Below are 122,274 nucleotides of genomic sequence, written 5' to 3' on the forward strand. Positions count from 1 at the left end.
ATCCGGCCCTTTATATATAACTATATAGCTTAGGCTATAGCTTAAGCTTATAACTTATAATAGTTAAAGACTCTTATAATATCTTTAAGCTATCTTTTTAATAAGATATAAGAGGGGTTACTAGCTATAGTATTTATTATAAGTATAGGAGGTATAGATCTTAGTAACTTTATATTAAATATAGTATTAAGTAAAAGAGGTAATATTAAAATCTCTATCCTTAAGGCTATTATTTCTAGAGGGTAAAGATATATATATCTATATAATCCTTATAAAGGCGTCTTTAATTCTTAATCTTTTAAAGTATATAAGGGTAATAAGTCTTATAAGAGGGTAATTACTTTTTCTAGCATCTAACTATTATCTATATTATTATTAGATAAACTTAATACCCTAAAGGTTTTAGGTTCCTTACTATCTATAACGTTAGTTATAGCTATATCTCTAAGGATATTATAGCTATATATTTAAACTAGCTAGGCTTACTCTTTTCTTTTTATATTATAGCTTATAGACTTATTAAACTATATATTTATAAGGGAATATATATTATAGTACGATTAGTTAAGTAGTAGAGATAGCTAGAAGTACTACGCTATATATATTATATTCTCCTTATTATAAGACTAAAGCTTATAAGAAAAGGGATTTCTCTTTATTAATCGGATTAGTAAGTAGTCTATAATATATAAGTAGGGTAGGTATAATTCCTTACTAATACCCTACTAATATATTAGTACTATATACCTAAGTACTTTATTAGCCTATACCTCTTAGTAGCGCTCTTATAATTATCTCCCCTTTTATATAGACGTCTTAGCTATATCTTTAATATATATTACTTTTACTATACTATATATATTTAGTTAAGAAAAGAGGTAGTTTTAATAGTATATCGCGCGTATATACCTATATAAGTATATATTAGTCTATGCTTTATAATATTAATAGTTATTATACTAGCGGTTACCGCTAAGTAATTATTATAGTATCGCTTATATATCGGCCGCGGAACTATAATATAAAGAGCGTATATATATATCTCTTACTTCTTCTATTTTCCTTTCTTCTTTAACTCTCCCGCTTATAATTACTATAGAGTTTTATACTTTTTTTTATTAATCCCTTATACCTTTTTATATTACTTTTTATTAGCGATTTATTAATAATAATACCTTTTACGCTAAAGAAGATAAAGAACTATAACGCCGATTTACTATACTATATATAGGAGTAGGTAATAGCGGGTTCGCCCTTAAAGTATAAGCGATTAGCTTAGAAGTCTTATAGTAACGCTAGTTCCCCCTTAGTAAAGAAAGCTAAGAAAGGTATAAGGGAATCTTAGTTATAAGAGACTCTTAGTTTAGGACCTAACGTTAGTAAGGGTCGTGCCCTTATTACCCTACTAAATACCTTAACTCTAACTACTAATAAGCCTACCTTTATAGGCTAGGAAACTTATAAGTTTATAACCTTTATTAGTAATACTAATACTAATAAGAAGACTATACTTAAGCGCTCTTAAGTAAGTGCCGATAACCTAGCTACTCTATCTTAATAGGGCGGCTCTAGCTAATAAGAGATTATCGCTTAGGCCGCTCCTTAAAATAAGTAAGCTAATATTAATAACGAGGCCTAGCTAAATAAGGGCTAAAACGATCTTAATACCTAGCTAAATAAGGGGTAAGATAATAATAGTAATAGTAATAATAAAGATAGCCGCGATTTAACTCCTCTTACTAACGAACCTAAGAATAGCGGTGCTAGTAATAAGGGTACCTAAGTAGTAGTATAAGGCGGTCGCGCTCTTATAAAGAAGCGTACCTAATCTAAAGCTAAAGCCTACTTAGTTAAGGCCTAAGGGGTTATCCCTTATAAGCTCTAGTATATATATTATTTTAGGACGGTTATTAAGGAGTATAGTATAACTAAGCCTAAGCTTATTAAGGTGCTCTTAATTAGCTATATTTTCTTAGGGGTTTCCTTAACGCGCTATAAGTAGTACTATAGATATACCGCGACTTATAATTAAGTAAGTTTCCTTTTAACTTTAAGTATTATAATTAATAAGCTAATCTTTTATAAGGCCGCTACTTTTATATCTAGTAACTAAGCTAATATAGTCGCTATTATAGAGTACCTATATAAGCTTAATAAGCTAAAGACTAGTAATAAGGATATTAAAGATAATAGCTTTAATATAAGCATACTTATTTTTAAGGGGGGTAATTAGCGCCGTCTTACTATTATAGTATAGTATTTAGCTAAGGCTTTTAACGCCGCTAAAACGGCCTATTATAAGTCCTTTAAGATTATAAGTATATAAAAGTCTATAGTTATAAGTTTTATCCGACCCTTTTATTAGCGACCGCCTAACGATATATTAAGTAAAGCGTACCGACTACTATATACTAATTAATAAGCGCCGCGAGCTTATTATTTACCTTAATCTCGCGCCCTTATTCGATATCGCTTTTATAAGCTTAAAGTACTAAGCCTAAGAGTCCCGGTTAAAGCTCTACCTTATCGACGGTAATATAAGCTATACTTCTTAGTAATACGCCTTACTATTTATTAAGGCTAAGGTAAGTACTATATTAATAAAGATAGGTCTTAATATAAAAAGGGTAAAGGGCGCTAAGCCGTTTACCCTTATTAACCTATATAATAAAAAAGAGGTTAAAAGGGCCCTAGCTAGCTAAGACTAGTAAGGGCCCCTTATAATAAAAAGGCTACTACTAATAGCCTAGCTCCTATAATAGCCCTTCCTATAAATAAAGGACTTTAACCTATACTACCTTTATTAGAACCCTTTTATAGAACCTTTTAAGGCCTATAAGGTAGAAGCCTTTATTAGCTAGCTCGACCGCTATAAAGCTTTCTTACTAATAGACCTTAAGGTAGCTATAGAAAGCACTTATTCTAAAGGACCTAGCTAAGAGGCCTCGGCCCTTAAAGCTTAGCCCTCTTAACCCCCTTATAAATATATATATCTTTATAAATAGCTAAGCCGCTATAAAGAAGGTTATAGGTTTCTCGGACCTAGCTATATATATTAAAAGGCTCTTATTTAGCTTAGAAGCCTTTTATAACGTATAGCTATACTAGTGCCCTAGCTACCTAGGGATCTTAAGTAACTAGCTAGCCGACTAGCTAGCTAAAAGAGGCTTAGGGGCCCCTACCTAAGGGACCCCCTTAGTCTTTATTAGCTACTTATAAAGAAAGGTCTAGTAAGCTACTAAGGACTATTAAAAGGGACTTTAGGCTATTAAGGCGGCTAAAGGCCTTAGGGCTAAGGGTCTAGGTAAGCACTATATATTTATTTAAAAGACCCCCCGCCTAGCTCTTAGCCTAGAAAAGGACCTTATAGGGAGGCCTAGGCTAACCCTCTTAGCCTTTTACTAGCTCCTCTTTAAGGCCGGCTTCTTATTTTCCTTCCTAAAAAGGACTAATAAGGTAGACTAAGATAACTACCGCTATAGCTAAGGAAGGTATACGGCTAGGCACCTTATCCTAAGGTGCCCGAACTTTAGGAGGGAAAGAGAGGTCCTTTACCGGACCTCTAAGAGTTAAAAGGGGGCCCTTAGCCTACCTATTCTCTATAGCTCTAAGGAAGGAAGGGAAGCCCTTCTAACCTTCTTAGCTAAAATAGAGATAGGGATAGCTACGTAGCTCGAAAAGGAGTAACCTAAGGGCCCTAGGGCCCTTAAGGGGGAAAATTACTACGCGGGAGGAACTAAACTAACCTTTCCTTTATTATTGCCTTTATAGCTACCCTTTCCTTAATTAGTTATAAGCCCCTAGGCTCTATACCTAGCTAGGACTACTAATAGGGGCCTAGGCCCTTACTAGCCTTACTATAGCCCTAGAGGCTATATATAAGTAATAATATAAAAAAAAAAAAGTACTTATTAAAAGAGAAGCTTAAAAGTAGCTTTAGTTATAAACCTTACTTTTTATAGCCCCTTTAAATAGCTAACCTAAGCTAACTTTTACTTCTTAAAAGCTATAAGCTTATATTATAAGCTTATAGCCTTTAAAGCTAGCTTAAGGGGCCTAAATAGGCTATTACTAGCTAGGCCTACTACTTATAATTATAGGAAAGTAAACTAAAAGGTATTTTTAAAATACTTAGCTAAGAAGGAATAAGACCTCCTTATAGCTATAAATAAGGCTATAAAAAAGATAACTTAAAAGGGATAGCTTCCCTTTTAATAAGAACCCTTATAAAGGCCTTAAATATAGCGATACTAAAAAAGAGGCCTTATAAGGGATCTAAGCCTTAGTAGACTAATAAGCTAACCTACTTTTAAAAAGCCTTAAGCCTAGCCTAATAGGCTTATAAGCTAGCTTAGGATAAAAAGAGCTAGAAGAGCTTTATAAAGGCCCGAAATAGCTTTAAGTATACTATTAAGGCTATTAAAAAGTAATACTAAGAGAGTTTCTTAATAGAAGTAATAAGAAAGGATATCTTTATAGCCTTTTCCTATACTAAGGCTAGAGCTAACCTTACTCTTCTTAGTATCTTATATATAAAAGAAGGGATAAAGGTAAAAGCTAATACCTTTATAGAAAAATATAAGGCCTTTCTAATAACCCTTTTCCTAACCTTAGACCCTAGCCCTAGCCCCCCTCTTAGCCCCCCTTAAAGCCTAGAAAAAGAAGTACTTCTAGGCTATATAAGTAGTAAAAGTAAAGATAAGTAAGACTAGCTAGAGCTAAAGGATACTAAGATTAAGAGGGCTATTTTTAGCTCTTTTAATAAAAAAGCCCTTAGCCTAGACTCCCTTAGCTTCCTCCCTATTTAATATATATATAAAGCTATCTTTATAGTCTTTAATAAGGCTTATAAAGCTTTATTTAACTAAGGATACTACTTTAAGGTATAAAAGGAAGCTATAAGAATTATACTTCCTAAGTAAAATAAGCTAGACTATACTATTCTTAAGGCTTATAGGGTTATAAGTTTACTTAACTACTTAGGAAAGGTCCTCGAAAAGCTATATACTACCTAGCTAAGCTATTTAGCTAATATAGCTAGGCTTCTAAACCCTATATAGCTAAAGGGACGAAAATAGTAGTTAGCTATAGATATAGCCTTCCTCCTTCTATACTATATCTAAAAGAAGCGGGAGTTTAATAAGAGGGCTATTACTAGTACTCTCTTATTAAATATAAAGAGCGCCTTTAATTTTATATTAAAGGAATAGCTTATAAGGGTCCTAAGGGACTTAAACCTCCTTAAGGCCCTTATAAGCTAGGTAGACTACTTTTTTATTAAAAGGAAGATCTAGCTAGCCTTTAAGGGGTAAGTCTAGCCCCTTATAGACCTAATAATAAGGGTGCTTTAAGGGTCCCTTATTAGCCCTATTTTATTCCTCTTATATATAAGGGGGATACTAGCGGCTAAGAGATACTAGCTATCTTATATAAATAAATTTAGTATCTCTATAATATTAACCTTAGCTAAGAAGAACGTTTAGTAACTAAAAGTAATAGCTACTAACCTATTTAAATAAGCTAAAGACTAAGGGGTCTACTTTAACCTCTTAAAGATAGAACTTATTTACTTTAATAGGTAATAGCTGCCTATTTTAAAGGGTATAATAGTAGGAGGCTTATTTTTCGAGGTAAAGCCCTTAGTATAGTAGCTAGGGGTCTTCTTTAATTCTAGGCTCCTATTTAAATAATATATTAAGAAGAAGGTAGCCTTTATATAAGCTGCCTTTAAAGGACTATCCCGCTTAACCTCTATATAAAAAGGCTTATTATTTAGAGCTGTTAGATAGCTCTACTAGGCCTATATAACCTCTATAGTAAACTATAGGGCCTAGCTTTAGTATAAGGGGCCTAAGACCCTTAAGAGCTTAATAAAGCCTTTTTAAAGGCTTTAAAACTAAGCTCTTTTAAAGGTCTTAAGGGCCTTTAAAGGATCCCTTATTATTACGACTATAGCTACTAAGCCGCTAATAGTTAACCGCGTTAAGTACGTAATATAGTTTAATAAATAAATAGTTAGTATAACTATTCAATAGATATAGGATTAAAGGGATCGTAGAGATCTAAGTAATCTAAGATTAATAAGATTACTATACTCTATATAATCTAATATTAAGGATTATAGCTAGGCCTATAATCTAAGGATAGTCTCTATAAGTATATATAGCTACTTACTTTTACTCCTTTAAATAGATAGCTCGATAGCTTTTAATATAATTATTACGATTTTTATTATAATCTTATCTTTAATTCTAATTACTTAATTACCTAGTTATAGTCTATAGTCTATAACCTCTAACTTATTACTAATATAATATACTTATTATTACTTAGACTACGCCCTATTATATCTACTAATATAAACCCCTTAATAGGTTTATCTCTTAAGAATAATACTAGTCGTTATACCTATTAAGGCTTTAAAAGCTAAAGTAGCCTTACTACTATTAAAGGTATAATTTAAAAGGGTATACCTCTCTTATATACTTTAGACCCTATACTTCTTACTTAGTTACCTTATAAAGTAAGCTTATAACCTAGCTATATAAAACGACCTCGCCGACTTAAGCTTTAACTTAAGGGCCTTAAGCTATATTAAGCTATATATATAGCTCTTTTACCTCCTTAAAGGCCTAGTAGCTCTTATAGGACTTAACTATAACTTAGAAAGAAGGAAAGCTAGCTAAGAGCCCTTATAGGCCTTATAGGCCTTAGAGCTTAAAGCCTTTATTATAATAATAAAGGCCCTTAAGCCCTTAGCTAAGAAGTAGTACTAACGCTTCTTAGCTAGCTTAGCTAGCCTAAAAGACTTTAGGTTATAGCCCTTAGCTTTCTATACTAATAGCTTTAAGGGGTACTTTAAGGGGTCCCCTATAAAGACTAACGCTTACTTTTTTTATAAAATAAGCCTAGAAAATAGGCCTATTAAGGCGTACTATAAGAACCTAGGGCCCTTGATCGAAGTAGCTAACGTAGAGCTATTCGCGATACTAAGGGTCTTAGAGGACCTAGCTAAGAGGCCTCGGCCCTTAAGGCTTAGCCCCCTTAACCCCTTTATAGATACCTATATCTTTATAAATAGCTAAGCCGCTATAAGGAAGGTTATAGGTTTCTTAGACCTAGCTATATATATTAAAAGGCTCTTATTTAGCTTAGAAGCCTTTTATAATATATAGCTATACTAGTACCCTAGCTACCTAGGGATCTTTAGTAATAAGCTAGCTAACTAGCTAGCTAAAAAAGGCTTAGGGGCCCCTACCTAAGGGACCCCCTTAGTCTTTATTAGCTATTTATAAAGAAAGGTCTAGTAAGCTACTAAGGACTATTAAAAGGGACTCTAAGCTACTAAGTCGGCTAAAGGCCTTAAGGCTAAGGGCCTAAATAAGTACTATATATTTATTTAAAAGACCCCCTGCCTAGCCCTTAGCCTAGAAAGGACCTTATAAGGAGGCCTAAGCTAACCCTCTTAGCCTTTTACTAGCTCTTTTTTAAGGTCGGCTTCTTATTTTCTTTCTTAAAAAAGACTAATAAAGTAGACCGAGATAACTACTACTATAGCTAAGAAAGGTATATAGCTAGGCACCTTATCTTAAGGTACCCGAACTATAAAAGGGAAAGAGAGGTCCTTTACTAGACTTTTAAGAGATAAAAAGGGGCCCTTAGCTTACTTATTCTCTATAGCTCTAAGAAAGGAAGGGAAGCCCGTTTAACCTTCTTAGCTAAAATAGAGATAGGGATAGCTAAGTAGCTTAGAAATGAGTAACCTAGGGGCCCTAGGGCCCTTAAGGGGGAAGATTACTATATAAGAAGAACTAAACTAACCTTTTCTTTATCTTTACTTTTATAGCTACCCTTTCCTTAATTAGTTATAAGCCCTTAGACTCTATAGCTAGCTAGAACTACTAATAAAGGCCTAGGCCCTTATTAGCCTTACTATAGCCCTAGAGGCTATATATAAGTAATAATATAAAAAAGAGGTCTTAATATAAAGGATAAGGAAGGAGCGGAGGATAAGGTAGTTCTATTATTTTTAAAGGTATTTAGTATAGTAAAGGGGGTGCCTTAGTTAGTTCCCGCTATATTAGCGAAGAAAAGGAGTAGTTAAAAGTAATAGATAGGTCTTATCTTTCTTTTATTTAGTTATAACTATCCTTTTCTTTTTTATTATTAAGGTCTTAATAAAATATAGTTTAGTTTTATTTTCCTTAATAATATTTAATAGGTAGTATAAATGGTTTTCCCTTATTCTCTTATTTTACTATTTTATATATAGTTATAAGACGTTTAAGCGTACTAATATATTAATAAGTTAGTAGCGATTTAGTAAGGATTTATTACCGATTTAGTAGCGCCTCCTTATATTAATAGGTTTCCTTACTTTACTTAGTCTTATACCTTTTTTTCTTAGTTAAGCGAGTAGTATATTCTTTAATAAGGTCTTAGCTATTTACTATATCTTTAGTATTAACTTATTAGTTATACTTAGCTAGCTATCCTTTTTATTTAATAAAGAAAAAGGTATTACTCTTAGATTTCTTTTAGTTTTTAATCTCTTAAACTTCCTATTTACCTTTATCGTCCTTTAAGTTTAGTATTAATAGGGTTTCGCTATCTTTATAGGTACCTTTAATATAAGCGGTTAGTACCTTAAATTATAGTATTTCGCTTATAATTTAATAGCCTTTCCTTAGTATTCCTTAAGCCTCTTTTATAGCTCTTATAGCTTAGTAACTCTTAATCTTACTTTAGGTACCCCCCTCTAAATAATATCGTCCTCGATATTAATATAGAAGTTTAGTTAGTAACCTATTAACGCTTTATTAGGTAATAACCTAGTTATTATATCCTTTATATTATTATATATAAATTAAGTAATATATAGGAGTAACGCTTAGTTAGTTTATTTTAAGTTAGTAAAGTATCTTAAGTAGTACTATATAGCTTAGTTTATTCGTTCTATTTATCCGTTAGTTTATTCGTTCTATTTATCTATTAGTTTATAAGTAAAATACTATCGATAGCTTATATTTTACTTATAAGATAAAATAAAGATTTAATTAAAACTTACTTATAAATAGGGACCCTCTATCTAAGATAATACCTTTTAAAGGTTTATATACTAATTTAACTTAGTAATAGAATAATTCTACTAGCTTTAAAGCTATTATTATCTTAGAAATAAGAAAGAAAAGGTAATACTTAGTATATTAGTCTATAATTACTAAGATCGTATTAACGTCTTATCTATTATACTATACTTTAAGTAAACCTATAATAAAGTTTATTAATAATTCTTCTTATAGTTATATAGGATATAATAACGATTATATAGTACTATAAAGGCAATGCCTCTTAGATACTATACCTTAATATACTAGGTATAACTAAACGTATTTATTTACGTCTTTTATTATTCTATCTTAGTAAAAGTTCCTTACTAATAGTTTACTAGTACTATAAAGCTGCCTTTAAAGGCACTATAATACGACCCTTTTATAGTAGTAGTCTATCTAAGTATATTAACTAAAAACCCTTTCTTTTTAAGAAGTCTTTAGTTTTCTTTAGCCTACTAATTACTACGTTAACCGACTAAGTACGTTTTAGTAACTCTAGTAGTAGTTCTAGAACTTCTACTATATAAACCTTTATATAGTAGGCCGCTTCTTTAGCGGTCTTCCTTAAGAGTAACTATTTATAACTAGCTCTCTTTTTAGCTTAATCGGCTAATTATTTAGGTCTCGCGCCTAAATTATTATAGTTTCGCTATAAATAAGCTTATATATTTTCCTTATATAAAGGCACTTTACTATACTTATATTAACTTAAGGTTAAGTATCTTTTTACCTATAAAAACGCCTTATTATCTTTTTATATAAATATAGTATTAATTATAGCTAGCTTTACTTATAGCTTTAGTAATAATTCTATAAATAAGGGCTTCTTACCCTTATATCTAAGTATTCTTAATAGCGCGTCCGCTAGGTTTAATTTACTTATATAATACTTAATTATAAAGTTAAATAGTACTAAATATATATACTATCTTACTTACTTTTTATTTAAGGAGGTCTAGTATATAAACGTTTAAAGATTATAGTTATAAGGGTATTTACTATTAGTATAGGTCTAGGTATTAGCCTAGACCTTAGCCGATAGTATTATAGGGTAGGGTAAGCTATATATATAAACGCGTATTTAGTAGCGGTAAGCGCGGTATATAGTTAGATCTTATATAGCTTATTATTATAATATAATAAAAGGTACCTATAGTATAACCCTTTACCTACCCTATAATAGTATAAGCTATCTTTATATTAAACCTAATATTAAAACCTTAGTAGTACTAGCTAAGGTAGTAATAGTAGTAGTAGCTATTATAAGAAGAAGCTTAGTACTAATAGCTATAGTAATAAGTAGAAGAGCTATACTAGTAATACTTATAGGAAGAGACCTAGTAGTAATAGGATAAATAAGCCTAATTTATAAAGCTATTCTACTAGATATTATAAAATATAGACTAATAAGTAACCTTATACTAAATCCTTAATACCTTCTTAACGCTAGCTTTAATAAATACGCCCCTTACTACTAAGAGGTCGGAGCGCGAAGCGGCCCTTAGTAGATAGAAGCTACTATCTTAGCTTACTTAAGATAGTAAGCTAAAGACCTTTTACTTCTTCCTTAACCGCTTAATAGCGAAATACTATATTAATAAGAAATAAGGCCTTAACGGCTATAAGGAGACGGCTTAGTTCTCACTCTTATATATACTACTAGAGCCCTAGATATAGTAAGTAGCGGGCTTCTAAGAGTAGGGCGGTCTTAAGGAAACGAAAAACCCTTAAGTATTCTTTAACTACCTAGTCTATACCTTCGGTAACGTATAGGAATAGGAGAAGGCATAGGATAGGCTATAGACCCTTACTTAGTAAGAGGGGCAGTCTTTTAAGGAGTTCTTACTAGAATTTAAAGAGACCTTAACCTAGGCGGCGGGTAATACTACTTAGGAGGATAGCGCTAAGCTTACCTAGCTATAAAACTTAATCTCCCTAGCGCTTTAGGAGCTACTTATCCTTATTATAATGCCCTTTACCTATAAGGGCTATATAGCCCGCCTTATAAAGTTAGCCTAGGGATATAAGTAAATACCGCGCTTTTAAAAGCTATATAAGCGCTTAGCTTTAAGTAGGACTAATAAGCTAGATAGTTCCTCCCTACTTAACTTATCTATACCTAGGCCCGCTCTTAAGTCGGCGGTCGATATAGATAGTAATATTTAGATAGCGGCTATATACTCTAAGGGGCGCGGTAATAGTAAGACCCTACCTGCTCCGCTAGTAGTATAGTCCGGTAAGACGGCTAAGTAGGTACCCTATAAGGAAATTAGTAAATAATATAAAGAGGGCCGCTATATATATTATAACGTAAGTATATATATAGTTAAGTCTTACCCTTACTTCTTAGTAGGGAGGCTAGTAAAGATATAGGTTACCCGCGCTTTATTAAAATCTAATAATAAAGGAGATAAGGGAACCTCCGCTATATATAAAGTAAAGGGAAAAGCTTAGCTTTAATATAAAGGCGGGCCTTAAAGCCTACTAAGCTAATACTAGCTAAGGAGGACCTAGTAAGGTATATTAAAAAAGAACCTACTTTAATATTAGTTATTATTAACTAAACTTACCTCCTCTTTACCTTTATAAATAAAGGTTACTAGTATTATACTATAATTAATAAAGTAAAAGCCTTTAAGCTATACTTACTAATAAAAAAGATTTACTTTAGGCGTATAAAAAGCGCCTTAGCTATAATAAAGGGCGCGGTTATTAAAGGCGTCGCTTAGGTAGCTATAGAGGTTAATAGCCTCCTATAGATACTAGTAATATATATAGTCCCCTAGCTTAAGTTTCCCTTAATTCTTAGGAACCTATAGTTAATATATATAAAGTTATATTTAATACTATATAAAGGGAGGCTATAGTTTAGCCTTATATAGTCTTAGGTTTAATATAGCGGTAGGGAGGGAGCGCCGGACGCCTTACTTAACTTATAAGACGCTTAGGAAGTCTTAGCCTTAGTATTTATAGGTATAATATAGTAAATCTATAGGTAGAAAGGGCCGGCCGTAGCTATAGTATCGATCTATATAGTTAGCTTAGCGGATATTAAGAAAGCGCTATAACTAAAGCGCCTTATATCGAAAGAGGAGCTATAGTAGGCTATCCCGCTATAGTTCTATAACCTACTACCGCTCTTTTAAAAGAGCGAGGCTAATAAGTTAAACCCTTATAAGCTAGGCGTAAACTACTTAATACCGCTCTATATAAAGGGTAATAGTAAAGAGCTTCCCTTATTATTTAAGCTACTATATAGTATATTATAAGAGGAACTATTAGTATTAAAGAAGACCCTTATAGACCTCCTTAATAAGGGATTTATTAAGGCTAGCTCCTTTAAAGTAGCGGCTCTAGTTTTATTTATATAGAAGCTAAGGGGGGGACTTTACTTTTATATAGACTACTAAGCGTTAAACGTAATTATACGCTTAAACTAGTACCTCCTTTTACTTATAGGAGAGACCCTCTATAACTTAGTAAAAGCAAAGTAGTTTATAAAGCTCGACGTCGTTTAAGCGTTTTATAAGGTATAAATAGTATATAAGAAGGAGTAAAAGATAGCGTTCTATATAAGATATAGCTTATTTAAGTAAATAGTTACCCTTTTTAGCTTAGTAGGTACCCTAGCTACGTTCTAATATTATATTAACTAGGTACTTATAAGAGTCTTTAACTATTATAGGTTATAGGCTTCGGCTATAGCTTAAGCTATATAGTTATATATAAAGGGCCGGATCCTATATATATATATATAGGCTAGCTATATATAGGAGAGCTCTATATAGCTTATTAATATTATCCTATAAATAGTACCTATATATATACCTCTACTTACTTTATAATAGTATAAGCTATTAACTAATAGATCTAATAGATATCTCTTTAAAGAGGGCGCCTCCCTTTTAAGGAAGTACTCTGCCCTTCCTTAAACGGATAAGAAGTATTATAGCTATCCTAGAAGCGATTAAAAGCGCGATAGCTAGTAAGAAGGATAAGGTTCTTACTATATTAAGGGAGCCGTTTATAAGACTAGCTTTAACCCCTATAACCTTTATAACGCTAGTTATAGCGGCGATACTACTAACGTAGAAGCCTCTCTTTTAGCTAACTTAGGATAGTAAGCTAAAGTCCTTTTACTTCTTCCTTAGCCGGCTATAGATAAAGTTTATAACTAATAAGAAATAAGGCCTAAATAGCTATCGCGATATAGCGTAGTACTTACTCTTTTATACGCTACTAGAGCCCTAGATATAGCGGATCTCTAGATTCTAAGATAAGGGCGGCCCTAGGAGTAGACGCGACCTATAAGACTTTTTCTAATACCTTATATATACGTTCGGCAATATATAGGAGCGGGAGAAGGCGTAAGATAGGCTATAGACCCTTAAGTAAAGAGATAGATAAACCTTTAGCGAATTCCTTCTTAATTTTAAAAAGACGCTCTTATAAGTAGTAAGGACTATAGTATAGGAAGATAGTATAAAGCTTATATAGCTATAGAATTCGATTACGCTAGCCTTATAAGAGCTACTTATCCCTATAATTATACCTATTAACTACGGCGAGTATATAAGCTAGTTAATAAAGGTAGCTTAGGGCTATAAGTAAACGCTTTATTTTTAGAAGCTCTATAAGCGTATACTATATAGTAGCGATAGGATTACTGCCCCTTTATAAGATAAATAACTAGCTATCGATATAAATAAGAATACCTTAATATCGGCTACTTATATAGACCGGGCTAAACGCTATAAGAAGACGCCGTCGACTACCCTATATACCGCCTTATACTCTAAGTAGCGGGCGAGGTAAGTAATAAGTAAGGAAATTAAAAAGAGGAAGGCTAACGGCCGCTACCTACGTTATAGAGTATCTATATACTTTATATTAAAATACCCCTTCTTTTTAACTAAGCGGCTTATAATAGTTTAAGTAGCGAAGATAGAACTACTCCTTACCTTAAACGATAAGGAGGACTCTGCCCCCCTAGGCCTAGAGGAAAAAGAGTAGCTTTAGAGTAAAGATAGGCTCTAAAGCCTTAATTACTAGTACTAGTAAAAGAGAAGGAGGAATTATCCGCTTATATAGAAAAGGAGCTTACTTTAATATAGGTTATAATTAATAACTCCTTACCTATTACTGCCCTTATAAACAAGGGCTACTAGTACTACGCTATAGTTAACGAGGCGCTTATATAAGAGATATAAGTACTAGTAGAAAAGATCGCCTTAAGGCGAGTAAAAGGCGCTTTAAGCGCGATAGAAGGTATAGTAATTAAGGGTATTATATAGCTAGCTATAAAGGTCGACGGTTACTATAAGCTTATTATAGCCTATATAATCCTTTAACTAAAGTTTCCCTTAATCCTTAAGAAACCTTAGTTATTATATATAGAGTTATACTTAGTTTTATACTAAAGGAAGCTATAGTTTAGGCCTATATAACGGTAGGTCCGCTATAACGATAGTTTTATAAGCATAGGACTAAGTATATAAGCTTTATACTTAGTATAAGAAGTCCTTACCTTTATCTTTATAAGAACTATATAATAGGTAAAGTAAGGGTAAGGCTAGGTAGTAGCTAATATAGCGGTCTATATAGTTAGCTTAGTAGATATTAATAAGGCCCTTTAGATAAAGAAGCTAAAGTCGCCCTCTAAGCTATAATAGTAGATACTAAAGCGCTTTTATAACCTCTTACTACTATTTAAGTCCTAGGAAGTAGATAAGCTTAACTTATATAAGCTAGGGGTAAACTATAGGATTATACTCTATACTAATAAAAAGGGGTAAGAACTACTTATACTATTTAGACCGCTATATAGTATATTATATATAAAGCTACTAGTATTAAAGAAGACGCTAAGGGACCTCTTAGATTAGGGTTTTATTTAAGTAAGTAGCTCTAAAGTAAGAGCGCTAGTCTTATTTATATATAAACTAAGGGGCGGGATATAGTTCTATTATAACTATAGGGCTCTAAATATAATTATAAAGCTAGACTACTACCCCTTACCCTTAATCTTAGATATACTTTATAACCTTTTAAAGGTAAAGTAGTTTATAAAGCTAGATATAAAATAGGCGTTTTATAAGGTATAGATCTTAGAGGGTAATAAGTAAAAGACAGCGTTCTATATATACTATAGCTTATTTAAGTAGCTTATAACGCCCTTTAGCCTCTTAGGAGCGCCCGCTACCTTCTAGCGTTATATTAATAATATACTCTAAAACTTCCTTAATAAGTTCGCCTCTATATATATAGATAATATCCTTATTTATATAAGCGGCTCTTATAAGGACTATATATAGAAAGTATAAAGGGTTTTAGAACGCCTTTAACTTTATAAGCTCTACCTTAACCTAAATAAGTACGAATTTAGGGTTAAGAGGGTTAAGTACCTAGGCTTTATTATCTATATAAGTATAGGTATATAGGCGGATCTTATAAAGATCTAAGCGATCTAAGACTAAGCGGCCCTAACTATATAAATATGTATATAGAGCTTCCTTAGGTTCGCGAACTATTATAAGATATTTATTAAGGGCTACTCCTATATTATAAGTCCCTTAAATAAGATTACTAGGAAATAAACTACTTTTTATTAAGGGCCTATATAAGAAGGAGCGTTCTATACGCTTAAGGACCTATTCTTATAAGCCTTAGTACTACTTTAGTAGGACTTCGACTAGTCTATATTAGTCGAAGTAAACTATAGTAGCTAGGCACTTAAAGGAACGCTCTCTTAGGAGGTAGATAAGCGGAAGTAACTAATAGTATTCTACTCCTATAAGCTAACCTTAATAGAGCGGAATTACGCTATTTATAATAAGGAGATACTAGCGATTATTAGCTACCTTAAGTAATAGTAAGTAGAGCTTTAGAGCTATAAGAGCTTTAAGGTTCTTATAGACTATAAGAACCTTAAGTACTTTATAACTTACTAGCACCTCTTAGAGCGGTAAGCCCGCTAAGTAGAGTATCTTTTACGCTTTAACTTCTTAATTAAGTACTAGCTAAGGTATAACTCTATAGTCCTAGATATACTTTCTTAAAGGGATTAAGACCGGCTAACGGGAGCGGATATTAAGGCCTAGGATCTATAGCCTATCCTATAAGAAGCGCTATAGACTTATATAGGAGCTTTCTTAGTAAAGGAAGGCGCGGCGCTAACGGATAAGCCTTCCCTTATACCTTTACCTTAGCCCGGCGAGGAGGGATAGACCGGCCTAGGGGCGCGTATAGCATAGATATTTTAAGATAAAGTCCTCTAGCGCTTATAGGATAGGATATTATCTTTAGACCGTACCTATAAGAGCGTGCGCCGCGCTATTAAGTTTAGCGCTTAACGCCTTAATCTAAAGCTAAAGCTAAAAGTATAAGTAGCTAACTATTATATCGACCTATAAGGGCATCTATATTAATAGGGGAGACTATAGGTACTAGGCGCGCTATATACTATAGAAGCTAAGGAGAAAGATAGACCGCTAGAGCTAGATAAATAGAACGAGCTTTAAGGGAAGCTAGTCTAGCTCGTTTATAACTTTAGTATTATAGGCTACCTAAGTAGGCAGGGCATAGTAGTAGGCCTCGCGAGGGATTTCTACTAGCCCCTCTTATAATACTACGTTCGCCGCTTCCTTTATAACTACGATATCTATAGCTATACTAAGATTTAAAGGGCATAGCTTAAGGGGCTACTTAAGTAGCTTTTAGTACCTAACTAATTATATATATATATATAGATAGACTTTATAATAGACCTCCTACTTATAGAGGGCGGTAACCGCTATATATAAGTAATTAAGGACCGACTTAATAAGTCTATAATATTAAAGCTAATACTATCTATAAATATAAAGTCCTATATAAAGCGCTTCCTATAGTACTAGGCCCGCTTATATAGCTAGCTAGTCTTTATTATAAGTAATAAGGGATTAAATTAAACTAGCTACTTTTAGTAATACCTATACTAGCTACTTTAGATTATATAGCTACTTAGTATAATATATTACTTATAGACTAATAGAGGGCTTAAGAGGGTTAACTAAGAGGTATAGGCTTACTTATAGGCTATCGTAGCCTATAACTAAGTAAACTAAGACCGGTAGCTCCCCGCGGCTTAACTTACGTTAAATAGTAAACTATATACCTTTATTAAGATAGCTCCTTTCTTTATAACGTATAGCTTTAAACTACCCTTACTAGTTCCCTTTACTATAAATATAGTAATAGAGTAATATAGTAATTCGTTATTAAAGGGCCGCGCCTTTATATTTATATAAAAGCTATAAGAGACTTTAGATTATTATTAATCCGCGATAGCCGCCGCGGTATAAGATTAAGAGCGGCACGCTAATAAGACTAAGGCCTTAATAGATAGGTTTATAGTAAGAGATAAGGTATAGCTAGACCTCTATAACTATAGGTCGGTATAGCTAAAGAAGAAGCTTAACTAGCTATATATAAAGTTTATAGTATAAAAGGTTATTAGCTTATAGGTTATAGAGCTCGATAGTCTCTTAACGGGGATCTATAATAAGATTAATATAGACCTCCTTTATAGAGCCTCCTTTAACCTACTACTTAGATAAGAAGTAGCGGACGCTTAACCGCTTATAATCGAGGTAAAAAAAAAGGATAAGTTTAAGGTTAAAGAGATATAAGCCGCGCGCTAGAAAAAGGTTAGTAAGGGGAAATACTAAGAAGTCCTTATTAAGTAGTATAGGTATCTTAACCCTATATAGTAACCTATATATAAGTTTATAAGAACTATAGCCCTTAATAAGTTTAAAGCCTTATTTAAACTAATAAATAAGAATAATAAACTAGCTAACTATTAATAATAGCTTAAGCTAAGACTATAAAGTAGGTAAAGTAAAGTAGGTAGTTATAATAATATAAGCGTAATAATATAAGTAGAGATAAAAATAGCGTTTATTTTAAAGTAAAGCCCTTAAACTACCTAAACCTACTCCTTATCCTTATTATTATCCTTATCTTTATCCTTATTATCCTCCTCTACCTTATTAGCGGCGGCGGCGCTCTCTAAGGCACTTAAGCGGCCCTTTAGGCCCGCGAGCTAGTTAGCGGTAGCGGCGGCTCTAAGGGCGAGGGGGGCGAGGGGGGCCCGGCTAGTAGTAGTAGTAAGGGCGGCGGCGGGCACGGCTAAGAAGACCGCCGATAAAGCGATAGAGGTAGTATCCCTAGTACTAAGAGAGTTAGTAGTAGAAGTAAAAGAGCTAAAGGAGAGGAACTTACTTAAGGACGAGGCCCTAGCGCTTAAGGGCGCGGAGATTATAGTAGGCGGCGGCGGCGGCGGTAAAGCGCTTCTTAGTAGCCCCCTATGCCTACCTATACGCGCTAGCCTTCTAAGCTAACGCCGTAGCGAGTAGGATAGGAGGCGCCGTCTTATAGGCGCGGCCGGTATACGCGTACTAGTAATAACTACCGCTATAGCGGCGCCTAACTTAGTCGGCGTAGGGGAGCTCCTATAACGCGTACTATATATAAGGGGCCGCGCGGGCGGCTCTAGCCTATACTTAGCGTTTATACTTTAAGAAGTTAGCGGAAAATAGCTACTACGCTCGCTAGGTAGTAGACTTATAAGGGTAGTAAAGGCAGAGGTAGGGGTAGAGGGGCCGAGCGTTATAGCTAGCGGCGGGGATAGCGTCGTTACCTAAAAGGGCGATATAAGGGCGGCTAGCGTAGTAATAGTAGAGGCGGCGGCGGTAAGCGTAGTTATAGGGGCGCGGGTAGGAGCAGCGGTAGTAGTAGAGCTATCGTCGGCTATACTTAGTATAGTATCGACGAATAACTCTATACGCTTTAAGGAGGAGGAAGTAAGGGAGGGGAAGGTAGATATATCTATCGTAGAAGTTAATATTACGGATTATAGCCTCTTACTTTATAAGGTAAAGAACTTATTAGTTAAAGTTATTATTATTAAGGCTATTATTATTACTATAGCTATTACTATAAGTATATGTTAATAAAGCGGCTTATATAGCTAGGAATAAACTAACGCTTTAAGTAAAGTAAAACTTACTTATTATTACTATTACTATAGTTAAAGAAGGAGGAGAAGGTAAGGAAGAAAGAAAGAGGGGATACTACCTTATATACCCCTAGGTAAAGGAGGCTACCTAAGGCTAAGGGGACGGGCAACCTAAGGCTTATATAGGTCTAGGCCGGCCGCTAGCTACCTAGGGGCGTATATAATAGGTTATACCCTTATTTAAATAGCTAGCCGGCCGATAAGTATAGAGCTTAGTTCTAGCTACCTAAGCTAATAAGCGCGGGGATAATAGGGCTAGTAGGGCTAGTATAATTAATAGGAAAGGGTAAGGTAGAGCTAGCGGTATAGGCCCTATAGTATAGAAGCCGTTAATAGGGCAACGCTACGCTACGCTTAAGAGAAGGTATTATATAAAAGTCTTTAACTATTATAAGTTATAGGCTTAAGCTATAGCCTAAGCTATATAGTTACGTATAAAGGGCCGGATCCTATATATATATATATAGGCTAGCTATATATAGGAGAGCTTTATATAGCTTATTAATATTATCTTATAGATAGTACCTATATATATACTTCTACCTACTTTATAATAGGACTTAAGGGTTTCCTTAATAAGTTTATATTTATATATATAGATAATATTCTTATTTATTTAAGCGGGAGCTATAAAGACTATATATAAAAGGTATAAAAGGTACTAAACCGCTTAGTAGAGTATAGCTTATACTTAGACCTAGATAAATATAAATTTAGCTTTAAGCGCGTTAAATACCTTAGCTTTATTATTATTATAAGTATAAGCGTATAAGCGGACCTAGCTAAGATTTAAGCTATCTATAACTAGGCGACCTTAATATTATAATAAAGCGTAAAAAGCTTTTTTAGCTTTGCTAACTACTACTAAGTCTTTATTAAGGGGTTCTTATAGATCGTGCTACCGCTTAACGAGCTAACGGGGGATAGGGCCCCTTTCTCTTAGGGACCTATATAGGTAGAGGCGTTCTAAGCCCTTAAAGACTTATTTTTATAGGCCTTAATACTACTATAGTAGGACTTTATTAATCCCTTAACTATAGTAATAAACTATAGCGGCTATATACTTAAGGGAACCTTATCTTAAAAAGTAAAAGGGTAGAGGAGGCTTATAGCGTTTTACTTATATAAGCTTACTAAGATAATATCCATCCTCGAGCAAATGCCGCCGCTTTTAGCAGGTGACCCCCGCCACATCCTGCGGCGTTTGCTCACTGCCCCGCTTCACGAATTCAGGCATCAACTCTCGGTGCAGTCCACCGCCTGCCTAATTGAACACAGCGCCACAACTGGTGTCTTTGCAAGCGCGCCCACCGCCTACCACAACGACCAACACAGTGCCGATTCCCCAAAAAAACACCACCCGCCTCATCCCTGGTGCTTTCCTTGGGTCGGTCCTAGGTTGTAGGGAAACATCAGACAGCATGCGATGGCGGACAATGGATCACGAAGTTCGACATGAGCGAAAGACAAGCAGGGCAATGCGCGTTTTCATAACACGATGGTTGCCTATTGCTTGACAGTCAGGCTGGGTACGCAAGACCAAAACCACGTCCAAGTTTTATAGTCACCGCCTTCTAAGAGTGGCCATTGCCCTACAAATGTAGTAGGCGGTGGCGGAAGCGATACGCATCATACTTGGCAGGCGGTGACCGCTCCTGGAAGGCGGTGGCGGGGAGGCTGTGATGGATTGGGAAGGCGGTGATTTGCTCTGGTCACCGCCTGCGATATTAGTTGGAGCACGTCTCCTCACCGCCTGCCCACTCTACTGGACACCGCCTACCCCATTCGACACCGCCTACCCCATTCGACACCGCCTACCCCATTCGACACCGCCTACCCCATTCGACACCGCCTACCCCATTCGACACCGCCTACCCCATTCGACACCGCCTACCCCATTCGATACGTCCTGCTTCCCCCCCGGCCTTGGAGGCGCTCAATTGGCCCGTGTCTTGTCCAGAACTTGACCGTCCAAGGCCAGGCATCGGAATGGTCGAGTTTGGCCATGCCTACTAATGGTCCAAATTGGACCATGACCAAATTCCCCTGGTCAGCCATTACGCGTAGATGCGGACATGTAATTCTTCCCGAAACGGCGAGCAAAAGGCAACTTCTGACCTGGGCCAGTTGAGCACACGCAGTGATCCAACGTCCATACGCATTTTGTGGCCGTTGTCGCATGGTTCGTTTTTGGCGACGTGAGTGCCTCCAAAAAAGGGTGAAATGCAAGTCGCCACTGCTCCACGACAGACGAAAGAGCTTAAACTGGAAATACTATATTGGACACTTGCGCTTCTGGCCGCGGTCTGTGGGGACTCGCTAACGATCCGTTCCCACAGTAGCCTTCTGGAGAGCTAGTGGACGTAAGTCCTGCTCTTTTCTCAGGGTCCCTTCTGGACTTGCATCAGCATTCAACCGGCCACATCAGTGATATGCGCGTCGAGGACCGGACGACGCGGCGGCGCGAGGGGCGCCGCGGTGGCGTCTGCAAGTTCTTCACGCCCCCGACCCCATGCAGCAGCGGCCGGGCATGTCCACAATGCTTCTTTGTTCAGTGAGACCCGAATGCTCAGGCCGCAGCGATGGACTGTAGCGCCGACTAAGGCTGAAATGCACGTCGGCACGGCTCCACAACAGGACGACGGAGCTTGAACTTGCAGGAGAATATTGGACAATCGCGGCTTCGGGCCGTCGTCTGCTTGGGCCACTAATGATCCGTTCCCAGGGTAGCTTCCTGAAGAACTAGACGTGAGGCCTGTTGTTCTCTCGGGCGGTCGCACCCACTGGACCTCAAGCGGGGCCTAGCCGTGTGTACGCTGGAGGCTCAGTAAGGGGGCGAGCCTCATACATATATAGTTTCGACAATGCTACTGTCTAAATTGAAAAGCTGCAGAAGCTCGACCTTGGAAAGCCGAAGCAGCATCCCCCATGGCTTCAAAGCGTTTGAACATGATGTCCGTCTCGAGGTCCCGGTTGATCTGGTCTCGATCCCATGCATTCACGCGATCGCCTGCCAGCCCTCGTGGATCAGGATTACTGGCCATGCTCTCGAACCACTGCCGCCGCTCCCTCTGCTCCTTGGTTGGGTTCTGAGCCCGGTAGGCCGCTTTGAGATCCTCCCAGCCGTTTACACCGCGTGAGTCTTCGGCTACGTAGTGTCCAGAGCCATCGAGGCAGACAAAGTCGTCGGTGGAATCGGCACGTCCTAGGACTGTAAAATAATGCTCCCAGTTGTCACCGAAGTCGTAGGTGTAGACGATCTGGGGATCTGGCTCAAGTGTCAGGATAAGGGCGGTTACATAGGGATACTTCAATGGCTGACGAATACATACTTTGAAACTGTGCATCGTCCAATAGCTGGAACAGCCTGTACTTGTCGGCTTTCTTCTCTGGCGTGTTGGCGTGACGCCTCGTCGACTCGTGCATGCGATCGATGCCGGAAAACATGGTCTGTTCGACCGGGTCGACAATGCGGAAGAGATACTCCCTCGGCTCGGAAGCCGGAAGTTGATCGCCTGACGGGCCGAGGGCCATGCGTCTTCTCATGACTTCCATGACGTCGGTGGGCTCACGGTAATCTGGATCCAGGACTGCGAAGTCGAACGAATGCGTGGTCGCCCACCCAAACGCTGTTTGCAGCGCAAGGTGAAGGCCGTAGAAAGAGACGTGCGCCGGGCATGACAAGGTGCGCGTTACCGGCGGGTTCGTAATGTGCTCCGGGCCCAGGTGGAACTTGATGATGTAGTTGGGTCGAACACAGGCCCCCTTGTGAGATGGCCAGGCCGCCGACTGACACTCGCGCGAGCAGTATGCCGCCTTGCGGCATCTAGAGCACCGCTGGAGGGAGTTGGTGTCTAGGGCAAAGGAGGAGGGCTTTGTACAGCCCGCGTTGCCGCACTTGTCCATGGACGACATTGGACTGTCAGCAGACGACAGAAGTGGATGTTTGCGAGATCAGGGCGGCCAGCAAGGATCAGAAAATTTTCGAGGTGTTAGCACATGAGTTAACCTTAAGGGATTTTCCGATGATCTGCCGGATCCCGTGACCCGCCGGACACTGCACGGCCTCCATGGCGTAGTGGTGACACGTCTGGAGCCTCTGCGTCGCAGAGGGGTCGGTTCGAAGCCGGCTGGAGGCACCCCTGAGCGAACAGGGTACACCCGGGTTCCCGCCCGTCAACAGGGAACAGCGTCATGAGAGAACACAATCGGCGTACCAACCACCATCAATGACTAACACAACCACGCTTCAACTTCGGCACATCGCGCTTCAGTTGCTGGGAATAGGATGCTGAACACTTGGAGAAATTGACCTTCAAGCAGGTCTGTCATGGAGCGAACAGTGGAATGGTTGGCGCAGCGTAAGATGATCTGTGGGGCTTGGGGAGTCAAGGAACAAACGTGTTGAACTGTACTCTAGACAGTGTAAAGGCCTTATAGGGACCTCCCTCCGGGCGAAATAAATCCTACTACTACTACTACGGCCTGATCCGGTGGCGAGACAATTGTTTTTTTTTCAGGTGTACTCCGTACCCGTTGGCAGGTTACTTCGTACCTCAGTAAGCCAACTTGGGGCCCCTTCCCCTAAGTTGGGCGGAAAAGTCCCGGACAGCCCTAAAAGTCCCGGACAATCAAGCTTCCTAGTAAATTAATAGGGCTTCTGTTGGTAGGTCTCGTGCACGTAACAAACAGGGTATACCGGTGTGTCGTGTTATGCAATGAGGATTGATTCTCTATCTAGGGAGGCGAGGCCAGCGTGGAGAAAAAGGGGGCACGCTGTCCTCAGCCGTACACGTGACCATAAGGGTCATGTGCCGATCATGTGATCAGAGACGGATGCATACAAAGGATGAGTACCATTCCCACAGCTTCTGTTACCCGTGCCACGCCCCACTTTATTTGGAATTCGCAAGCTCCCACCTCATCAGTATTTTTCAACTCTCCCCTGTAAAAATTCTTCTCTTCTGCGGGCTGTTAGCAGCCTGTTAGTGGATGATTATTTTCAGGTCACCCGACCATGCTTCTGCCTCTCTAGCCCTAACGGGGCTCTAGCAAGCACCAAAAGGCAGACTTTGGAGAGTTCGTCTCCTCTTGGGAAGCTGGTCTCGAATAACGGCATGCCTCGCGCTGCCTCGCCTTCTGCCGCCTCGCGGCATCGCCTTCTTCTGCCGCCTTTACTGGCTGGCCTCGACTTCTGCCGCCTCGCGGCCCCGACCTCTTCTGCCGCCTCGCGGCCCGACTTCTTCTCGCCCTTCCTGGCACGCCTCGCGCTGCCTCGCACCCTCTGCCGCCTTTACTGGCTGGCCTCGCCTTCTGCCGCCTTGCGGCTCTGCCTCCTTCTGCCGTCTCGCGGCTCCGAACTTTGCCGCCTTGCGGCCCTTTCTGCCGCCCAGCGGCCACGACTTCCTCTGGACTGGTGGGCCGCGGGGGCCCCGAGGAGCTACAAGAGCCTAGAGCTCAAGGCCTCACCCGGGTGTCCCCCGGAGCTGCACACTAATCGACAAGACCTCCACCACCTGCTTGCTACGAGGAGCAGGCACGGGGACTTCGCCGACTGTCATAACCACGAAGTGGCCCCGGATCGAACGCTCCTGCGGGAGAAGACAATCGCCATCGGGGCGAATCCCCGACTAACATTGCTACACTCTCTGCTTCCTTTTTCTTTTCTTTTTCTTTCTGCCCCGTAGGCCCTCCTCGAGGGGGCTTGCGGCCGGCCCATGACTTCGTGGGCTTTCTCAGTCACCCGGCCTCGGCCAAAGACTGACTACTATTACGGCTTCACTGCCGTGCCTGGAACCCGCTGACGGGGAAGGGCCCTGAATTTCCGACCGGCCTCAGAGCCTCAGAATTGCTAGATGGAGTGGTTAGGTGCTACACACGGTCCTTAGTCCAGGTACTCGGGATATTCTATGTATCTAGTCTTCTCTAGCCTAGCACGTCTTTTGCCCTTATAGGGATGTCCCAGACGGTAATCAATACTACTACTACTACTACTACCAGCCAAGCTGGACACAGATGTTCTGGGGATAGCACGTCTGTCAAAGCGCTGTTGCACTCGATTCCCGTTCTTCATATTTCTTTACTCTGGGGTAGGTGTGGCTCTTGATTGCCATCATGGCAGAGCCTGAAATGGCGCCTCCGGCCGACGTGGGGGTGGGGCTGGATCCAACTAGCCCGTCGCCATTGACGCGTCCGACGCGAGGATGACGCCCAGCGCACGAGTGCAGGATACGTTACGAACGCTGGAAAATGCGACCGCGAGCTCCCAAGCGTGTCTCGACCCGAACGACGCGAGTCATATCGGTGGGCAACGAAAGCGAAAGAGGCGACGAGGTGAAGTCACGCAGCAATGCGGAGACCGCCAAATCGATGATGCAGAGGGTTCTAGAGATGCTGGCGAAGATGGGAAGTGAGATGGTGGAGCTGAAACATCGAGTATCCGAGCAAAGCGACACGATCAGGAAGCTGAGCGCCACGGTTTACAAGCAAAGCACTATCATTCAGGGACAGGAAGATCTGATCCGAGGCTTGGAAGCCCAGGCCCAGGAATCCAAGGAAGAGTTTCGACGTAGGAGCGAAGAGCACGACAAGGAAATGAAACAGGAGCACCGGGATCTTAAGAGAGAATTGGTTGGAGTGAAAGAGCAGCTACACCAGCTGATGCAAAAGCTGGATGTATCGGGCGAGGTGACTTTGCCAAGCGGCCCTCGAGCAACGTTTGCGGACGTCGCGCGCGCCCTGCCAAACAGCCCGCCCTCCACTACACGCAGCATACCTGGTCCAACCAAACAGCAGACAGCCAACGAGTCTGTCCATTGTACCATTGACACGTCTCGTGTAAGTGAGTCGAACAGGAACAAAGCGCAAATCGGGCAGATACGACAGGCCATCGAGGTTGAGATGAGAGCGAAGAACGGACATGAGACCTGGAGGTGCGCAGCAGTTGTGAGAGAATCCCGGAACGCCGACCGAGTCAAGATCGTCTGCAGAGATGAAGCCGAGCTTCAGCTGGTCAAAGAGGCGGCGCAGAAGACAGCCGTGGCTCGGTATATTAGAAGGTGAAGTCCTTGACCACTTTCTTTTGCAAAAGTGGAGATGACGCGTTTGCTGGCTGGCGATTTTCAACCTCGGCGACGACATACGCCTCACATTGCCTCCTTAGTCGCCGTAATTCCTCATGTTTCTCTCTGACGTATCGCCAAAACTTGTGCTGCTGTCCAAGTCCCTCGCCACCGAAGCCACGAGTGAGTTGGACCAGTTCCTCACACATCTTCAGTGCATCATCGATTCTGCCTTGGTCCCCATAACAGTGGACGAGGAACCACATTGCTTGGACTGGGCAAGTAAAATTGTTACCCAGAGCTCTTCGAATAAATGAGGCTAAACCGAAAATAAATGATATCACTTACCCCGATCCAGGTGCTCCCCATCCGCACGTTTCGATTGCTCATAATTGTGCTTTTGGATGACATCTTCCCATATGTCCGCCGCTTGCGAATATTCCCCTTGGCGCCAGTAAAGATGCCCATGCCAAGTTCGAGCTGCAAGGGTTCCAAGGTGAGTCTCACCCAGGTTTCTCTTGGCGGCGGGCAAGCCTTCTCGAAAGATCTCTTCAGCGTCGTCGAACTGACTCATTGCAGTTTTGATCTTTGCTAAAGTCAACTTGGATTTGAGTGTTTCGGGGTGTTCACGTCCGAGTTCCTTGACGCGGATATTCACCACCTCTTCACTCAACCGAAGGGCAAGTGCTAGGTGCTGCTCTCCAACGAACCCGTAGATTCCAGCCAGATCGTCTTGGGCTTCCAAGGTCTTCCTGTGCGTTGGGCCCAAAATCCTCTTCATTCCCTTGTACGCCAACTCTTGTAACCGGACCGCCTCTTCCATATCAAAATAGCGAAGCCTGACCTTGGCAAGGTTGTCAATTGCGGTATAGAAATTCTCGTGCTCGGGGCCAAACGCTTCCAATTTGGACAGCTTTTCGATCACTTCCTTATGCAATCGATCAGCTTCTCCAAGTCGACTGCATAAAAGGCATGTGCGGCCGAGAGTATCCATAATCCGTAAAGTCGTAGGATGACCTGGCCCGTAGTAGTTCTTGGCCGACTGAAGTACCTGGTACTGTAGTACTCTAGCCTCGTTGGTCCGTGTCTGCAAGACGTAGGTAGTCGACAACAAAAGAGCGATGTCGATACCATATTTGGACTCGGGGCCGAGTGTCGCGAATAGGTAATCCTTCACTTGAAGTTGAAGCTCCTCTGCCTTGGCCCAGTCTCCGCAACTTAGGTATACCAGACTGAACTTCACATACTCCCGGGCCTGAAATGTCTGTAGACCTTCCCAAGGTGTAGGCCATATCCAACGCCAAGGCCAATGGATGACTCGCTGATTGTCTTGTAAGCGTTTCTTGATTTGTTTCTGCAGCCTTCGCACGTGTTCCACGTGTGGATGAATCTGTCTTTTGAACCTTTCATCCTGAGGGGCATTTTCCCGTGGAGCTTGGAGGAAGATGGATTGCGCCAAAACTGTGGATGCCGACTGACACCATAATGCTTGCTCAGCTGTACTGGTGTCAGGTCTCTGTCGTACCCACGTATGCACCAATGGATGCATCCAGTAGCTGTTGTTTGCATCGTGATATGTCACCATGCCGAGGCGCACCAGAAGAGAGAGCGCGATACGTAGCCGGTCTTCATCGAATGGGGTGTCGTCCTCATCCCGCAGAACATGAGGGAGAGCGATCCTTTCCCTCCTCAGCTGTTCCGTGATTCCGATAGCCCAGCTGTAAAACTTGTCCATCCACGTGTGAGGTCGCCGAGGGGCTAGATGTTGTTCTTCAGTGTGTTCCGTAGCCTGGGCGTCTCCTCGCTCCCGCCGGGGGTTCGTTGCTGCAGTTTTGATAAGATCAAACTCGATGTTCTCACGGTAGAAGAATGAGAACATCTTTAATAGCTCGAGGGCATCCCTTGAACGCCGGTCGGTTTTGTTTTCGAGGCCGACATAGATCATCTCATATGAAGAATACACACTCATGCTAGACACATGCTCATCATCATGGCCATGGGAGGCTCTTCGACTTCGAGAACGGCGGATTTTGTTCCAAGTTCGTTCGTAGTATTCAGGATAGTCACTGAGTGAACACAGTTTGTCCAAAACGGTCTTTCCGGCATGGATGAGCGCGAGAGGCAGATATCCCAGGACTCGGGCGATTCGGTCTGCATGACTCCTCGTCGGCACTTCCCATGGACGCGGTAGCACGGCTGCCGCCAGAAGGAGATCACTAGCCTCCTCAGTCTCCAACTTATCGAAATGGAAAAATCTGGGACCTTCCGTTCCGTGCCTCCTAGTGCTTGGGTTGCGTGTGGTAATGAGTATGACGCCTCCTTCGCCCCCCGGGAAGTAGCGCGCCACATCGATCTCGGGGTCATCGGCATTGTCGATAAGAAGTAGCCAAGGTAACTGAAGGCCGGAAAGCCAGTTCTTTGCTGCGTTCTCGTTCGGTTCAACACCACCAACCTTGGCAATTTCCGAGTAGCAGCGTTGAGCGTTATCGCCAGAACTCCCATCGACCCAAAAGACGCCCCAGAAGCTGGTATCACCATTAATATTGTGTAATATAGCTGTGAATATGAAGCTTACTGTTCTCTATTATCCTGTGCAAATTTGCAGCAGAACTGGGTCTTTCCAGACCCGCCGAGACCGGAAATGACGAAGCGTTTCTGATGGGTTTGATGTTGGTGCAATTCTCCAATGCCGACTATGGATCTCAGTTCATTCAAGTGTCGCTGCCGGCCGGTGTAATAACTGCTGACATTTTGGGGAATGTCGAAATGCTCATTGAACCTGATGAGTGATGCCACGGCAGACACAGAATCGATAGAGTAGGTGGCCTACAACACATGAGCCGGTTTACTGCATGGAAGCTTGCAGAGTAACTCACATCGCCTGCACCGGCCAACGTTCCGGGGTCCTGGCGAAAATTGCTCATTTTGATTCTTAGCCTGGTGATTTGACGCCGCAACTCTTCTGGGAAGTTGCCAACCGCAAGATCCCTTGGTGGAAGCGATTGGCGTATGTACATGCTGCGTCAGTTAGCCAACTGCCGTATACTGAGTCCAGATTCCTATACACACATGTTCAGTGACAACAATAATACTTGAATGCTGTCCTGGTAATTGTGGATGCGGTGGCATAATCGGGAGTAGTCGTCTTGCCGGTTCTGGAATTTAATGGTCGCTTTGAGGCCATCGAATTTTCCAGCTATGACGGCATCTTTGTTTCCAACGACCTCGATCAGCAAGGCTTCGAGCTCTTTGACGGCACCTTTGCTGAGCAGCAAGGTAGATGCCAAACGTTCCTGAAGCTCCAAGGTAGCTCCATGGTCCGCTGGTGGGCTCAGGGTATCCCAGTCCTGCCTGCGAAACGGCAACTCCTCAACCAACTCATTGACATTTGCTAGAGCTTTGACTTCGTTGGCCAACTTGTCGACTTCACCCTGGATCTTTTTGGAGGCTCCTCTCAGAACGATAAGATAGTTAATGACACGGAAGGTGACATCTGTCAGCCCCGCCGTTCCAGCAGTAATGGAGAAAGGGTCCATGACATCTGAAGAAAGAGCTTCAAGTCTTGAGAGGCTGACGCTGGTGAACCAGAAGCGAGTGGTGGAGAAAACAATGAGTTCAGGAGCGGAGTCGTGAAATCTGTCCGACATTCTCCCTGGACTTACCGTGGGGCTGTCAGTTGGTCACAAACACTGGCTGTGTCGTGATCTGCGGGCCGGACCATGCGGCCTGAAATAAGCGCCGGATTTTGTCCAATGATGGCGAGCAATGGCCGGATATTGTGGGACTTAGTGTGATCGCGCTGTGGGCAGTTCACCCGCTCTAGCCAATCTGCAACTGCGCCTCGCTCCGCCGCTCTCACAAGTCCATTCGGAGCGTCAAGGCATCAATGGAGCAGGGATCTATTGTAAGCCTCCCTGCCCACATTTTCGGATATCGATGCTGATCACTGAGGAGGGTAAAAATTGCAGCCAATGCGGTACAGCTACAAGTCACGCGGCCTTAGCGCCTGGCGTGGGTGCAGGTACTTCTACTACCAGCTGATATCTAGTACGTTTCTTGTATTTTCAATTAGACGTTTTGTCAAGACCATGGTGTCAACCCACATGGACTAACGAACCTCGGACCGGATCACGCCAAGGAGCGGCCCGAATGCAAGCGCCGAGTCATCACCAATAGCAACTTAGTGTGTCCGCATTGGCGTGGTATGCAGGCGACCCCGCCAGTGCGACTACGGTATGTTCGGCTTTGTCCCTTCTTGGCAAGGACCTCGGTAACCCCATCTCAACGGAGCCGTGTTACTATCAACACGACGTAAATGGTCGCAAACACCCCCTTCCCACCCAACCACCTTGTTTTGTGACCCAGCGCTTGTTCATTTGGTGAAACGGAGAATCGCTTCAAACCACTCAGTCTCGTTACTTTTCGCCATTTGACGTTTCTCAGACAACATGGACAATCTAAGACTGTGGATGAGCGGCTGGCACATTGGCCTCCTTACCATTATTTTTTCAGTATTGAGCTATCTCCATGTCCAAAAGCGTCGCCAGGATGAAGTGAGACGATCACCTTCCTTGCTATCTCCCTGACTCACAGACAGACCAGGCCGATACGCTCTTTGGATGGCAGCACGGCTGCCAACCCATTAAAAAAAAACTGCCCTACAAGTGGCCGTTGGCGATTGATGTCTTCAAAGGCCAGTACAACGCATTGATGCGTGGAAACTTGCTCGCCTACCAAGCAGACTTCTTCCAAAAATTCAAAGTTGGCCAAACCTTTGAGGTCAGGCTCCTGGGCCGTGTCGGCTACTTTACCATGGATCCCACGAATCTAGAGCATATGCTACAGACACACTTTGACAGTAAGAAACCAGCCATACTTATGACAAGGCTTGTTTACATGATGTGCCTTCGTTAGAATGGGAACTTGGTAATAGTCGCGATGCACTTTTACCCATGATCGGCAACGGCATCTTCACCCAGGACGGTCAAGCCTGGAAGCATTCGCGTGAGCTTCTCCGACGACAATTTATGAGGATGCAATATCAGGACGTAACGAACTTTGAAGAGCCCGTCAATGACTTGCTGGCGAATCTGCGGCGTTGCGCTGGTGTTGTCGATCTTCAACCCGCCTTCTTCAGTTTCACATTAGCGACCACTATCGCTCTCATTTTTGGTGAGCCTTTCGTAGGCATCAAGCAAAGCGAACACGACACGTTCGCGGCAGCCTTTGACTACACGTCCTTAATCTCGGCGATGCGCATGCGACTAGCTGATTGGCACTGGGTTTATAACCCCCGTAAATACAGGAAAGCCTGTGCTCTGATCAACAACTATGCTACGCAATACGTCAATCACGCTCTGAAAGAAATGCACGAGAATGGGGAGGAAGCTGCTACCAAGCGCCATCCCTTCATCCTCGACCTTTTCAGAGGGCTCCAGAATCCCAAGTTGGTCCGGGATCAACTCATGAACGTATTAATTGCGGGCAGAGATACTACTGCCTGTCTGATGTCATGGGCGTGGTAAGGGATGTACAGCTGTGCTTGCAAGAACTCCTCACTGAAATGCCGCAGTTATCAGCTAGTCCGACACCCAGCATCCCTGGAGCGCCTTCGCCAAGAAATCATGTCTTTTACCACAACCGGGGAAAGGTTGACCAGAGCACACATCAACAAGATGACTTACCTTCGATGCGTCCTCAACGAGAGTAAGCGTTCATCAGTTCCTCATGTTCCTCACTTACGGTACCGAACTAACTCGTTCAGCCAATCGATTGTACACTCAAATCCCGGTAAACATTCGTATCTCTAGAGAGACGACTTATCTGCCAAAGGGTGGTGGCGAAAACGGCGAATCACCTTTACTAATTCCCAAGGGAACTGGTGTCGGCTTTTCCGCATATCACATGCATCGTAGCAAAGAAGTTTATGGCGAGGACGCAAATGAGTTTCGCCCAGAAAGGTGGGAGGGATCAGAGTTGCGGAATCTTGGATTTGCTTTCATGCCTTTCCATGGTGGACCAAGGTTATGCCTCGGAAGTGAGATTCCAACCTTTGGGGATGTCAACGTTGCTTCTAATGTTCATTTACAGAAGATTTTGCACTCACGGAGGCATCGTACGGCCTTATTCGTATCCTCCAAGAGTTTCCAAACCTCAGGATGGCGCCAGGCTCTTCGAAAGTAATGCCGGGCAGAGAGAAGCAGAATCTCACTATTGTTGTTTCAAGTGCTGAAGGGTGCAAGGTTCTGTTGCATTGAGCTGAGTTTCATTTTACCAGCTATGTAGTCGATTCAGGGGACTAATTAGCGTAGCAATTCAATGATCTGAGTGCGAGGTTGGATTATACATTTGAATGAAGGAATGAATGAATTTATTCTGCCCGGAGGGCTCGCGGCCACTAAGCGTCTACACAGGAGTTCATTTAGGACAGCCATCACCTCCCCTAGCTGGTTAAGGCCCTGGCTAGCCAGCACACAGCTCTGACTATCCAGCACACAAAATCTTAGTAAGTGTGGCTAGTAGAGGCGCAGCGCCGATACCACAAATTTTAGTGAATGCGAATTCCCCGCCCCTACAGCGCGCCCCCTAGTAGAGTAGAATTTGCATCCTCACCAACTTCGTCAAATTGAAGCTATTCGCGCCGCCTACCTCTTGTATCGCATCGTCAACGCCGTCAACGCTAATGGAGTCTCTTCTGCGCCAATACTTTTCCACCTTCCAAGAGGCTAAAGCTGATTGCAATGCAGTAGCAAAATCACAAGGCTATGCGGTTGTTATGGCCATGAAGAGGCCTAATGCCGCTGCCCCTACCCATATCTATATACGTTGCTTAAAGGGTCGAAGATATGTTGACGACAGCAATGAGGCTATCGCTAAACGCCGCAAAACAAGCACCCAGATGACCTAATCCCCCTTTCACCTAGTAATGAAGCTTGACCAGGCCAAGGCCTCCTAGCCAGTCTCATGCCCCTCAAATAGCGCGCATAACCACCCCTTTATCGAGCCAATAGCCTAAGCAAAGTATTAAAAATAGATTATCTTAAGATACTATAGTGAAATCATTTATCTATGTAGTTGGCTTATGGCTAGTTTTCATTACAGAGCAACTATTAGCATGTTCCTCTGAAGACCCTGAGCTAGCTGGCATCACAACGAAGCAAATACACAATGCCCTTGCTTGACATTGTTATTATGATCTTCCTAGCCATACGCTGCTCCAGTTTCTCTATGATAACCTCGAAAAATCTAACTTCTTTCTTTAGGACACTCATGATCTGTCTGTCATGCGCCGGAAGTGCTTAGCTAGGATAGACAGCTAAACGATTCTAAATCTTAGCTAGATTATATATCCTGCATTTAAGTATGAGGCTACATAGCTTTATAAAGTCACTGCACGTAGATCCCGGCCACCGCAACTTATCGGCCACCCAAAAAAATCGCGTCCGTTTTGACAACCATCAATTCAATCGCTATTTACTCACCGCCAGCTCGCACTACGATGCAGTCTTCATCAATTTCGGATACCTTCGAGTCATTTACATCGGGCTCTCCATTATCAGCTTTATTGACTGCCGATTGCGCTCGCCGTATCGCTTCAATGTTAGCGAACCTCGAATTAGGGCTGGTCTCAACCTTCTTTCTCTTCTTCGGCCTGACAGCCTCCAATTGCGTTTCCAATGCTTGGATTTGCAATTGAGCCTTTGCCAGAAGGCCATCCTTTTCGTCAAACCCCTTTGTTATCTTTTTGAACAGCAATTTCTTCGTAAGTACGTCGTCATCCAACTGGTTGAATTGGAGCACCTGGACCTTCAGGTCTTTGGGCCGCCTTGGAGTCGACCACGCAATCTGTGAAGACTCAGATTGCCAAGCATCGGTAGTAAAAGGGCTGCTTAATGCACTGGTGGCTTTTTTTTGCATCCTTCTTGCCCTTCTTGCTGTTCTCCAGCAGTAGAGGGCTCAGAAGTGGCTTCGCGACCGACACTGGCCACAGACCGGTCGCTTTCCAACCACTCTTGATATTTGACGCAGAGAGCGCTTGTTCGCGAGCTCTCTGATAGCAGATGAGAAAGTTTTGCTTTCCAATGGGGCTCGAATCGGTCAAGAGGCTGAGGAATCCGAGCTGTTTACGGTAGTAGTGCTTGAGAGGGGAGAAGACAGACAAATCGAGCGGTTGCAAGACATGAGAGGTATGGGGAGGCAGATGAATCAGATGAATCTTATGCTGATAGCATGGATACATGGAATACACCGTCTCGTGGCTTCCATGTCCGTCCAATACTAGCAGTCTTCGCTCGGTAGGGTCGGATGGCCGGGTCCTCGGGATGAACAGCTCTTCAAGCCACTCCGCCGCAGTGTGATCTGAAGTCCAGCCGTTTTTTTGTCGCAGTCAGTTGCCAGTCCCTGAAAATACTGAGATCTTGTAAACATCACTGCTGTTGAACCGATTTGCCCTTGAAAATGACGAAAGGAGGGAGGCAGGTGCCTGTGGCGGAGACGCACTAGATGAACGACGTCCACACCCGAGAACCTGGCATTTTTTTCTGAATAGACCGTCGCTCTGCATTGCCAACGATCAGACCATTCTCCCCTAGTCCCTCCATGATGCCTGCTTAATCCATGTTGTACCTGTTCTCGGGCTTAATAGCCTGAATCTCAGGAGGGAAGAATTTCTTAAACCAAGGCCGAATTACCTCAGTGGAAGCACCATTGACCTGCGTAGAATCTCTGTGATGGCACTTCTGGGTCCGAATTGCAGGATTCCTTCTTTAGAATTGTTGCATCCAGTGTTTTCCGAGTGGTACGTGGTCTCCTTTGACGACCAGCATGCGTTGCGCGAACTGCTTGATCTGCGAGTGGGTGTGGGAGGGAGGCCCAGAGCGTCCTGGATTAGAACCCATTGAGTAAGCTGGTTTTCTTGCGTCTGGGAAAGCCTCTGAAGAGGAGAAAATGCATCTTTTCTACATTCGCGGCCATGCAGGCGGTCGTAAAGAGTAGCCCTCGGAACACCCTATTGTTTGGGACAAACTTATCGTGGTTTATATTAGCAGAACCAACTAGGCATAGTCTAAGAAATAAAGTATAAGTCACTTAGTAATAAGTCTATAGTCTAGGACTTAAGACCATAACCAGGTATTAATATGATTAGAATTAGAAATAATTATGATAAGAATTATATTAAAGTTGTTAAGAGCTATTAAGCTATCTATTGAAAGGAGTAGAATGGGGTAGCTATACCTATTTATTTATCCTTCCTAGAATATTCAGTAAAGGTAACAATCTATTTTTAGATCGGTGGATCTTTGAGATGATCTAGTGAGCTGGATCAGTAGGAGGATCGTTCTATGATCCAAATGATCCGTCACGTGACTTGCGCGGTCCGATGTTCTTCCTTGGTGGGGGACCTTCCCCTTATGGCTATATGCCCGGTTGCGGTCATCCGCTAATAAAGAGCCTGATTATAACTAACACTTGGTCGGGTTGTAATAAATAACTTAATTAATAGATTTATACAAAGGATATCTTATAAGTAGAGGATGCTGCTTAGCTACCTACTATATAAGCAAAAAAGTTCAGATACTCTAGCGTAGTAGCAACACGTTACCCATTATAGGACAAATGCGCTTTAGTAGGCAGGCGTGATATCTGTAAGGCCAAGTACTCTTTAACCTTGGGGCACTCTGCATTAATTGCGTAGAACAAGTATGTTAATACCATGCCAGGCCGCAGGGCGATCGTTAAATATTCTCCTAGCCTCTTAGAGCCTCTCTAAAGAGCATTAAAGGACTTCATTGTCTCGTGGAGCCAACGTGCAACCCTTCTAGGCCAGGTTTGTTGGCCCGCCTCCCATATGTTCTGTTAGGTCCTTTAAAGGCCTCAAGAGGTTCAAAAAGTTACCCGGATCGATCCAATTCTGTAGGGTGAGAGTATCTCGTGAGATATCGTATTTGTCCCCCTCCGTAGTGGTAGTTCAGAAGAACAGCTCGATTGTGTGGCGGGGTTCTAGTGTCCGTTCAATCGTGGCGTATGCGGAATTCCGGGGGATGCCGCCGTCAGTCAACCAAGCTCTTCTCTGTCCTTCCGCGAGCTTACTTCAATTAGCAATCTACCCGGTCTAACATCTCTCTCACTAGCGGAAGGCAGCTCGCCAAAGTGTATGAAAAGCTCCGAGAGGTTTGTTCCATCAGTCATAAGTACCAATCCTCGAGAGGCGCCCTCAATCAACTTGCTTCTCGCACCCGATTCGGTTTAATAACTCCTTCCGGTCACCGCCCCTACCAAGGCTCACACCAGACGAGCCTGCAATTCTCCTGGCACTAACCCTGGGCTTCCGCCTTTGGAGGTCAGTAGCCTCGACACGGTCTTCGAGCGGTTGAACTCCCCGGTGATTCATAATATCGGTACACTCCGGATCAATCTCCTCTTCCAGGTCTTCGCCCTCGTCCTCACTCCGTATATCATCAGCACCGATGCCCTTAATAACACGGATGGCGACTTGGACAATCATGAAGAACCAAATAATGGTAAGGGCCTGGAGAAAACCTAAAGCACCAAGGAATCCCCACCGCACATTGTCGCTGTAGCAAATGGTGCCTGCTGGCTTCCAGAATGGTTCAAGCATGTGAGACCAGCCGTGATTGGGTAGCGGGGTCGGCCCAATCGGATCATCCTGGGGGCCGTGGTAGCAACCGATGGGGATGATTTCAGCCATGTGAGTCCAGATACTCCACATGGTTATGATATAAAGGACGTGACGGGCGACGAACCACGACAGCATGAAGAAACCGAACACGATGTCGCGCAGTGTAGAATATCCAAGGTATTTTAAACACTTGGCGAGCTAAGCGATGTCAGAGAGCTATCGCAAAAGAATAAGTAAGGGGTTGGAAGGCTCACTGGGAAGAAAATATCGACCACATCCATCAAGACCAAGATCAAATTGGCGACACGAGTTAGGTGCATGGCGTAAGAGGCAGAAATGAGTACGACCGTCACAATGTGATGGGCCAGCATCTGCCAGTGGTCTTTACGCCGCTCCTCGATGTTGATGACGATGATCTGCTGCAGCCAGAAAGCCCACTGACCCAATATATATGCCTTTGTAACATGAGAGAGTCCTCTCGTAGGCCAGTCCGTGAACATCTCCCTCAGGTTCAGGAAGTATTTTGAGGTGCAGTAAATGTACTAGAGATGGCCAGTTAGTTGTTCAGTGGATTGGAAGAGCAGCATAGAGCATGAGCAACGTACCAAGCCAAGGGTCCAAAAGACTGAATAGTAGCACAGGAGCCATGATTGTTCGGAGAATCTTGCAACATCCTTCCGCTTAGATATGCCCCACCGTCTAGCTAGTGGTGCCAGAATATACTTCATGAAACAGGCGCGGACACCGGTGAAGAGGACAACGCAGAAGCCGAGGAAGAAAAAATCATCGCCACCAGCGGCGTACTTTCCCGTAGTTGAGTTATAGTACGACGACAAAAAGAATTTGGACGTGTAATATCGGGCCTTAGGCACGCACAAGTGCGTGAGGAAGAGAAGGGCGACGAGGTTGAACGATATGGCTGTATATCAATTGCAGGTATCAGCTCTTCTGGCTTTTAATGTTTTAACGGACCAAGCACTGCTACAAGGATCGTTGTCCCCGCAGCGTAAAGCTTAGATTTCCGTTGGGGACGGAGGGGGCAGCGAGCTATTTTTGCCAGCGAAGCACACTCGAAGGGTTCAAATAGGCGAAGAGGGAGATCAGGCGCAGGAAGCCACGTACCGATTTGAATATCGAGCAACCAATTGGCGAAGTTCCTCAAGGGGTTGTTGCCTTTCCGCTCGACTCTCCGGATGGCAGCATGATCATGCGACTTCACGCGCGAACTCGAGGGGCTCTTCAACGTGGCGTTTTCTGTTTTATGCTCCGTTGCCAGCGTAACTCGTGTTGTTGGTACCAGTGGCGTCACCGTCGCAGGTGCGCCTTCGGAAACGTCATGCTTGGTGTTAGATCCGCTCATGATGAGACTCGTAAAGGCAGTCGAGCGCCTAATGGAATGCTCGGAGGGTTGTTCAAACTTTGCGGCTCTCGTGTCGTTTGCGGGCTTCTGTCCACCTGCCGTAGGTTTGCAAGTTTGCGACGGTCGAATTCCCTCGGCGACAAGAAAGCCCCTTTTGTGGCGACGAGTGAAACAACAAATCAGGGCGGGGTTCTTCGGGCTTCTACCAATAAGGACAGGCGGGCTCCCCTGTAATGTTGAGGGGAAAAGGATATTCCGCACATGCCCCCATGAGTGGTACCTCCCAACACATTTCTGACCAAGCCTACAATTACCACCTTGTCCGCACAAACTGCCCAGCCATTAAGCATTTTAGCTTCTCTCCAACAGCGAGCATGCTGCCCTCTGTGTTGACCGACTTGAATTTCTCTCCTGGAGCATTGACATGGACGGGAGTCGTCATTGCGATAACCGTGTCTATCTGGTGCGTGTCCTCTTATCAAGCTCGAAAGCCGGCACAACGGCAGATACATTGTAAGTCTGAAGGTTCCGTCATCATCCCGTCTCTTGGCTTGATCAGCACGACTGCGCGTGGACTGTGTCAGCCGAGTTGAACCACTAGCCATATCCGTTTGACGGCTACGCTCAGCCCGCCAGTGCTGCTACCTTCGCTTATACTGTGGTTATTGCAGCTCCGTCCCAAGCGGCCGATCTACCAAAAGCACCGTCCAGGCCAAGAACACAATCCGAGAAGCTCTCGATTCTTGATCTGAATGTTCGATAAACTCTCGATGTTACCGTATGCAAACGGCTCAGACCTTCGAGACAATTTGGCACAGGCCCATGGCCTGCCAAGGTAATCAGAACGAAGTCCCTTTCAGGGGAGAGCAGTGACGGCCAAGGAAAAAAGAACAGGGCACAGGGATATAATCGTGGATTAAGGCTCAGGTTGGCTGCCTGTTCCTACCCCAGGCAAGCAGTGCTGGTGGGATACGATACACTCGCTGCATGCGGCAGTCGTTGACTTGACGGAAACCCTCACGTATCATCCCAAAGAATCACATGTCGGGCATGATCAACTCCGCCGTCTGCACCGGGGACAAGACCGCCAAGGACGTCATGAACTACTGCTACTCCAGGATCAAGGGCAAGAGTGGGATCTTACGAAAGATGTGCAACTCGACCAGGCCCACCAACACGATGAGGTGGTTGAGTCGCCGATGAGGCCGGATCCGAACGACGAGATGTGCAACCAGCTGGGCTACGGGCGTCTCGGTCACCTTTCTGCTCTTCTTCTTCTTCCTGTCCTTCTTGCACATCACGCTCTGGGTCGTGAACCCCCACGGGTCGTTGACCTCGCACTCGGGTCGGCACTCGGTCGCGGTCTCGACCTCGGTCTCGGGTGTGGACTTGGGCTCGACCACGGGCCTGGGGGTGGCCCCGGTGCTGTTCAGGATGGCGCTCGTGCCCGACCTCTTGACCCCGACGATGGCCGTGGACCTGCCCTTCAGCGTGGTGGCCTCCTTCATCAGCCCCATGTACACGTACTTCCTCGCCTCCTGGGTGGTGACTTCGTTCTTCAACAACCCCATCTTCGCGCACACATAGACGATCTCGAACGCGCTCAGGGACCCGTCCAGCCTGCCGCTCGGGAGAACCGTCATGAGCATGTCCCCGAACACCTTTAGGTCGACGGCCGACACGATGGTTGTGAACGAGTCTGCGTTTATACTCTCGATCGTGTACTCGTAGTTGATGATCGTGTTGTTCTCATGCTCGATCCACATCGGCTTCGTGTTAGAGTTCAGGACCAGCACGATGCTCCCGTCCATGCACACTAACTTGATCGCGCAGTTGTTGTTGCCCATGGCGGCCATCGTGTAGATGTGGATGTGCTGCTACGAATGCGTGCCCTGGCCTCATGATGCTGGTGATGAGTGTAGTATGCTTCTATTTATAGATAAGTGCCCCGCCATGTAGGACCCCTGTGTGGGCGAGGATGGGAGACTTTGCCTCACTGTGCGGGGTTTCGATGCTGCTTGTGCTTTGCTGGCGAATCCAGCCTTGCAGGATCACATGTGTGTCCGACGGTGATCTTCGCGATGAATCCAAATGCGGTGTCGTTATTGTGCATCATGGCATGTGCTCCAGAAGTCGTTTTATTCAAAATTAGCTACAATTGGCGAAAGGCTCAAGAGTCTGTAGTGTGATCACTTTGGAGGGAAACAGCTACATTTGGCGAAAAGGCTCGAGCGTCTGCAGTGTGGTGTAACGTCAGAAAAAGGTGGTTGCTTTTCGTGGCCAAATATGGCTGATTTGCGGGTATTGAGTCATACATAGCCTGGCAGAAAAGTTGGTAGTCCGCCATCCCCCACGAATTTTCATCTGAGCTCGTCCCACGTTCCTCGCGCGACTCACAGTATAAGTAATTCCTTCGCACAGAGTCATTCTGTAGTTGCCCTACCCCCAAGTCTACAACATCATGAGTAAGCAAGCTTCTAATCACGTATCAGTCCACGTGACTTTTCATATGCATTACTCAAGGGCGCCACTGCTAGAAGTCTTCTCGATCCCGGCTCGACTCGGAAGCATACGCTCCGGTCTCTCCGAGGCTGTTGCTTCCGAAGGTCAATTTTTTGAGCTTTTAAGCCCCGCATCCCACTTGTTGTATCTGAAGGCCAATTTTCTGGAAGCTTCTAAGCCCCGCATCTCACCTCATGATCACCCCACAACCCCACGAGCCTATGACTCGCAGTGTTGAGCCGAGGAATCTCAAAATCCGTTGACTTTGTGTCGTTTCTCCTTCTGCGACAGACATAAACAGTACTGTAAGGTATCATTACTAGCAAACGTTGACATAGAACTAGAACCAGAACTATGTAACAAGAGTCCAGGCTCTTCGCCCGAATTGCAGACGCGGGCGATCGACCGGCGGCTGGCATGAAGAAATAGCAACGGTGACTTGGACGGTACCCGCTTGGGCTCTCAAGATGATTCGACGATTTGAAGAATTCGTTCGTTGTGCAGATCAGGAAGCGCAGTTCCGCTTGCATCAATATCCAGCCTGCGCGAGGGAAAGTTCTTCAGATAAGAAGAGAGGCCCGTGTTGAGAAGGCGGATAAAGCGGTGGTGCTTGGAACAGTCAATGGCGGCATTTCAGTTGGACGTTTAGTATCTAGGATCAATATACAAACTCCAGGGTGGCGAGGTTGGCCAAGGGGCCTTTGACCAGGCGATACAGGGGGCCACCTAGTGTCCATTATCGACACTTGTAAAAGTCAGGCAGCGCTCTCCGCGTCTGCCGTGATCTTCTGGAGTGATTATGCAGCTGAGCCATCCCTGTGGAAGAAAAAGGGGAGGGAACAGCCCTGGTACTTTCGTATACTTACGCCGCAGACCTCAAACTACCGCTGTTCTACTGTATTCATTAACAGGTACGGAGGCGCGTGGCTAGGCGTGTTTCGTCAGCAGTGTGTTTATAGTGTGTTTTTACGTCCTTTCGTCCTAACCGGTTAGGTAGGCAGCCCACAAACCAGCTGGCACGCTTGCTTGCCTAGAATCTTCGAAGCTAATCGATTGCATCCCGGTCAACTTCCCAGACTCTCCACGACAAAAGTATCCCAGCCCATCGCCAGAGACAAGCCATCTAGAGATCACTGATGGCATCATCGTAGGCGGCTGACGGGCTTGTAAAGCTGGCCTGGATCTCCTGCGGGGGTTCCAAAGCTTATCCTTTCATCTTTGTCCAGGGGAAAGAGTATCTTCCTAATCCTGAGACAGAGCGGCTTGACAACATCCAGCGACTCAGGAAATCCACTCATAATCTCCTCCCGGGCACAGCCGGTTCGCAAGTCAAGACCAGTTTGCTCCTTAAGCCTCCTTCAACGGCCAACTTGGAGATTCCATCCTCGATGGCCACCTGCAAGATTCCGTCCTCTTAGTAGACCGACACGCGCGTCCGTCCTCTCGAGCCATATAGAAAGTGTCGTAACTGCGGTCCGCCCACCCAGTCTTCCGTCGCTTCCATTATATGCTGCGCTCCGCAGATTGTCAGATCTGTTTCGCGCTGCCTTGCAAGATCTCCCTGGCAAGGCCGACCGTGTCTCGCAGAAGTTCGTCCATTTGCATCCTGTCTGTACCCGGAACAGCCAAGCGACGCAGTGTCGTCCCTCCTACTAACCAAGGTGCTTCGTCGTTCTCTGTGCGGTTGCAAGTGCGCCGGTGCTTGTCAATCGTTTCGCTGTGACTGTTCCACTTCTTGTCGTTTACCCAGCGCGGCCTTGTTTCCATTCCAACAGAGCAGCCCAAAGCACCCCAAGGGTGTCCTATTCCACAACCCATATGTCCATCGTTTGTAGGCTCGATTTCGCGGTCGTGGGTCGGATGGTTTTTAAAGTGTTCCCCTGTGGCTTGTGGGCGGTAGGGCTCGCGAGCCCTACACGCAACCGTAGCCCATACCAGCGGACAAATGCTGGATGGTGTTGACTCTTCTTGGCTCTGCGAATGTCCCCAGGCAAAAAGCATTCCCAGGTTCCCAGCCAGCACCGCGTGGAGGTGAGAGTCGTCGCTGGCCTATGGAGTCCGACATGGGTGCAAATTGAACCCGTGTCGGCTCATCCACGGGTAATAATTACAGCACTAGTACCATTTAGGAGTAGTCTCTTGGTATAAATAAATATGATGCAGTGCCAACAGTCAACTGTGAGCATCCTCTCTCGTAATATGGATTCCTCCGCCCTACCAGACCCTCCCGGCTCTGTCAACGAAGCCGAGGTCGAAAGCTTTCTGTTGCCGGCTGATCAGGCTGAGCTGATCGAGACATTTCGCAAAGATGTCCGCCTCTGCGAGTCCGACGCGGGAAAGTTCCGGCTGTGCTCACAGATGCGCAACTGGCTTCTTGTTCAGCACACGCAGGTGGAGTTGCTGATCGCTCTCTTCGAGCGTGTTATGCTGGCCGAGTGCCCCGACTACAGGAGTTACAAGAAAAAGAAAGCGAAACCCGAGAAGACGCAGTTTGATGCGGAAGAGTGGGATCGCTTCATCGGGGTTGCCGCGAGCGGATCAGACATGATCACGAAGTGCCTCCCGCATCTGAAGGCCGTCAGCTTTCGCTGGGGTCGGGATAGACTCCAACACTACAACTGGCCTTCCAGAGGATGGAAATTCTGCAAGACGCTGGGGGCGGTCGCGAACAAGATGGGATGGCCTGAGTTCGTAATCAAGGGAAACCAGCTGTTACTGCGAAGAGCGCAGATGGACGGCAAATTTAGGAGCCACCGCATTCGAGACTCTCCTGATCCACTCAACCTGGTCGAGCTACGGAATCTCGTCAAATGGACAGGCGAGGTTCCGTACACCAAGGACAAGGACCCCCAGAACGTCTCCCTTCCGTTCAGAGAGATTTTCGTCGAAGACCTGCCCACCGGCTATGGTTTCGACGAGCACGGCCTCATGATCCGGCGCCCATCTGAACCTTTAATGGGAGCCGTGTCGGAAGATTCTCGTCTCGACACTACCGTCGAGAAGATTACTGATTCAACCCTGGCAGAGGAAAATGTTGGGTCATCTATCACTGTAGGCGAGAAGATCGAGGATGTTAACTCAGGTCATTCCCCATTGTCGACGCCTCTGAGCTCGCCGCCAGGTTCTCCCGCCGCTTTGTCCTCTGCTACTCAAGTCTGGTCCGGGATCGCCGCAGTCGGTCCGGACGACATATCTCCACGTGGTGATAGCGATGCCGAAGACCCCCGGCTACCTGAAAATCAATTACCCAGGCAGATTCTTCGCTCACGAGGGAAACAAAGCGAGGATGGCAGAACATCCGCAGATGGTACCGAAAATGTTAATCAACACGCTACGAATGGTCCGGCGGCCGTGAGGCTCCGCCCACGCCGAAATTACCACGAAACGCCGCTGAGAAATTTCCGACCAGTCAACCGCCAGCCCAACACTGCGGGTCGGTATACGAAGCGGTGTTGTCCGTCCGAAATACCGCCCACGCTCCTCACCCTTCTGGACAAGTTCGATGGCCGTGCGATCGGGCTGATGCTATCCACATTCAACGTTCCCTTTCAGACCATGTGTTACGCACATCTTCAGAAGTTCGCACAGGCAGTGACCAACACGGAGCATTTCGAGTCGCCTCGGAAAGCCGAGAAGGACCTCTACATAAATGACTATGATGGAGGCGCAACTCCCCGACGGCGACGTGCTTCACTCCCCGACATCATCGACAGTCCCCCCCCGAAAAGGTTCCGGCTTGGTGATCCAGATACGTCCATTCATGGACCTCTGCCTGATTTTCGGCAAGATAGGCTTCTGAAGTACGATCCAATTCGTGATGAGGCCTATCGCCAGAGGGTGCTTACGGAACTGGCGTCCACCGAGCACAAGCCGAACTCTTGGGGTAAACGAACGGATGAGTTGGTCTCCCGGCTCTTAGGCAAGAGTAGGCCGCCGACGGACGAAGAGGCGTACTTCTTACGTGGAGAGGAAGCAGCCCAAAAGGTCGAGCTTGGGTTCGTCGACGCACCTCTTTTTACGCAGGATCAGCAGCGGTTTCGATGGCGGGGGGAGGATCGCCCCATTTCGCAACTCTTCCGTCACATGGAAGATCTCGGTCTAAATCGGACCGTGTCCGTTCAGATACCCTCTCGCCATTTTCTAGAGGAGTCCTCCAAGAGTAAAACGCTTCGAGAAGTCCGGGAGGTTCCTCAAACAAAGGCCGACGGACAACCCCTGGAACCTTCTTGATCTCCAGAGCCCGTTGCCTCCGACTCTACCATCTTTCTTGGAAGGAGACAATTGCCAGCTTCTCCTCCGAGTGCGTGATGCCATTCTGATGGGCAGCAGCGCCCAAAGGATAGCAGCGTCTGGAAAAGATTGGGCGACATGGCGCAACGTCATAGAATGGGCACTCCTGGCGGAAGGAGGGCATAGTACGGCGCCGCATATGGATAGCCATGGTTTTTCAACCTGGATTACGGCGCAAGAAGGGCAGATCGGCTTCGGATGGTTGTCCCGCCCAAGTGAACAGGACGAAGACGCATGGATGTCTACTCCACACGGTTACACTGGGGGCCAATGGAGACACGTCGTGCTCTCGCCAGGGCAAACGGTGTTCTTCCCATCCGGCACGATCCATTTTGTTTTTAGGGTGCGAGGAGTACAAACATTTGCGCTGGGTGGTCACATCCTTCAGTGGTCTGGCCTTGAACGATGGCTTCATGTGGTCATCAGTCAAACGAAGAACCTCGAAATTACGAATGAGGACATGGTGTCGAGTGCGCCGGTGTATGTTCATGCGGTTAAGACACTAATTTCCAATAGGGTGCACGCTGGCAGGGAGGAGGAGTTGGGCGGTCGCAATGCAGTTAACAGATTCTTCACCTTAGTGAAGGTAGAGAGCTATCATATTTTCCCCATATTGATGATCGCTAGGCTGATGCTGGCCAGGAATTCGACAGTACTGTCGCGAAAAGCTCGCGTACCACGAAATGAACATGGCATCTTCGCCTTCGGCGCAGACCGCAATTCCCGCCGACAGCAGTCAGGTCGAGCCTTGGGCGAGGCATTATTGTTTCCTGGTGTTCTTACCCCGGAATAGTTGCTTGGTAGGTAGAATGGTGAATTGGGCTTTTGTTGACTTAAAGCCGTCGAAGCTATGCTGTAATATTTTCTTGATAACTTTAACCCCCGCTGATTGCGTCCCTGATTCCACGCGGGAGTCACTATTCGCGCCAAATTAGTGATGGATTCGAACCTTCTAGGTGACAGCGTCACCTATGCTGCCTGAGTGGCGACATCACTATCCCGACTACACCTTGACGGCCCGATGCGGAAGAGCGAAGTAGCGTCCGCCCACAGACGACCAGCCTCTGATGATGACATGAACAGCGAGACCGAGTCCGGCTTGGGATTTGCGAACACTCCGCCAAGTTCACTTGCGCAGGAATCGGCTGGAAACTTATTCGCCTTGCCTCACCGCGGCGCTCTGGCCCTTTCGGCCGTTGGAGAACTTCGCGACGAACTTACAGCACATGGGCCAAGCCATCGACATCCAAATCGCGAGAATTTGAACTCGATCTCGAGCGCACTGAACCACCAGCGCGCTCTCTACGCGGCAGGCGCATATCAGGAGCCAGGGTCGCTGCAGCAATGCTTGAGTTCAAGGGACGACTTGGACGAGCCACCATCACCTCGCCCGCTTCTTGCACCTTCTCCTGAGCCAGCTTCGTCGTCTGGGGCGAAGAGGACCGTCGGAGACATGTCACAAAGCCCTGCAGAGCGTCGGAGATCCGTGTATGACTGGCAGGTGGCAACTCGGCCTAACTCTCCAAGTAAGCTGGCGTGGTGGCAGAACCACAACAAAACCCAACTGGACGACAGGGGTGCCGCTCACAGCATGGGGACAAATGGTCCAACTGAAGTGAGTTGTGCGTCGCTCTTCCTGTCCTGTCTTACCGCTAACATAGGCCAACTGCAGTGTGCATGCTCTTGCCACAGGAACGGTTCCTTGTGTGGTGATGGAACTAACAACAGATGGCATCATTTTACAGTGGACAAGACGGCATTTCAAATGATGCGATAGACGGATGGCTTGGTAGAGTGATGATGCTCGAAACCACGTGGTTTGCGATTCGTTACTTTGGCTCGCTGGGTCCGTACTGGTTGTCGCTGGAGACACTCCTGGGGAAGTTGGCAATCACGGCAGGAGATTGTGTTTTTTTGGTCGCGGGACGCTTGTCTTGGGCGGGGGCATCGGTGACGTACGTTGTAGGCCGGTTCGCGCTAGATGGCTGGCAGCTATCATGTAATAGAAAGGGAGGCGCCTTGATCTAGAGCCCCGACTACACTGGGAGCTGCAGAGGCAGTTGAGAGTCGCCATATAGTGCCTACAGACCTTTCCTGGCCCAGCGGTGCAGCGCCAACAGTGTTGTCCAAGGGGGGCTCGGCCGGAGTGGACAAGCCTTCGAAAGGCTGGTTAGTCGCATCGGCCGCGCTACAGTTCGTGTTGAAGTCAGGAGATCCGTCCCCCATGGTGTCAAAAGTTGGCTCCTGGAAAGAGAATGACATCAGGCTGGTGACGGACTCACGGAGGCCACTGGGCCGAGACGGCGAAGGCAACGTCTGATGCAACTCCTGCTGGTGACGAAGCAGTAGATCATGGCGAGCGAAGCATCGCGCACATTCGTGGCGCTGGAATGGTTTGGCTCCGGTGTGCAAGCGCCCTTGCCGTTCTTGATGCTCCACGCGGCCAAACGAGCGATGGCAAACCGGGCAGATGTATGGTCGCGGCTTGTCAGTTTTGGGGAAGGACTAGAGCTGTCCATGCTTAGCCCATTGATACTGCCAGGCAATTGCGAACGAGACGCCGCTGTAATATGACGGCGCCCTCGAATGAAGCAAGCGTCGATGAAAGAGCGACCGCAACGCGGGCCATGGCATAAGGCGCTGGAGAGCCCTGTTTTGAGTTTTGGTACATTCATCATTCAATGCCCACGATCCAGTGATGAGAATTACTGGGGAGTCTCGCATCCCAGAATCGACTATGCTGCGAGAGCTGCCCAGTTTAGTGGCGCTTATTGGTATTGAAATGAATAGGTGCTCTCGTGTGTGCAGTGGTCATATCAGTCGTCAAGTTGGAAAGATTCAACAACTTGACAAGGCCGCTGTGACACTCGGTAAATCTACCAGTTGGTAGCAATACTCTTAGCGCATTCTATAGTCATGACGGAACGTGGTGATGAAAGAGGGAAATCGGGTGGAAGATTTTAGGGGGGGCACGGGCGTTTTATATAGGCACCCGCCGGCGAACGTTGTGCTGACCCAACTCCAGGGGTGTGTCGGCACAACCCTGAACAGTAGTAATTGTCACATAAAGCATGCGGTTCCCATAAGTTCGTGAGGTGAAGTATTTACATCGGACGAATATGATACAGCTATATGACTCGAGCTCACCCTCTTGGAGGCCTCTCTCTTCTACACACGCAACTATAAGAGCAGCAGGTCGCTTCCACTAGAATAGAGAATACAAGAACGTCCAGTCCTCTGAGTCTCCACCTACCTTTGCATCCGTTGTGTGCGATAGTAATGAGAGGCGTGGTGATGGAAGGAAATTCGTGAAGGGGTTGGGGGCGCCTCGGGCGACAAATCCGTTCGTCAGCCACACCATGTCTACTACCACAGACGGATCCAAGTTCTATTGTTTGCAGCGTGGAAATATTATCCTCCACGAGGAACAGTTAATTGCGTAGCTTGAATCAGTCAAAGGGGTTCTCGGCTGCACAAGCAGCTATGGAAGTAGGATTAACTAACAGTCGAGGGAGTCGGAATGAAGCTCAAAACACCCCTTTCGTTCGGTGCCATATTGATGCTCTCTGCACTACTGGTACGGTACCTCCTGGAACACTTTTGCCCTCGTAGCCCTTTTACGTTCGCACATTAATACAGTCCTCATGATTCTCCTTCTTACCGAAACTTAATACGGCAGAAGGCGTTGATGTGGGAGGCCGCTTACGGGAGCTTCGGCGTACGCGTTTCGGTGGAGACTCTAGCTCCTCGTCATCAGAGATGGTCTCCCATTTGACCGCCGCCTCCGTAAGCTAGGCTTCTTCTGCAACCAGCCTGCCGCACAACTGTCTGCTTGCCCGGTCCAAGGGTATTCGCCTTGTTATTGGACTTTCTGCCTGTGCCGGTCTTGCCGGCCGCTACCCGACCTCCATTGCATTCTCGGTCTGATCGCTCGTAACGCCCTCAACGCTCTACACGCAGCATTTCGATTTGATATTAGAATCTGAGAGGGTTTTGACCCTGGAGCGCTGAGTTTTGTACACTGACGAGATATTGCTCGATGAGAGACAGGCTATACCAATTTTCGACTCGTGCCTGACCTTGCCCTCCCTGAACTGTAGACCAGCAGTTCAACGTCATCGCCTTATCAACATGAATTTCGCCTGTGATTAGGTTTACCCAAGATTCGTTTCGAATGCCTTTGATGCGACCATCAATCTGCCACGTCTGGGCGCCGACCGCCGAGCGTATGAACATGGACGGTCGCCCAGCGATTGCGTTGTTGGGGTCCCAGACGAAATACATGCATTTCCAGCCGACCGCAATGATGAGAAATATCGTTCGGTTTGGATGTGCTGTCTGCAGCCGTGTCACCGACTCGCCCAGGACCCTTTTCCATCCGGAGGGGCTATCCTCGTTGGCGGCTTTGCATTCTATCCAGAGAAAATCTCTTGAAGAAAATTGTGGCAGCTGATGCTGTGATATTTGACCCGCAGTCAGCTTGATGACGATGAGATCCGGCTTAGTCGAGGAAAGAGAGCTCGCGAAACCCCGATATGCTTCTCGATCGATAGCCCATCGCGGATCTGTTGGTGTTGGGGCTTCCTGAGGAAAGTACATGTAGCAGATTGCCGCCCAAGCATGCCAGACCACGTCTTCGTAGTTGTAACCAGATCCGTGTCTGTACACTTCAACGATTTTTGCGTAAGCTGTCGTATTTGGGTCCCAGAAATGCCGAAGGCCGGGAATACCAAAGGCTTGTAGGTTCTGCTGTGCTTGCTGAGACTGCCTAAGATTCGAAACTTAGCAACAAGTATTGAAACGGTGTGGGGAGGAGAATCGAACATACGCTGCCATTTTGGTTGTCTAAAAGGGGATTGTGACTATTGGGGAGCAAGTGAGTCCAGGGAATTTATAATCAGAACAGCGCTTTTGATATAAACCCACATTCGTTATTACTTAGAGCCTCATAGGAACGGCATGACATTAGATATTAATAGAAAGGGCTCGGCGGTCACTTTGGCGCTTCGGCCACGATGCTACCGGGGGAGGCCGTCGTCGTAACGCGAACCCCGCTTCCGCCCCTGAGTACGTAACCAATGCAACAAGTAAATCGCTCTATGGGGTTCTGTCCAATCAAAAGTCCGTACCACGACATTGTATCTACTTATCATTGGCCAGGTTGCCGCAAGGTGGGCAGGAAGGAGTGGTTCTCGCTTCAATGCATGCAGCCTTAGCAGTGCCTCACAGTGACGGTAGGAATAGCGCTCTCTATTGGCTGATGTGTTCTAGTGGCGGGGTTACTTGCTTCAGTCGGGCACGCCGGTGGCGTGATTACTGTATTAACCCGCACGGTGTTTTGGCGTCCAATGACCAGCGCTAATGCATAAAACATCTAAAGGAGCCGCCCGCCCACCCCAACCTAATTTTTATTTCCCCACCCATTCGTCGTTTTCCAGTTTCCTTCCACCGCATGGGCAAACTGTTTCCTCTCAGCAGATAACTGCAACATATCAGCTATGTTTCAAGACAGCAACGGCGTGTGGTGGAGTGACGATCGAACACACTACAACACTGGGTCCGGATGGGTTCAAAATAACAGCGTTAGTAGCACTACAACTACAACACAACAGATTCCAACAGCTGCGCGATATGGATCAAACCAACACGGCGTCAGTCCCGAATCGCATCCCTCAGCAAGCTCAGGTATTCAGCTTGGATCCCCTGAAGCTCGACCCTTGGAAGCTACCATGTCCGCCTTGTTCGGACAGTCCTCTCCAACAGCTTATCAACAGCCTCAGCCGCCCAACGGGCTCTTTGGAATGGACAGGCAGACACCGGGCATGCCGCCCGTTCCACAAACCTCCCTTGACCCGGCATTTCGAGATGCGGCCAGAAGGGATCGGTTTATTGCAGCTTTTGTTTCTGCCCACGACAAGTCAAATCGAGGAGCCCAATAACGTCTTGCGCGTGGCGTCCTCGACCGCGGCTGGGTGGTGTCCGACTCCTCTCATGTTGTCTGGGCTGGAAGTTGCCCTCAAAAACAGACTGGTTCAGGAAGAAAATAGCTCCTGTTTTGGTGAGGACCCGAGGCTATCTCGAAGGAGACGAGCACCATAAGACGATGAGGAAGAGAGATGAAGTCTCGCTCGCCCACAGGGGAAGCCCATGAAGGGCAAAGGTCCAGAATTCAAAACAAACCAAGACTCGTCTACTCCCCAGACGCCAAGAGGCAAAGGAGGAAGACATTTGAAAACGCGTGGACATAAATTGAGGTGAGGTAAGCGCTGTAAGGCATTACTTACGTCCACGTGTCATGGTATTTCATGAGTGCGTGCAGCTCACGACGGGGGTCCTTGGAGTTCTGTCTCGCGACATCTAGGGCTGATTTTTCGTTATGTCCGTTCTTTGACGTTTCTAGGAGTACTGCAATGTCTTGGTTCTCAATACTGTCACGGGCTGGGTCCATCAATACTAAGGCCCGCAGCCTCGAGCTCCTCCTTTCCCCTCAGCTTTAGATAGACAACACACAGGCACCTGCTTGTTGAAGAAACTCCGGGCCAGCCTTTCACAAATACTACATGCTCTTGATCACCTGTATCTGATTATGCTCGGATCCTGTTCGGACGCGGCTCCACGCGCTGAGCACGGGCCTGCAGCTCTCTCGTTACTCCTTCCGTCTTCCCCGAGGCGACGCAGCTTTTCTATGCCGGGTACACGACGAATACACGGCGGCTCCGATGTCATACCGTCGAGTGCAGGACGGAGCAGCCACTAGCAGCTCGTTCCCTGGATGTGAGAAAGGGAAGGGGGGTCAGTCCTCCAATGGCCTCAGGACGCCAGGCGGCCGTCGGCCAGGGTGCGGCCCAGCCGGTGCAGCGGGCTGATCGTGTATGCAAAAGGCGTGTCAACGGATGATCACTGTCCCCGCCGGGGCTGCCTGCAGGCCATCGTCAGAGCCACGGAAGCGAGTGCATGGACAAAAGAATTCCTCAGCTGCTTGGCCTGCAGACTGGCCACTTGCAGCGCGTCGTAGTGTGTCATAACCTAATTGGCCCGACTTCATGCTGTTGGTTCAAAGTCAGGTCTCATGATCCCGATAGCTGCAGGAAGCAGCCCAAAAGGTCGAGCTTGGGTTCGTCGACGCACCTCTTTTTACGCAGGATCAGCAGCGGTTTCGATGGCGGGGGGAGGATCGCCCCATTTCGCAACTCTTCCGTCACATGGAAGATCTCGGTCTAAATCGGACCGTGTCCGTTCAGATACCCTCTCGCCATTTTCTAGAGGAGTCCTCCAAGAGTAAAACGCTTCGAGAAGTCCGGGAGAGGTTCCTCAAACAAAGGCCGACGGACAACCCCTGGAACCTTCTTGATCTCCAGAGCCCGTTGCCTCCGACTCTACCATCTTTCTTGGAAGGAGACAATTGCCAGCTTCTCCTCCGAGTGCGTGATGCCATTCTGATGGGCAGCAGCGCCCAAGGATAGCAGCGTCTGGAAAGATTGGGCGACATGGCGCAACGTCATAGAATGGGCACTCCTGGCGGAAGGAGGGCATAGTACGGCGCCGCATATGGATAGCCATGGTTTTTCAACCTGGATTACGGCGCAAGAAGGGCAGATCGGCTTCGGATGGTTGTCCCGCCCAAGTGAACAGGACGAAGACGCATGGATGTCTACTCCACACGGTTACACTGGGGGCCAATGGAGACACGTCGTGCTCTCGCCAGGGCAAACGGTGTTCTTCCCATCCGGCACGATCCATTTTGTTTTTAGGTGCGAGGAGTACAAACATTTGCGCTGGGTGGTCACATCCTTCAGTGGTCTGGCCTTGAACGATGGCTTCATGTGGTCATCAGTCAAACGAAGAACCTCGAAATTACGAATGAGGACATGGTGTCGAGTGCGCCGGTGTATGTTCATGCGGTTAAGACACTAATTTCCAATAGGGTGCACGCTGGCAGGAGGAGGAGTTGGGCGGTCGCAATGCAGTTAACAGATTCTTCACCTTAGTGAAGGTAGAGAGCTATCATATTTTCCCCATATTGATGATCGCTAGGCTGATGCTGGCCAGGAATTCGACAGTACTGTCGCGAAAAGCTCGCGTACCACGAAATGAACATGGCATCTTCGCCTTCGGCGCAGACCGCAATTCCCGCCGACAGCAGTCAGGTCGAGCCTTGGGCGAGGCATTATTGTTTCCTGGTGTTCTTACCCCGGAATAGTTGCTTGGTAGGTAGAATGGTGAATTGGGCTTTGTTGACTTAAAGCCGTCGAAGCTATGCTGTAATATTTTCTTGATAACTTTAACCCCCGCTGATTGCGTCCCTGATTCCACGCGGGAGTCACTATTCGCGCCAAATTAGTGATGGATTCGAACCTTCTAGGTGACAGCGTCACCTATGCTGCCTGAGTGGCGACATCACTATCCCGACTACACCTTGACGGCCCGATGCGGAAGAGCGAAGTAGCGTCCGCCCACAGACGACCAGCCTCTGATGATGACATGAACAGCGAGACCGAGTCCGGCTTGGGATTTGCGAACACTCCGCCAAGTTCACTTGCGCAGGAATCGGCTGGAAACTTATTCGCCTTGCCTCACCGCGGCGCTCTGGCCCTTTCGGCCGTTGGAGAACTTCGCGACGAACTTACAGCACATGGGCCAAGCCATCGACATCCAAATCGCGAGAATTTGAACTCGATCTCGAGCGCACTGAACCACCAGCGCGCTCTCTACGCGGCAGGCGCATATCAGGAGCCAGGGTCGCTGCAGCAATGCTTGAGTTCAAGGGACGACTTGGACGAGCCACCATCACCTCGCCCGCTTCTTGCACCTTCTCCTGAGCCAGCTTCGTCGTCTGGGGCGAAGAGGACCGTCGGAGACATGTCACAAAGCCCTGCAGAGCGTCGGAGATCCGTGTATGACTGGCAGGTGGCAACTCGGCCTAACTCTCCAAGTAAGCTGGCGTGGTGGCAGAACCACAACAAAACCCAACTGGACGACAGGGGTGCCGCTCACAGCATGGGGACAAATGGTCCAACTGAAGTGAGTTGTGCGTCGCTCTTCCTGTCCTGTCTTACCGCTAACATAGGCCAACTGCAGTGTGCATGCTCTTGCCACAGGAACGGTTCCTTGTGTGGTGATGGAACTAACAACAGATGGCATCATTTTACAGTGGACAAGACGGCATTTCAAATGATGCGATAGAGGGATGGCTTGGTAGAGCGATGATGCTCGAAACCACGTGGTTTGCGATTCGTTCCTTTGGCTCGCTGGTTCCGTACTGGTTGTGAGTCTCGCGTCCCAGAATCGACTATGCTGCGTGAGCGGCCCAGTTTAGTGGCGCTTATTGGTATTGAAATGAACAGGTGCTCTTTTGTGTGCAGTGGTCATATCAGTCGTCAAGTTGGAAAGATTCAACAACTTGACAAGGCCGCTGTGACACTCGGTCAATCTACCAGTTGGTAGCAATACTCTTAGCGCATTCTATAGTCATGACGGAACGTGGTGATGAAGAGGGAAATTGGGTGGAAGATTTTAGGGGGGCCACGGGCGCTTTATATAGGCACCCGCCGGCGAACGTTGTGCTGACCCAACTCCAGAGGTGTGTCGGCACAGCCCGAGGACGCTTCGTAGATACCACTACCATAAAATAGTGGTCGGGTAAGACGCCGCCGAGCCCACAGGGCTCTTTTGTATCCACCGGACTTCAATTAGCATTTCGTGCAGCGCCTCTTGCTGCTCTTCGCTCTCCATCCGAATATCCCTCACTACCTAGCTCTTGGCCAATTCCGCCATTTTGTTTGCTCTCTCCTCATCCTTTATAACTTGTTCCGCTCGGGTCAGAGCGCTCGCAGTCCTTCGATCTCCTGGCCCACGTGGCCAGATGTCTCGATGGTCTTCTAGAGGTATATCGCTGTGTTCACGCTTCCGGTCCAGTCGTCGGTGCACTGCCCTCCTTCGGGCTTGTCGGTCGTGCCGCAGGCCCGCTATTGCAATATGCTTCTTCGCCGATGTCGTCGTCAAAGTGTCCGCCAAAGTTTCTTGGGTTCCTTGAACCCTTTCAATTGGTCGTTTGGCCCGTACTGTCCGCTTCGGTGAGGTCGTGGCTGCCTGACAATTTTCGTCGGGCGCGGCGGGTAGTTCCATCGCGTATGGCAAGGCGGCGACTTCGCCAATTGCATATGGCTCGGAATTGCCTCAGGGCCGTAAGACGAGCAATAATTCCACACACATCAATACGGACTTGGCCAAAGTGACCGGTGGGCCTGACCTCTGTCGCAGTCTCACCGGGAAGGACCTCTCATCTACCTACCATCCTTCCCCCACCTTTGGCTCACCCCCCCCCTTCAGCTCAGGTAAACGACACTAGCCTCACCAAAAATCTCAAACTTGAACTGCATGTATTCCGATGAAATATTATGATAGGTACATGAAAACTATCTCATTTGAAAGAGCATCGAACAAATTACTCGCTTCTGGTCTTTTGATCACGCGACCCCGCCGGGTGGTACGCTGAGGAGACTCAGGTACCCTGACTTCAATCATCGAAGCCTCCGTATCCGCCTCCTTCTCTGATGAGCCGCAATCCACCACAACAACCCTTTTTGGACTCCCAGCTCTTGATACAGACTCTCCAGCCGCCAGCGCTTCTGCGAGACCTATGAAGCGTCTATTTGGGTTAGGAACGACCCTTCTCTTTCTTCCTCTCTTGAGCCTGTCCACTTCCTCATCCAGCCTGGCAATTGTGACGGCCTAGCACCGTCACACCCCCCTTGCATACATGACCCACATGTTGTTGGGCCAACGGCCCACACGTACGGAAGGCATATTTAGGGAGAGGACACCCAGTTGTATTGTTCGGTTCTCCTTTCTCTTCTTCAGAGCAGAATCTTCGTAATAGAGTCCACAGCCTTCTGGCTCAGTCCGTGACCGTCACACTATTCTGCTCTCAACCACGCCATCGCTGCCGAGCGATTCATAAAAACGCCACGACTTTACCCCATGCCAAGACTGCGCTCGGCCGGCCCACTTGAACAGGACACGGCCCTCCATAGATCGCAGCTCCCACGACCCGTCTTACCAAGCATCGAAGACCAAGACCAAGACCAAGACCAAGACCAAGACCAAGACCAAGACCAAGACCAAGACCAAGATCAAGACCAAGACCAAGACCAAGGCCAAGACCAAGATCAAGACCGAGATCAAGACCGAGATCAAGACCAAAGAAACAGTTCAGGGACCATCGAATCGCACATAACCATCCAGGAAGGACAGGGACCTAAAATGGCTGACAGCACCAATCAGGAGGGCAGCAGCGGCTTGTTCACCGAATTGTCTCCCGAGCAGAGACAGCAATTAACCGACCACATCAGCCGAGAAGTGGCCCGTTTGGTCGCCCAAGTACGAGTGACCGAGCCAAGAGACAGCCAATATGGTGAAGATGAAGTCAGCACACCAGGCCAACGGGAAGGAACAGCCTTTGACGACCGCGAAGAATTCCGGCCGTCAGGATATGCGGCCCTTTTAGCCTTCCGGAGATATGAGTCGATGGATGGCACCAACCCAAACTATAGAGAGGGACGGAAACGTCGGGGAGAGAAACCCACCATGTTCTCCGGCGAAGGGACTCCCTCGTTTGAAAGCTGGATTAAGCAAGTAGAGGGCAAGTTCGAGGAGGACAACGATACTTTCGCCTCTGAGAAGACGCGGATCAACTTCGTGATTACGCGTCTCGAGGGCGCCGCGTATAAGACCGTAGAAGGACGCCACCACTCGCTGACTCGGCCTTTCACAACATTGGCCGAACTAATCCAGGTCCTCCAGACAGCGCACACAAACCCAAACAAAGGCGCCGACGCCCGCGCCCAGCTGCGTGTCTGCAAATACGATTGGAAGAAGGACTTCAATATTTTCTTGGGGGAATTCAACTCCATGTACGAGGCGGCGGGGTACCAACCTTCAATGCAGAAACAGACCCTGTGGGACTCTCTTCCTGCGCCGATCAACCAAGCGGTGGTCGAGAGGGTCTACGATACGAAAGTGCGCTACGAGGACTTCTGTGAGTCAGCACAGCACCAGGTGTTCGTGGCCCGCCACAACTTTTCCGAAGCGCAAAAGAAGCGCAACCACTCTAGTAGTAGTGGTAGCCGAGGGGTTCGGAACAATGGCGGCAACCGTAACAATGCCCGGGGTCGCCACCGGGAACAAACTGACAACGAAGGGGCTAGCCGGGAAGCTGGAGGGAACCGTATCTCCGAGGAAGAGAGGGAACGTCGCCGCATCAATAACCTGTGCTACCGGTGCGGAGAATCTGGGCATATCGCCCCATTCTGTCGCACCCGCAACAACAACACCCGGAAAGGCAGCCACGAAGACCGTGGAGAGCAGGCGGCCCCAGTCAGCGCAGCGACAACCAACACCGCCACGGGCAAGGGCAAAGTTTGCGACCCAGACTCGAGCAGTTCGGAGTCGGAAAACGAGTAGGCCAGGACAAAGTCTCGTTCCTGGCCGACTTGGTGTCTGTGATTGGAGCGGCGGATTTGGACAGACTCATAGGGGGCAAACAGCTGACAATCTCATCTCACCTTAAATTGAACAACATGTCTATTCTCATTCGTGCCCTTGCAGACACCGGAGCGAGTATGTATCTCGCCATTAACCATAGGTTAGCGAGAAGAGCGGTCTCACAACTTGGGGCCCAGAGGAAGAGGCTTGATCAGCCAATTCACCTAAAGGATTACGCGGGAGTCAAGCACAAACACCCGATCAAGGAGGTTCTTTTTATGGACTTCGAGATTGATGGACGACTCCTAAAGAACTTACCATTCTTGGTCGTCCGGATGGACTACGACATCATCATTGGCAGGAAATGGTTTGAACAACACAGGGTCGCCGTTGCGCCTGGACTCAGGAAACTTCTCTGGTCATCAGGACGGGAAGGCGCGACGAGATTATCGGGCCGAAGACGAGACAGTCTGGGGAAGCCGTCCTGGCGAAACCCAACGATTCCAACCATGCGAGTCGACGCCGATAATCCGCAGCAAATCCGCGCTGTTTCCGGTACGGAGCCTATCCAAGGAAGGGGGAAAACGGACGACCAAGAGGACGTCATCCGTGACTGTGGTCGTCTTGCTACCGACCAGCGTCCGGCCGGCCAGGAGAGCAATGCCGGCGGGCCGCCAACGTGTTCGGCACAAGCGCAAGCCCCAAGAATTCATGAACTAGCGTCTCCAGGAGCAAAGGGGACCCAAGTCGACCAGAGTCAATTGCCGCAGGATGGACCACCCCACGACCATAGAGCTACTTTCAGTCATGGCTTTTGGTTCGTTCCAGAGTGCTCTCGCGTGCAACTGCAGTGTCGTCTTTCCCCTGGCTCGCCGTTACTTGCCTTGATCAAGGCTTGCGAATCAGAACGACACGTGAATATTATCGTGGGGTGAGACCAGTCTCATAGAGTCATTTCAGAACCCCTTGTCATGTCAAAAGCATTCATCCGATGTTCTGGCCTTCGCGGTTCCTCTCAAACGGGCCTTCGAGGTCCCTGTTTCAGTGGGGCGCCTTCCAGCTGCAAACGCGGACGTTCGCCATATTATGGGATTAGAGCCACTGTGGTGACCGGTATTGGCTTTGCGAAACGATACGTAACTGGCGTCAGTCCGCTGAAGTTGCCCCAGCTGCTTGTTCATGCCAGGGCCTCTTCTGGACTTGCACGCACACCCACACTTGATCTGCTCGTGAGGAACCGGACGATGCAGCAGCGCGAGGGACGCCCCGTGAATCGGCCGGCTGTCCACACTCCCGTCCACATGCCGCAGTGGCCGGGCATGTCCACAATGTTGCTTACCTACCTGAATATATACGCAGGCGGACGCGATGGACTGCAGCCCTGAGCATGGCTGAAATGCACGTTGGCACGGCTCCGTAACGGGACGACGGAGCTTGATAGACTATATTGGACAATTGCCCTTCTAGTCGTCATTGGCGTGGGCCACTAATGATCCGTTCTCGGCGGACTTTCTGGAGAGCTAGCGGACGTGAGGCCTTTTCTTTTCTCATGGCCCCTACTAGACCTGCGTCTGCATCCGAGATGTCAAGGATTGGACGGCATACACCCCTGCCACTGCATCGCACAAGCTCCACATCAGCGATCTGCCAGGTCAGGAACCGGACGACGCTGTCCACGCGAAGAATTGGACGAAACAGCACCCGTGCTACAGTATCTTATCTGTCTACCAGCCCCGCATGACGACCTTTCTTGTCCAGTTTTGGGCGAGGCGGGCCTAGAGAAACTGCATCTAACCATACCCCGATGATCTGATCAGCTCGTCAGGAACCGGAGGACACGGTAGCGAGAGACACCACGTAACGACGTCCAGAAATTGGCATTTGGCTTTGGCTAAATGTCTATATACTCCATTATCAACAGGGGTGGGCCATTCCCGCAATGGCGCAACACGCCCCGGCTTCACAACAGGACTAGGCGTGCCGCCGTGCAATAACTGCACCTCACAGCGGCAACTTTTGCCGTGGAGACGCCATGGGCGTGCCTGTCTGTACGATAGTTGCACACCCCACAACGGCCACTTGTGGCCATCACCCATCACTTCCGAAAGGGGAGGCGAGGGGTTGGGGTTGGTTGAGTCACAGCGACGACTGTCCCCTTCTTGCCGTTCAGGGCTTATACCATCCTTACCCCCCCCTTTTGCTCCGCAAAAATGTTGCCGCTCCATACAAATTGGACCAACTTCACTTATACAGAATCTACTCAATTTTAAAGCTTTTGACGAGTAGCCACCTGTAGCAGGTATAAAATGACCGAACTTACATTTACGAAGTCAGCTGGTCACCCCAGGTGTCGTGGTCCGTGATACCCTGGCATCGAAAAATGGCATTTCGACCCCTAATCTCCTCCTGCCTCCTTTGCTTTCCACTCTTGCTCATCCTCCACCACCTGTCACAAATGGCTCCAAAAAGGCCTCGTTCGTTCTATACAGAGAACGTGATGGCTGAGGCAATCCTAGATGTCACTGATAACGGTCTGTCGCAGCGCCAGGCTTCTCAGAAATGGGGGATACCCCAGAGTACTATTTCCAGCAGAATACGAGGTCGGTCGGCATTAACCGACCAGGAACAGCCTGAAAAACACTTATCCAGAGACCAGGAGGCCAACTTGGTTGCCTGGAGTCTTCGCCAAGAATATCTGGGTTACGCTCCGTCCCAGAGTCAAATCCGCGCCTGCATTGTTGCCGTTCTGAAACAGCAAGGCTGCGACTCAAGATTGGGACGTCATTGGATAGAAAAGTTCATTCAACGTCATCCGGAACTTAGAAGAAAGGCCGGTAGGCGTCAGAAAGCCAACAGATTCGACTCATTTACTCCCAAAGCCGTGCACTGGTACTTTGACATCAGGGAGAAAGAGTACGGGTGGATCAAGCCAGAGAACACGGTGAATGTTGATGAAGGGGGGATTATGTCGGGCTTTGGTATGCAATGAACGCTCCATAGGCAATATAAGCTAATTCGATCTCTTTTGCTAGGTCTAGACAGTCTGGTGCTTGGAAGTTCAGATCCCAAACGGAAGACTCTTCTCAAGGGACCCCAGTCCCGCAGTTGGACCACTTTTATAGAGGCCATCACCGCCGACGGGCGCGCCTTGACTCCAGGCATCATATCTAAGGGTAAAGTCCTCCAGAATGGTAGCGAAAAATCGATGGCGCAGTAAATTTGAACACCCGTTTGATAGAATGACGAGGGCCTGGACGGCCAAAGTGCCCCAACGCGTCCTGCAGGGGCTGGGTCGCTACGGGTAGCGATAGTGGCCTGTAGACAAGGTATGCATCCGCTAAGGGTCGCTATAGCTCCAGTGTGTCAGGGCTAGAAAATGCTTCAACTCATCGCAACCTCGCAACCGACATGATGTAGGACATTAGACAGGGTGCATTCTGATCGCACGAGCACAGGCTATCCAGTTGAACGGTTTTTCTCGTCGTCGGTGCCTGCTTTCGCGCTTTATGGCGCTCCGAAGATGACATCAACCCGGCAGAGGTGATGTCAAGGGCAAGCGGGTAACCTTAATCGGCGGTAATCAGCGGGGTAATCCGCTGACCGCCCACCAAAACCAGACCTGTGACATCCACTTGATGTCTCTCTCCCTCGCGCTCTCTCTCCATATGATCAACGGTCCTTTTATAACCTTACTTGCCCCCACCCCACTGGCCACGTCAGCCCTCAGCTCCAAGCCTCTCCAGCCTCCTCCCAGCCTCCTCCTTTCTCCTCTTGACTTTTGGCAGACTCTCAGGCTTAGGGTCTAAGTTCGCAGACCCTTCTTCTCGACAGCTAACCCTTCCTGTAACTTCCGGTAGCTGCGCGCGGTGCGGGGGTACCCCGCATATGGCTGTTGTCCCTTACCCGCATGGTGTTCGACTCCCGCGCCTGGTTTCCAGGAATCCCGGCGGAGCCGCGATCCCTGAGGGGGTGTGTCGGGAACAGTCATTGGATATGTGTCAATTGCAGCGCACCTGTTGGAGCGCGTTCCACTTTTGCCTGCATGGCGCGGTGGTCTTCGCGACATAATGAAAGTTGTAAAGGTGAGCGATTTACGAAGTACTGAGGCGGGAGTGATCGTAAGGTCTAGGTTCTTGACCGCTCTTTCTGCAGCCCCAATGTATTTTCGACAATAGCCGGCCGTGCATCATCAGCCTGGGTGTGCCTTTTCCACTGCATGTGCATGGATGATGGATGCGCCGAGCTAACATAACTGGCAGAGATCTCCCCGCTGCACTGGCGACGCAGGTTTCAGACGTGGTGGCCACCTATTCGCCAGTTATTACTCGCAGTTCTAGTAGCCATATAAGCACAACGATTGCCCCGTAACTGGGCAATGTATCCCTAGTCTACTCCGTACTCGACCACAACGCTTGACCTCGATCCTGCCTAATTACCAACAAGCCTATTAGCTCATAAGATGGCCGTCATTGAAATTACCTCAGCGGAGCAGTTTGAGGAGATCATTCGCGCGAATCCTAAGGTGGCTGTCGACTTTATGGCTACCTGGTGCGGTCCATGTCGCCTCATCAGCCCCGTATTTAAGCAGCTCTCGGAACAGTATAAGGATATTGTGTTTCTCTCCGTCGACGTGGACAAGGTCGCGCCAGTCGCCCAGAAGTACAGTGTCCGCGCAATGCCGACGTTTATCATGTTTAAGGACGGAGAAAAGTTTGACGACATTATGGGTGCTAACAAAGTTGGCCTCGAGGATAAGATTAGGGGGTTTGCTGCATAAAACTGCTATTGCAGTGCCGTCCACTGGATTTTGCTTAACAAAAGGCGACGGTAGGCTAAGGTTAGGGTTTATAAGCAACGTGTCGCTCATCATCATCAGAGGTGCTCTTGAGCTCCTCGAGCTTTCCGCTTGGTTGGATTTAGACTCTCTGTTGTCCGCACCTGCGGACTGGAAAGGATGAGACAACGATCTATTGATGCCTGCCTATCTAACTACAGATGGGATGATGATCCGAGTCTATATAGACTCAGGCGATGGAGTCGCCGTATCCATGGAACCTTCTAGATCCGGCTGGAGTCCTCCAACACTATCTAAAACTAGTAAAAATCAGTCTTGTCTACAAAGACGGCCCCGGCAAGAGTCTTGTTTCGAGATACGCGCGGGATACGGCGAGGCAACGACTTCCCCCGACCCCGCACCTGGTCGTAGCCACCTTCGCTAGGCAACCAAGACACCATTAAGATGACTTAAGGCAACTTCGGACGACTCGAAGGCCTTGATCAGATCCATGCTAACAGTCGGATCTCGCGCCGATACGGGTGGGGAGCAATGAGGGACCAAAATTTGTCAACGTTAGTAGAAATACCTTCTGAAAGATGTGTACGTGGGCTACGTAAGTTCTGGGTTTAGGTCACCGTACTCATTGACGATTATTAGGCGCCCTCGCCGCTTATCTTCTGTCCTTTTTCCCCTGTCACACCATTCTTTTTGCCTCGCGGTGACAAACAGTCCAAACGAGATAGAATCGAAATCGTACCCTGATGCCCCACATTGCACGCGACGCCGAAGCGCTTCAAGACAAACACCGCTCCGTCAAAAGTGTGAGTCACGCTTTCTGAGTCTATGTTCTGAACCTTCTTGTGGTTGTAGCACCGCATGGCTTCTCTTGAACGTAGGTTTAGGCACCGTCGGGACCTGTTTTGCGGCCGGCCACTAAAGAACTTGGAGTCGCGCCAAGTGTGCAGTCAGCATGCTGCCTGTACAGTAAGTACTATGCATTTATTGTACAGTACTGCATCAACTTCAGCGCAAAATTATGTCTTCATGTGCACCATAATTCGGCACTGAGGCAAGGATTGGTCTACAGCATGGCGGGATTGGGGCGCTGCGACCGGTTGGCGCTGTATAATCCCCCGCCGCCTTGCCTTCCGTATTTCGTGCTTGGACCACTTGTTTGCAAGATGCCCGTACAAGTGTCGTATAATATCAATTCTGCCTGAAGTGATTATTCATAAGGTGACAATATTTTCTCGTAACGCCCCTTTTTCCTGCTAGGTATCAGCTACTGCGTAATTATTGATGAACCTTCTATTCGTGTATAAAGAGCTGCACAATTCCACACATTGTGTCACTCTTTTACATCATTCATCAATTTGCTGATGCTATTCTGGTCCCTTTTCCTGTCCGCTGTCTCGTGCGACCTGTGGGACATAAGTGCCTATTGGGTTTAAACAATCGAAGGAGGCTGAGAGTCTCTTTGGCCATGTGAGTGAAGGCAAGAAGCTCTGCCTCAGTGGAGGAAGTAGTGACAGTGGCTTGCTTCGTAGCGTTCCACCAAATTGGACCATTAAAGAGAGTGATGAGGCATCCTTGAGAGGATTTCCTCGAGTCAGGGTTATCCGCGAAAGCAGCATCGGTAGCAATCCGGATTTCCTTCGGCTTGGTGAGAAGTTGGAGCTCGTTGAAACTTCCTGAAAACTCAAGCGCTAAGAATCGTGTTGCAAAAAGATACTCAAGCACCTGATAAATGATATCATGATGCTTGGAAGAAGGGTTCATCATGTGTTCAGCAAGTTTGCTGACACCAAAGGAAATGTCGGGTCGGGTTGATATCGCCACAAAATTGATCGATCCCGTTTTCTGTTGAAACAGATTCACGCTTTCAGGAGTGGCCTGTCCGTCGTGAGGTTGAAGAGAATTTCCGGGCAGCGGATTGCCTCGGAAGAGAGGTTTCTTGGTGATTCCATACTGGGTTGCAATCTTGTCGATGTACGAATCTTGGCAAAGCCAAACCTTGCGGGCATCTCGGTCTCGAATGACTCGGATCCCAAGGAACCAGGAGACTTCACCCTGGTCGGTGAGTTCATAGTGGCTTTGTAGCTGTGTGATTAGATGATTGACATTATCCTCGTTCTTCTTCCGATAAAGAATCGAGATATCATCCACAAAGAAGAAAATGATGCACCAGTCGTTCACCTGGATGCATGGTTCATCAGAACAGGTCTTGAGGCCTAGTTCTTCAAAGGTGGCAGTGAGTTCCTTCTGCCAGAGCAAGGGTGATCTTCGTAGACCATACAGGGCTCGGAGAAGTTTGAGAACCCAGCCAAAACGTTTAAATCCATCGGGGAATTCAACGTACACGAGTTCATCTAACTCGGCGTTCACAAAAGCGTTCACAGCATCAAGGTGCCGCGATTCGAGGTCGAATTTGCACATCAGGGCCATCATTATGCGAAAGTTGCGCGCGGCCAGCGTCGCGGCATATGTGTCCCTGCTATCGGTTTCCTGTAAGTCTCCGCGAACGCAGAGGCGGGACTTGAACTTGGTCAGATAGCCATGCTTGTTGAATTTGTACTTGAAAGCCCAAGTGAGGGGAAGGGGTCTTCCAGCTGTCGGATCTATCTGATCGCGCCGAACGGGTTTGAAGGTGCCTCGGGAAAAGAGTGCATCAACTTCGGTTTTGCCAGCAAGTATAAACTGGTCTCCAAAGGGGTGAGAGTCGAGTTCTCTCCAGGATCGTGGTTCAGGGGGAAGGCTCCGCTTGTGGAGTCGTTCCTCCCTTGCTGCTCGGAATGCAGAGTGAAAGGAAGCTGAGGGATGTGACTTTTCCCTCGCTTGAATGCGAGCTGAGCGTCTGATCGGTTCTTGAGGAGTCTTGCTTTTCCTGGTACAGGTCTGCAGTTGATCTGGCTCGGGCTCGGAGTTTGGAGGCGGATCCTCCGGGCCAGCAACAAATATCGTGTCAAGTGGCTCCGGGGTTTCCTTAGGGGAAAGCAATTGTGCTACCTCGTCTTGGAAGCGCACGCGTTTTTCAGGGGCGGACTGAGAAACCATCTGATCGTTGGGCTCCTCATCCTCTGACTCAGAGTCAATGTGCTCCGGGAACAGGATTTCTGGTTCTTTGGTAACCAGGGGAATGTCTCCAGCAGATTTCTGGTAGACCTGTGATTCATCGAAAGTGACATCGCGGACTCGGCGGACTTCCGAACGTGATGGAATCCAAATGCGGTAGATGTTATGGGAATCGTATCCCACGAGATACCCAATCTCGGCGTGTGGTTGAGTCTTCAGATCTCTCTTCTGAGTGCCTTGAAGCGCAGTGGTAGTTAAAGGATAGGCTTTGCAGCCATATGCCTTCAGGTGAGTGATGTCGGGTAAAGGATTCGCTGAGTAACCGGTGTCTCGGTTGTTGTCCCTAAGCCACTCGTGTAGCCTTTGGAAGGGAGTCTTCCAGTTCTCGCGAAGTTGAGGTGACCGGTTGTATAGGTAGGTGGCGGCGGTCCAGGTCTCAGGCCACATATCATCATCGAGATTCGCCTCGACGTGCATGTTCCGAGCCCTTGCGCCTATCACCCCAGAACGCTCGGCAGGGCCGTTCTGTGCCGGTGTGTGAGGAGCAGTAGGTTCATCCTCAATGCCCTCATCATCTATCCATGTAACGTACCCGGACTGGAGAGTCCGCGGTCGTTATCCCGGTGAACGACGCATACTTGGAGCCTCCATTGGCGCCAAATGTACGAAGAGAAGCGTGAAAGTGTTGAAATAAGGGTCTCCTGTTGACTGTTCGGAAGTGCGTAACAGAAAATGAGCCCAGAAAAGTCATCTTTGAGTAGCAATGCTACTTTCTTGCCGTTGTAACTCAGGTGCATGCTAAAAACGTCAATATAGATCCGCCAGAAAGGCCTTGGAGAAGTTGCCTTGGACGGTCTTCGTGAAACTTGTTTTTTCGCTTTTGCGAGGGAGCACACCTGACAGTCGATCGTTGCTGGGCCTTTGATCTTGCATCCAGTTGTAGTCTCGACAAGGTGTTCCAATGCAGCGGGGTTCAAGTGACCCAAACGTCGGTGCCAGAGTTGTGCCGCTTGCGGATCAGAAAGTTTGGGATCCTTTGAGGTCACGGCGGCAATAGCGGGCGGAAGGGAAGGTGGGACTGAAGTAAATTCGAGGACGTTTTGTCCGTGCATCGGGGTCGTCCTACATATCTCCCAACCATTCTTTGACACAATTCCTGTCATAAGAGTCCAATCGATGCCGGCCTTGCGGAAACGATCGGCTGATGCAACGTTGGTATGAAAGGTTGGAACGTGTAAGGCTTGGTTGAGTTGGAAAGTGCGGTTGTAGCTGACATGGATGATGACGGTGCCTCGACCAAGGATAGGCAAAAATTCCTTCCCTGAAAGAAGTCTTTCTCCTTCTTCTGCAGATTGGTAGTCAATAAAACGGTGCCGATCCCGGATTACATGGACATCTGATGCTGAATCGAGCAAAACAGAGTCTCGAAGTGGGTAGACGTATGATGTGGATGCGGCTGCCGGTGGAGGTGAGCTTAAAGTGACTGCAGCAGTTGCTGACGGTTCACCCGTACTCGGAGTGTCGTTAGTGCTAGAACCATCCTGTCGGTTCTGACTCTGCCCTCTCGAGTGTTTGAGCATTCGTTCGACTACTCCAACTAAAGTGTGGTTTCTTCTCAAGAAGCCCTTTCTTTTTAGCCTCCACATCGGCTTTCGGCTGCCAGTTGGCCGGCCGAATCGACTCGTTGAAGTAGTAGCAGTCAGGGAATCGGTGGTCCCTGCCACATACACAGGTGGGTATCCGATGTGTGGTCGAAGAAGAAGAATGATTGTTGGAAGAGGGTTGAGAGGATCGTTGGGCGTCAGTTTGGCTGGACTGCTCGCCCTGCCAAGTGGCGAACGTGCTTCCGCCCTGTCCACCCTTCTGATCAGAGGTGAGGGAATGGGCCCTCTCAAAAATAGTACTGATCTCAATGCCGTCTGGAAATCGACCTTGCCAGAGGGGATCGATGCCACAGGCTTCGTCCTCCATCTTGTTGAGCCAATAGTGAGAAAACGTAGGGTTTACTCCCGATACTGCCTTCAGGAACAGCCGAGTCGGTCTGAGGCCTTGGGCGTCGGGGATACCGAGCTGCTGTGCTTCGGTAAGGGCTTGGTGCCACTTCGTGACCCAATCTGAAATCTTGGTTCTGTTAGGCGACTTCAACGTGGAATGAAATCGGTCAAGAACGTCTTGTTCTTGTGCCCAGCTAGTGGGTTGAATCCTCTGCTTGAGGACCCTGAGTTCCTTTGCGACGTCATGTTCATAGGCAATAGTGTTGTAATAGCTTCCACAGGTCTTGACTATGTGTTCCTGTTGGCTTGCTAGAGCCTTTTGCCGTGCCTTAAAGATTGAGTACTCATGACGGTACTGAGAAGTCAAAAGCTCAAAGGTTTTGATCTTGTCAGGGCTGAGGGTTATGAGTGTTGCCTCATCCTGCAGATCTGTTGGTTCCGGTCTCCGTGGTTCTCGTGGAGCCGGGTTGAGGGGTCGACTTGGGTCGACAAAGTCCCAGATTCCGTGCGCAATGGCGAATTTCTGGATAATGCTTATTGTTGACTTGGTATGAGACATGGGCCAAGACATGTTTAGGCAGCACCTACAAGTGGTGAGTCACTGGATAGTGGCACGGACGTGCCACTATGTATATATATGTTGAGAGCTGTCAGACAGAATTGAATAGAAGTAAGTTCAATCGCAACAGGTTATGCACCCGGGTGCTTTTATTTTGCTTCCACTGCACGATTGAACTCGGCATATGAAAACACTTTTTCGTCAAGAATCGACGGTTGACAGCAAAGACCCGGCACTATGGGCAAGAAAGACTACAAAGGAACCATCCTTGATGGAAGAGACTCCTTTGACAGCTGGAAGATGGATCTTGAAGATAGCTTGTTGAGTGACGATCTTATGAGCTGCGTCACCGGTATGGCAACAGCGGAATCGTCAGATTTATCAATGCCAGGAGAGAATGCTGCGGACATTAAAAATGTCTCTCTTGCGAGAATGAAAATACGACAGAGACTCAGAGTATCGACCAGATCCACAAGAACTCAGTCAACCATCTCACCGATCCACGAGCAATTTATCAGTCCCTCGTTAAGCGATATGCGACATCGAACAAAGCACGCCTTCGACAGCTGATCCGAATGCTATACGACGTTAGTACGCAGACGAATAGAACTGTGCAGGAGAAGGTCGACGACCTAAAGCGACTTCGAGCTCAGATTAATAGCCAAGACAAGGACATTGTTATCCATGAACAGCTATTGATTTGCTTCTTGCAAATGAGCATGGACGACGCTTTTAACACTACGATCGAGATCTTGAACGCCTCGACAGAGACGTTGACAATGGAAAAGATGCAGAGCTCTCTGGAAAGCAAAGAGTTGGAACTCGTCGATACTACAATCAAGGGAGAAACCGCACAATTCGCGGGTCGTGGCCGCAGTGCATGGAACAAAGGGAACAACAGGTCCAAAACACAGGATGGCGGCGATGATAGCAAGGAGGAGTATCTGAAGAAGGCAGGGGGGTGCTGGTCTTGTGGCGGTATGCATTTCAAGCATGATTGCGCAATTTGGCACCAAACCAAAGCAGGGAAGAGCTGGCTAGCCTCTGAAAAATCGAAGGCGAGAGAGGTCATGGACAGCAAATAAAAGGCAAACGCGGTCAGGATCCTTGAAGACAGTGGTAGTGAATCTGAGAGATCTACCTACTTGCTTCCGAACACAAAAGCAACAGCCCCTCCACAATGGTATCTCGACAGCTGTGCTTCCGTCCATATCACCCCAAGGGAAGACCAATTTATCTCAAAGTTGTCCCCTACAAAGACAAGTGTTGAGATTGCAGACGGCTCCGAGGTTCGTTCAAGAGGGAAAGGAGATGTGAGGATCTTTTACATCTCACAGAAAGGAAGAGCAAGGTCGACAATAGTACGTGGGGTGCACTACATCCCGGAGGCGACGAGCAGCCTGCTATCAGTCGGTGAACTGGAAGACAGGGGAGCATGTATTGTCGTGGACTCCCCGGGGAAAACAGTCACGGTGACAAGGAATCAGGAGGAGGTGCTGTCTGGCCACAGACATAAAAAGGTGTGGCGCTTGAGCCAGACAAGAGGGCACCGAGCCCATACAATCCAAGAAAAGGATGGCGATAACGGGGTAGCGCTGAAGTCAGTCCTGAAGATGCCCGAAAGACTACTACATGCTAGGCTGGGACACCCTGGAAAGCATATGGAGGGCAAACTGAACGCCGTGATGGATGATCTCGGAGACAACTCATTCTGCCCGTCATTCTGCTCAAGCTGCACTGAGGCCAAAATGACAAGAAAGGTCTCAAGGGAGCCAATGTCTGCGGTGACAGAAAAGCTAGAGAGAGTCCATATAGATCTTTGGGGGCCAGTCGAGCTATCACTTCAAGGAATGAAGTACATGCTGACAATAACCGATCAGGCTACCGGGCGAGTTTGGGTTTATTTCTCTAGAGACAAAACGAGAATTACCGACAAGATCAAATCCTGGGTAGTTGTTGCAGAGGCAGAGTGTCGCGAGTACGGAAAAGGCGAAAAGGTCAAGGCGATGCGCTTTGATCGCGGAAAGGAGTTTCTAAACGAGGCAATGAAGGTATTTTGCACGGGGAGAGCTATTCGGATCGAACCAACAGTGGGCTACCACCCGGAGGGGAATGGTATCTCTGAGAGGAGCATGAGAACCATATCAGAGAGGGGGTCTGCTATGCGTCACGAAATGGACCTCCCGGCAGCATACTGGGAGTTTTCGAACGCAACAGCGGCCTATCTGAGAAATAGGGAGTTGTCAAGGAATGGCTAAAAGCCCATGGGAGTTATGGCGTGGAGAGAAGCCAAGATCAGGGCACTTAAGAGTGTTCGGATGTCCAGCCTGGGTATTTATTCCCAAAGAAAAGAGAACAAAGCTTCTGAAAAGAGCATGGCAAGGAGTTTTTGCTGGATACAAAGAGGAGACAGATAAAATCTATCTAGTCTGGAACCCGGCTGATAAGAAGGTCCACGAGGTTCGATTCGTGGAATTCGACGAAAGCAAGTATATGGACAACGGAATCAGCCAAGAATCGCAATCGCAGTATGACGATGAGAAAGAAGAGAAAAGGGAGCAAGGGGAGCTCACCGATGATGACTCTGATGCCGAAGACTCGGTCAGGGATAGGAATACAGACCAGGAAGCTACAGAAGCTGGGGAGGATGCCGGAGATGCAGCGGATGGAAACCCGACCGACCAAGACACTGCAGATTCGGAGGAAGAGCTCCAAGGAGACACAATCGTTGTCAATACAGGGGAGGCGGATATAACCTCTCCTGAGAGGAGTCTGCCGAAAACAAGATCCCAGATTCGACGAGAGGCCGTGGCACTCAAAAGAGCAGAGAAGCAGCGAGCAGAGCTGGAATGGCGGCAAAGAGAAGAACAGCGCATGGCAGAACGTCTGAAGAAGCGAGGGGAGAGTGGCAGGAAGGAAAGAGCCATGGTAGCGAGGACGCTTCTCCAGCCTAATACAGACCTGTACGACATCTCTATCGAGAGGTGCCTGGAACGAGAAGCTAAGCAAGTCATGGATAGTTAAGAGTAGCACTCTGCGTTTAAGGAGCTGGCAGATACCGCAGACTTGTTTGACTGACAATTGTTTTGTCCGCGGTCACAGGATGCTGCGAGTCGGGACGCCAAGCCCTAGCCAATATAGAACGTCATTACCCTCCAAGCACATTCGTTTAAGCTGTATCCTATTACCGTAGCGCGTATTAGAGCAGAGCCCGGCAGATCCTGCCACAAATCATTGCTTGCACCGATAGTTCGTCTAGCTTTTGGAGGAGGCATGTTCGATACGATCATCCCCCCACATGTATCCTCCGGCTGTAAAGTGGACTTGGATCCCGTATTCTTCGCTTTGTGCTGAAGTTCACCGCCAGGAGACCATGCTTTAGTTGCCGACCCAGGCACGACAAGCCCCTTGACCGGGGGCGTGGGTACCTTGAGAGTCTCTAGTCACGTCCGGCCCTGGCTGAGAGAATTCGACATCCTTGCCCTCGAATGTACATATACCATTACCAACATTAGCAACAAACATGGATGGGCGGGTGCTAATAGACACTGAAGTATTACGCTCTGACCGATCGCTGCTGTTAACTGTAATGGCGGCGCAGTTCATATACATCTCGCGATTTCCCAGGTGGTTGAACCAAGTCCACGCAAAAAGCATCTCACCCGCGGGGGTGTCATTGGGCAGCGTAAAGTTATACTTTGAGTCGCCCGCAACAGGACAGTTGCCAATGTAGGAGTGGAGCACCTTCCACGTGCTGCCGCGGTCGAAAGAGACGGATGCTTGGCAGCTCCCGCCATTGTGGATCGTGTTCCCTGCTATAGTCATGCTATACGATTGTCCAGATGTCCACTGAGCGACGGGTTTGCCCTCGGGAGTGCCCAGAAGTCTGGTAGAGCCTTTACAAGGGAAATCGCTACCATCCGCCTTTAGGGGCGACACCATGTTATAATCGATATCCTCAGCTGCTACATACGGGTTAAACTTGGAACGAAGCGGCGGAGGGTACTTCATCTGCATGTGGGCTTGGGCAGAGGCAGAAAGTCCGAACACTGTGACGAAGTACAGTAGTTTCATGACGGCGTTGCGAACTCTGGCTTCTTTGGGAGATCTGATGGAGATTGCTATATTTATAAAGCCGTACGAGGAAAAAAAATCTGGTTGTTCGCTTCTTGACGAGCATGCCTCCGACGCACCTGCTACGGCCCTTAGTGCCGGCATAAAACAGCAATGTTTTTCGTAGAGCTTTCTGATGTGCCGCTTTCAGTGGTTGGAAAATACCAACATCTAACGGCTGCATGATGTCTGTGGAATGAAGGGAGAGAATGACGATGATGATGTCAAATTTGATGCAGTATTCAGCGAACTCGAGAGTCGTAGCCCTGTGAAGCCATCTACATCGAGCAACCGGAAAATCCTGTCTTTCTCGTCCCGTTGGGTTGGAGGTGCCTCAACGGTCGTCATCCCAAGGTTTGGAACACGAAGATGCTCATCACAGCCAAACCACTATTCTAGTGACTTGCCGGAGCGTTGTGCTTGCGCTGAGGATGGCCAGGACCAGCGATTGATGTGCCTCGCCCATTCGAGATGTATTTGAGCATTGCTGAAGCCGGTTGGTGATTGAGCAAAGCGGACGCCACTATCAATAACAATACCGGCCCAATTCGTGGTAGGAAATGCGCGAAGATGATCCAGAGAGGGAAAGAGTCTCCTACAAAATTGATCGTGCCAATAACTGTACAGGATTCTCGATTCGACGGGTCGAGAACTCCCGCCGACTCTTCACGCGTGTGGTGCGGGTCACGAGAACGTGTACGCGTTCTCGCAATCAGCCGATCCGAATGCCGGCTTCATCTTCATTCCAAATCTCCGATGCTCCAATGCCAAACTTCTTGATAGACTCGTCGAGGTTGGAGAAGAAGTCATTTACTTCCTTAACATTCTGCGCTTCAAAAGACTTCCGTGCTCTCTCGACGGCCTTCAAGTAAGTCTTCTTGACTTCAGGGTGGCTTTGGCCCCAGCCTGCGAGCCAATTCTTAGACATAGGTATGGATGATGGATCTCGGCGCTGCCTGATTGTATTTTCGGCAGCCTCAAGCTGCTCCTTCCCCGCTGGAATACCAGTACGCTCCATCCACTGTATGTACGCCACAAGGGCGTTATCTTCATCCTCAGTCAACGCAGTTGGGCGTCCCTGACCTCGGGCAAATGGGATTTCCAAAGAACGGATGGCCCTCTCAACAGCGTCTCTATTCACTTTGTACCTAGAAGCCGCTTTGCGGATAGAAAGGGGGGTTCGTTGTGGTGTTGTGGTACGACGTAGGGCCGCTCTAGGCGGCCGGCGAGAGGCGATGACGCTCGTGCGGCGGCTAGAACATTGACATTGGGTGTCATCCTGGAATTAAGAAGAGAACAGCCTCTCAAAATCTGGTTTGGGATGGAAAATACGCGTTGACGGTAATTGAGATGGTACTCAAAAGAGAGGCGACTGTCACGGATTTTTTTGCCAACTAAAGGGCGTAAGACCTTTAAGGTGAGTGGGCTGCCGTGGCCCCACCATGCTTAGACCGACGGGTACGGTAATAGCAAATTAGACTATGATAGAAGTCCCAGCAATCTGGCTGAGTACAAATAACTACATTACATTGGTCACATCCTGTCGAGAACAGTCATTGGATATATGTGTCAATTGCATGTGCACCTGAAAGTGTTGGAAAGTAGGGTCACGATCCAGGCTGGAGGGACCAAAGGAGTGAGATGCAAGGAGGATGACCGAGCTTTTGCTGGAAGAGACTGGTTGTCTTCAGAAGGTGCTAGGTCATATCGGATTTGTCAGCTATATCTATAAGACATAGCCGTCCACTCTTCTCAAAAAGGAGGAGGAAGGCAGCAACAGAAGAACACAAGAAGACGATGCAACTTTAGTACCTCGCACTTCGCGACAGAAGGAGCGCGTTCCACTTTGCCTGCATGACGCAGTAGTCTTCGCGACACCTCGCTTCACGGACGCAACTATTCCATCAGGGACAGATGAGCACGCAGTCAAGGGGTGGTGTCGGTAATACTCTGCCCATTGGACGTGAAATGATGATTTTATTTTGTGCTCAATACTGCACGGACTTTTATACTGAGCGAGATGGTGATGGCAGATGGGCTTGCCAAAGGGGGCGGAGACGTATAGACAAGAGACGGAAGAGCAAGAGTTGAAAGCGGGACAACAAGACCCGAGCTAACCATGGCACATCTCTGTCGAGAGGTGCCTGGAACGAAAAGCTAAGCAAACCATGGATAGTTAAGAGTAGCACTCTGCGTTTAAGAAGCTGGCAGATACCGCAGACTCGTTTGACTGACTACTCCCTGCAGAAGCTGCTCTCGAAGGGTTCCCTGAACACCCCGCTACAGCACGGCCTCGTCCTTCAACAAGCGCGAAATGGCGTGGCGATCCAATGACAACCTTTCCCTCCGAACATCAGTCCCTTTCCAAGCGCCGTCATTGCACTGTAGATCATGGTTCTTGTCCACAACTGGCGGCGCACACTCGTCTGCGTTGCGACACTGACAGAACAGACCGGCGAGAATCATCTCAAGCCGCCTTGTGCTACCGTCACCTCTTGGCCTCGGTCCGTCAGGAACAATTATGGAAACAACGACCAAGCTAGGTGCCAAGTAAACACCATCAATTGACTTGTACCACACCCCTGGATAACCAGTCTTCTTCGCGCAGCTAGTGCAATGGAACAGATTGTACCCGATTCCCACATATCCGTGCGTGTATGTCATCTGTTGACATCAGATCCGTCCCGCTGGCGCACCGCAGGCAGCGGAGAGGTCCGAATCCTTGGCAATGATCTTTCGGACTGCATTTCTGGTCTTCGTCGGGCCACCATGGGCTTTATTTAGTCTTCAGCAAGCACCTTGGTACGAAGTCAGCTATTTCTGACCGTCCGTGTCAAAATATTTGGCGCTGGCAGTGGCTGTCCAATACACTTCTGTATCCATGCACTTCTGTCGCATATCAAGCTTGCCTAGAATGATTATTCATGAAGTGGCGATATTACTACGCAACGCCGCTGTTGCCTGCCAGGCAACAGCTACTGCGTAAGCAGGAAACAAGTCTTTCATTTGCATATAAAGAGCTGCACAATTCCGTGCGTTCGTTCACCCACTTCTTGTTCTTTAGATAATTCTCATCAATTGACTGATGCCACTCAGATCGCTTTGCACAATCGCTGTCATGCCAGGTGTGGGTTGTAACTACCATACCCCACCCCCCTTTCGGTAACACCCCCCCTTTCGGTAGCGCAATTGAAAAAAACTCCACCAAAAGTCTACCATTTCACTTACACGGATTGCAGCCAACTACAAATATATTCGCAAGCAGTCACTTGGAGCAGATAGAGAGTTGACTGAATTCTACTTTTTGAGGATTAAATGTTTATACAGGGCGCTGTGGTCTGTGTGAACGTTGCGCGCGAAATTACCATTCAGCCGCGTAATCTTCCTCGCCCTCCCGACCATGATTATTCTCATTATTCCTCCACCACATGTCCAAAACGACCTTAAAACGGTCTCGATGTGTCTACGTGGAGGAGGAGAAAGCAATTGTTATATCGTAAATCACAAACAACGTCTTCCCGCAGTATCGCACCACTCAAAAGTATAACATACCTCAGCAGTCTATTTCCGACAGACAAAAAGGCCAGGCAGCTCTCGTTGATCAGATACAGGCTGATAAACACTTGAGAAATAACCAGAAAGCTCGGTTTCTCTCCTTGATTGTCCTTCAAGAGTCTCTTGGCTCTATTCCCTCCCACAGACTGATCCGCGCCTGCGTGGAGACTCTATAAAGCAACCGAACAACAAGTGGACAGTGGACAGCAACTGGTCCACTAAATTCATTAATTGCCATTTGAAGATCAATAACAAGCGTGAGAGACGTTAGGAAGCCAACAGGTTTAACGCTTTCACGCCTCGGGCGGTTCACTGGTACTTCGATATCAGGACAAGGAGTATGGACGGATTAAACCGGAGAATACCGTGAATGTCAACCGGGGCGGTATTATGTCTGGCTATGGTGAGTGTTTGACTTGCCCTTCATTATTCCAACTAACCAGCCTATTTTTGCCAGGTTTGGATAGTCTTGTGGTTGGGAGTACAGACCCAAAACAGAAGGCCCTTCTGAAAGGACATCGGTCCCGCAACTAGACCTCATTTATCGAAGCCACCACCGCGGACGGCCGTGCCCTTACTTCTGGCATCATTTTCAAGGGCAAAGAACTCCAGAAACAGTGGTTCGCGACCGAATCCGGCAAAATAGCCGACTGGCATTACATTACCTCACCCAACGGATGGACGGACAACCTATCGCTATTGAGTGGCTCGAGAGAGTCTATTTGCCACACACGCGGCCCGCCGATGGTTCATATGCTAGGCTGATCGTATTAGATGGACATGACAGCCATGCAACGGTGCGTTTCCATATTTATCGCCCTAGAAATCACTGTTAACCGGGACCAGGATGCATGGATGGCCACGTGCGTTTGAACAACGCCTACTGCTGTTACCTTCCTTCCCACCGCTGTCATGGCTTCCAGCCACTGGACAAAGGTGTTTTAACGACATCCAGGCGGCGTATCGGAAAGAACTTTAGAAATTAACCTGTCTGACGGATTCTGCGCCCGTTGATAGGGTCAATTTTATTCGGGCATATGCCAAAGCACGTGAACTCGGAATGACTCCAAAGAATATGTTGTCCGGCAGGAGCGTCACTGAAAATTGGCCAATCTCACGATCCAAGGCATTGCGGCGTGCAGAAATTCACGCAGGTACGGTAGAGACATCTACAAATTCTGCGCCACTTTTGGCTCCTGATGATACACCGAAGAACCAGCCGCCACATTCGCGATTTCGGAAAGAACAAGGCTCCTGGCACTTGGAGGCATTACGCGGTGATAGCAAGAGGCTTTGAAGCTCAAGAACAAACAGTTCCTGAGCACAGCAACATAATTGCGAAGCTGGAGGCAGAAGTGGCCCGGCTGCAGAGAAGCAAGAAGAGGAGAGCAACCCCGAGCCCGAACAGACGGTTAATGACTCTCAGTGAAGCCTTGGTGGCTCAGGAAGCCATTACCCAAAGTAGAAGTCAAGAAATGCCCGTTGTGGTGAAATCTGAGACCGAGGAGGAGGTCTCAGAGGTGAGTCAGCTTCAGTGATCGAAGTCAAGGCGGCACTTGAGGCCCTTTTTGTCACCACTAGATGCGGGAGAGAGGTAAAATAGCTTCGGCATAGATAGGAGCGTTTATTCCTCTACAGAATGATATAATCTTCGTGTTTTTATTCTTATGTTCTGGTCATATTTCATAAATATGGGGCTGATACCCATTATCGATTGCAGGCCTTTCCATGTATGGAAAACCACCTTGCTTTACCATGCCCTAGGTCGTGACTCAACCATTTGTTTATTACCCTTCTAAGCGCTTCCTTTTCGACGAGTTATCGCTTTGCGAGGCGGAACTCCCCTTTCTCGATGATACAGTCGCCTCAATTTGATCACACGCTGGAGAGAGGCGAGACGAAATTGAGCTGAGACCGGAAGATGAGCAACTTGATATGAGCTCCGGTGACCAGGGAGTACGTGGTCGCACAGGGGTTCGTGCTGTCGCAACAGCCTTATGAACCGCGTTAGTCGTCTCCCTCTGTCGTTGTAGGTCCTGCTCAAGTGATCTAATGAGATCCCGCTGGCTATCAAGGATGCGGTCCTGCATCTCCTGCCTAGACACGACCTCAATTTTTTGGACGTTTGAGGGCTCGCATGGTATTGCGGAGCTGATCGCATTCTAAACCCTTAGTCTCTGCGAGAACCCGCCAGTGCTCGACAGACAGGCTATTTGGTGGAATAGGCCGACGAACCAGCGTGCAGTGTGCGAGTCTGTCGACGACATCGTGGCTTCCGCTTGGGCAATGAACAACACTCAGGGGAAGCGAGCGCTTCTTAATAGCCGACGGGGACATTGCCATTCTACTACTATATCTAGAAGTGGACGTACTTTTACCACTTCAGAGAAGCGTTGTTCCGTTCACGTATGTAATTGTCACATCATCCCTGTCAGAACTTTCCTCACAAAATAGACAGTGTGTCGCCCTTTTTGTCTCATGAAAAACTTTTCTAGAAGGGTACAATTGTACTGTACAGTAGGTACCATCAAGGATTTCGTCGTAGAATCTTGACCAGACGCAACGACAAGAAAAGCAGATACAGCAGCTTCTTGATGTCATCTTGGCCACATCAGGAAACCCCAACTCAAGGCCACGACGACGATCTAGGTCGCCTGAATCTAGCCCTCGCCCACGAGAGAGCTTTCGCGAACGCTCTCCTGTCTATGAGCCTAAAAACAAAAATCAAGAACAAATCCAACAGTTCCGCGGCAACTCTGCAGCAGAACTCTCCACCTTCTTAGGGACCCTTCAATGGGTATTCCGAGAGCACCCCCGCCACTACCGGGGCGAACAGAGAAGAATCAGACTAGCGGCTGGCCATCTCAGCCAGACACTGAGGAGAGACTTTCTGTTTGCCTTTGCCACGCGCTTAGAGACCTGGGTTGCGTCATCTGAAACCGAAGTGGGAATCGCGACGCGCGGCAGGACCTATATAAGGATGCGGGGATAATCACAGCCCGCTGGAGGAGCTCTTTAGAGATCAACAATTGCATCACTGGCCCCCGTTCTTCACTCTCTGTTTCCTTGTGATTGTGCTCCTTACAGCCTTGATGTCGCCATCGCAACGTGGTCTCGTCACAGTTTGTTGTCTGCACACACAGACTGTGAAGGAAGTGAATGAAAAAATGATCTATTGATGATCTCTAGTTACAGAAAGGAGTGCAAGGCTAGACATAGCCGATAGTCATTATGCCCATAGAACCTTCTAGAGACAGCTGGTCTCCTCTAACACAGTTGAATCTCCGTGCAGTATCGGCATAATTCACTGATTCCGAAGATTTCAGAAAATCAAGAGCCTCGTCAATCGACGCCATTGTTGTTGAGCTGTCCCGGATTGACGTTGAGACAAAATGTCGGTAGGTAGGTAGGTAGGATTTATTTCGCCCGGAGGGAGGTCCCTATAAGGCCTTTACACAGTCTAGAGTACAGTTCAGCACGTTTGTTCCTTGACTCCCCAAGCCCCACAGATCATCTTACGCTGCGCCAACCGTACCACTGTTTTGCTCCATGACAGACCTGCTTGAAGGTCAATTTCTCCAAGTGTTCAGCATCCTATTCCCAGCAACTGAAGCGCGATGTGTCGAAGTTGAAGCGTGGTTGTGTTAGTCATTGATGGTGGTTGGTACGCCGATTGTGTTCTCTCATGACGCTGTTCCCTGTTGACGGGCGGGAACCCGGGTGTGCCCTGTTTCACCAGGGGTGCCTCCAGCCGGCTTCGAACCGACCCCTCTGCGACGCAGAGGCTCCAGACGTGTCACCACTACGCCATGGAGGCCAAAATGTCGGTAGTAGTAGTAGGATTTATTTCGCCCGGAGGGAGGTCCCTATAAGGCCTTTACACTGTCTAGAGTACAGTTCAACACGTTTGTTCCTTGACTCCCCAAGCCCCACAGATCATCTTACGCTGCGCCAACCATTCCACTGTTCGCCCCACGACAGACCTGCTTGAAGGTCAATTTCTCCAAGTGTTCAGCATCCTATTCCCAGCAACTGAAGCGCGATGTGTCGAAGTTGAAGCGTGGTTGTGTTAGTCACTGATGGTGGTTGGTACGCCGATTGTGTTTTCTCATGACGCTGTTCCCTGTTGACGGGCGGGAACCCGGGTGTGCCCTGTTTTGTTTTGTTTTTTGTATTGCGCCCGGAGGGTTCCCCCTATAGAGCCACTACGCTAAGCTATAAACCTTCTGTACATGGTCCCATCTCACCTAAAGCCCCACACTTCTTTTCATCTGTTTCCAGCCTCGATCGCTGTGACATGACAGGCCTGCTTGAAGGTCAGTTTCTCCAAGTGTTCAGCGTCCTACCTTCAGCGGCTGAAGCGCGGTCTGTCACGTGGAAGGCTGTTTAATGCTTGTGTGTCTTCGGTCTGTGGTTAGTTCGTCATCTGCTGGTCCATGTTGAGGCGTTTGGTTGCCAACGCGAACTGTACTGTCGCTCGTACAGCCTTCATATCCGGCTGCCACTTGTCATTGTCTGATGCTGCTTTGCCTCCCAGGAAGAACGATAGGTCCCCAATCTTGTCGCGTGTGTACCGAAGCATGATCTCTCGCTGTGATGTCCACCTATTGCATCGGAAAAGGAAATGTTCCACTGTCTCTGCTGTCTGTCCGCACATGCACTCATCCGAATCCACAGCTCCTATCTTGTAAAGGTAATTGTTCAGTCGAGATTTGCCGGTGCGAAGTTGCCCCAGCACGCATGCTTCTTTCTTTGTCAGTTCGTCATATAACTTTCGAGTGTGCCGACCGGGTAGCGCCTTGTCAATCTTTCTCGACCACTTCCCGACTCGTTCTGGAATTTGGTTGATCTGTCTCTGTCCGTTGAGCAGCAGTCGTAGCGTCGTTGACCTTGCTTTGAATGCCGCTGGTTCGGCAGCGCATTCGTCCCTGGTTGCTCTCTTCGCGGCTGCTTTAGCCAGCGGGCTCATCGTGAAGTCTTCGTGGGCGGGTACCCATCGAAGGGCAACGCTGCATCCTCTTCTCCGCAAAGTCTCGACGCATTCGTATATCTCGCGGATCGTACGTTGTCCTGACTGCTGTCGCGGCCGCGCAATGACTTGCAGGACGGACAGGTTGCTTGTCACGATTGTCATGCCTCCACGACGCAGACCAGCCGGTAAGCACTGCAATGTCATCGCAATCGCTGCGAGTCCTGCCGTGTAGGCGTTCTGCTCGTCGCTGGGTCCAACTGTAGCGGAGTAGCTGGCCAGTGCTTCGCCCGGGCTGTTGTGAGACGCGTCTCGAACAACGCCTCCCATTCCGACCAGGCCCTTTCGCTGTGAGCTGGACGTCGCGATGACGATGCCATCCAGTTCGTCAGGCTTCACCAACTCCACTTGGTCACACTCTTGCGCTACGTGCAGTCGGTCGATCCACGGCGCCAGTGCGAACTCGTGGATGACTTCCAGGCGCTTGGTATCTAGTCCTCCCATCGCCGAGGCGAGCTTCTGCATTGGCGAGGCATACCTCTTGTTCAACTTGAGCCTCAACGATGTCAGAGGATGCGTCTTCGGGAGCGTCCGCATCCTTATCCAGAATCTCGTTGCAGCTTGAGCGTGCCGTTCTCGGAATGGTTGCAGTCCGGCCTCGGCCTCGGCCACTGCCGTTGCGACTGTGCGGAACCCTCCTGTAACTGCCTGGGCTCCAATTCGCTGGGCCCTGTCAATCCACGACGCTTCTTTCGCCCCGCATGCGTGCGACCACACGTTGGAGGCGTAGTCCATGGTTGGCGCCACTGTCGCGACGAAGAGCTGCCTCGCCGTTCGTGGTGAAGCCATCTTCAGTCGTTTCAAACACATGGCCGCGGCCAGCCCCTTGGCGGCCGCTCTGGCGATATGTTCCTTGAAACGAAGCGCTTTGTCCATGACCACTCCTAGGAGCTTGACACTCTTTTCCGGCTTGATCTCCTTCCCTTTGACGGTCAGGGGCTCGTCGGTGTCCCTCTCTGCGATGCGTGTGAAGTGGATGACACTCGTCTTGTCCGCTTCGAACGTGGCGCCGCTTCGCTTTTCCCAGCTGATCGCATCGTCAACGATGGACTGCATGCCTTCTCGGTTAGACTCGGCCGTTGGTCCCGTCACCCAGGCAGAGTAGTCATCCACAAACGCAATGGAGCCACCATTGTCACTGATCCGCCTTTGCACCAGGTCTGCATTGAAGAAGAGGAACGCCACCGGCGACAACGGAGATCCTTGTGGTAGGCCAGCCTGCGGTAAGGTTTGCGATTCAGACGCATGTCCGTTCACAACCACAGAGGCTGTCCGTTCCGAGCAGAATGCGTCTACCCACTTCACCAGTCGGCTTGGGATGCCTCGAGCTTTCATCCTTTCTAGCAATCGCTCTTTGCACACTCCGTTGTACGCGCCTTTGACGTCAAAGCTGATGAGACTGAGCACTCTGCCCATTCTCCAGGCTTTGTAGATGCGCTCCTGCAGAAGCACGAGTGCTTGATCTGCTGATCTGCGCTTCCGTGCACCAAAGTGGTTCGCAGGCAAAAGCCCTTGAGCCTCGACTACGTAGCTGATGCGTTCCGCCACGACTGCTTCCAGAATTTTGCCAAGCGTTGACAGGAGAGAGATCGGTCGCCATGCCTTGGCCAGGGCGTAATCTCCCTTGTCAGGCTTCTTTAGTGGGATGATCTTGGCTGTCCGCCAATGATGAGGCACCACGCCCTCCCGGAGCGATGAGTCGAACAGCGTCCACACCCGGTGCTTGACCACGTGCCAGAGCTTCTTCCATACGATCGCAGGAAGGCCGTCCTCACCAGGCGCTTTCCAAGACTTGGCCGCCATCACTTTTTCCTCAATCTCTTGCAAGGTGAGGTCCGGCATGGCTATCGCTTCTCTTTGCGGACGCTCACCTTCCGGCTCAATCCTTGCTGGCAGAGGTGGGAAGAAGGTGCACAGGAGCTCCTCGGCTTGCTCGCCCTTGCCTTCGGTGATCGAGCCATCGGCTCTCCTCAACGGGGGAACCCTGTCATCGACCATCTCCATACCAGACTTCAGGTACTTGAGTGCCTTCCAGATGTTGCTCTCGTCGGTGACGAAGTCGTCCCAGTGAGTCTTCTTTTGGCTCCGCACGTTGTCGTGGTACTCCTTAGCAGCCTCCTTGGCGCGTTGCTCCAGATCCGGCCGTGATTGACCGACTCGTCGCTGTGCCCTCGCTTGATTGCGCCAGTACGTGTATGTCCGCCGCAGTCGTGTAAGGTCCTTCGTCCACCATCGCTTCGCGTAAGGCGGCGGTTGTGCCCGGGGTGTCAGATCATGCAGCACCTTGGTGACCACCCGCATGAGCTGATCCGCCTGCGTCTGCACCCCCACAGTCCACGGAAGAGGTCGAAGCTCGTCCTCGACCCTGGCTGCGATGGCGACCCACGGCGCGTTCCTGAGCAGCAGGCGCTGCGGAAATGTTCGCTCCGGTACTTGAATGTCAAAGGTCGTCTGGATCGCTCTGTGGTCTGATCCATGCTCTGTCGGGTGAATCACGCAGGATATCACCTCGTCTGCCAGTTCTGCCGATGCCAGCACCAGGTCGATGGTGCTCTCCTTGTCCGGCCCTTGCCACGTTTTCGTCCCTCTCGGGAGAAGGCTGCAGAGACCAAAGTCGTCCATCAGGTCAACGATGGGCTGACCTTCCCCTTGTCTTCTCGCTGACACCTCATCTCCTCCCCAGAGGAGATCGTGGCGATTGAAGTCCCCCGCCAGAACCACATCTGTGCGGTTTCCTGTTCCATTGCGGAAGCGATCGATCACGTCGCGCAACACCTCCATCGCGCTCGCCAGCGCCTCGTTGTTCTTCCCTTCCACATACACTGACACTACCATCACCTCCCTCCCCTCGAGTCGAACTATCGCTACTGTAAGATCAGCCGACGGCACGGATACTTGCTCTGCCTCAAGGTCACTTCGGATCCAGAGCATGCTGCGGATCGGCCATGAGGCGTCACGAACACACGTCGGAATCATCTTTGTCCAGTTACGATGTCCCATAGGACTCGTCACCACCTTTCCGTCAATATTGCGCGCATACGGCTCAGAGATGGCCAGTACGGCAAAATCCTTCAGGTCTGCGTCATTCATCAGACTCTGCTGCACCACATCACGCTTGCGCACATTTAGTTGTAGGATGCGGAGGGACTCAAGCATCACTGCTCGGGTTCCTCATCCTGCACTTCCAGCTAAACGACTCATGCGGTCCGCCGCACGGGACGCATTTTGGCTCAATCGCTGTGCACTCTCGGTGGTGATGCCCAGCGTTTGCGCACTTGCCGCATGTCCGCTGCTTCTTGCATGAATATGCTTTGTGACCGATCTCCTGGCAATTGAAGCATTGGATCGGTCCCGTTCTTGGCTCGAACATATAAGTGGTGGCCGACTCTCCCGCTAGGTCAAAGTAGTAACCGTCCAGAAGCCTTTCTGCATCGCTTTTCTTGGTGACGTATACTACCATGGATCCGTAGGCTTTACCAGACTCTCGTTTGCTCAGCCAGGAAATCTTGCCAATGGTCACTCTGTTTTCGGCACTCAAGGCTTCTATCGCTCCAGGCAGGATATTGCCCTCCGCGTCGAGGATTGCTGTCCGGTTGGCGTTGTCGACCCGGACCGGATACAGCTGGTCTCTCATGACTCGCGCTCCCTCCACGGCTGTCTTCTGCGCCGCCTCTTTGACCAGCTGAAGCTCGGCTTCGTCTCTGCAGACGATCTTGACTCGGTCGGCGTTCCGGGATTCTCTCACAACTGCTGCGCACCTCCAGGTCTCATGTCCGTTCTTCGCTCTCATCTCAACCTCGATGGCCTGTCGTATCTGCCCGATTTGCGCTTTGTTCCTGTTCGACTCACTTACACGAGACGTGTCAATGGTACAATGGGCAGAATCGTTGGCTGTCTGCTGTTTGGTTGGACCAGGTATGCTGCGTGTACTGGTGGAGGGCGGGCTGTTTGGCAGGGCGCGCGCGACGTCCGCAAACGTTGCTCGAGGGCCGCTTGGCAAAGCCGCCTCGCCCGATACATCCAGCTTTTGCATCAGCTGATGTAGCTGCTCTTTCACTCCAACCAATTCTCTCTTAAGATCCCGGTGCTCCTGTTTCATTTCCTTGTCGTGCTCTTCGCTCTTACGTCGAAACTCTTCCTTGGATTCCTGGACCTGGGCTTCCAAGCCTCGGATCAGATCTTCCTGTCCCTGAATGATAGTGCTTTGCTTGTAAACCGTGGCGCCCAACTTCCTGATCGTGTCGCTTTGCTCGGATACTCGATGTTTCAGCTCCACCATCTCACTTCCCATCTTCGCCAGCATCTCTAGAACCCTCTGCATCATCGATTTGGCGGTCTCCACATTGCTGCGTGACTTCACCTCGTCGCCTCTTTCGCTTTCGTTGCCCACCGATATGACTCGCGTCGTTCGGGTCGAGACACGCTTGGGAGCTCTCGCGGTCGCATTTTCCGGCGATCGTAACGTATCCTGCACTCGTGCGCTGGGCGTCATCCCTCGCGTCGGACGCGTCAATGGCGACGGGCTAGTTGGATCCAGCCCCGCCCCCACGTCGGCCGGAGGCGCCACTTCAGGCTCTGCCATGATCAGAGTAAAGAAATATCGGTTGAACCAGGTTCCTGTGTTGCATGTACATACAGTATCGGTGTGCCCTGTTTCACCAGGGGTGCCTCCAGCCGGCTTCGAACCGACCCCTCTGCGACGCAGAGGCTCCAGACGTGTCACCACTACGCCATGGAGGCTCAAAATGTCGGTGTAAGTGGCGGCGGATCACGGGATCCGGCAGATCATCGGAAAATCCCTTAAGTACCAGCCGGTTTGGAAACATACTAAGAATGTTTGGCTAAGTATCTGCACATAAGTACTAAGCTATTTGTGGGAATTGTAGTAATCCATTGTACCCATCTAGATAGGTCACGTGCGCTCTCACGTGTGCAGTTGAGGATAGCGGAGGACACATAGCTAGCTCCGTGCCCTTTGCCCCCTCTTCCCCCTTTCTAGAACAGACATCAACGATTACACATACCATTGCGATTTGCACGCAGGCCTGTGTAGAGACCTACCGACACTATTCAATATTTTTTCCATCTCTCCATCATTCGAAGAAAAGTTATCGCCTTAGTATACTCGGTGGTAAATCAAGCCCATGTCGGGACGCATGGTTTGCGAAGTGTTCTGCGTCTGCAAGAACTGCTTCACAGTTTTGCCAGGGCATAGAAATGCCGTCCGTCCCTTTTGAGATGCTGTCCCCGAATATGTCTTGCCAGGTTACTCAGTCGCCATGTTTTAATCCGTTGGCTCCTTCCATGGCTGCCTTGCCATCGACAAAATGGGCACATCGGTCTTGCACCCTCCGACAAATCAACCGTAGACTCACTTGGTTTTCCAGGTGATTCCAGTTCCGGAATATTGGCCTTACCGCCATTTTCATAGGTTCCTTGCGCGCGGTAAGAGCGAAGACGCCTCGTGACCGCTTGTTTGCGGCCTCTTTTCTCTGTCCCACGACAAGGGCTTTCGCGTCGCTTGCAAAGCTGGGCCAGCGCAGATATCAAATCAACGCGTAAAGAGTGCAAAGACCCCGTGTCTGTTAACTCAGCCGCCCGTGAAAAGAGAAATGCAACCTGAGCCCGCTCTGGTAAGTCATACTCTATGTTCGGCGGTGAAATGACATCGGCAGGCCTTATACCCCGGAGTTGTCGGTTAACCTCGTCCACATGGACATTAGTGTGAAAGTCTTGAATGGCTTTTTGCAGTCGAGACGCCTTCAAGACCCTGCGCAGGTTATTAATCTTCTTGCTGTAGCGGTCGTATCGCTTCTGCATTTCGGTGCCTTCGGCGAGTTCTCGGCTGCGGTAGCCCTGGCGTTTCCATTCTAGCATCGCACGGTTTCTCTCGGCACAATATTTGGCAAGTTTCTCGTTTTATGGATTTTTGCAATTTGTTGGGCTGTCAGTTCTTTGGAGCGCCGTCATGGCGGCGAAGGCGGGCGGCTAACTGCACAAGGTCGTGTTGCGGGGCTGTGCCGAAGCAGATTGACTGGCAATCCACGTCAATGAAGTTCGACATGTAATATTGCAAGTAAGTGCTCGAATCTCCCTTTCGATGTCCCATGATTTTGTTTCTCTCCTCTGGCGTGAGCGCTTCTGCATTACGGCGTTATTAATGCTGTCAAATGGACGAACTGGGGGCACGAACCGTTTAGTTTTTTGCCAGACCCTCGGCGAAGGTCATACCATTCGAGCTGCTTCTCAATTCCAATCGAACGTCCCAGTCTAATTAAATGTCGTCGTTCTTTTTTGTAGTCAAGTGGCCTCTCTAGTGAGATCTGTATGCCGTGCTCAGTGTCTTCAACGTCTCGGAAAACGGGGCGCTTCAGCCACTCTTTCTTCCAAAGGAGACGAATGCGATCGGATTCAGGTGGCACCACGAAGCTATACAAGCTCTGTGGACCTGCCAAATCATTGACGAACGCACCGTCACAAAATACCAGAGCCATCATCGGGATCAGCGGGTCGTACAAGAGCAAATCATCTTCGCGGAAGGCGAATCTTTTGGCTCTGAGCTCCCGCTGTCCGCTTGATGTGCTCTAGATTTACGATCAGAGCAATACGCGGCCGGGTGTCTCCTTTACCGGAGGAAACACTTGGAACTCTAAGTTCTCGTAGAGCAGCTGCCCAATCAAGGCTCCCGGTCGGGTCGCCGTAGCGCCTGCCAGGATCAAATTGGCCGATAACTGGACTCGGAGTCGCTCGTGAGTAAAAATCTCCTCGTCGCGGATCCAAAGGTGGTTCAGCATGATGGCCAGGTCGTCGATGAAGATGCCGGATTTTTCTTTTTTGGATGTGTCCAAGCCGTACTTGTGGGTGTAAGGTAGGTCGGAATCCACTGGTGTCGTCAGCCACTGATTGTGAAACTTAACCGACTAACTTACATTTCGAATATCGAAAAGAACGCTTTCGGTCATCCACTTAGCACTTTTCTGTGCGTAGACCTGGCTCAATCGTTTCCAGTATAACGCAATGGTGGACTCTTTCTTGATTCTCGACTTTTTCACTCTCAGGTCCAAGTAAACCTTGAATAATGCCGCATCACATCGACACATTGACTCAATTGGTTCTTCATTTCGGCGTCGGCAAAACCTGTCGAATGAATCGTCAGCGCTGGTAGACCATTCCGTCTCCCTCTCCATAAACGTAACCTACTGGATCCATTGATCCTCTTCTCCAGCCATCGCTTTTAAGGTCTTTTTGCAGTGGTTTGCTAGAGTTGGTCCCTCCGCTCGAAAACGCTCATATAGCACATTTTCTTCGAGCGACGAGAACTCGTCCTCTCCATCTCCATCCGAGTCGATATCGGAGAGCGTGTTGGGAGCAGAACTGACAAAGGGGTCTGCCTGCGACCCGATTCTAGGCAGAGATGCTAGGGTCTGTTCCTGTTTGGTGTTCCTGCCAGTTGCGCGTTGAAGTTCGAAGTCGCAGCTGGGGACGTTTGTACGGGCATTATCTTCAGTGGGCGATTGAGCTTGTTGGGACCGGGGGCAGTCGCCCTGTGTCAACATTTTTCGGCGAACATTACGCCTCTGCAGTGCTCGTCGGGGAAGTCTTGCTTGGCTGTCCATCGTCTGGGAGGGCATAAAGCGAATGACAGGTAATGAAGAGACTCCAATGGCGAAGTGGTTATGAAAATCAAGGCCAGCTTGCAATGAAGTTCCTTCAAGACTGCAGTGAGAGGTACTAGGTGTCCATTGAATGGGAAGTGGTGGGCTAAGAAGAAAGAAAAGCAGGACTCGGATCTGGAAAGCAGTCCTCGGAGGAATGATCCGTCCTCGTTACCAATACCCCAAGTAATATGGAACGGGAATCCGCGCCACCTTCGAAAGCATGTAAGGTGCTGTAGCCAATAGCTGAACAGGTCCCAGCCGCCGGACCAAATTACAGGCCTGGCAACCAATCGGCATGCAGAGATATCGCCACCGTATTACATTGTAAGAAGTTTGCTGCGACCATACCTTATAGCCCACCACTCGCAGGGCATGTTCAGCGTCTGATAGAGCACACTCGGCTTATATTGCGTCCATTCTTGGCCTGACAGGTCCATAGCGCTACCGAATGGCCTGGGTCAGCAGCCTTTACTGTCCAAATCGCACCTTGTTCAGGCGACCTAACCACGATCTGGCTGGCCCAATTGTGACCGCGCCCAGGCTGGCGTCCAACATCCAACACTGGACGACTCAAATGGACATGTCCAATTGAGATAGCGGGCTCTGAATTGTGCGGGCAAAGACTTTGACCAGTTCGTCAAGCTGGCAAAAGCGAGCTCTTTCTTTGGAAGGATCTGCCCCGGCCACTAGGTGGCGGCCCTTTGTTCTTCTTTCCCTTCTTACCTCTATCCACTATTTCTCAATCCGGTCAGGTAGAAGTGATCTCGCGACCTTTGTATGGTAAGGGCACCTTTTTGCTGTACCGGTGAGGGGGGTGTACCAGCGATGGGTGGGGCACCCATTTATGTCAAATAGTTGGCGCTGGCGTGGCGGTGAAGATCTGGCTATCTAATCTTAGGTAATGACTGTAATATATGTGTTGTACTCATCGAGCTCTTCACTGATCTTCCTTGGATCACTTGGATCACCGTGATCCCAGCGCTCCTGGATTCACGCGGCTCCCCGTGATCCTCCTGAGCCAGGGTTGCGCGTGCCTTGTCACAACTTTTTCCTTTTCTGGGGATTCTGCCGGTCTTACGCAAGATCCCTGTCGCTGGCTCGTTCCAGTCGGCCTGCCTCAGCCTGCCTGACGGTCGCCTGTTGGTTCATAACACTCTGTTTCTTCCCGGAGTCAAGTGATCGTACTTGCGCTGTGATCGGGCTGAGAAACTGGTGAACCGGGCTGCTATAGACCGTGCTGATTGCTATTTTACGGCGAAATATTGATACAAGCAGGATGGTAGAAAGAGAGTGGCCGACTCGCGCGAGTAGTGAGGACAGCAGAACATGGAGTGAGGCAACACTTGAAGAGTTGATTCCGAACCTTGCTTGCCATGGGGCTGAGTATATCTTAGTACGCTATTGCAATCATATCCGTATCATTGGCTGAGCTGCGCGCTACGCAATGAGGTGTAACGTACCGTGCCAATTAGCTTCTATCCCAGCCTTCAGGTTCCCTCTCCCCAAACTTGTCAGACATATCGCATCCTGAAGTCCATGACTGGAGACCCCATTCACGAAGTTCTCGCATCCGGGGTCGTGGAACGTCACACCATTCCAAGGGTCCACGGCTAGTACAGGCATGATGTTCCGAGGAGTGCTATACAATGGCTGGATGTCCCGTAATTATCGTCACATCAGGTAGGCTTTGGTGACCGATTGATTGATAAGAGTTGTCTAAAGGACAAAAGAAAAGGAAAGGATCGGATGCACACATTCGTGCAATATATATCCTGGTCATGGCGGCGAAGCTGGCGGTGATCCAGCATGACGTTTCAGAAGCTGTGATACGTGACACTGGATTATTAACATTCCAAAACACCTCTGAGCAGAGAACACCAATATTTTTTGCAAAGGTGCTCTGACTTGGGACGTTTTCTGGTTCCAGGCTGGACACCGGCCAAGATCGGCAGTGAGGAGCGTCAGCCCTTGCTCATGGTCTAGAATTTGCAACCTTGGCTCTGTTACGCTGTGTTCGTCTATCCAACGATCGACCCGCATTTGCATGAATTCTTCGAAAGTCGCCTCGCTCCTGCTCGCTCTCTCCCTCGCGGATTCGGAAGGTGAGTCCCAGTACGAGCGCAAACATGAGAACCTCGCGGCATTCAGAAGAACCCACCCTCCGAGAGCCTTTCGTATGGTGAAAGCGTCGCCAAAGTAGCGTAAAAGAGCCCTGACGATGGTTGAAATACCCTGTATGACTGCTTGTGTCGCAGAATTGCTTCCTCGGCTGTTCCGCTGCCCAGGAATTCGATCGCAATTCGCTCAGCTCCGGCCAGTTCGAACAGTCGCTCCAGCTCTGTCGCGAAGTGGCGTCCCTTGTCACCCATGTCGCGCATATGATAGCGTACAACAATCTTGCGTACCATTCTTTCAATCTCATTCTTATGTGTCATTCTGCTCCCAGGAGGTTGCATGAACTCGTGAAGACCATCCCACCAAACCAGGAATTCATTCTCTCCGTAATATATCTCCTTGTTTTCTGCCCCTAGGGTCATTCCCAGCTCGTCGGTTCTCTTCGCAACAGCGCTGACATCAATTCAAGTAAGTCAAGTTCGGGGGTCTAACTTGATTACTTGAAATAAATTCGTCGCTCAACTTACTTAACTTGAATTAAATTGAAATACTTGATATCTGACGCCAGGGCCAGGCCCTCTCGCGAAGAGAGGGTGCAAGTGATGAATTGATTAAGTTCCTTATCCTTTTATTCTTCTTCCTCCCTAACAAAAAGTGACTTCTTATAGTTCTGTCACCTGTGCTGCCTTGTGGTGGCGATTTCGCCACCCAGGCCGCCTAGATGACGTTGTCATCTAGAAGGTTCGATACCACCGCTTAACAACAACATTACTCATCCTTCTCAGTCACCTTTGCTAGAGTCAGCCCGACTAGGTAACCTCCGGACCTAGATCGTTAACCCGTTTTCACGACAGGCCCCGCGCATTATCACGCCACCTCTTCATCACAACCCATCAGTTCCGAACCAAAGCTAACGACTTCGCCCACAGTGATCGCTCGATGGGCCAGCCAATCCCGTAGGCACTGTATTTCCTCAATGATCTCAGGGCTTAAGCTGTGCCTCTGCGAGCTTACTGTCAACTTTGTGACACTGAAAGTCCGTTCAGGATCCACAGACATGGCAGGAATTGCCAGTATGTCAAGGGCAAACTTGCTCAGGCGTGGGTATTCTTCTTGGTGATCCCTCCACCATAGAATAGGGTTTAGGTTCTCTCGCCGGACTGGCGCCTGCCTCATATAAGCTCCAAGCTCATCGTCTTCCTCCATCCTGAACCGATCATGGCTCTGCATCCACTGATCGAATTGACTAGGCTCGTCTTGTTTCATCGCTTTTCCGATCAAGGTGCTCATTGCATCGGACCGCTCCTTAGGTGGATAGTGTTGTTCAAAGTATTTCCAGACACTGGTCTTAGCGTCCCGTAGCCACACCAGTTGCTCGCGGCTGGTCCAGTTCGCCTCAAGCCAGGACACGTTCCAGCGCGGGTGAAGAATGACAGCAGCCGTGTAAAGGGGGGATTGGCCAAGTAGGCTGTAATACTCGTCAAGCTTTGACCAACAGTTATTGATAGAAATTTGTATGCATCGTCGGTGATCATCGTCAAGGCGTTCAGCTTGCAAGAATGCACCAGTGTATTCGTCTCGGGTGTGCTCGGGCAAGTGTCTCTCGCGTCCGCCATCCCGACCAGCTCGTAGAGGACTGTGTCCCGCGAAACTGTTAGCAAGATAGACACGAGGTAAGCAATCGTGAATTGTGAAGCCGTACTCGTGGTTGCCGAGACTCTGGCGTTCCGTAGGCCCTCAGCATTAGCATCAGGCGGCGAGAACAGTAGCTTTTGCTCCTCGAAAAAGTTGAGCAAGTATTCCATTCCGATCATCACTTCCCACAAGGCGCCATAACGGCCTTCTTTAGCCCAACCCTGGCACCTCATGGTGATCTCATAGAGAGGTTTTAGTAGGCTCTGTATCTCCGCCAAGAGGAGCCAGTCCTGTGGTGAAAGATGATCCTCTACAGGCACACGTTGTCGGGGCTCTGTCGTCTTCGTTTCGAGATATGCGATGAAATGGTCAATTTGCTCTCGTTTGCGAATGGCACGTTGGATCATCAGAAAGGTTGAATTCCATCTCGTTTCATTGTTCTGCATCAGTTCGAGGTCGATGGCAGCTCGCTCCTCCTCAAATAGCTGAGCATCATCTTCGTCGCGCCAGTTGCTGGCCAGGGACTTCATCAATTCTCGCCGTTGTTGGGAGGCCCTGATAAATCGGACGATATTGTGCAGCTTGCCCACCGCTCCCCGTTTCCGCCAAAGTCGAAGCTCACGCTCTTCAACTTGGAAAACCGCTTCTGTGAAGGCTTCTCGCTGGAATGAGTCAGGATCTTCTCCCCAGAGGAACGCGCGAGCTGCAAGGTTGATGATATGTCCAAAGCATCGGGTTCGGTGGGCACTGATATCCTCCTTGGACACCGCAGGACGGAGTTGACGATAGAGGCTCGCCAAGCATGTGTCATTTGATGACACATTGTCGCAGACACCCGCGCCAATTCGATCTCGTATCCCATACTCGCCGAAGATGTCATATATTGTCGTTGCTTGGCTATCCCCGGAATGGCATCCCCACACACGGCGCAGGGCAAGAAGTCGCGATTGGACTTGGTAGGAGACGTCGAGATAGTTGTCGAGAAGAAGGTCCGAACGAGTTGAGGTCTCTAGGTCTCTCTAGGTAATACAGCTTGAAACCAGGTAAGAAGGGAGGTCTGCAGACTGTTATTTCTTCTTCCTAGACCACTGAGGGGTCCGGAGGATCTCCTATCCGAACGGGGACCTTTTGAGGAGTCCGGTATATCTCTTACTGGCTCGGGGACCTCAAGAGACTGATCTATCGACCTAATAGCTTGGAAAGCTATTGATCGGGGAGATCGAGCTGAAAGTGCTGACGTAGATGACTTACGCGGCCTTCAGTAAGAGGCAAGGAGTGCCCTCTTCCTGATAGAATGTATATTCTACCTGAACACGGGATATGAACATAGGGAAGGCACAGAGGGATATAAAAGGGGAGGGTTAGAAGGATACAGGGCAACCAAAAACAGAGAAATTAACACATGTATTTTGGCATACCATCTGATCTTATGATACTCGACCTTCGAAAAGTCCCTTTATCCACTTTTATGCCCACTTTTGCTCTCTCCTTCGCGAGAATAGTGAGCATGCAGACCAAGGAAGGCGTACCGATTTGGAGAAGTCCACATGTCAAAGCTGAAGCTAATCCTTGTGACTGCCTTCTCCAATTGCCTCGATATAGCGCCCTTCTTTGTCTCATACAGTTTCCGCATGGTACCGCGCACGGACTGCCGGCTCCATGGCACCTCCTTTGCCAACGACGCATCGTGGAGCTCAAGGATTCGTTGCAGGTACGGATTGGATGGCGCCGTGAAAGGCAGATTCGCAGTGACGATCCAACCGACTATCAGCTCCTTGGCTTTATTGACATTGCATCTTGCGGTAGGTATCTCCAAACAGCGTCGTTTCGAGGGAGGGTGAATGTCTGCGCAAGGGGATTCTTCGTCCGCGTCACCCAACGGATGGACCGTTTCAGTGATCATATGGGATCTAGGTCTGGTAAGCGCTGCAAAAATACAGTGCGGGGCCAGTACGGAAGCCAAATACCTTCGCAGATGCTCAATTGGCGACGTAGTGTTCGACGCGACGAACATCGAGCTCTTCCCGCGTTTATCACCTTTCGAACAAACCCAGTAGGTTTGTAACGTTTGCAAATCAGGACTGATCTCTGTGAGGAAGTAGCCGTGTGCTCGGATCCAGCTCCGCCGACCTTTGCGATTCTTGCTTGCAATATACTCCTCCGGTATATATCGCTTGCAGCCGATCTGGACCGTCGGGAGGTCAGCGAGAGTCGCTCTCCCGGATTCAGCCTTGATGGATGCGGAGTCAAGCTGCTGCCTCAGAGGTTTGTGTCCGCCGCCGATCCCTAGGAGTGTTTCTAAAGACTGCTGTTGCCTTGCTGCCATGATGGCTCATTGGCGGATCGCGGATTGCGGACCACGGCTTCCACATAAGGTTACGAGCGGCCGACCTGGGCTTCGATTCAGGGGCGACGCGTGTGACGCGTCTTGGCCATGTGGGAAACACACTACGTCTGGCGAACCCCTGCCTGTGAGGGGTCCTGGCATTGGTGCGATCCATTGGAAGCCACCATCAACCCGTATTTACCCTACAGCTTGGTCCGATCGGGCTGCGAATGCCTTCATTACGGCCCTCCTAGGGCCACTATACGAAAAGCTCCTTAATATCTACTATTTCAAGTATATCAAGTTTGGGGAGAAATAAACTTACTTACTTGAAATAGATTGCGTGGTCAACTTACTTGACTTACTTGATATACGTGACTTGATACTTGAATTGGGGTCAGCGCTGCTTCGCAAGCTCTTGGAGCAGCATATGCCCCGAGGAGACATCTGGATTAAAGGCATCCGGTTCGAAGAACGGATGGATAATAACAGGATCGGTTTGCACAAGATGTTGACGCACAATCGCCTTGCGACCGTGCCTTGAGGAACGAGGAACGAGTGACGAAAGGTGCCTTGAGGAACGAAAGGCTTCTTCTTACCCTGCGAGACCACTCTTTGCCTTTCGGAACGAAAGGACTTTGCCTTTCGGAACGAAAGGACTTAAGGGTTCCTCCCCGGGGAAAAAAAAATTCGCCATCAATTTCCCCCCGCCATTCCGGCCCCCTGATTGGTCGGCGCTTTTGAGCTCTTTTCATTCGTCGGCGTTCTCGCCCCCGATTGGCCATATGGCCATAACTTACCCCTTCCTACGTCCTTCCTCCCCCTCCTCCCCCCCTCTGCGTTTTGGGCCCTTTGAATCGTACTCCTGATTGGAGGCTCTTGTGCTTGGTCTTTTCGCGCTCTTTAAAGCCCCCCCTTCTATATTGGCCCGTCTTTGTCTAGATCTATGCCTTCCTATTCTACCCAGTGGTATATGTGTGTACGCTTGCCTTTTCTAGTCTAGCTGTTGTTGCCCTTGTTATCCCTACTTCTATCCTTCTTCTCATCTTCTTCTCGGTGATGATGAAGTAAGACGCTTTGGTGGCGAGTTTGCTAAGATATGTCTTCCTCTCCCCTGAATAAATATCGTGATGGTCCTAATCCCGCCTACCTTAGCTGCGGAGTAGGCTACCTGCTTCCTGTGTTGTCTGCTTGCTTAGCTCCTCTAGCCGGGCCTGCGCCGCTGTCATTTCCCCGGGCACCCGGTTCCTATAAGGTCCCGCTCCCGCACCTCCGATACGAGCATGATGCCGTCGAGCGTCGGGCACCGCGAGAGCTGCACGTAGAGGCTGTACGGGTCGCACGGCGACGCCACCGCCCTGCCCTCGACCGTCGTCGTCCTCGCCCCGCAGCTCGAGCGCGACGCGCTCGATCGTCCCGCCCTGCACCTTGTAGTCGGTGCAGGCGAAGGCCGCGGCGCACGGCAGGCCGCGCCGGCCGACGTCGTTGCGCTGCCAGGGCCGCTTCCGCTGCGCCGTGATCTTGACGGTGATGGGCGTCAGCAGGATCGTCCCGGACGGCATCCCGACGAAGTGGAGGTCCCTGGTCGTCTCCGACGCCAGCACGATGCCCGCCGGCGGCCCGAAGTGCACCGTCAGCTCCGCCGAGACGCGGTGGCCGGGAAGGCCCGGTCGGGTATCACCGCCACCGCCGTGTTCCCGGCGCCGTTCACCACCTTCAGCCCTGGTGCGTGTTCTGGTTCACGACGACCGGCATGCCCGGCACGAAGACGAAGACGGCCGGCACCGGCGTCGCGCTGTCGTCGCCCTGGCCGAGCATCAGCACCGCCTCCTCCTCCGTCGGCGTGCCGTCCTTCCACTTGTGCTCGGAGAGGAAGACGCGCGCCGCCGTCCGCTGCCGCGCCCGGAACGCGAGCGCCGCCTCGAGGTTGAGGTTCCAGCGGTTCCGGTTGAGCGGCGTGACCACCGTCACGCCTGTCTCCCACGGGATCCGCCTGCCGGGCCGGTGGCACCTCGAGTTGAGCAGCTCGAGGTCCGACCGGTCCTGCTCGCCCTGCCGGATCCGCCCGAGCAGGCGCCGCAGCTCGGGGTCGCCGGCGGCCCGCATCTGCTCGTCGAGCATGGTGACCGTCGTGAACCGCCGCCAGAGCGCGTGCGCCTTGTCGTGCTGCCGCCGCTGCTCGGCCGTGAAGGCCCTGTCCTCGTCCCACGACACCGCCGCGCTCGGCAGCAGGATCGACCGCTCCTGCACCGGCCGGAACTGGTGGAAGTCGCCGCAGAAGATCACCACCGGGATGCCGCCGAAGTCCCGCGCCGACCCCCGCAGCCGGCAGAGCTGCTCGTTGGCGGCGTATAGCGTGCGCGCCCCGAGCATGCTGACCTCGTCGACCACCAGCACCTCCTTCTCCCGCCAGTCCATGCGCGACCGGCCGTCGACGAAGCGCTCGCCCGCGCCCGGCAGCCGCACGCCGTCCACCCCCTTGGTCGCCCCTCCCGCCTGGCCGCCCTGGCCGACGGCGAGGCCGCAGGCCGAGTGGAGGGTGATGCCGTTGATCCGCGCTGCCGCCGTGCCCGACGTCGCTGTGACTAGCATCCGGCTCGACAGCTCCCTCCGGGCGAGCAGCTCGACGAGCGCCTCGATGACGCGCGACTTGCCGGTGCCGCCTCGCCGCCGATGAACAGGCAGAGCTGACCTTCCCCGTCTCCGTCGCCGCCTGCCTCATTGGCCTGCCGGACCTGGTCGAGCTGCCGGCAGACGATGAGGAGGGCGATCGACTGCTTCTCGTTCAGCGTCAGCTCCTTGGCCAGCTCCCGGCCGGCGGCGAGGAACGAGCTCGACGGGCCGAGCCGCACGCGCATCCCCGCCGCCGTGCCTACGTCTGGGTCGCCGTCGGCCGCCGTCACGTCCATGTCATCCTCGCCGAATCCCCCAGGGCCGCGCCGCGGTCCGCCCCGACTCCTGCCGCCGCCCCGCCGCCTTGGGAGCCCTGGATGCCCTGTATGGCCCGCTCCGCTCCCGCGCGGCGCTCCTCTGCTGCGACTTAATAGCCCGCACCTCCTCCTGCCGCGGCAGCGCCCCGAGAGCGCCGAGCCCGGTAGGTTTACTCGCCTCCCACGCCATCTCCTTAGCTCCTCCCGGCCCGCTTGCGGTAGCAGAGACTGCATGTTGCGGTCGGTAGCGCGCTGGTGTTGTGGAACGCCCGGTAGAACCTCCGTACCGTCCTGACCTCCCTTTCGCGCGGCACCGGCGCGCACCACGCCCTCCTCGGCCAGCCTCTCGCCCGCCTCGAACTCCTCTTCGAGGCCCCGCAGCACGTCCGCCAGGTCTTCGGCCTGCATCTCCCTTGGCCTTGGCCTCCTCTGGTCGCCGCGGCTCCGTTTTGCCTCGGTCTGTCCGCTGGCGGCACTGCCCTTTGTCACGGCCAGAACTAAGCCTTGACGGCTATCCTTGTATTGGCTCTATGGACGAAGTTTCTAGCTTAAGGGGTCCAAGAGAAAGAAAGAAGAGAAGCCCCGTAGGCAGAGATTTATATACAGCCTTGGGGTGTGGTCCGTGCACGGGCACGTGCACCCCGTTGTTAGTTCTGTCTCGTCGTTACACCCTTCCTCTTCTGTCTCTCTCGACGTGGCGGGCCTCTCGTCATCCCATCTATACCCTATTAGACGTCTCTATGCACACCCTTGGCCCTGTTTAGGATCCCTACCTGCGCGTCGGCCTTCTATTGCTTCGCCAGGCTCTGCGGCCTTAGCCATGTCCCCTGTGGCGCTCTCTATCGCGGCTACTGGCCGAGGCAGGATATCCCGAGGCGCCTGTTGACTTGCCGTGGGGCCTAGGGACGGCCCGGCCATGCTTGACGCGCGGCCGCCATGTCTTGCCTCGATTTCTTTGCCGACCGGGCTGCGCTCTTCTGTCTCTGTCGAGGGGCGGCGGGCCCATCGTCGTCTCATCTACATCACGTTAACCACCTCTGTCCGTCGACCGACCCTGGGGCCTGCTTGGGAACTATACCGGCGAGTTGGCTTTTCATTTCTGCACTGGGCTGTGCGCCTCGGCGGCGTCCCCGATGGCACCCCTGGCCCTCCCGGCCGGGGCTGTATCCTCTGAGGCCGTCTTTGACGTGCCGCCGGACCTGGGCTGGCCCGCCGCGCTCCACGGCTGTGTCGCCAGAGCCGCCCCGATGTCGGCCGCGGCTGGATATCCCGGAATAGCGGCTGCTGGCTTATGTCGATCTGCTGCCTTGGCCGCCCCGGCCTCCTTCCCGCCCGGCCGCGGCGCTTCGGCCGGAGCTTGGCGAGAAGGAAACCACCTCGCCTTCGCCGGCTTCTCTTTTCGCCTCCCGCCTCGTCTCCGGTGTCGACGGCGCCGTCTTCCCTTCCATCGCCCCTGGTCGCTTGTGCCTGGGGCGTCCTTCCGCCGTGGCCCTGGTCGTGCCTGCCTCCCCGCGCCGGTCCTCCTGATTCCTCGCCGGCCGGCCGCCCCGCCGCCTTCGCTTCGGCAGCACCAGCCCTGACGCCCTCTCATGCGCCCCCTGCCGGCCCTCCGTACCGGGCACCGGCGCCGCCGAGATCGGCCTGAACCTCATTGCTGTGTATGGTCCTCTGGCTGCCTCCCGTGCTGGGCCTACGCCGCTCTCCGCCCCGTGCTGCCATTCGATGCTGGCTGGCTTCATCGTAATGGGTGCTGCTCCCTCTATTGCGTCTGCTCTCTTGGCCTTACCTACTTACTATGCTACTACCTCCTTAGGCAAACATTCTTCATATATATGCCGCTGACGTATAGCCCCCTCTCTTCGCCATGCTCCCGCGCGGCGCATAACATGTGCTTCTTAATCACATATCCATATTCCCTCTACCTCCCGACTTGGCATGTCCTTACGTATGCTACTTACCTACTATTATGCGCGCGCTAGCTGTCTATGGTCCCTACTGACTGACGCCTGCTGCACTACCCCGCGGCCGATATGGCCTCGGCTATTCCCTAGATGTAGGTCCTACCAATGGCTTCTCGTCCCTTATCTATTCCTTCTGCCTCTCTTATGTTTGCTCTTTTCTTTCCGGTCGTAATCTTCGTTCCGAAAGGCTTATTGCGCAACCCGTGCGGGGTTGCCTTACCTGTTTTCCAAAAATTTCCAACCCACTTTCCGGCCCTCTGATTGGTCGGCGCTTTTTACCCCGTGTCCCTCATCTTCTCATTCGTCGCCGTTCTTACCTCTGATTCGTCGTAACTCGACCCCTCTTCCCGCTCTTTCTTCCTCTTTGCCCCTTTGAAGCCTCTTCCTGATTGGCCCCCTCTCTTGGCCATCTCTTGAAGACTCCTCTCATTGGTCTTCTTCGGGCCGGGCTGCCTCGGCCCTCCTCGCCCGCGTCCTCACCCGCGGAGTAGGCCGGCCGCCTCTCGCGTCGTCAGCCCGCTTAGCTCCTCCAGCCGTGCCTGCGCCGCTGTCATCTCCTTCGGCACCCGGTTCCTATGAAGTCCCGCTCCCGCACCTCCGACACGAGCGTGATGCCGTCGAGCGTCGGGCACCGCGAGCTGCACGTAGAGGCTGTACGGGTCGCACGGCGACGCCACCGCCCTGCCCTCGACCGTCGTCGTCCTCGCCCCGCAGCTCGAGCGCGACGCGCTCGATCGTCCCGCCCTGCACCTTGTAGTCGGTGCAGGCGAAGGCCGCCGCGCACGGCAGGCCCCGCCGGCTCACGTCGTTGCGCTGCCACGGCCGCTTCCGCTGCGCCGTGATCTTCACGCTGATGGGCGTCAGCAGGATCGTCCCGGCCGGCATCCCTACGAAGTGGAGGTCCCGGTCGTCTCCGACGCCAGCACGATGCCCGCCGGCGGCCCGAAGTGCAGCGTCAGCTCCGCCGACACCCGGTGGCCGGGAAGGCCCGGTCGGGGATCACGGCCACCGCCGTGTAGCCGGCCCCGTTCACCACCTTCAGCCCCTGGTGCGTGTTCTGGTTCACGACGACCGGCATGCCGGGCACGAAGACGAAGACGGCCGGCACCGGCGTCGCGCTGTCGTCGCCCTGGCCGAGCATCAGCACCGCCTCCTCCTCAGTCGGCTCGCCGTCCTTCCACTTGTGCTCGGAGAGGAAGACGCGCGCCGCCGTCCGCCGCAGCGCCCGGAACGCGAGCGCCGCCTCGAGGTTGAGGTTCCAGCGGTTGCGGTTGAGAGGCGTGACCACCGTCACGCCCGTCTCCCACGCGATCCGCCTGCCGGGCCGGTGGCACCTCGAGTTGAGCAGCTCGAGGTCCGACCGGTCCTGCTCGCCGCGGCGGATCCGCCCGAGCAGCCGCCGCAGCTCTGGGTCGCCGGCGGCCCGCATCTGCTCGTCGAGCATGACGACCGTTGTGAAGCGCCGCCACAGCGCGTGCGCCTCGTCGTGCTGCCGCCGCTGCTCGGCCGCGAACGCCCTGTCCTCGTCCCACGACACCGCCGCGCTCGGCAGCAGGATCGACCGCTCCTGCACCGGCCGGAACTGGTGGAAGTCGCCGCAGAGGATCACTACCGGGATCCCGCCGAAGTCTCGCGCCGACCCCCGCAGCCGGCGGAGCTGCTCGTTGGCCGCGTGCAGCGTCCGCGCCCCGAGCATGCTGACCTCGTCGATTACGAGTACCTCCTTCTCCCGCCAGTCCATGCGCGACCGGCCGTCGACGAAGCGCTCGCCCGCGCCCGGCAGCCGCACCCGTCCAGCTCCTTGTCGCCCCTCCCGCCTGGCCGACCGTGAGGCCGCAGGCCGAGTGGAGGTGATGCCGTTGATCCGCGCCGCAGCCGTGCCCGACGTCGCCGTCACGAGCATCCGGCTCGAGAGCTCCCTCCGGGCGAGCAGCTCGACGAGCGCCTCTATGACGCGCGACTTGCCGGTGCCGCCCTCGCCGCCGACGAATAGGCAGAGCTGGCCTTCTCCGTCGCCGCCTGCCTCGTTGGCCTGCCGGATCTGGTCGAGCTGCCGGCATACGATGAGGAGGGCAATTGACTGCTTCTCGTTCAGCGTCAGTTCCTTGGCCAGCTCCCGGCCGGCGGCGAGGAACGAGCTCGACGGGCCGAGCCGCACGCGCATCCCCGCCGCCGTGCCTACGTCTGGGTCGCCGTCGGCCGCCGTCACGTCCATGTCGTCCTCGCCGAACCCCCCCATGACCCCGCGGAGGGCCGCGCCGCGTCCGCCCCGACGCCTGCCGCCGCCCCGCCGCCTTGTGAGCCCTGGATGCCCTGTATGGCCCGCTCCGCTCCCGCGCGGCGCTCCTCTGCTGCGACTTAATAGCCCGCACCTCCTCCTGCCGCGGCAGCGCCGCCCCGAGCGCCGAGCCCGGTAGGTTGACTCGCCTCACGGGCCCATCCTCCGCTACCACCGTCGCCGCGAGCTCGGCGGCTGACTCGAGCCCGGGCTGCTGGAACCGGCAGAGCTGCTGCGTCATCCCTAGCAGCTCTGTCGACTGCGCCGTCACCTGCCCCGCGGCGGCTGCATTCCGGACCACGTCGATGAGCCGGGCCGTGTCGCCCGCCCCGCCGCCGCGGTACGCCCCCTCGCCGCCGCTCCCCGTGGCCCTACCTTCGTCTTCGGCCTGTGGCGCTGTCGACCTGTCTTCCTCGGCTGTCGCGGCCCACTGCTTGGCGTCGCGCTTCGCGTCCTCCGCTGACCGCCGGAGGAGCTGTACGTTGTCTACGAGCCGCGCGACCTCGGGAGAGCGACGATCGCGCCTGTGCCCAGATATCGTTGATGTCGCCGGCTCCTATGCTGACAAATGACTCCCATGGTATAAATAGGGCAGGTGCTGCACCGCCGCCCTGGGTGCCGTTAGCCGACCTAGCCTATATGTATCCTCAAGCTGCCTTTCCTATAGGCATTTCCTACCTTATAATACGTACCTTCGGTGGCATGACTCCTCGTCTTCCTTACTGAACTCCTTGCTTAGGTACCCGTCTAGCCGCACCGTCGCCGCCTTGCCCGGTCGCCTAAGCACCTGCACCCAGCCCTTCCCTGCCGCGCAGCCCTCTGCGAGGGGTATCTCGCCCCAGCCCGCCCTGCTGTCGGCGCTGCCGCCGGCCCGCCTCAGCCTTATAAGTGACGTATAGTCGTAGAGGCAAAGCCGTTGTAGGAGCTCCCCCCTGTGACGGTAGGCCTCGACGAGGGGAATTCTCGGCCCGGCCTCCTCCACGACGACCGTCTCGTCCGGCGCGTCGCCTGTCGCCTCCGCGCCGCTTGCCCGTTGGAGATGCCTCCACCGGCGGAAGACGGCCCAGTAGAGCTGGTTCGCATTGACGTACGCCCACGCCGAGCCGCTGCTGAACTCCGCCGGATACCCTAGGAGGTGGGCTATTACCTCAACCTGCGAGAGTGGCCGCTCTGTGAAGACCCGGTTCGCTACCTTGAGTAGGAACGTCCTCGTCTTATTCCTCCCTATAGTAGGCTCTGGCCCTATCGCTACCTCCTCGTTAGCCCTGGGCCCTCTCCTCTCGCTCTTGCCCTCGCTACTACTGCCGCTGTTCTCTTCTATTAGCTCCCCCTCTAGCGTCGGGAGGAACTCGGCCGCCGCGGCCACCCGCTTCCACGCCGGGTCCTCGACCTTGGTCGCGTAGTTGGTGATGTAGTAGATCAGGGCCATAGTCTTACGCTGCGTCGCGATGAACGAGATATCGTGGTTGTGCCGCAGCCCGACCGCCATCGCCCTGTTCCACCGGTTGACCATGTTATGCGTGCGCCGGACCTCGAGCACCCCGTCCGTCGTCAGCGCCGTCCTCTCCACCAGCCTCCACGGCGCCTTGAACCGGCAGAGGTTCCCCGCGCGCCCCGCCGCCGAGCGAGTACTTTACGCAGGTCGCGCTGTGCGTGTGGACCTGCGTCGCGCCCGCGCAGAAGTTGGCCTCCTCGTTGAAGGCGTCTGTGAAGCGCGCGACGTCGTCGAGCCGCGACGATATGTCCGCCGTCGCCGACCTCTCCGCCTGCACGGCGCAGTAGCCTTCTGCGTCTAGCTCCTGTGGCCCCGGGTTAGCCTAGAACCCTCTCCTCTGTCCGTACCGAGTGGCATATATCTGGAGGGCCTTCTCTAGAACCTTATCGCTGCCTTACCTCGGAGAAGACGCTGTCTACGTAGCGGACGATTCGCTCCCGGCACGCCGCCTGCTCCTCCGTGTCGGCGCCCGCGAGCGCCTCGCCGAGGCCCCTGTTGCCCCTTAGCCAGAGGAGCCCGTGGAGGTGGAGGGCACCTCGCTCGTTCGTCTCCACGGCCCCGTAGTAGGCCCCGACGTGCCCGAACACCGACTCCTCCCCGGTCCGGACGTAGTGCTCGAAGAAGAGCGTCATCTCCCGGTGGAAAAAGACGGCCGAGCTCATCGGGTCCGATATGGCGAGCCGCGTCCGCTTATACGCGTTCCCGAGGTCCCTTAGGAAGGCCTCGGCCGCGTCGGGGTCACGGGCGCGGTACGCCGCCAGCCGTAGCTTTACTAGGTTCGTGATGTCGTTCGGGTTCAGCGTGAACCAGATGACCGGCACCCCGTACCTAATAATAAGGGAGAGTATCTTCTTCCGCATGCCTAGGCGGCTCTCCCCTGGACATGGGCTGCCTGTGCCCGAACACCGAGAGGGACCGGAGGAGCTCCGTCACCCCGTCGTCGCTAGTCTTGCCCGTAGCCTCGAGCTCGACCTTCGCCGCCTCGAGTCTCTGCGTCGTTAACGACTTTAGCAGGCCCTCGACCCTTGCAAAGTTCTTCCTCGTCACGCCCAGCATACTAGCCTGGCGATTCCTGGACCGTACGCCCATGTTGAAGACGAGGAAGGCGAATATGGGGTGCGTCGCGAACCGCCCGCCGTGGCGCCGTAGTACGACGTCGGCCCAGGCTTGTAGGTTCATGTTCCGCGTCGACGTGAGGCCCTCGGCGACCCGCTCCGCCTCGCCGCCCCGCCGGCCGGCGGCCGCGGCCGCGCCCTCGCCCGCGGCGGCCTCGTCGGCGAGCCTCGGCCCGCCTAGCCCAAAGGGCAACAGGGTCGGGAAGGCCCTGGCGAAGAAGGACGCGTCTGCCGAGTCGGCAAATTCGTCTCCGCGCCGCACCTGTATGTAGGGCTCGCTGTCGCCGCCACGGCCGCTGCTCCTCGCCGCCCCTCCCGCCGCCCCTCCCGCCGCCATGTTGACCCATGTCCTCGGGCCTATGGTCCCGATAGCCTCGCGGGCGAAGCGGATCTTATCGGCGTCCGCCACCTCGCGCCCCGTCGGGGGAACATGCCGGACGACGTTACCTCGTTAATTATGTCCCCTCCTCTTCGGGCCTAGCGCCCTCTAGATCCTCGCCGTTACCCGCCCCTCGTACGTAGTCGGGCCGGCCCTCGGCGGGGTCCCGGCCCTGCCTTAGCATCGCAAGCACCTCCTCGATCTCGACGACGCCCTCGTCGTCCATGGCCCGCTCCGTCGGCGGCACCAGCTGCGCCGTCCGCGTCCTCTCGCGCGCCGACGGCTCGTTGTGCTCGAGCCGCTCCCACACCGCCGCCGGCACCCCGTGCGCCGGCTCCCCCCAGCTGTCCATCTCGGCCGTGTCGACCTCGACCTCGCTATAGTGCGGGTTATTCTCCTTAAGCCACGCCAACGCCCTTTCCACCGGCCGCCGCCGTACAGACAGCAGGCCGGACAAGTCCCGCGGCCCGGGCCTCGGCGCCCTGCCACGAGACGTGGATCTCGTCCATGACCCGGAGCAGCGGGTGCGGGAGCACCTGGTCGCGAGCCCTGGACGTCGTTTGGGAACACCGTGATGTGGCCCTTGACGTGCCTCGGGTACCTCACGCCCTGCCTCTGGCCGCCGGGGATGCTGTACTTCGTCACGAAGCCGTAGCATGAGTTGAGCGCGATCAGCTTCTCCTCGACCGGCGTCAGGCCCTTGAGCTCGTCCGGGTAGACGTGCTCGCAGCCGAGCCGCCGGTGGAGGTGCATCGCCGCCGATGCGCCGTCGCGCCCGACCCGCCGCGCGCACTCGGCGCACACCGGCACCGGCGCGCCCTCGGGGAAGCAGCTTCGGCACCCGAACGGCGACCGCCCGCCTCCCTGCGCCGCGCCGTGCCGCGACCAGCCCTCCCACGCCATCTCCTGAGCTCCACCTGGCCTGCTTCCGGTAGCATAGCGTGCACGTCGCGGTCGGTAGCGTGCCGGCGTCGTGGAACGCCCGGTAGAACCTCCGCACTGTCCTGACCTCCCTTCCCGCGGCACCGGCGCGCACCACGCCCGCTCGTCGGCCAGCCTCTCACCCGCCTCGAACTCCTCTTCGAGGCCCCGCAGCACGTCCGCCAGGTCCTCGGCCTGCATCTGCCTTGGCCTTGGCCGCCTCTGGTCGCCGCGACTCCGTTTTGCCTCGGTCTGTCCGCTGGCGGCGTTGCCCTTCCTCTTCTGTCTCTCTCGAGGTAGCGGGCCTCTCGTCATCCCATCTATATCCGATTAGACATCTATATATATATACCTTGGCACCGTTCATAGTCCTTACCTGCGCGTTGGCCTTCTATTGCCTCGCCAGGCCCTACAGCCTCAGCCGTGTCCCCTATAGCGCTCTCCATCGTGGCTACTGGCCGAGGCAGGATATCCCGAGGCGCCTGTTGACTTGCCGTGGGGCCTAGGGACGGCCCGGCCATGCTTGACGCGCGGCCGCCATGTCTTGCCTCGATTTCTTTGCCAACCGGGCTGCGCTTTCTCTTCTGTCTCTGTCCAGGGGGCGGCGGGCCCATCGTCGTCTCATCTACATCACGTTAACCACCTCTCTCCGTCGACCGACCCTGGGAGCCTGCTTGGGAACTATACCGGCGCGTTGGCTTTTCATTTCTGCACTGGGCTTTGCGCCCTCGGCCGCGTCCCCCGTGGCACCCTCTGGCCCGCTCCCCGGCCAGGGCTGTATCCTCTGAAGCTGTCTTTGCCGTGCCGCCGGACCTAGGGCCGGGCCTGCCGCGCTCCATGGCTGTGTCGCTAGAGCCTCCCCCGATGTCGGCCGCGGCTGGATATCCCGGAACAGCGGCTGCTGGCTTCTGTCGATCCGCTGCTGCCTTGGCCGCCCCGGCCTCCTTCCTGCCCGGGCGGCGCCTCGGCCGGAGCTTGGCGGCGTGAGGAGGAAGCCACCTCGCCTTCGCCGGCTTCTCTACGTTTCGCCTCCCGCCTCGTCTCCGGTGTCGACGGCGCCGTCTTCCTTCCATCGCCCCTGGTCGCTTGTGCCTGGGGCGTCCCCGCCGTGGCCCTAGTCGTGCCTGCCTCCCGCGCCGGTCCTCCTGGATTCCTCGCCGGCCGGCCGCCCCGTCGCCTTCGCTTCGGCAGCACCAGCCCTGACGCCCTCTCATGCGCCACCTGCCGACCCTCCGCGCCGGGCACCGGCGCCGCCGAGATCGGCCTGAACCTCATTGCTATATATGGGGCTCTGGGTGCCTCCCGTGCTCGGCCTGCGCTGCTCTCAGCCCCGTGCTGCGCTTCTGTACTGGCTGGCTTCATCGTGATGGATGCTGCTACCTCTACTGCGTACGCTCTCTTGGCCTTACCTACTTACTATGCCACCACCTCCTTCGGCAAACATTCTCCATATACGGGCCGCTGGCGTGTAGCCCCCTCTCTTCGCCATGCTCCCGCTCGGCCCATGCCTTCCACATAACACATGCTTCTTAATCACATATCTATATGCCCTCGGCCTCCCGACTTAGCATGTCCTTACATATGCTACTTACTTACTATTATGCCCGCGCTGTCTGCGGTCCGTACCGACTGACGCCTACTGCCCTACCCGCGGCCGATGCGGCCTCGGCTGTTCCCTAGACGTAGGTCCTACCAATGGCTTCTCGTCCTTGACGCTCTATGCGCCACGCTTTCCCTCTTCTCTCCTAGGACCCCATAGCCTACGTCTGGGTCCGTCCCTAGGCGCTTATGTGCCCGCCTTTAGTTCAATGTCTCGTACGCATCAGAGACAATGCTATACCTTTCCCTTCACGCTTAGCCCTGCCGTATGGCTTATATATTAAGACCCCTTAATCTCGTAGTAGACCGCCGATTATATCTTTCCTATCCTTTCCTATTGTTCTCGTTGCTTTCATCTATGTCTTCTCTATTACCTATATGGGACCCCTATATATATATGGCCTGCCCTGCTAACCCTTTATGCCTTCTTTTCTCTAGGACTTTAACCTATATCCGATCTTCTAATCTCCCTAACCCTACCGCGCTTCTTAATGCAGTATCGCGCTATATAGGCTTCTTTGCGATCTATATAGCTCTGTATGGCTTCCCCCCCTTGCCCTATTGCTTACTAGTTGACTTACTTCCTGCTAGAGGGCTATAATGTCCCCGACGCCGCCTACCACCGACTCTCCGCCGCACCTTCGCAGGCCTCTTACAGGCAATAAGGGCGCCGGCGGCGACATGACCATGATGTTCTTTGCCCAGCCCGACTGCCCCGTGAGGTTCGCCCACCAGGACGAGCACCGCGTGAGGGGCCTCAACGCCGAGGCCATTGCCCGCGTCCTCCTTCCCGCCCCCTCGTGGCTGCTGGCGCTCGAGTACGCTCCCCTCCGGGCAGCGGGGGATGATAACGATGTCTCCCCCCTCTTCTTTAGCTTGAATCTCTCAATCTACGGCCAGCCGGTCGTCGACTCGGATTGGTCTGAGCAGTGGTTCTTTATGTCCGGCCGCGTCCATCCGTACGCCCTCGCCTGGGAGGTCGAGCGCCGCGACGGTCTCGAGGCCGACGTCGGCGAGACTCTCCTCTATACGATGCCCGCCCTCGTCGTCCGCGACCAGGGCTACCAGCCGTGAGCCTCCCTCCGTCCTCTTTGCCGCCCCGCTGATCTCTTCCTAAGCGTCCTCCCGCGCTCCTTGGCACCCGACGGCCACTTCCCTCGACGCCTCCTGTTGTCTCCTTTCACGGCGTCGTCGCCGGCTCCGGACTTGACCTCCTGCAGGCCGATCTTCTTCCTGGTCTTGGGACCGACCAGCTCCGCTGCTGCGGCCTAATCCAGCTATCGACGTACATCGCCCCTGGCGTCCCGGACAAGGTTCCCTTCAAGGGCTACCACCCCTTTCAGGTCTTTGTCATCTTTCCCATCTATGCCAACCCTTGGCTCGTCCTGTGTAAGAAGCTGGCCGAGAGGTCCGCCTCTCCCTTTCTGCCTGGTATCCCGTTTACCTGCACTGGCAAGGTCGCCGGCCTTCTCGATCATGGCGTGATGTGTGTCCCGCCCGGCTCGGACCGCGATTACGTCTTCGTCGTCGTCCCGGATAGCTGGACTTTCCATGATAGGTCTTCCGCCGCTGCCGCCTCCGCTTCCCCGCTGGCCCAGCCCCTGAGGCGTCAACCCTCTTCCACCTCCTCTGCGTTTGACCTCGTCCGCGCCGCCTCCTACTCGCTTGCTACGCCGCCTTCGACCGCGCCGCACACGCCTTCCAAGGCTCCGGGCCCGCCTGCCGATGCGCCTGTGACGCCGCCGCCCGCGGGCCTGCTCGGCCGTGGCCGACTCCCCGATTAAGAGGTCGCGCACCTTGCACCAGCACCATTCGCTTCCTTCCTCCTCTTCGAGCACTGTTGGCTCCGCCGCCACTTCCTCCTCACCCCCGCAGTCCGCCTCGTCGTCAAGGCCGCCCGGGGACACGCCCGCTCATGCCCTGGCCGCCGCGCCCGGTTCCTTCTTGACTCTATCGTCGCTAGTACTAGCGACGCGCCCATCCGGCCCTCCGCCAACGCATGCAGAAATGAGCCTACTATCTGAATAACACTGAATCTATACTTGATATCTACTAAACTCTCCAAAAATAATATACCTCTACAACCTAGTTACTATATAAGCTAGGCCTATACTCTCGCTATACTATTAATATAAGAAAAGCTACCCCTACTTATTAGTCTATATCTCACGGTACTAAGGTACCTCTACACACCACGTGTCTATAGCCACATACATATATGCCCGGCCCTCGCATACTGTCCATAGCTCTGTATCCGACAACATCGTTCTTCCCTCGTTGCCTAGTCCGCCCCGTGATACTATAACTCCACTTCCCCCTCTTCCCTTCCCTCCCCTTCTTACCTTTACTATATATTACGAGCTAGGCCTAGACTAACTTTATGCAACTGGACCTACTTCTTGACGTAGGTATAACTCCTTTTCCTTCCTCCTCTTTACCCTCTATATTCTCGTCCTTATTAGCTTATTCGTTCTAACTAGGTAGCTAGTTAAGTTGAACTTGCTGAACTGTTACACCCCCCATTCCTTCTGCCTCTCTGCTGCTGTTTATTCCTTTCTCTTCCCCTCTGGTCGTAATCTTCGTTCCGAAAGGCTTATTGCGCAACCCGTGCGGGGTTGCCTTACCCGTTCTTAGGGTTCCTCCCCGGGGAGAAAAAAAATTCGCCATCGATTTCCCCCCCGCAAATGCCGCCCTCTGATTCGCTGGCGTTCTCGCTTTTGATTCGTCGGTTGTTCTTTTCTCGCTTTTCATTCGTCGATGTTCTCGCTTTTCATTCGTTAATAAATAAAAATAAATAATGTGTTGGAATACTAACCTGCTGAGTAACCCGTGCAATCGGGATACCATCACGGTTCATGCACGACTCCCACGTGACACCCTACCCCGCGATCAGGGCACGCAGCCCCGGCTGCATGCCCCCATTACCGGGTGCACATTCCGTTTCTTGTGAATAGCTTCCTCTTCCCTAGTTAGTTACAATTGAAGTCATCACCGGTTACCCTACCTGTCGTGACTGTGACTCAGCCTACAGCTTGTGCGCATGCGTATCTGTAGGCACATAGGTGCCACCATCACTGATCAGTGGTTCCAGGTCCCGAAGGAGCCACAGAGCAGCAAGGTAGATGAAGAGTCACCGATCTGATCCGCCTGCAATTCACCGTGCCGTTCGGAGAAAGTGATACTTTTCCTCTACGGGTAGAAGAGACAAACTCCGTGATTCGTTCCGCCGAGCAACTCACCGACCGTTCGAAGACGACAAGTTTGTGCTAAGAGCAGGAGACACTCCTTATTCCGATCCGCCTTCAACTCACTGTGCCGTTCGGAAGAAAGAAGCAGAACCTACGGCTAACCTATTGCTATTCCTAACTGCCGTTCCGCCGAGCAACTCACCGACCGTTCGAAGGAAAGGAAAAGACATAGCTTAGCTGCGTCAGCAACGCATCCCGACTCCCTCGCGATTGTGCTTTAATTAGTACAATTGATCACTACAATTCACCTCCGACACTATGTCTGCAGGACCTAGCAGCAGTGCCCCGGGAGGCAGTAGTAATACCCCGTCCCTACTATCTATATTGCTCGCGATCCCCAAGCCAGGAGAGTGCAAGGATGGCTGGGCAAATATACTGGCATACCGATCGACATGTCAGACATTGACCTATCCCTCTGGCATACCCCTGTGAACCCAGAGGAAGAGCCAACGCCACGCCACCTGATCACACAACTCGCCCGTGCGTGGACCGACTATGAGAGAGCCAATGTAGGAAGAATCGACACTCTTATTATGTTCCAAGAGCACTTCGAAGGATGGAATAGTGCACTCTTCGGAAGGATTGAGCCAACGATTCGAGCTGCATTCGTCAACTATCTTCGTACGAAGGAAGTGATCACTGGCCCCTTGAGAAGATGCCGACATGACTATCTTCTCGCTTCCCTCGTCACCGAAGAATATTGGGAAACCCAGGATACCCCGGTCACCTCCATCGACGAAGGAGCACAACCCGTGCCCGCAGCGATCCCTTTGCCCCTCTCACCACCTATTCAACCGCCTGTACAACCTGTCCAGCAGGCCACTCAATCCGTCACCCCAACCGCTTTTACAAACGCTCCGACGAGCTACACCTTCCTCACCGCACAAGGATAGCTCCCAGGTAACACCAGCTCCCCTATTACCTACCCCAATTCAGTGGCGATTCCCCAAGAGCCAAGTCAGATCCGCCACAATACACCCCATACCGCACATTGCCACCACGAGACGTGCCGAACACCCGACCAATGCCCAGACTCTCGCCCTCTTCGTCAAGATTTGGAATAAGGAAGATACCTACTCAGGTCAACCTTACGATCTCCTTGACGATAAGATCAGGAACTTCCTAACCACCTGCCGTTCGGTTGAAGTCCCCGAGAGTCAGCTACACGCCTTTCTCCCCCGCGCCCTTACAGGTCGAGCAAAGACCTACTATGACCTTTATCTTGACCCAGACCTCACGTTCGCCGCCGCTTACCGACAACTTGCAACATTTCGATACCAACGTGAATCTGGAGCATTACCATACGGACTGGTCAACTATCACCTTCAACAGTGTCCGTAGCAAGCACAGTGACAAGGACCTCCACGCTGTGCTTGATATAATGCTTGACAAGCTCCAATTGTGTCAACGAGCGATTGGGCCGGAAATAGCTGGCGAAAGCAACCTCCGCAACGCAGTCATCCGCGCTTGCCGTGGAACGCCTGAGCTCAAGCAAGCCTTGTACAAAGCCCCGCCCATTGCGAACAACTCTTTGCCGACCTCCGCGCCTCTATTGAACTTGCGATCACGGACAACGGTAGCACCCAATGGTATACCGACCGCAAGTATCAACAGAATAGACCCCCCTTCCGCAACAATAACAGCGCGAACCCCAAACGACAGCCGCAGAGAAAGAAGGTGTGCTTCATCTGCGGCAAAGCTGGCTGTTGGTCTACCAAGCATACCATAGAAGAACGGAAACAATCACGGATGTATTTCCTTAATGCCCACAATGCCTCCGACACGACCCCGGACTTCGCCATGTTCCTCGCCGAATTCGAAGGTCATGAACTTGACGAGACCCTGTCCTGACTATGATACTGCTGATGAAATTGACGATGAAGACCCAGCGATTGGCTCGCTGTTCTTCACGCAATCATTCCTCGCAGATTACGCTGTTCTACACCGTCTGACTAAGGAAGATGCCTATAGCGCTCCTCAAAGGCCCCGGCACAACAATTCCTTGTCGATGACCGTTACACAACGCGTTATCAGGGCATCATGCTCGACACAGGTGCTTCCGACGTGTCAACCGCTGGCCTAGACCAATTCCATGCCTGGCAGCGCGAAGACCACTGCGCTACCCTCGATACCACCCGCGCAGGCCAGACAGGCATCTCCTTTGGAGATGGACCCCGGATTGTGTCTGTCGGTGCGACCGCGATTCGCACGGCATTCGGGCCCGTTGATTTCCACGTTCTTCCCACTAAGACCCCGTTCCTCCTCTCCTAGCCGATATGGACCGGCTAGGCTTGTTTCAACAATCAGACCAACGAAGTCGTCCGCGATGACATTCGCGTTCCCGCAGTACGTAAATGGGGCCACGCATGGTTCCATCTAGGTAAAGAAGAGACTGCGAGAGTATTCCTGACCGAACGCGAATTGCGACGACTTCACCGACGATTCGGTCACCCGGCCACAGCTAGACTCCACCGACTGCTTAGGTGTGCCGGGCATGATGATATTGATGAGCAGTCAATCCGTGAGATCACGAGGATGTGCCACCACTGTCAAATCAACGGCACCTCCCCCCAACGCTTCAGGTTTACCCTTAGAGACGACCGCGAGTTCAATTTCGAGATAACCGCGGATGTAGTCCAAATAGGCGGAAAGCCTGTGCTACACGTGATCGACGAAGCCACAGCGTTCCAAGGCGCCAGGTTCCTCCCTCGATGACCGCCCGAGACACCTGGGAAACGCTACGGATGCTGTGGATAGACACCTACCAAGGCCCCCGGACTTTATGCGCCACGATGCCGGCACTAACTTTGCAGCAGAGGAGTTCCAAAAAGAGGCATCGCTGATGGGTATCACTTGCAGGCAGGTACCTATCGAAGCCCACAACTCGATTGGAAAGGTAGAAAAGGCACACGGCCCCCTCCGCCGCGCCTACGATATCCTCCAAGCAGAGTTGGGTGAGTCGAGAAGCCCAGATGCCCTCCTCCAAATGGCTGTAAAGGCAGTCAATGACACAGCCGGCCCGGATGGCCTTGTCCCTACCCTCCTCGTCTTCGGCGCATACCCACGAATCAACCACGATTCACCGCCCTCTCCCCCTATGATCAAGCGCGCAGAGGCTATTCGGAAAGCCATGGCAGCTCTGCACCGTGCTGCCGCTGCCCGTCAGGTTAGAGATGCCCTCAACACGAGGAATGGACCAAATGTAGAGCGCGCTGCAGAGCTTCCTGCAGAGCGAGGTCCTCGTGTGGAGAGAGGCTGACGGCTGGACCGGCCCGTGGATCGTTATCGGCAATAACGGCCACGAAATAACAATCAATCATGTCAATGGCCCCCGCAACTTCAGGATCACAGAGGTCAAGAAATACCACCGTGATCCTCAGGCCCTCATCACAACCCCACGACGACTCGCAGCCAAATCCCGACGAGTCGACCCCAATGCACCCCCTAACCCCGATCAAGATGATGCCCCTGCCCCTGTGCTCCTACCTGAACAACGCCGACGAGGACGCCCCAAAGGCTCCAAGAACAAGCCCAAGACCGGCGTAGCCAACCTGTCAAAGAAGGAAGTTAATCACTATGATCACGCTGTTCAATTGCGCCGCGAAGGCCACATCACCACACCAGGTGCCCCCTTTGAACAGTCCGATACCCAAGAGATTAACAACCTAATCGCACAGGGTGTGTTTGAGTTCATTCGTTTCGACCCCGTGGCCCACAAAGGCCAAAGACTCTTTAAAGCACGCATGGTCCGCGAAGTTAAAGGACTCGGACCAACCACAAGGCCCTACGAGAAATCCCGTCTCGTCATTCAAGGCTATAACGATCGTGATAAAGAGAATATCCTTACCCAGTCGCCGACCGTGCAACGGGCAGCACAGCGGCTACTCCTCTCAATTGCCCCCTCCCTCGCAGGTGAAGCCTCCGTCTTCCTGCGTGATATCACACAAGCATATATTCAGTCCAAAACCCCCCTGAATCGTACGATACTCGCACGCCTCCCAGCGGAATTAGTGCCCCGCTATCCCCCAGACACCATCATCCATGTCATCCTTCCCCTGTATGGCATAGCAGAGTCAGGTCTCCATTGGTTCGTGACATATTATAGGCATCATCGTGAGCGCCTCGGTATGACACATTCCACCTTTGACCCCTGCTTGTTGATCTCCAATGATCAAGCCGCCGGCTTCGGCATGGTCGCTATGCAGACGGATGACACCCTCCTCCTCGCCTCCCTGAGTTCGCGGCCGCAGAAGAAAGAGAGATCCAGAAGGCTAAGCTCCGCTCGAAACCAAGGAGCCAGCTATCGGCCGCGACTCCTCGAGTTTAATGGTTGCACACTTCTAGCCGAAAAGACGACCTTATCATCCAGCAGAAGGGCCAAGGCCAGAAGTTAGCCACCATCTTTCTCTCCTCCACGGATCGCGCGCAGCAATACGCCCAACAGCGCGCGCGCGGAGCATATATCGCATCAATCTGCCAGCCCGAGGCCACGTTCGACTACTCAGTCGCAGCACAAGTGCAGCAGCCGGAAGCCCCGGACTACAAGACCCTGAACAAGCGGATACAATGGCAGACCGACAACCTGCAACGAGGACTCCGCTATGTTCCTTGGCCTTTTCGACTGCGAAGCTAATGGTATTCACGGACGGTTCGTTCGCGAACAACAAAGACCTAAGCTCACAACTGGGCTTTGTTATTGTGCTCGCCAACGAGGAACAGAGCCCTGCTGATTTCACGATCAGAGGCAATGTCCTGCACTGGTCATCTACGAAGAGCAAGCGAGTGACCCGGAGCGTGCTAGCCTCGGAGATCTACGGCATGGTCCAAGGTTTCGATATGGCCATTGTCATCGCGACCACCCTGCAGGCTATTGTCAAGCAGCTGGACCTACCCCCGACTCCCCTCATTGTCTGCACCGACTCATACTCGCTATACGAATGCCTCGTAAAGCTCGGGACCACGAAAGAGAAGCGACTCATGATTGATATCATGGCGCTAAGGCAGTCCTACGAGCAGCGCGAGATGGCAGAGATCCGTTGGATCAATGGGGATGACAACCCGGCTGATGCGATGACCAGCAGCACCCAACCGTGCTTTGGAACGGTTGATTGAGACGAACAGGCTGACGATTCGAGTGGAAGGATATGTACAACGACCCGTGACCGCAGACACCACCTAACGACAAACGACTCCATGATGACGAGCCTCCCTTCATTGAGACCGGAATGAAGGGCAGGCACGGCAGCCTTCGGATTCCATCACGAAAAGAAAAGACTGCCTGTGTTGGAATACTACCCGTGCCACGCCCCACTTTATTTGGAATTCGCAAGCTCCCACCTCCTAAAGTTGGTGCTCACCACCAGTATCCCCACACCACCGGAATACCCAGAATTTCGACTCCCCGACCTAGAATCGCTTCAACCACCGCGTACCACGCTCAGAATCGCGTACTTCCACTCGTTCTAACCTTCCTGAACCCCTCCATTGGCGTGCCTTTTTTGCTGCTTCCTCAAACCATCGCTTGCGTGCGTTATGCGCCTTTTTCTCCGCGTCTTCTACTACCTTCCTTGCTTTAGCAATCTGATCATCTCCCCTTTGTTGCACCATTTCCCGTCCTTGGGCCACTGACAATACTCCTCCTGATTGTAACTGTATATTCTTCATAGCCTTACGTTGTTTTTGGATCCGCTCCGCCATTTTGGTTCGTCCCAAGTCCCTTTTAGTCTGCACGAGCTCAGTCGCCAGAGATAGCGATCCTCGAATAAATCGACTGAGATCGTGAGAAAAGTCGGGATCAGGCTTTTATCGTCTTCAAGGACGAGATCTAATTTGTCCGCTACCTTGTTTATTTGTCGTAGAGTCAATGGTGTCTCGAAAGGTGAGGAGTGTGGTCCTGAATTGGGAGGAGTGGGTGTCGTGGCTTGACGAGCTTCCAAACATTGAAGTACTACTTGTGGATTGAATGGGAAGATTCCTGTCTTGCGAAATGCGGAGCGTATAGTACTCTCCTTGAAAGCATGCAATCGTACTTGTTGAATGCAGGAGAGAAACTCAAGCTTGGTTATGTTGACGAGGCCATCTCGAACCATGACATCTAAAGCCTTGGCGTGATAGTGCTTTAGGGGCTGGAAAACGACAACGTCCAAAGGCTGAAGTGCATGCGTGAGATTAGGCGGCATGCCGAAGGGAATAATATTGTGGTTGTCGCAGTATTCAATGAACTGCCTGGTATGGTGAGAGCCATGACCATCAAGAATTAGAAGTCGCTTCGAGCTTCTTGAGCTTTTTTCCGAGTGCTTGTCAAAATGCTGGAGCCACTCCAGACTAATCACGTCGTTTGAGTAACCAGTAGGCGTGGGTCGAATAACTGTGTCAGGATCTAGCTCAGGTATTTGATACCATGAAGCCATGTGCATCTGGCCAGCGAGTATCAAAAAAGCCGGAACAACCTCCCCATTCGCCGAGATAGCTTCGATCGCAGTAGCGGATTCCCTATTCTCAGGAATGCCAAAATAATGAGCTCTCCTCCGTTTTGTCACAATCAGCTGGTCTTTTCCAACCCGATGCGAAAACCAGTCTCGTCCATATTCCAGATATCCTCAGGAGGTATACCATTGTCTTGGATAACCTGCCGAAGATGCTGGAAATACTGGTTAACTCGTGTAAGATTCTCGGAGACTTGGCGCTCTGCTTGAAGCCTTTTTTGGCGCTTTTTGAAGTAGCCGTGACGCTTTAAAGCGAGAAGTCCAGTTTGGCCCCACGGTAGGAGCGTCGCGCTGGCTAGACCGCTCGCGCAAGATACAGTTTGCCGCGTCAGTAACGAACTCGACGCGTACCGCAAGGTTTATATTATCCAAACGATCGATATAGCGACATAGGGCCTTCTCTTCTGGTTCGGAAAGCCTCGTATTTCTAGCTCGCTGGCCAGTTTTAGGAGGTCGGCCTTGAAGACGGTATCGCAATCGATCACGTGTTACACCGAATTCTCGCGCTACGGTTGCGACTTTAGCACCGGAAAATTTTCAATATATCGAAGAGCGTTTTGTACACGTGCTTCCATTTCGGCTATCGACGAGATCGTGAATTGGTTAAGATATAGGGATGCTGAAGTCGGGGAGTCGAAATTCTGGGTATTCCGGTGGTGTGGGGATACTGGTGGTGAGCACCAACTTTAGGAGGTGGGAGCTTGCGAATTCCAAATAAAGTGGGGCGTGGCACGGGTACCGGGTGCACATTCCGTTTCTTGTGAATAGCTTCCTCTTCCCTAGTTAGTTACAATTGAAGTCATCACCGGTTACCCTACCTGTCGTGACTGTGACTCAGCCTACAGCTTGTGCGCATGCGTATCTGTAGGCACATAGGTGCCTACCATCATAATGCCCTGCCCCCTTGCTGCCCCTTTTAGTTCCAGCTGCGCAGTTCGCTTCCAACGCCTCCGTAGACCATACGCCGCCGCAGACCACATAGAGGAAGGTGCCCAAGCCGGCCCGGCTTCTAACTCCGCCATAGACCACACGCCTCCACAGACCACCCCCTTCGCCCGTCCTCCTGGCCCTTAACCTACACTCCTTTTACGTCAGAAGTGTGGAAAATGCAGGGCGCCTGCGTTACCTGCGGAGCCAGTCGGCCGCCTCCTGTGTTGTCTGCCTGCTAAGCTCCTCTAGCCGGGCCTGCGCTGCCGTCATCTCCTCAGGCACCCGGTTCCCCACTAGGTCCCGCTCCCGCACCTCTGATACGAGCATGATGCCGTCGAGCGTCGGGCACCGCGACAGCTGCACGTATAGGCTATACGGGTCGCACGACGACGGCACCGCCCTCCCTCGACCGTCGTCATCCTCGCCCCCGCAGCTCCAGCGCCACGCGCTCTAGCGTCCCGCCCTGCACCTTATAGTCGGTGCAGGCGAAGGCCGCGGCGCACGGCAGGCCCCTCCGGCTGACGTCGTTGCGCTGCCATGGCCGCTTCCGCTGCGCTGTGATCTTGACGCTGATGGGCGTTAGCAGGATCGTCCCGGCAGGCATCCCGACGAAGTGGAAGTCCTTGGTCGTCTCCGAGGCCAGCACGATGCCCGCCGGCGGCCGAAGTGCATGATGAGCTCCGCCGAGACGCGGTGGCGGGGAAGGCGCGGTCGGGGATGACGTCCACCGCCGTGTACCCGGCCCCGTTCACAAGCTTCAGCCCCTGGTGCGTGTTCTGGTTCACGACGACCGGCATGCCTGGCACGAAGAGGAAGACGGCCGGCACCGGCGTCGCGCTGTCGTCGCCCTGGCCTAGCATTAGCACCGCCTCCTCTTCCGTCGGCACGCCGTCCCTCCACTTATGCTCGGAGAGGAAGACGCGCGCCGCCGTCCGCCGCCTCCCGGAACGCGAGCGCCGCCTCTAGGTTGAGGTTCCAGCGGTTCCGGTTGAGCGGCGTCACCACCGTCAGGCCCGTCTCCCACGGGATCCGCCTGCCCGGCCGGTAGCATCTCGAGTTGAGCAGCTCTAGGTCCGACCGGTCCTGCTCGCCCCGGCGGATCCGCCCGAGCAGCCGCCGCAGCTCCGGGTCGCCGGCGGCCCGCATCTGCTCGTCTAGCATGACGACCGTCGTGAAGCGCCGCCACAGCGCGTGCGCCTTGTCGTGCTGCCGCCGCTGCTCGGCCGCGAACGCCCCGTCCTCGTCCCACGCCACCGCCGCGCTCGGCAGCAGGATCGACCGTTCCTGCACCGGCCGGAACTGGTGGAAGTCGCCGCAGAGGATCACTACCGGGATGCCGCCGAAGTCCCGCGCCGACCCCCGCAGCCGGCAGAGCTGCTCGTTGGCGGCGTGCAGCGTCCGCGCCCCGAGCATGCTGACCTCGTCGATCACCAGCACCTCCTTCTCCTGCCAGTCCATCCGCGACCGGCCGTCGACGAAGCGCTCGCCCTGGCCCGCCAGCCGTACGCCGTCAATGTCCTCGTCGCCCTCCCGCCCGGCCGCCCTGGCCGACCGTAAGGCCGCAGGCCGAGTGCAGCGTGATGCCGTTGATCCGCGCTGCCGCCGTCCCCGACGTCGCCGTAACCAGTACCCGGCTCGATAGGTCCCTCCGGGCGAGCAGCTCCGCGAGCGCCTCGATGATGCGCGACTTGCCGGCACCGCCCTCGCCGCCGATGAACAGGCAGAGCTGGCCGCCGCCATCGCCGCCTGTGTCATCGCCACGCCGGATTCGGTCGAGCTGCCGGCACACGATTAGGAGGGCGATGGCCTGCTTCTCGTTGAGCGTTGGCTGCCCCGCCAGCTCCCCGGCGGCGCCAACGAACGAGCTCGACGGGCCGAGCCGCACGAGCATCCCCGCCGCCGTGCCTGTGTCTGCGTCGCCGTCGGCCGCCGTTACGTCCATGTCGTCCTCGCCGAAGCCGACGGCCAGCCCGGCTTCCCCTCTCGACTCTATCGTCGCGAGCAACCTCCGACCTTCCCTCCCTTTCCCTCCTCTCTCTTTGCCGGCTTGCCGCCGCACCTCTAGGCTGCGTTTAGCGGGGGACTATAGTTGCGCCTCGGCGAAAGGCGACTCCGCTTCTCGCCTATCAGTCATTACTCTATACGGAGGATACGGATTTCTACTATATAATCTTATACGCCGTTTCTTAGTTATATAAGCTATAAGGACGAGGCTCGCGGCGATGCTACTACTATCAGACTCTCTATTTAGGGCGGGTGGGTAGACGGTTCTGCATTTGGCTGACGTTCTGCTCTCTTAAGTCGGCGGTAGGTTCTACAAAGGCCGTTGCGGCGTGTGAGGCTGGCCGTAAGCCCGCCTCTACGGCTTGCTTCCTCTCACTAGCTCCCTAGCTTGCCTTTGGCTTGCATCCCTTCTTGTGCACCTTCCAGTCCTCCTTTTGGTCTTGCCTGCTGCAGTACGAGACCGCCAGGCATCGGCTGCACCTCCTCGCCCCCGCCATTCTCTCCGCAAACCCGGCAGACCTTCCCCTCTGTGCTCTGCCGATCCTGCCCTTGCATTTGCTTTGCGCTGCCCCGCCTCTGCCATTGTGTCCTGCATTTCCTGCCTCGCCCTAATTTCGCATCCTTCTTGTCCGCAGAACGACGACACGACCACGAGCACAAACGGTCTCTCTGCGTGTAGCCTGTAGGTACGATATCGGGCTTTGTAGAATGTCCTTTGCGACTCCGCCGCAGCTCTCGCAGCGTGCCCCTGCTGCCTTCCGACACGCTGCCTCGTGCTCCCGTAGGATCGGCCTTATCCACTGTAGGAACCGTGCGCTGGCTTCGTGGTTCGGCCTCGCCTGGCCTACCTGCGTCACAAGCATCTTCGGGATGCTATGCTTGTACTTGAGCTCCGTGGCCCCGAATTCGCACCAGAAGTCCACGGAAACGTTGCAAATGGCCATGCTGTAGTTGTTTTCCTAACTGCTCGATCGGTAGCTAGGGTAGACGCCTCTGCTCTTGTTCTCCTATTCGTGCCTTGGTGCCCCTCTTATACTCCCTTCCTCTCGCTTACACCGCAACCGTCGTCCGTCATCACCGCTTTACCTGCCTTCTTGCTTTTTCTGCCTCTTCCCCGCTGCGGGATAGTGTCAGAACCTTGATGAGGTTCTCGTCGGATAGGTCACGGACACAGCAAGAATGGTACGATCGGATGAAGTGAGGTATGATGTGTGTGTCTGTCTGTGTCCCCATTTGGGGTGCTCTGCCCAAGCCCTATATCAAAGGGCGATGGCCTCAATCCCTATGACATGCCATCACGTCATATCTCTGTAACTGTCTCATAGATGTCCTCGTGGCCTCATCGGCTGCGCTACCTGGTGCGCTATCGTCTGCGCTACCGTTGGCGCTGCCACTAGTAGCCTGACGCTATCGTAGCTGCATCTACCCGGATTCTACCGGATCTAACAGATAGTGCCCGAATGGCCGCTTTCTTTGCCTACCTTCTTGCATGCTTTAGTTCCTAGCGCTACCGCCTGCTTGCGTTTTTTTCTCTCGCCCTGTCTTTGTCTTGTCTTTGTCTTGATTGTCTCTCCAATCTTCAGTCTTCGTTCCTCAAGGCCCTTTGCGCAACCCGTGAGGGGTTGCCTTACCTGTATGGTTTATGGTGTGCCTTGAGGAACGAAAGGCCTCTTCTTATCGCGCGACCACCCAACCCAATTTTTTCCCCCCCAAACTCCCGTCCTCTGATTGGTCGGGTTCCTCCCTTTTGATTGGTCGGAAAGGAAATTATCATGGTTTGAAAGCTTCCCCGCAACCTCGACTGCTTACCGCTCCTTCCTCCGGCCTCCTTTTTTTCTGATGGAACGGCCCTGTTTCGTCCGCCCTCTCGGCCGCCTATCACTCCTAGCCGGGCCTTTGCCTTTCTTTTGGGGTGTCTTGGAAGAAGACGTATAGAACTTGCCCCGCCGAGGTTTTGTGAGAACGGTGGTTCTGCGGCTCGGGCCTAATGAGGAAATAGTTGGGCGTTCTATCTATTTATCCCCCAGTCTCGTCTTGTCCCTCCCGCGGCCCCGGGAGGTCATCGCCGAGCCAGCGTAGCGCCTCCCGACGGTCCTCTCACTGAGCCTCTCTAGCCGTGCCTGCGCCGCCGTCATCTCCTCGGGCACCCTGTTCCCTACCAGGTCCCTCTCCCGCACCTCCGACACGAGCATGATGCCGTCGAGCGTCGGGCACCGCGATAGCTGCACGTATAGGCTATACGGGTCGCACGGCGACGGTACCGCGCGCCCGTCGACGGTCGTCGTCCTCGCCCCCCGGAGCTCCAGCGCCACGCGCTCCAGCGTCCCGCCCTGCACCTTGTAGTCGGTGCAGGCGAAGGCCGCCGCGCACGGCAGGCCCTCCGGCTAACGTCGTTCCGCTGCCACGGCCGCTTCCGCTGGGCCTGGATCTTGACGCTGATGGGCGTCAGCAGGATCGTCCCGGACGGCATCCCCACGAAGTGGAAATCCTGGTCGTCTCCGAGGCCAGCACCATGCCGACCGGCGGCCCGAAGTGCATTGTCAGCTCCGCCGAGACCCGGTGGCCGGGGAAGGCCCGGTCGGGTATGA

General features: G+C 51.2%; 19 protein-coding genes across 19 annotated transcripts; 9 read left to right on the forward strand and 10 right to left on the reverse strand.

Moving 5' to 3' along the window:
* Positions 1-22,040: 22,040 nt before the first annotated feature.
* HRG_01300 (plasmid pRiA4b ORF-3-like protein) lies at positions 22,041-23,079 on the reverse strand (the record flags this gene model as incomplete). Its single annotated transcript, XM_044859771.1, has 2 exons — positions 22,041-22,441; positions 22,506-23,079. The coding sequence occupies 2 exons, from the start codon at positions 23,077-23,079 to the stop codon at positions 22,041-22,043; spliced, it is 975 nt and encodes a 324-aa protein (XP_044726171.1).
* A 3,366-nt stretch (positions 23,080-26,445) lies between these two features.
* HRG_01301 (Mitochondrial substrate carrier) lies at positions 26,446-29,770 on the reverse strand (the record flags this gene model as incomplete). The annotated part of the gene is made up of 10 exons (XM_044859772.1): positions 26,446-26,508; positions 26,583-26,799; positions 26,945-27,162; positions 27,286-27,489; positions 27,553-27,588; positions 27,817-28,450; positions 28,511-28,759; positions 28,810-29,060; positions 29,111-29,252; positions 29,304-29,770. The coding sequence occupies 10 exons, from the start codon at positions 29,768-29,770 to the stop codon at positions 26,446-26,448; spliced, it is 2,481 nt and encodes an 826-aa protein (XP_044726172.1).
* A 912-nt stretch (positions 29,771-30,682) lies between these two features.
* Positions 30,683-32,417, forward strand: HRG_01302 (cytochrome p450 domain-containing protein; the record flags this gene model as incomplete). Its single annotated transcript, XM_044859773.1, has 7 exons — positions 30,683-30,787; positions 30,837-31,092; positions 31,149-31,755; positions 31,807-31,940; positions 31,999-32,024; positions 32,191-32,271; positions 32,325-32,417. The coding sequence occupies 7 exons, from the start codon at positions 30,683-30,685 to the stop codon at positions 32,415-32,417; spliced, it is 1,302 nt and encodes a 433-aa protein (XP_044726173.1).
* Positions 32,418-36,547: 4,130 nt separating this feature from the next.
* Positions 36,548-38,233, reverse strand: HRG_01303 (TLC domain-containing protein; the record flags this gene model as incomplete). Its single annotated transcript, XM_044859774.1, has 5 exons — positions 36,548-36,558; positions 36,636-37,071; positions 37,128-37,415; positions 37,479-37,792; positions 37,996-38,233. 5 exons carry the CDS (start codon positions 38,231-38,233, stop codon positions 36,548-36,550), a joined length of 1,287 nt encoding a protein of 428 aa, XP_044726174.1.
* Positions 38,234-39,342: 1,109 nt separating this feature from the next.
* On the reverse strand, positions 39,343-40,089 carry HRG_01304 (uncharacterized protein; the record flags this gene model as incomplete). Its single annotated transcript, XM_044859775.1, has 1 exon — positions 39,343-40,089. The coding sequence occupies one exon, from the start codon at positions 40,087-40,089 to the stop codon at positions 39,343-39,345; it is 747 nt and encodes a 248-aa protein (XP_044726175.1).
* Positions 40,090-42,934: 2,845 nt separating this feature from the next.
* On the forward strand, positions 42,935-44,090 carry HRG_01305 (uncharacterized protein; the record flags this gene model as incomplete). The annotated part of the gene is made up of 2 exons (XM_044859776.1): positions 42,935-43,786; positions 43,857-44,090. 2 exons carry the CDS (start codon positions 42,935-42,937, stop codon positions 44,088-44,090), a joined length of 1,086 nt encoding a protein of 361 aa, XP_044726176.1.
* A 2,764-nt stretch (positions 44,091-46,854) lies between these two features.
* Positions 46,855-49,861, reverse strand: HRG_01306 (uncharacterized protein; the record flags this gene model as incomplete). The annotated part of the gene is made up of 5 exons (XM_044859777.1): positions 46,855-47,002; positions 47,115-47,269; positions 47,308-47,509; positions 49,140-49,793; positions 49,854-49,861. 5 exons carry the CDS (start codon positions 49,859-49,861, stop codon positions 46,855-46,857), a joined length of 1,167 nt encoding a protein of 388 aa, XP_044726177.1.
* A 6,144-nt stretch (positions 49,862-56,005) lies between these two features.
* On the forward strand, positions 56,006-57,487 carry HRG_01307 (uncharacterized protein; the record flags this gene model as incomplete). Its single annotated transcript, XM_044859778.1, has 1 exon — positions 56,006-57,487. The coding sequence occupies one exon, from the start codon at positions 56,006-56,008 to the stop codon at positions 57,485-57,487; it is 1,482 nt and encodes a 493-aa protein (XP_044726178.1).
* A 2,580-nt stretch (positions 57,488-60,067) lies between these two features.
* Positions 60,068-60,725, forward strand: HRG_01308 (tc5 transposase DNA-binding domain-containing protein; the record flags this gene model as incomplete). Its single annotated transcript, XM_044859779.1, has 3 exons — positions 60,068-60,108; positions 60,158-60,486; positions 60,541-60,725. The coding sequence occupies 3 exons, from the start codon at positions 60,068-60,070 to the stop codon at positions 60,723-60,725; spliced, it is 555 nt and encodes a 184-aa protein (XP_044726179.1).
* A 1,242-nt stretch (positions 60,726-61,967) lies between these two features.
* HRG_01309 (thioredoxin domain-containing protein) lies at positions 61,968-62,285 on the forward strand (the record flags this gene model as incomplete). Its single annotated transcript, XM_044859780.1, has 1 exon — positions 61,968-62,285. One exon carries the CDS (start codon positions 61,968-61,970, stop codon positions 62,283-62,285), a length of 318 nt encoding a protein of 105 aa, XP_044726180.1.
* An 18,258-nt stretch (positions 62,286-80,543) lies between these two features.
* Positions 80,544-84,910, reverse strand: HRG_01310 (endonuclease-reverse transcriptase domain-containing protein; the record flags this gene model as incomplete). Its single annotated transcript, XM_044859781.1, has 8 exons — positions 80,544-80,587; positions 80,643-81,270; positions 81,325-81,754; positions 81,908-82,047; positions 82,324-82,427; positions 82,479-83,684; positions 84,085-84,308; positions 84,366-84,910. The coding sequence occupies 8 exons, from the start codon at positions 84,908-84,910 to the stop codon at positions 80,544-80,546; spliced, it is 3,321 nt and encodes a 1,106-aa protein (XP_044726181.1).
* Positions 84,911-86,554: 1,644 nt separating this feature from the next.
* HRG_01311 (uncharacterized protein) lies at positions 86,555-87,707 on the reverse strand (the record flags this gene model as incomplete). The annotated part of the gene is made up of 5 exons (XM_044859782.1): positions 86,555-86,748; positions 86,801-86,846; positions 87,093-87,191; positions 87,237-87,461; positions 87,537-87,707. 5 exons carry the CDS (start codon positions 87,705-87,707, stop codon positions 86,555-86,557), a joined length of 735 nt encoding a protein of 244 aa, XP_044726182.1.
* Positions 87,708-95,492: 7,785 nt separating this feature from the next.
* HRG_01312 (PIF1-like helicase domain-containing protein) lies at positions 95,493-96,759 on the reverse strand (the record flags this gene model as incomplete). Its single annotated transcript, XM_044859783.1, has 2 exons — positions 95,493-95,978; positions 96,091-96,759. The coding sequence occupies 2 exons, from the start codon at positions 96,757-96,759 to the stop codon at positions 95,493-95,495; spliced, it is 1,155 nt and encodes a 384-aa protein (XP_044726183.1).
* A 3,046-nt stretch (positions 96,760-99,805) lies between these two features.
* On the reverse strand, positions 99,806-105,621 carry HRG_01313 (PIF1-like helicase domain-containing protein; the record flags this gene model as incomplete). The annotated part of the gene is made up of 13 exons (XM_044859784.1): positions 99,806-100,119; positions 100,202-101,508; positions 101,591-102,034; positions 102,077-102,121; positions 102,203-102,734; positions 102,801-103,095; positions 103,148-103,309; positions 103,404-103,833; positions 103,910-104,529; positions 104,639-104,896; positions 104,943-105,048; positions 105,101-105,421; positions 105,536-105,621. The coding sequence occupies 13 exons, from the start codon at positions 105,619-105,621 to the stop codon at positions 99,806-99,808; spliced, it is 4,920 nt and encodes a 1,639-aa protein (XP_044726184.1).
* A 1,998-nt stretch (positions 105,622-107,619) lies between these two features.
* Positions 107,620-108,803, forward strand: HRG_01314 (uncharacterized protein; the record flags this gene model as incomplete). The annotated part of the gene is made up of 3 exons (XM_044859785.1): positions 107,620-108,089; positions 108,138-108,255; positions 108,297-108,803. The coding sequence occupies 3 exons, from the start codon at positions 107,620-107,622 to the stop codon at positions 108,801-108,803; spliced, it is 1,095 nt and encodes a 364-aa protein (XP_044726185.1).
* A 1,856-nt stretch (positions 108,804-110,659) lies between these two features.
* HRG_01315 (uncharacterized protein) lies at positions 110,660-111,160 on the forward strand (the record flags this gene model as incomplete). Its single annotated transcript, XM_044859786.1, has 1 exon — positions 110,660-111,160. The coding sequence occupies one exon, from the start codon at positions 110,660-110,662 to the stop codon at positions 111,158-111,160; it is 501 nt and encodes a 166-aa protein (XP_044726186.1).
* Positions 111,161-111,477: 317 nt separating this feature from the next.
* On the forward strand, positions 111,478-112,118 carry HRG_01316 (uncharacterized protein; the record flags this gene model as incomplete). The annotated part of the gene is made up of 2 exons (XM_044859787.1): positions 111,478-111,758; positions 111,848-112,118. 2 exons carry the CDS (start codon positions 111,478-111,480, stop codon positions 112,116-112,118), a joined length of 552 nt encoding a protein of 183 aa, XP_044726187.1.
* A 189-nt stretch (positions 112,119-112,307) lies between these two features.
* Positions 112,308-115,379, forward strand: HRG_01317 (transposase; the record flags this gene model as incomplete). The annotated part of the gene is made up of 11 exons (XM_044859788.1): positions 112,308-112,454; positions 112,575-112,647; positions 112,729-112,966; positions 113,127-113,221; positions 113,270-113,433; positions 113,486-113,854; positions 113,909-114,070; positions 114,227-114,245; positions 114,336-114,380; positions 114,444-114,596; positions 114,841-115,379. 11 exons carry the CDS (start codon positions 112,308-112,310, stop codon positions 115,377-115,379), a joined length of 2,004 nt encoding a protein of 667 aa, XP_044726188.1.
* A 3,813-nt stretch (positions 115,380-119,192) lies between these two features.
* On the reverse strand, positions 119,193-119,624 carry HRG_01318 (PIF1-like helicase domain-containing protein; the record flags this gene model as incomplete). Its single annotated transcript, XM_044859789.1, has 1 exon — positions 119,193-119,624. The coding sequence occupies one exon, from the start codon at positions 119,622-119,624 to the stop codon at positions 119,193-119,195; it is 432 nt and encodes a 143-aa protein (XP_044726189.1).
* Between the last annotated feature and the right edge of the window lie 2,650 nt (positions 119,625-122,274).

The sequence above is a fragment of the Hirsutella rhossiliensis genome, assembly GCF_020360975.1.
Source record: "Hirsutella rhossiliensis strain HR02 chromosome Unknown scaffold00001, whole genome shotgun sequence".
NCBI lineage: Eukaryota > Fungi > Ascomycota > Sordariomycetes > Hypocreales > Ophiocordycipitaceae > Hirsutella > Hirsutella rhossiliensis.